Source organism: Panthera onca, chromosome E1 (genome assembly GCF_046562875.1).
Source record: "Panthera onca isolate mPanOnc1 chromosome E1, mPanOnc1 haplotype 2, whole genome shotgun sequence".
Lineage (NCBI taxonomy): Eukaryota > Metazoa > Chordata > Mammalia > Carnivora > Felidae > Panthera > Panthera onca.
Genome location: NC_138352.1, coordinates 11,470,903 through 11,599,829, shown reverse-complemented (window position 1 = coordinate 11,599,829; position 128,927 = coordinate 11,470,903). Strand labels below are relative to the sequence as shown.

Here is a 128,927-nt window from a genome sequence, read left to right as displayed (position 1 = left end):
TGCTCCTTCTTCATCAAAATTCACCTGCCCCGTGTTCCATTATCTCATCGCCTTGCTCTCTGCTAATGTGAAAGCCAATGATGAATTGGTGTTGGCGGATTAATGTGTGACTTCAGCTAGGTAACAAATTTGCATTGAACAAGGACATGCTGACCGTGCCTCCCTGCAGGGGAGTGGCGGAGGGGAAACTTGGGCATCCTGGCAGGCTGGCCCAAGAGCGATCTGAAGGCATGGGTCGCTGCCAGGCCCACACCTGCCACACACCCAGGCACGAATTTAACCCCTGGATGGCAAGGTGAAAGCCATATCCACGCTCAGTAATGAAAGGGCCCTTCCAACTGTGTGCCTCTCATGTAAGTTTGGGGGTCGGGCTTTTGGCACTTCAGGCCGAAGGGGAGGAGGGGCACAGCCATGTCTGGTTTGGCTCACAAGGTGGGAGAGGATCTTCCCCACCGGCTCCGGGCCTTGCCCTCGCGCATGTGGCCTTTGAGACGGGCAGGGGAGAGTGCTTGCTGCCATCTGACAGCGTGCTGTGGCCAGGCAGGGAGGCGGGGGGCAGTCAAAGACACTCTCTGAGCCCCACCACCCGGCCGCCTCCTTTCAGACTGTCCCCCTTCTGCCAGCCTCTTGCCTACAGCACAGACCCGTGTGAAAGGTCCTGCTTGCTGCCTGTTGTAGACTTTAGGAGGAAGTTTGCGAGTTCCTGGTCATGCAACCTCAGATATACCCTCTTCATGCCTCAGTTTCCTCAGCTGTCAATCAGGCTCTTTTTTTTTTTTTGAGAGAGAGAGAGAGAGAGCACAAGTGGGGAAAGGGCAGAGAGAGGGCGGGACAGAGGCTCTGAAGTGGGCTCTGCACGGATAGCAGAAAGCCCGACGTGGGGCTCAAACCCAAATGTGAGATCATGACCTGAGCCGAAGGCAGGCGCTTAACCGACTGAGCCACCCAGGCGTCCCTCAGTCGGGCTCTTTAGGGGGACCTGAGAAGTCACCCCTGGATGCCTGTAAACGGCCCACTGCCTGGCGCCATGAGCCCTCACAGCCTAGCGGTTGTGATTTTTCTTGTTACTGCCTACCTGGGGTGGGTGCCGTCGGGGCCCCCACCCTATTCCCCGGGCATCCCCCTCTAGAGGCCGAAAGGCAGGTTCCTGACAATACATGCGGCTTTATTTCTGCTCGAACCTACAAGACCAACACAGAAACACCAGCGAATCGATGCCCCGAAGCAGCCCTCGAGCAATGGACCGATACCCGTTTCCCTCTCCCTCGGGCGGGAATGCTCCCAGAGCTCCCCAGGGAAACTGAGCCCCCCGCTGCCCACAGCCTTGGCCGGCTCTGTAGCACAACCCATACCGGCCTCCTTCCCTTCCTGGCCTCGCCCCCTACTCTTCCATCCATGTTCCTGGGGTCACCTCCGAAATACACTCCTGGCACCTGCGTCCTTGTCCGAGGATTTACTTCCAGGGAACCCGAGCCAAGATCCTGCCCTACGGGCCAGTGGTTCTCAGCCCTGACTCAGCAGAATCACCTGCAGAACGTAAAAAAACAGAAACTCCCTGCCTCGGTTCGGTACCGCAGATGGGGGCCTGGGCACCTTCCGGTTTTTTGTGGTTTTTTTTTTAATACTTTAGGTTATGTTAACGTAACTGGCCAGGGGGGGAGAACCATGGCCTTCGGAGAAAGAAGCAGAGTCGCCCCGAGCAAGCTGGAAGAGATTAGGGGAGCGGGAATTGGGGCACATTTGCTGGCGGGGGGCGGGGGTGGCACATCCAAGGACTGACACAGCAGGTCATACCAGATTCTAAAAGCATCCCCCTTTCCGCTCTTTTTCTCTCCCGAGGCTACAAACAGAACCACGAGCTGGCCCGACACGGGTGTCAGGGTGCAGGCTCTGAACATGGCACTTCCTGGCTCTACCCTCCGCTGCCCTCCACGCGGGCCTGCGGCCTGGCCGGAGGGTCAGAAGCCCAGGGCATCAGGAGGCCCTGGCCAGGCTGGAGGGCCTCTGTCTGGAAAAGGGGGGAGGCAGCAGGGCAGGGCAGAACTCTGGGGAAGGGATCTGGGGGAAGCCGGTGATGCACCTGCACACAGGGGTGCGTGCTCAAAGTACCGAGGGGGTGGGCCAGGCGAAGAAGGGAAGGGGCTCTAGTAGTCTCCAGGGTTCCTATGACAAACTACCCCAGATGAGGGGCTTAACACAAAAGCAAGTGATTCTCTCACAGTTCTGGAGGCCAGAAGTTCTAAATCAAGGTCTGGCAGAGTCGGTTCCTCCCAGAGGCCCTGAGGGGGGACCCGGCCCATGGCGTCCGGTGGGGGCCAGCGACCCTTGGCTGGCAGCTGCGTTGCCCAATCTCTCCCCCATCGTCACATGGCCTTCCCCGTGTGTGTCCCTCTGTGTCCTCTCCTCTTCTTATAAGGACACTAGTCGTTGGATTAGGGCCCCCCCTACCACAGTATGAGCTCATCCTAACGAATCCCATCTGCACAGATCCTATTTCCAAACAAGATTGTGTTCTGAGGTTCCAGGCGGACAAGAATGGGGTGGGGGGGCGCACATCTGCTCAACCTACTACGGGGACCTAGTGGGAAGGGGCCGGAGGGGTCCTTGCCAAGGAGGTCCCCCCAGGGGACAGGCACCGTTGCCTCGTGTGAATAGGGACCCGGTTATTTCAAGAGTCAGAAATCCGGACTTCCCACGAGCAGTCGCATAATTGTAAAACGTGAACTCAGTATTTTTAGAACATTAGGCAAGACCAATAAAATCCACTGGAGGCCTGCCATCCGGGTCCCCTGGGGTGTCACCAGAGGGCAAAGCCCACCAGCCCTGCCCGCCTGGCGAGCCCCACTTCTCTGGGGCCTGCCCCCACTGCAAACACCCCTGGAGGAAGGTCAGCGCTCCTACGTGCACTCAGGGGTTCCCCGAAGTTCCCCTGCCCCCTCGCTGCTCCCCCCCGTCCCCCCGAAGCCTCCTGGGCATATCGGAGCCTTGACTGCCGCCCCCACCTGTTCAAGGCTTCAAGGTTGCTTCTGGAGCTCACAGACAGGCCCGGGTGGAAAGAGGAAGAAAAGAAACAAACAGTTCACGGGGTTTGAAATCCTCATTTAATGTGCTCCGTCTACAGCAGCAGACGGCACATTAAGAGGCAATAGGCCATTGTCCTTTGCCGGAGTGCAGAGCATTAATAATGTCATAACAGCATTTACTGACACTGTGCACAAATCATCAGCGGCCTCCCCGGGCGGGAACAAGCCGCCCCACGCGGACGCCAGCCGCCCTGAGCCATGCAAGGAGGCCGAGGAGCCGGCAGAGCTGTTTCTGCGATGCATATTTCATGCTTTCTGTTTCACAACATTTAGGCTAATCCTCTGATTGAAAAGCAGCGTCTGGGGTTTATTTTTATTTATGCCAGAAGGCCATTCTGCCACACAGCTTGTGGGAGCTGAAAGAACACAGCTATAGCACTTTGCCTGCTCTGCAAGGAAGTGAGCTGCCTTGTCTGTGCCCACGTCTGTGTCTGCATGCGTGTGCATACGTGTGCACGCGTGCGTGTGCATCGGGGTTGGGTGGCAGGGGAGCCGGGGGGGAGACGAGACAGGGGACCCTCCCAAGTGGGCCCCCTCCCGGCAACCGGAGACACGGGTGAGCTCTTCATTCAACATCGTCATGAGATCCCGTTTATTGAACACCTACTATGTGCCAGGAAATGACTCAGGGATTTTAAATACGTTACCACGTTGACACCGCTATTTTACTTAAATTTGCTCAAACTGGGCAACTTAAAAAAAAAAAAAAAAGACCCCCCCCCCTTTCTTTCTGGACAGTTTCCCCTGCACCACTGTCCCACAGGTCAGTGCAGGCACGTGGGGTTAGCAGAATCGTGGTCTCCCAAAGACGGTCACGTCCTGATCCCTGAAATCTGTGATGATGTCACATAACACGGCCAAAGGGGATTAAGGTTCCAGATGGAATTAAGGTTAATCCACTGAGCATAAAATAGGGAGATCGTCCTGGATTGTCTGGCTGGACCTAATGTAATCGAAAGAGTCCTGAAATATAGAAGAGAGAGGCAGCGGGACTCAGTGTCAGAGTGATGAGACGTGAGGGAGACCGGACTGGCCCTTGCTGCTTTTGAAGATGGAGGGAGAGACCACGAGGCAAGGAAAGCAGGTGGCTTCTAGAAGCTGAACAAAGCAAGGCAACGGATTCTCCCAGAGCCTGCCCATCAAATGCAGCCCTGTCCCAGGGTGTCCTGAGTGTAACTCTGTCCTCGGCCAGGGGAGGAGTCAATACGATAGGACCCCAGGGCTCTAGTGTCGTCCGTCTGTCTTCCTAAACAGCTTGAACCTTAACCTTGATGGCAGGAAAGCTTCCTGCAGCTTGTAGGGTCTGTCCACTGGGTGTTGATGCCCCCGTTCTCCTAATATGATCGGTTTATCAACCAGGTCCAGTGAAGTCCAAAAGCCTAACCCATGAAGATGAATACGTTCTTTCTTCCGGTCTCTCGGAGAAAGCAGGCACGAGCAGAGGAACCTGAGGGAGTATCAGACTTGCCGTGGGCCCCTTGAGCAATGCTGGCACCCCGCCCCCCTCAGCACAACCCAGCTGCAAGCCACCGAGCCTGAAGTGCCCGCGAGCCTGAGGTTGACGGCAGAGCTGGCCATATCCTGACGCATTTTGAAAATAGTTGTTTGTGGGGCATTGTTGGGAGTCGGCCCCTGAGTGCTATTTTGGCCACTGTGGTGTAACCGCTACATGAAAAAAGAAATTTTTTTTTACATTTATTTCTTTTTGAGAGACAGAGTGAGACAAAGTGAGAGTGGGGGAGGGGCAGAGAGAGAGGGAGACACAGAATCGGAAGCGGGCTCCAGGCTCGGAGCCGTCAGCACAGAGCCTGACGCGGGGCTCGAACCCACAGACCGTGAGATCGTGACCTGAGCCGAAGTCGGCCGCTCAACCGACGGAGCCACCCAGGCGCCCCTGTACCGCTCCATTTAACTTGCACTGTAGAAGTGTGCCCTTGACATACCCCCGCTTTGCTTCTGGAACCCAGGAAAGCCAGACGCGGAACGGGCAATGAGCGGAGACACGGGACAGCAGGGTGCGCGTGGCCAGGACGCCCAGGACTCCTGTCCCTCTAGAATCCACGGTATGTGGACAGAGAGCCCTTCCTGCTGAGCTGCCTCTTTCTGGCTTATGGGTTTTTTTGTTTGTCTTTTTCTTTTTGAAATCAGAGTGAAATTCACATCATATAAAGTTAGCCTTTTATACTTGCATGAAACATACAGTCCGGGGGCATTTAGGACATTCACCTGGTTACGCAACCCCCATCTCCCTCTGGTCCCCAAAACACTTCATCACCCCGAAAGGAGAGCTCGCACCCACTAAGCAGTCACTTTCCGTTCTCTCCTCACCCCCCCAGCCTTTGGGAGCTCCTAATTTGCTTTCTGTCTCCGCGGATTTGCCTGATGTGGACATTTTATACAGGTAGGATCATCACACCATATGTGGTCTTTTGTGACTGGTTTCCTTCCGCTTAGCAGTATGTTTTCAAGGTTCAATCCATATCGCAGCGTGTATCGAATTCTGTTCTCTTTCATGGCCAGATAATGTTGCACGGTGGGGACAGACGACATTTCGCTTATCCACCCATTCGCCCGTGGACACATGGGCTGCTCCCACCTTTCAGCTGCTGTGGATTCTTCTTCCCCGTCCCCTTCTCCTCCTCCTCTGCGTGCCCTCCTCGTCTTCCTCTCCTTTGTGGCAGTTAAAATGTTGTTTGAAAAGGTGATGTGTGCATACAGTACAACACTTAAGAGGCTCTCAAAGGGTGTTTAGCGCCTTGTGTCCCTTCCACCCCTGCTCCCCGCCCCCCCGGCGGGGGAGCATCTAGTACCTTCCATGGAGACAACTTACGTTACCAGTTTCTTGTCTCTCCTTCCCTTCTGCACACTGCTTGCAACACAGCAACAGATGACGACCACAGGAGCCCACGGCTCTGTCAGCTGAAGTTCGTGGAAGGCACTGGAAGAGGTCTGCAGCCAGAAAGGGGTCCTTCTCTCACAAGCTAGAACCTCCCTCAAGAAAGACTCCAAGCCTCTCAAGCCAAGAGCCTGTGGAGGGGTATTAGTCGGGAAAATGTGTCCAGTGTGCTAGGTATGCTATGAATACAGCTACAGGTTAACGGCAGGAAGGAAGAGAAGAGTGGCTGATAGACGGGGAGCTTTTCGAGGCAGATTCTGCAGTCCGCATGCAATAGCGGTGTCTGAGGTACAATAGAAGTTTCCATGGCAAAGAGCAGGGAAGCCAGGGTCACAGCTGGTGGAAGAAGAGAGGGAGCTGAGGTTCGGCCAGTTGTTAGGGAAAGAAGACAAGGGCAGGGGAGATTAGCCATCGGAGAGGCCTGACTCGGTCCCGGCTGCTCTCTTTAGAAGGTCCTGCCGGCAGGGCGCCTGGGTGGCTCCATCGGCAAAGCGTCCGACTTCGGCTCAGGTCACGACCTCAGGGTCTGTGGGTTCGAGCCCCGTGACGGGCTCTGCGCTGACAGCTCGGAGCCTGGAGCCTGCCGTGGATTGCGTCTCCCTCTCTCTCTGCCCCTCCCCTGCTCCCACTTTGTCTCTCTCCTGCTCTCAAAAATAAATAGATATTAAAAAGATTAAAAAAAAAAAAAAGAAGAAGAAGAAGAAGGTCCTGCTGGCGAATTGGTTCTGAGCTGGCATCTGGGCACTTGGCACTTGAACGATCCCTCCCTTCCCTAACCGATAAGGAAGGTTCACTGCGCCTACACTGTTTGTCCAAACAGTGTGGTCTGTGATGAACACTGGCTTTGCTTGGGGGAGTCCGGAATTTGGTAGGTGCTCAGCATAGATGCCTACGTGACCAGCCCCCAGCAGAAACCTTGGGAGCTGAGTCTCTGATGGGTATCCCTGGACAGGCACAGCACATCTATTACTGTGTCTTTGTTTGCTCTGGGTGCCCCCTCACGGGAGCAAAGAGCATCAGACGTCTGCACGCACACGTCTTCGGACTCTGCCTACACCTTTCTCCTCGCCAGTACTGTTGTGCGTCCTTTTGCTGTAATAAACCTTAGCCGTGGGCACAACTACCTGCGAGAGCTTCCAGCAAATCGCCAGACCTGGGGGCGGTCTCAGGGACCCCAAAACCCAGGGGAACCAAAGAGAAAGAATGAGACTAAATGGGAAGCCAGTAAAAACGGTCTGGGGAGGGCCCTGGGGGGCTCAGTCGGTTAAGCATCCCACTTCAGCTCAGGTCATGGTCTCACGGGTATGTGGGTTTGAGCCCCAAGTCGGGCTCTGTGCTGAGAGCGAGGAGCCTGCTTCGGATTCTCTCTTTCTCTCCCTCTCTCTGCCCCCCCCCCCCACTTGCGCCCTCCCTCGCGCGCGCTCTCTCTTTCTCAAAATAAACTTAAATAGATATATATGTGGGATGCCTGGATGGCTCAGTCGGTTAAGCGCCCGACCTCAGCTCAGGCATGATCTCATAGTTCATGAGTTCAAGCCCTGCATTTGCCTCTGGGCTAACAGCTCAGAGCCTGGAGCCTGCTTCGGATTCTGTGTCTCCCTCTCTCTCTGCCCCTCCCCTGCTCACGCTCTGTCTCTCTCTGTCTCTCAAAAATAAAAAAACATTTAAAAAATTGTTTAATAAAGGGGCGCCTGGGTGGCGCAGTCGGTTAAGCCTCTGACTTCAGCCAGGTCACGATCTCGCGGTCCGTGAGTTCGAGCCCCGCGTCGGGCTCTGGGCTGATGGCTCGGAGCCTGGAGCCTGTTTCCGATTCTGTGTCTCCCTCTCTCTCTGCCCCTCCCCCGTTCATGCTCTGTCTCTGTCTGTCCCAAAAATAAATAAAAAACATTGAAAAAAAAAATTTAAAAAAAAAATTGTTTAATAAAAATAAAAAATAAACATTTATATATTTATATTTATATTTGTATTTATGTTTTTATATTTATATAAACTGTCTGGATCCAAAACAGGAATCCGTTTGTGCCGTATTTATGGGTTGCCTTGGCTATACATGGTCTGAAAACTTAGAACCCCTTCTGCACAACAGTCATGGAAGACGGGGAGGGGCTGCCCCGGTGGGAGGCGCAGCGGCTGAACCTGAACGTAGAATAGAATCTCAGAGGGACGCTGCGGGGAATCCAGGCCTCACAGAACTGCTCAGCGTCCCGGTGAGGAGTCAGGCATGGGGTGGACAGTCTATTCTTTGTGGGCCACCCAGCCATTCTCCCCTGTTAGGATAGGAGTGCCCCAGGGCAGAAATCCTGCTCCCCACTCGGGTTAACTGTGGGCAGCTCCAGGCCTTAGGACCTGACCACGCCCATCCTCTTTAGGCCTTCCTGGCTCCTGTCCCCACCCTCTCCACGGGACCCCCTTCCCTCCTCTCTGTAATACCTTTCATCGCCTGTGACTTCTCTTGAGGGTCACTGTCAAGGGCGAGACTCACCTCCTCTCCTTTTGACACCCAGTGCATGTCAGGCATGCATCACAACTGGGCCCATCACAACTGGGCAGTGACCTTCAGAAGATCTCCAACAACGAGAGTCCCGGGCAGGCACGGCTGTGACCGTGGGGAATGACAGCAACCGAATGACTCAGAGTCCCAGAAAGCACCTGGCCTGCCGGGAGCTGGAGCTCAGCCATCAGCTCCATACGATCTCTGTCCCCCATTGTCTCATCACAGAACAGATCGTCTGGGACAGTCACATTCAAGGGGACACAAGCCCAGCTCGGCCGCTCCTGCCCTGACCAGACACCGATTGATTTTCTTTTTTTTTTAAATTTTTTTTTCAACGTTTTTTATTTATTTTTGGGACAGAGAGAGACAGAGCATGAACGGGGGAGGGGCAGAGAGAGGGAGACACAGAATCGGAAACAGGCTCCAGGCTCCGAGCCATCAGCCCAGAGCCTGATGCGGGGCTCGAACTCACGGACCGCGAGATCGTGACCTGGCTGAAGTCGGACGCTTAACCGACTGCGCCACCCAGGCGCCCCAATTTTCTGACATCCTTGTAGAATGGCACGCTGTGAAAGGAAAGGCAGCAAAAGCAAAAACAAGCAAGGGTGACCACGGCAATTTAAACAGCTTCTGCACAGGGGTGCCTGGGTGGCTCAGTCGGTTGAGCGTCCGACCTCAACTCGGGCCATGATCTCGCAGTCTGTGGGTTCGAGCCCCGCGTCGGGCTCTGTGTTGACAGCTCCTTTGGGTTCTGTGTCTCCCTCTCTCTCTCTGCCCCTCCCCCGCTCATGCTCTGTCTCTTTCTGTCAAAAATAAATAAACATTAAAAAAAAAATTAAACAGCTTCCGCACAGCGAAGGAAACTGTCAACAAGGGGGGAACGACAGCCTATGGAATCGGAGGAAATATTTGCAAGCCACCTATACAGTAAGGGGTTAATATCCAAAATATACCAGGAGTTCATACAACTCAGTAGCAAGGAAGATATTTTTTTTTTTTTTAACATTTATTTATTTTTGAGACAGAGAGAGAGACAGAGCATGAACGGGGAGGGGCAGAGAGAGAGGGAGACACAGAACCGGAAGCAGGCTCCAGGCTCCGAGCCATCAGCCCAGAGCCCGACGCGGGGCTCGAACTCACGGACCGCGAGATCGTGACCCGAGCTGAAGTCGGCGCTCAACCGACTGAGCCACCCAGGCGCCCCAAGGAAGAGATTTTTTAAATGTAATTTTAAAAGAGACAATTTGGGGTGCCTGGGTGGCTCAGTCAGTTAAGCGTCCGACTTCAGCTCAGGTCACGATCTCGCAGTTCGTGAGTTCGAGCCCCGCGTCGGGCTCTGTGCTGACGGCTCGGAGCCTGGAGCCTGCTTCGGATTCTGTGTCTCCCTCTCTCTCTGTTCCTCCCCCCCCCCCCCCCCCCGCTTATTTTTTCCTTCTCTCTCAAAAGTAAATATGGGAAGGAAGGAAGGAAGGAAGGAAGGAAGGAAGGAAGGAAGAAACATACAAACTTCCAGTTATAAGACGAGTAAGTTGTGAAGTCTGCGTAGCTAATGCATCCAATGGTGAGTACAGTTGATAATACTGTATTGTAGGGTTGAGATTTGCTAAGAGAGAAGCCCTTAAGTCTTCTGACATAAAAAGGGTGATGGATTTGTTAATTAACTCGATGGTGGGAAGTCTTTCGCGGTGTATACACTGTATCAAATCACTACACTATACGCTCTAAAAATATTACAATTTTATTTGTCAATTCTACCTCAATAAGGCTGGAAAAAATACTGTATATCTTGATTATGGTGCTGGTGACGAGGTGAGTACGATGTTGACACACTTATGTGTCACTCTGAAAGCTATACTTCAGTAAAGCTTATTTATTTTTTAACTTTTTTTTAATGTTTATTTTTGACAGAGAGAGACAGAGCGTGAGCAGGGGAGGGGCAGAGAGAGAGGGAGACACAGAATCCGAAACAGGCTCCAGGCTCTGAGCTGTCAGCACCGAGCCCGACGCGGGGCTCGGACTCACGGACCGAGAGATCATGACCTGGGCCGAGGTCAGACGCTTCACCGACCGAGCCACCCAGGCGCCCCTGATTCTTTTTTTTTTTTTAAATAAAACAAGCAAGGGCACACTGAGTCTTCCATAGGGTGGAAGGCGGAATCAGGAAGCCTGATGAGTCTTTCCTGTTCGTATACGTGCCAACGTGAGACATGCAAAGGAACAGACATGCTGTGCAAGCACTCTCTCGGGGAACACCTCACGCCTGCGTGCATGGACCAGCGGGGAGGCATCACCGGCCCTCTCTTCCAGATGGTCCCAGATGTTCCGACACTTTGAGACCAGGCCAGAGGAGAAAAGGCAGCTCCAACTGGACCACTGGCCACAGGTGGGTCCTGAAGCCTGACCCCTCCTGGGTCACCTGCCTCATAGGGAAGCTTCTCAGGCAGTGGCCTCTGGGGCTGGACCCGTCTCCTAGGGCTGTCATAACAAAGTGTTGCAGATGAGGCGGCTTAAATGACGGAAATCTAGTTTCACTCCGTTCCGGAGGCCGTAAGTCTGAGGTCAAGGTGTGGGCAGGGTTGGATTTCTTCAGAGGCCTCTCTCCTTGGTTCCTAGGAACTTTGCAGTCTTCCCTCTGTGTCTGTCTTTGTCCCAACTTCTCTTCGTATAAGGACACCCGTCATACTGGATTAGCCCCACCGACCTCATTTTCACTCAGTCACCTCTTCAACGACCCATCTCCAAATACAGTCACATCCCGAGGTGCCGGGGGGAGGGGGGTCAAGGCTTCAACATGTGAATCCAGGGAGGGGGGCACAATTCAGCCCATGACAGGTGCCCGCTCAGAAAACTGCCCCCCAGCAGCAAAGGGGTTAAAGTTAGAAGCCAAGGAAAGGGGGGATTGGGAGGAGGGGGAGTGTGTGTCTGCATTAAGCAGATTAAGGGGGGAAATACTGCTCGGAAGCTCAGCTGTAATTAGAGAAATTAATGTCAGGGCTGACGAGAGCAGGCGCTCTCCTGCCTTATAATTAGGGTGGGACTGTGCTCACAGAGAAGTTTGGGTTTGCCGCTATGGGGCTCTGTCATAAGGGGAGGGAGGGGACGGCGGAAGTAGGCAGACTCCAGCCCAGTCCTCACTTTTGGCTCCGGACAGACCTGGATCAAGGTGACCCTGTCCTGAAGCCTCTGGATGGCCCCCCGTCAAAGCACACCCCCTCCTCCCTCCAAGAGAGGACAGCTGGCCACCTGCTCCAACCCGGTAAGGGCAGATCAGCCACGTTCCCCGAGAACAGCTGGATTTGCTCCCTGAGCTACGGGAGGGGGTGTCCAAAACCTACAGATACCAGAGAACGAATCTAAGCACCCTGGCCCCACTGGGTCTAACAGGAAATATTCCCAAGACCGCTTCCGGTAGGGGTGGGGCCAGGCCAAGTGATGGAGCAGAGAGGGACCCCCTTGCAGGACACGGCACGAGCAGCAAGTCCCAACGTCAGCTTGGGACACGGATGATGTGATGTCCACCTCTCTCACTCAGGAGCTCCCCCCTCCTTCCTTCTACCCTCTGCCCAAAAGAGGGGAACAGGCGAGAGAAGGGGGAGTGTCCTGAGGCAGTGAGAGCAGAGCCAAGCCAGCAGGGGTGCAGAGAGGGAGAGAGAGTATGAACTTGACCCAGCCCGGAGCCAGTCAAGTATATTGACTGGGAGCCCAAAGTTGAGCCGGACAGAGGTCAGGTTCAGGTGAGCCTGGGGGTTGAGCCGGGTGGTGCGTGGGGTGCCGTAGCTGAGAAGGGGCAGCGAGAGCCAGAGTTTGGGCCTGGTAAAGCCCATCCACCTGCCAGGGACCTTGCTGGGCTGTCTGGAAGGCAGCCTGAGGTGGTTCTGGAGGCCGGGGCAGGTGTCAGAGCAGGGAGTGGAGATCTGGAAGGCGGCAGCAGATGTCTGAAGACCCCTTGGGCAGCGCTGTCCATAACCGGGGTGGCCAACAGCCGCTGTGGCTATTTACATTTAAATTAATTAAAATGAAAGAGAAAAGAAACCCCAGTAAGTGGGTGCGGGCTCCGGGCTCCCTCACTGCCCTGCGCACGGGGGGCAACCCGCCCCCCATCGCAGAAAGTCCTACAGAGCAGGGCTGGGGGGCGGGAGGGAGGAGGGCATGGCCAGTAGGGAAACCCAGGAAACTTGGGGGCTTTAAGAAGCAAGAGCCCACGTGTGTGAGACGGCACTGACAGGGCCAGCCACCCAAGGTCAAAGCCGATGGGAGTGGGTTGTCAGGAGCACGGGGGCGCAGAAGTGTGGACATAAGAGGGAAGCAGTGAACGTTAGCTCAACGCGATAACCAGCGGGCGGGAAGGACGCTCAGGTCAATGAGGCCATTAAGGAGGCAGGACCGGGAGCCAGGGATGATGCCCGACCGCGCCTGTCTCCGCGTGTCCTTGAGAGGCTGGGAGTCAGCAAGGGAGGGGGCTGGCCTGGACTGGCGCTCTGCTTTCCGCTCATTCCAGACCCAGGTGTTAGTGTCACAGGCCCACCTGCAAAGCCGGGCTGAGCTCTTCGGTGGTAACTGGGTAACAGGGGTCTAGGCCAGAAGAAGAGCCATTTCCACCGGGTCAGAGCTTTCTCACGGGGGCGGACCCGCTCCCAGGCCCCCTGGAAGGCTCTGAGCTGCTTCCTGGCACCTTGAGCCCAGGGCAAAGGGGGTGACCCCGGCCCCAAGCAGGCGGAACCCACTGGGCAGGGGTTCTAAGATCGGGCCCCTGCGGCTTCTGGTGACATCGTGGCCGTCACCCCACAGATCCCCCACAGGGAAAGAGCCCCGCTCGTCCGAAGGCCCCACCCATGGAGGGGATCAGACTCAGTGTGTTTGCTGGGGCGGCCACACAAAGCAGGACAGACCGGGCAGGGGCAGGGGGTCGCTAGCCAAACAGTTACACTCTCACATCCTGGCTGCATGTCTGAGATCCAGGCGGGGGCAGGGTGGGTCTCTCCCGAGGCCTCTCTCCCCGGTTTGCAGGGGCCACCTTCTCACCACGTCCTCACGGGGCCTCTCCTGGGACCACACGCACCCCTAGTGTTTCCCAGACTCGCCTCCTTTAAGGACACCAGACAGAGAGCAGGAGGCCCCCCATCCAACCTCGTCTCAGCTCATTGACCTCCTCCAGGCCCTGTCTCCAGACGCACAGTCCGAGGCACTGGGGCTCAGGGCTCCCACACACCAGCTTTGGAGGGACACAGCTCAGCCTGAACACACAATCTACGGGTCCTGCTCCCGGACGCTCTCGAGACAGGAGGGCGCACGGGCAGGACCCCCTGCCGCACAGGGAGCTGCCCTCCGCCTCGGCCAGGAGACACAATCTCAGCCTGTCGCCCTGACCCAGCTCTGGGTTCAAATCCTCTGCCGACCGTGATGATCCAAACTATATAAATTAAGTCTGGAGACGAAGGGAATGTTCCAAAATATTGCATGGCTGACTTATAAGTGGGTTACACTTTTTTCATTTTCCAATTTTGTTTCACAGTTAGTATATATGAACTGTTGCTTTTAAGTCCGAATTTTTTTCAAATCCCGATTCAACCACTTACTGTGAAACCATGAGCTGGTCATTTGCCAGGGGCTTCACTTTTCCATCTGTGAAATGGGGGTAATACTGCTTCCCAGATAAGTGGCTGGATAATTATATGATATTAATTATGTCCGCGGTTCTCAAACGTTTTGCCCCAGAATCCCTTTACCTTCTTAAAAATTACTGAAGATCCCAAAGAACTGTGTTTCCATGCATGATATTGATCAATAGTTACTGTGTGAGAAACTAGCTGAGAAATGTGAATTTTTGTTTAACTCTTTAAAAATAGTCAATGCGATAAACTATTGCACATTACCGTTAAGTAACATTTTGTAGTGAAAAAAATTCTAGTTTCCAAAACAACGCAATTTTAGTGAAAATAAAGGTATTGTTTTAAATTTGTTTTAATGTTTATTTTTGAGAGAAAGAGAGAGAGACCGTGTGAGCAGGAGACAGGCAGAGAGAGAGGGAGACACAGAGTCTGAAGCAGGCTCCAGGCTCTGAGCTGTCAACACAGAGCCCAACACGGGGCTTGAACCCATGAACCGCGAGATCATGACCTGAAGTTGAAGTCTTAACCTACCGAGCCACCCAGGCGCCCCAGAAAGGTATTGTTTTACATTAGCACAAATCTTTTTAGTGTCTGGCTTAATCGAAGCCAGCTGGATTCTGGTGTCTGTTTCTGCGTTTGGCCAATTTCGACTGAAGCGTGTAAAGAAAAACTTTTGGAGCGTCATGGGGACCCCGGGTTGGGAACTGTTGATACGTGGCACCCAATGTCCAGCACAGACAGGAGCTGTGAAGAGGGCTAGGCAGGTGTTCCTGGTTTGGGTCCCCGGGGAACCCTGTCAGGACTGTGCTGGCCCTGTCGATAATTCAGCAGCACAGCGGTGGCCTTATGCTAGGTCCTAGAGACCAAGGAAAGTGACAAGATCAGAGACAACAGGTCAGGAAGTCGATGAGGGAGAACAGAATCGCCCCAGAAAAACAAACTTTGATTTGCTGAAAATATCCACCAGTTAGGCAGCCCACAGTGTCCCCACCCCCCAATTACCCCTCCCAAGTCAAATCCACAAAAAGCCAAATTCGAGGCACCACGCCAGGATTGAGATCGCGCAATTAGACCATTTAAGACAAGCTTTCAAAGCTCAGACTCCCAGACATTTCAAACACACAAAGAAGATGGGCACTGTGTGGACACAATGGGAGCAAATCCTTTCCCCTTGTTTTGTTCCCCTTCCCTGTCCCTGCTCAGAGGCCAGCCAAAGAAGAAAATAAGCATAAATCAGCTCAGACAAGACAAAAGTAAGTTTAACAACAAAGAGAGCATCTTTTCGGGGAGGGACAGAGCTGATTCGGCCACGTCCGGGTGGGGAACAACTTCCCCCAGGACACAGTGTGCCGGGGTACAGCCTGCCCACACCCCCAGCCCCCACCCCCCGAGTCCACAGAGGCCAGGGGATGACAGGGCCTGGGGGAGGGGGAGGGGGGAGCTGAAGGCAACCAACTGGAATCCAACCACTCTCTGGGGGTCCTTGTGAAAGCTGCAGGGATCAGTGAAGCCCCCCAGGCTGGAGAAGACCGCTGTTGGGTCAGGGTAGGTGGCTGTCCTCCCTAAGCCTCTGAGAGGCCCTCAGGGTCTCAGCAGGAACAGATTTTGCAACTGGCTCTTGGAAGAAAAAAACCCAATCCCTGCCCAAAGACACTTAGACTCGCCCTGGCTCAGAAGGGACCTAGGGCCTTGCTCTCAATCCTAAGAGGCCACCACCTGTCAAGGGCTGTGACCCAGTCAGTTCCCGTCCCTCCACCATCCCCAACGTCTGCCGAATGACAAGCAACTTCTTCCTAAGAAGGGTGCTTCTCCTCCATCCAAGGGTTCTGGGCCCCAGCCTCCAGCAGGAAGGGAAGTCCTGTAGCTACACTGGAGGGTAGCTCCCGCCGTGCAAGGCAGAAGCTTCCAGAGGAACAGTTTGGAAGGCTGTCTGCTCCACTGCCGTAACAAAATACCATAGACTGAGTGGCTTAAACAACAGAAGTTTATTTTCTCACAGTCATGGAGGCTGGAAGTCTGAGATCAGGGTACCAGGGTGGTCGGGTTCTGATGGGAGTCGTCTCCCTGGCCTGTGGATGTCTTCTCACGGAGAGAAAACAAGCTCTCTGGTGTGTCTTTCACAAGGACATTAATCCCATCATGGGGGTTCCATCATCGTGACCTCATCTAACCTAATTACCTCCCAAAGCCCCATCTCTAAATACCATAAGGCTCCTTCTCCACTATCCCCCCACAAGGGACCAGGGAGGCTGCTTGGCTGTAAAACTCGCTGCAGAGGAATGGACTGGGGCTGTCGCTGGGGAGGGGGTTCCATCAAGGTAGCAGGCCCCCTGCACAGGAGCATCACCCCTCGTAGAGAGACGCTCCTGGAATAAATTGCTAAGGAGAGGGACTGGGGGACAGAGAAAAGAGAGGAGGGAACTGATATTTCACGTGACCATGGTATGTCTGCAATTCCTCTCTCTGCATAAATCACTTAATCATGACACAACCTCACTAGGAAGTGGTACTATTCCCATTTTACCGACGGGAAAACTGAGATCTCGCGCCTTGGAAGCCATGAAGTTGGGATCCTAAAGGATCTGTCCTATCCCGAAGCCGGGTACGATCTACCACATCACACTCCCAGAAGAACCAGAGACTTCCTCTGGTTGAGTGGGGCTCCCCCAAGGAGCAATAGATTATCCCAGAAGTAGAGTCTGGCCAATGGTCCTGACCAGAAGTGGTCGTTGTTGGGGGTCCCCTTTAGTTGAATTGAATTCAACATGCCCTGTGCATTCCCTGGATTCCGAGTTGCTTTAAAACATGTACTTGTTCAGGAAAGGGAAGACAGTGGCCCGATTCCTGCTCACTCTCCCTCAGTACTCTGCCCAGTGGCCTAAGGAACCGGCGTGGCCCGTTCAGTGAGCATGTCCCCCTCAGCCGGAGCCGAGGCCACGTCATTGTCACCCACAGCGGAAGTGGACAGCACGCTATGTCTGAGGACCTTGATTCCCCGGGGGTTAAGCGTGTTCGTGAGGATGCATTGAGGCAGGGCTGGCCCCTGCCCTGGAGGCTAGTCTCACTCAGCTTACCTCCCAGGCAGAACCCCCATCTGCAAACCACAGCCACCGGCAAGGCATCTTTCCGTGCCGATATTGTGTAGCTGGCATTTTCATATATCTGCCGCTACCTGCTGTTATGTATAGCTGTCATTTATGGATTTAAGCTGGATGCTCTATCAGAGGCAGAGGCAAGTTGTTTGCAAAGTGTAAAATTTGATAAAGTCAGATAAATTAATGAACGGCAGAGGCCTATCCCTGCCAGATAGCCAGAAAGAGAATTTCCTGATCTGTAAATGTGTGCGTGTTAATAGCTCCTGCAAAACCAAGATCACACTCCCCCCCCCAACGCATGTTACGCTCCCATGGACGCTGAAGACTGGTAGGAAGGTTCCAGGATGCCCCCCCACGACCCTCACATGTGGACCCCTGTGGAATCTCCTTTGCTTCAGCGTAGGCTGCCCCGGGTGATCCCTTTCTCGCCAACGGAATAGACAAAAGTGGTAGGATGTCCCTTCCAAGATCAGGCTGCAAAAAAATCTGCGGCTTCTGTCTTGACTGATCCTTTCTTGCTCTCTGAGGGAAGCCAGCTGCCAGGCGGTGAGCTGCTCTATGAAAAGGCCCATGGGTCAGAAAACGGAGGGCAGCTTCTGACCGGTTCCGGGGAGGAGCTGAATCTTACAGACAACCTGGTGACTGAGCTTGAAAGTGGATCCTCCCCCAGTCCTACCGTCTGATGAGAATCCAGCCCCGGCCAACACCCTTGACCGCGGGCTTCACGAGAAGCGTTGAGACAGAGGCACGCAGCTACGCTGTGCCCGGCCTCCCGACCCAAAGAAGCTGCGAGATGGCGTTCGTTGTTTTACACCTCCACGTTTTGGAATAAGCTGTTATACAGCAACAGCGATACACAGACATACGCACGTGATATACGGACAAGTACCAAGTTGCAAGCAACACATACACCTCCCCCCCCCCAAAAAAAACACCCCCACACATGAGTACAGATGTCTACATCAAATCTTCAGGGTTAATGGTTGTATTGTTGTGGTCGCAACGTTAAAACTTTCCAGGGGCACCTGGGTGGCTCAGGCGGTTAAGCGTGCGACTCTTGCCTTCAGCTCAGGTCCTGAGCTCGCCGTTCGTGGGTTCGAGCCCCGCGTCGGGCTCTGTGCTGACAGCTCGGAGCCTGGATCCGGCTTCGGGTTCTGGGTCTCCCGCTCTCTCTGCCCCTCCCCCGCTCACGCTCTGTCTCTGTCTCTGTCTGCCTCTCTCAAAATAAATGAACATTAAAAAAAAAAAAAAAAAGGATCCGTTTCGGGACTGAAGGGCCAACCTAAAGATTCAGAGCAGCGTCCTTGGCCCTTCTCAGCGCCGAGGGTGACTGAAGATAGATGGCATCGCCGGCAAGGGGCTCGTGTGGCCTGGTACCACTGTTCCCACAACCACAGCACAGAAGCGCTCTGCAAACATGCACAGAGATGACAGTCAGGAACCTCGCGCTGATCCTCCATAGCCAGACAGCTGAGAAGCACACCGCACCCCCCAGAGCACCCAGCACTCGCTGCCCAGAAGCCCCTGGGGACCCACACTTGCACCCAGACCTGTGCTGGGCACGGGTGAGTCGCTTCCGTCCCGGGGCAGGGCTGGGGTGACAGCTGACCCTCCCTGGAAAAGGTGGGCCCTCTCAGGGGCAGTGCTGGAGGGCGGGGGGAGGAGAGAAAGGGAGACGAGGCTCTGTGGGAGGGACTTTCTACAGAGTTCCCCTGCCACCCGCCTCATGGGGGGCATCTCCCTTCTAGCTTTAAGGATTAAGCACCGCTCTGATGCTACAAACGACTATCCTGAGGCCTCCTGAGACGAAGCCGTTCAAAGCCGCGGAAGAGACCAGCTCCTCCCCACCCCCCCGCCACTGCCCGACCCCAAACCCCAGGCTTGGAGCAGCACCCCCAAAAGAGAGGTTCCAGCACGTCAATAATAAGATGCCGCAATGAAGGTTTGCTCCCCTGGAAGCGGGTAAATAATTCAGGAGGAACGCTTTCTCCCATTTTAATTAATCCACACAGAATTTCATCAGCAGACATGCACATTCTCCCCGGCCAGGAAACAGCAGGTGCCGAGGCTCATTACCCAGCGCTCCATGCCGGGGTTGCAAATAGAGACTTCACAGGAAGAAACCCTCAGCCACACCGAACGGACGAGGCCGCCCTGAGCTGCGGATCCGGGGGCTTCGGGAACCCTGGGCCTCATCCCTCGCCACCGCCTCCCACCCCCGCCCGTCTGTGATCATGCAGCAGCTAAACCTGCAAAGCCCAGAGATGTCTCGCTCAGTGTCGTTAGGCAGCCAGTGAGGGGTAACAGCCGAGACCCCTGGGCAAACACCCAGGTCTGTTTGCCACTGCAGATGCGAGAGAGGATGCCAGGCCACCTTTTAGGGAGCCCCGGGAAGGAGCCGGGGAAGGTCATCAAAGACATGTGACTGCCGATTAACCCTTGAGCTGAACCCAGGCACTCAGAGGCTCCTCACCCCGACTCCCGTCCTCAGAATGCGGGTTCCGCTCGCCTTGGCGGCTCCCGGGGGCCACTCCAAGGACGGTCTTGACATCGTGATGTGGAGTGGGGAACACCAGCAGACCACCTATGACCGAACCCAGTTAAGGCCTCCTTATAAACTTTTTTGGGGGGTAAATTTTGTTAACGTTGATTTTTGTGAGAGAGAGAGAGAGAGAGAGAGCAGAGGAGGGGCAGAGAGAGGGAGACAGAGGATCTGGAGCAGGCCCTGCGCCGACAGCACGGAACCAGATGCAGGGCTCGAACTCATGAACCGTGACATCATGACCTGAGCCAAAGTCAGACGCTCAACCGACTGAGCCACCGGGGCGTCCCGTCTTTATAAACTTTTAACATGTGGCAGGTGGGTACAGGGACCCATTCATCTTGCCGCCCAAGACAACCTCTTACAAAGTTCCCTTTGCTTATTAACACTGCCACCTGCCAACCTGGAGTGGCCCGCCTCCTTCCTTGGCCTCTTGCTGCCCTCCGCATCCAGCCGGCTGCAAATGACACCCAGAAAGCTCTGTGACAGGGTTTCAGATCAACAGAGGGAAGGACAGCTCAGAAACGGCAGAGGCTGTTCGCCAGTGCACGCTCACTCTCCCAAACGTGTCCACCCCCCGCAACCTGTGCGTGTGTCCTTATTTGGCTAAAGATTCTTCGCAGATATCATTAAGCAAGGGTCTAGAGATAATCCTAAACTGTCCAGTTGGGCTTGCATCCAAAACGCGTCCTTGTAAGAGAAAGGCAGAGGGAGATTTGGGAAGGAGGAGAGGCCCCGTGAAGATGGAAACAGCCTGGAGGGGCTCGGCGGGAAGCCAAGGACCGCCTAGAGCCCCCAGAGGCTGGAAGAGACAGGAAAGATCTTCCCCCGGAGTCTTGGAGTGGAGGGTCTGGCATGCTTATTTTGATGTCTGCCTTCCAGAACTGTGAGAGAATAAACTCCCGTTGCTTTAGGCCACGCAGTTTGGGGTACTTTGTTAATGTAGTCCCAGGACACGAATGCGCCCTCCCAGGCTCAGCCGCGTGAGAGGCCGGGAACGGATGGACGGACGGCCATCCCAAGGCCTGGAGAAGGGCCCCGCCTCGGCTGGCCAGCACGGAGGGAAAGGAGCCCACGAAGGGAAGGCAGGCTGGCGCTGAGCTCGGGAACCAAGAGGAGAGGGGGACCCCCCTGGAGGGGATGCCAGGAGGTTGGAGACAATGCTGCGGGGTACCGACGGGAACCCAGCTGGAGACACGGCAGCGGAAGGCCGGAGAGGCTGCGTACGATTCAGATGGGGCGTGTGCCAAACAGCTCTACTGCGGGACGAGCTGTAGCCACGCTCGACCATCCAGGGGCCATAGCGAGGGACCTGCGGAAACTGGCAGGGGTACGCGTGCGTGCGTGCGTGTATCCGCATCCACGCGCTAGTGTGTGCCCCGTGCGTGTGCGCGTGCGTGCGTTCCCGTGCATGCGTTCCCGTGCGTACGTTCGCGCACGTGCCCTCGTCCATGCGTCTTCGCGTGTGTCCGCGCGCGTGTCATGGGCGCACACGCAGGGAGGGCAGGCCACAGAACATCAAGGATGTTCGGGGGAAGTCACCAAAAGAATGATTTGACTTTTTTCTGGCACTTTGCCCCATGTGCTTTATTTTTCTCATGTGTGTTTGCTGCGCAACTTCGGGGTCTATGGTGAACGTTAGGACAGTTCACCCCTAACTATGTCAGCACAACTCTTCAAAGCATAAGGACAATCTCATATACAGTATACTCATTTCATGTATATAATCAATTGTAAGGAATTTTGTATACAATCCAAAAACCATAATCATACATTAGAAAGCTAACAGTAATTTCATAACGTCATCTAACGATCTACCTACTCAGCTAATACCTAGTCCGTAGCTGCATGTTCAAAATTTCCCAAGAACGTCTGTTATAACTACTTAGTTTCAAACCGGTGTCTATTGTAGGCTTATGAGTTTCACTGGATTACTCGTTAATCTTCTTTAGTCGATAATAACATCCCCGCATGTTTAAAAAAAAAAAAAATGTTTTCGTTGAGATGAAGTTCACACAGCATTAACAGTTTAAAGTGTTCCATCCAGAGACATTTAGTACGCTCTCAATGTTGTGCAATAATTTGACTTTTTAAATAAAAATTTTTTAATCGACGGGGTTTTTTTTTTTTTATCCTATAAGTACCAATGCTCAAATAAAGATACAATATACTCAAACAGTATCAAGGGCAGAGTATCTGCCCTGAAATCGACTCAGACCAGCAGCCCCTTCAGGAGGGCTTCCCTTCCCCCCAGAGAAGCCCAGCCCCAGAGTGTAGGCAGCATTGTACCCTAGATCCTTCCAACTTCCTCTCCAGAAAACTCCCCAACCTGTCCCTTTCTCTGAATGCTACTGGGTGAAAATATGGTGGAAGAATTCATCAAACAACTCACTTAAAATATACACGTTCCTGGAGGTGCCTGGGTGGCTCAGTCGGCTGAGCATCTGACTTCAGCTCAGGTCATGATCTTGCAGTTTGTGGGTTCCAGCCCCGCATCACGCTCTGTGCTGACAGCTCAGAGCCCGGAGCCTGTTTCAGATTCTGTGTCTCCCTCTCTCTCTCTGTCCCCTCCCACACTCATGCTCTGTCTCTCTCTCAAAAATAAATAAACATTAAAACAATGTTTTTAATAAATAAAAGACAAGAAATATATAAATGTCCGAGGGCACCTGAGTGGCTCAGTCTGTTAAGCGTCTGACCCTTGGTTTCAGCTCAGGTCATCATCTTGCAGGTTCATGGGTTTGAGCCCCAGGTTCATGGCTGTCGGGCTCTGTGCTGACAGCTCATGAGGGCCACAGGGTTTGAATATCCCTCTAAAGGATGCTGGGTGAGAGGTCAGCTGTCCCCAACATCAGAAAATGAGGCAGAATAGGGACAGAAACCCCCTGTCTTCATCTGCTGGATCCAGAGCTTGGGGGCCACGGCCAAGGGTGACCCCACCACCTTTCCCATCCTGACCCATCTCGGGATCCAGTGGCAAAACCCACCGTCAGGAAAGATCAGCCGCATTTCAACCTCGGTGTGCATTTGTCAACGTGCTCCCTCACCTGGGAGAGCAAGGTGAACGTGACATTTCGCGCAAGGTGGCCTCACGCCTCATTTCAGCCTCACCGAGTAAGGGGGCACAATGCCATTGTGGAGGGACCATTCTCCAGTGTTGCAGATAAAACTGAGGCCCCAAGACGTTAACCCGCTTGCCCAGGATGACATCTAGCAAGTGGCAGAGTATGATTTTGTTGAGGTCTTTGGGGGGGGGGGGGGGGGGCGCGGAGCTGAGGGCCAAGAAAGAATTCTTGAGATATCTTTGGTGCAAAAAAAAAAAAAGGTGATTTTATTAAAGCACGGGGACAGCCACCCGGGGGCAGGGAGAGATGCACGGGCCTTGGGCAGAGTGACTGCTTATAGACTGCGGAGTTGGGGGAGGTACAGTCAAGAGGAAGTTTCTTAAAGGGATTTCCATATGCTAAAGAAGGTTCACAGATTACCAGAGGCCCAACTAAGGTCAAGTTTTTCCCTCTGGCAAAGCATTGTCATTAAAACCACTGGGAGTTCCTGGAGATTAGGATATTGATACGATTATCTTTTTTCTTGTAATTTACTAGGAATTTATTTGTAAACTGACAGAGACTCCTGCCCCCGCAGGACTGTGACCTCTACCATTTACCCACTGGTCGTCTTTCCCTTTCCTTTGTGCTTGGGCACCAGGAGTGCCTGAGGACTGTCACACACAGGCCACCTCAGGGGAGGGGGTAGTTTGTGGGGTGTCAGCCTGCCTTATGCTCCCTTAAGAGTTTGAAGCCAGGTTTGCCTGTCCGAGTCCCCTCGACCGCGTGGTGGTGAACGGGGGCTTCAAACCCTCCGTTCTGACCTCAGTCTGTACTCTCTCATTAAGTCCTCCTTTCTAGCTCAGGCAAAATTTCTTACTCAGGCAAAAGACCCTGCCGGCAAAGCGTCCCACGTGGGAACAGAAACTACCCACCCCAAGGGGCGCCTGGGTGGCTCCGTCGGTTAGGACTCTGGGTTTCAGCTCAGGTCATGATCTCACGGTTCGGGAGTTCGAGCCTCTACATCGGGCTGATGGCACAGAGCCTGCTTGGGATTCTCTCTCTCCCGCTCTCAAAATAAATAAACTTAAAAAAAAAAACCAAAAACAACTACCCACCCCAAGCATAAGGACTAGCCTGAGCCAGCAAGACCCTCCCCACGACTGACTCCCAGACAGTGATCGATTTGACCTTCCTTCCTTCCGGATGCCCCACCGCGGCCTGCAGGTCCCCAACCTGCCCTCCCCCTTAATAAAACCAATCCCAGTCCTACAAAGCGAGAAGTTAGAGACAGACCATATCCACAGGGAGGGTGAATCTTAGAATCTTGGGTAACAAAGGTCAGTGCCAGGTCAGGGCCCCTTATGCCCCTCCCCCACAAGCACCGCCACTTGATTGTGTTCAGGGAGTGACCGGGAAGAAAGATACTTCCAGATGCCTTCACCCTTCCCACGGGGAGCTCCCCGGGGAAACTTGCGAGACCAGGGGGAGGGTGGTAAGCCTCCCAAGACCCGCACCTGGGCCTTTTCAATCCCCTCCATGCAGGCCTGTCATTTTCCACCCGGAGGAGGCATCTCAGAGAAGAAGGGATTCCGGTTGGCTCAGAGATCAGCCCCAGGTCAGAGCAGAAGAGGCAGGGAAGTGTCTCCTCCCGAGAGGGGCTCACCCTCTGGGGTGCTGCCAGAGGACCCCGGGCAGCACCCTCTTGCGATGAAACTGCACTGGCCATCTTCTCCCACGGGGGGAATTAGGAGCTCCCAGTCTCTCTCCCTAACAGTCCGGGACCAAGCAATTAGTGAAAGCTGAGAAGTTATCAAAAGATAAAGTCAATTCTCCCGGCGCCTGGGCGGCTCAGTGGGTTAAGCGTCCTGACTCTTGGTTTCGGCTCAGGGCATGATCTCCTGGTTTGTGAGTTTGAGCCCCACATCCGGCTGACAGCACAGAGCCTGCTTGGGATTCTTTCTCTCTCCCTCTCTCTCTACCCCTCCCCCTCTTGCTTGCTCTCTCTCACTCTCTCTCTCTCTCTCCAAATAAATAAATCTCAGAGAACCGAGGACCAGGTAGGAGGAAACAACATGGACCCACCCCAGTGAAGGGGAGAAAGGCACCCCCTGGGCCCCGGAGCAGACACCGGAGCAAAGCCTGTGGGCAGGCCCCACTGTAAGGGTTTGGGGTTGGGGGGGGGAGGTGTAATAATCTCGCCGTTTACGTTACATTTATGGTAACAAAATGCCTTATACCAGGGGGCTTAAAACAGAAATGTGTTCTCACACGGTTCTGGAGGCCAGAAGTCTGAGATCAAAGTGTCACCAGGCCCGGTTTCTCTGGAAGCTGCGAGGGAGAACCTGTTCCAGGCCTCTCTGCTGGATCCTGGTGAATGTGGGCCATCCTTGGCGTCCGGTGGCTTGTAGATACATCGCTCCTGGTCCTGCCTCTGTCTTCACATGCCTTCCCCTCTGGGTCTCTGGGTCTCAGACTCCCCTTCCTTTCTCTTACAAGGAACCAGCCATTGGATTTGGGGCTCTAAATCCAAGGGGACTTCATCCCGAGATCCACAGTTCCGTCTACCAGGACAGTCCATGCAAGGTCACATCCACAGCTATCAGGGGCCAAGACACAGAGTATCTTGGGTGGGGGACACTATTCAACCCACTACAGAAGGGTAACTGGCTCGGGGCACCCGGCGGCTCAATCGGTTGGGCGTCCGACTTCGGCTCAGGTCACGATCTCACGGTCCGTGGGGTCGACCCCCGCGTGGGACTTTGTGCTGACAGCTAGGAACCTGGAGCCTGCTTCGGATTCTGGGTCTCCCTCTCTCTCTCTGCCCCTCTCCCACTCAGTCTCTGCGTCTCTCAAAAACAAATAAACATTAAAAAAAAAAAACGGGGGGCACCTGGGTGGCTCAGTCAGTTAAGCATCCGACTTCGGCTCAGGGCATGATCTCGTGGTCCGTGAGTTCGAGCCCCACGTTGGGCTCTGTGCTGCCAGCTCAGAGACTGGAGCCTGCCTCGGATTCTGTGTCTCCTTCTCTCTCTGCCCCTCCCCCACCCACGCTCTGTCTCTGAAAAATGAATAAACCTCAAACAAAAAAAATGTTTTAGTTAAAACAAAAAAGGATTACTGGCTCATCCTGAAAAAAAAGGCTCGGGAAAGTCACCTAATTCCCAGTAAGGGCAGCTCAAGGTGAATGGCAGCCGAGTCTTTCTTCTGGCAAGTGTTGAGGGTTGATGTCACCGCGATGTCAATGTCCGGGAGGGACACACGACCCCTGGGGCCAGCCTAAGGGCTCCCCATGCTGTGTTCACATAAGAAAGCTCAGAGCACCTCAGAGAGCACAGGGGGCTAGGAAAAGACACTGGAGTTCTCCTCGGGTGTGAGTGCTCTGCCATAAAGAAGGTGACAGTGGATTAGGGCCTCTCCTTGAGCCCACATTTAGCGCTCTAGCCCCCACCGTGGCGATGAGAAGCAATGTTAAACATTCCGAAGCAAAATATACACATTCTCGTTCTGTACTTTCTAGGATCTCTAGAGCTGGGCGACAAAAACAGGCCCTTGGTTTAAAACGAGTTTATATATTGGCTTCAAACGTTACTGTCCAGCTTTTCTGTTCGGGTTTTCTTCTTAGGCCAAGGGCAACAAGAGTGAAATGAGTCACCCTGCCCGGCCGCTGGCGCATTAACTATGTTCTCAGGCAAGACCGCTTTCGAAAGAGTGATACCTGTTAAGGTTTTCACTTTCCCCCAAATTGAGTTATCGGTGCCTTTCGAGGAGGGGATGAAAGCTGGGCACAATCTGGGAACTCGGGGATTTAAACAGGAAGGTCAGAAAGCGGCCACGAGCCACAGGCTAACGACGGATGCCCCGGCACCGACCCGGGGGAGACGGTGCAGAGGGAGACAGAACCACACAAGCGGAGGCTTCGCGGAGGGGAGGGCCGAGCGGAGGTTGCCAGCGCATGGGCACCTCCTGTGTCTGGTCCCCTCCCCTTCCACCCTGGCCCCCAGCGTTAGCCACACGGAAGGAGGCACCGACCTCCGGGCACGCAGAAGCCCACGGCAAGAGCGAGATGTCCGGCCCAGGGCATCAAAGGGCAGGCGCCCCATGTCTGCACCCGCAGATTTCTTTCCTGCAAGACTGCAAACCGGCACAGTCATCCCTACGGACCCCCTGGCTGGAAAGAGACCAGGGCCAACCACACTTGTTCGTTTTGGACGTGGTGCGGGACTTGAGGGCAGGGGGCCTTGGCTGAAACTTTGCCCCAACCTTGGGAATTAATCTGAAGCTACCTCCTAAGGGCCGGTGGTATTAGGTAACCAGGGACATGGAAACAGAGGCGGACCTGGGCCAGAGGGGCCTCCACTGGCGTCCAATCAGAGTCCGTCCTGGCTCACAGAAGCCCTCCAGGCCTTGCCTTCGCATTCACACCACGTTTTCAGATGAGGCAGTTTGGTCTCAGAGAGCCCCGTGACCTGCTTCCAGGTCCTCGGGCCGGACCAGAGCCCAGGTTTCTCATGGGCCCATAAGACTAAGCAACGATCCCAGGAGGAAAGAAGGGACATGGGGAGGGAGCACCTGGCCCACGCTCCGGCATCTGGAGCTTTGCCTGGCCTTGTGCTAGGTAGGACCTGCACCCCACCTCTATCCTCTCCTAAGCCCTGGCGGGCTATGCAGGCACATGCCGCCTTACTCCAGCTGAGCAAACCTCATTTGTGTCTGACATTCGCCAAGCTCCCTAAAGCTCTGGGACGGCAGAGCTCTGCGACCTTTCCTCCCTAACGTATGGCAGCTGCGGGGCACTTGGGTGGCTCAGTTGGTTGAGTGGCCGACTGACTCTTGCTTTTGGCTCAGGTCATGATGTCACAGTTCATGAGGTCAAGCCCCTCGTTGGGCTCTGCGCTGATAATGTGGAGCCCGCTTGGGATTCTCTCTCTCCCTCTCTCTCTGCACCACCACCCCCCCCAAAAATAAATAAAAGAAAGAAAGAAAGAAAGAAAGAAAGAAAGAAAGAAAGAGAAAGAAAGAACGAAAGAAAGAAAGAAAGAAAGAAAGAAAGAAAGAAAGAAAGAAAAAGAAAAAAGGAGGGAAGGAAGGAAGGAAGGAAGGAAGGAAGGAAGGAAAGAAGGATGGAAGGGGGAGGAAGGAAGGAAGGAAGGAAGGAAGGAAGGAAGGAAGGAAGGAAGGGGAAGAAAGGGAGGAAGGAAGGAAGGAAGGAAGGAAGGAAGGAAGGAAGGAAGAAAAATGTATGGCAGCTGCTTTGTATTTGCTGAATTCATCCCAATAAGTGAACATGCCTTAAACATATTTTCGTAAAGTTGGATTTTCCACTGACCTGGTTGCACTCTCTCTCCTGTTCCTCCTTATAACAAAAAGTATACATTTAATAGCTAACGCCCCCAAGTTGCAGGTGCCAGGGAGGCTCCATGACACCATATATCTACTGAGCAAACCGATCCTGACGTGTAACAGGTCAGGTCTACGGTCTGCCCCAAGAAGGAACTGGGTGATACCCGGTGATGGATACGCGCCGTTGGGCGTTTGTCCGGACCCACGGATTCTGCAGCGCCGAGAGAGCCCAAATGTCAACTGTGGGCTTCGGGCAGTGATGATGTGTCAGTGCAGGCTCATCGACTGTAACAAATGCACCCTCTGGTGGGGATGTCGATAGTGAGGAAGGTGGGGGAGGGGGGCAAGGGATATAAAAGAACTCTCTAGCACTTTCCACTCTAGTTTGCTGTCAACCTAAAATTGCTCTAAAAGTTTAAGTCTATCAAACTATGTTTTTTTAATTTCAAAGTAAAACTTAATGAATTTATGACATCGGCAAGTCTTCGCACAGTCTGACCCCCACGCTAGAGAGGGGAAGGACCCCACAATTACAGCACCCAACCTGCATTTGAGGTCCCGGAGTGCTGATTCTCCGGAAGCAAAGTCCAAGGGGCTCCAGGAGAGATTCTGGCCGCTGGATACTTGTGGCCAAGGCACCGGGGAGGGGACGAGGGCACAGGGCGGAGTCGTAGGACCCAGGCGAGCCTTGCAGAATTCGGCAGCCTGACTTCCACACCGCAATCGTGCCAGCCAAGGGGGTAGCATTTACGTCAAAATCCAGGCCACAGCTTTAGGCGGGCCCCGCCGGGAAAGAGTTTCTGGAAAGCTGCTGCTGTCAGGATGGAAGTAAGCCCACCAGCAAACACCGGTGCAGAAAGCCAGGGTGTGCTTCCGCCCTCAGAAGCTATGGCCCAGCAGGACCACAAGGGAGGGACACCCACTGCTTTCATTTCTAGGGCCGCTGTATCAAATCGCCACGAACACAGTGGCTTCAAAGGACACGAATCTGTCCTCTTAGAGCTCTGGTGGTCAGAGGTCCGAAATGGGTCTCACTGGGCTAACAGCAAGGTGTGCACCAGGCTGTGGTTCCTTCCAGAGGCTTTGCAGAGAGGGTCTGTTTCCTTGCCTTTTCCAGCTTCTAGAGCTGTTTCTGTTTCGTGGCTCATGGCCCCCTTCTTGAATGTTTAGGATGAGCAGTGCAGAATCTTACCCCTCTCCCCTTCTCCCCCCCTTCTCTCCCCCTCCCTCACCTCTGTTTCTGACACCCTTCTCCTTTCCTGTCTCTGAGCCTCCTGCCTCCCTCTTACAAGGACCCTGGGATTACACGGGGCCCATCCGCATCCCCTAGGACAGTCTTCCGATCTCAAGATCCTTAACTTCATCCCAGCTGCGGGATCTCTTTTGCAGCATGGACTGACGTCTTCACAGATTCTGGGGCTTCAGCCCATGGACGTCTTTGGATGGCCGTTATTCTGTGTGCCACAGCCACCAAACCCTTAAGTGACAGATCATATGGAGAGGATTTTACTCAACGAGATTAACTTGGCCCCTTCTCAGCAAGGCAGCCCCTTTCAACACCAAAATGCATTCAGCCTCGGCCAATTTTTGCCACCTCGTAGAGCAGAGGTGTTAGTGCAAAGGGGAAGGGACCACTTTGCCACGCAGGGGACATTTGGCAATGTCTGGACGTATTTTGGGATGTCACACTTTGGGGGAGGGGGTGGCGGTGCTGCTGGCACCCAGTGGGTGGAGGCCAGGGATGTCCCACGTCCTGTACTGAATGACCCCAGAACACAGAACGATCCAGCCCAGATGTCAAAGGGGCCAGGGCTGAGAAACCGTGTTCTAGAAGTCCAGAAAAGGACACGTCCAAGAGCAGGTCTCTGGGCCACAAGAGGGAAAAGGTGCTTCACACTGCTCTGGGTGAGTGGGATGGGAGACATGTGAACTGAGATCCGCCAGTAGGCTGAAGACATAGGGACAAGGACAGCCCGGGCCGGCTCCCAGCACTCCCTGACCCGGAAGGCACACTGCCATTTCTGTGACTGGCACCTCACAAGCGCCCCGGGGCCCTGAGGCCCCCCCCAGGCTGCAAAGACCCTGCTGCGCCCTCTCATTTTCCTCCCGACACCTGTCACTGCTGCTTTACATGCCCGGGGCAGACACGGGAAGGTACTTTGTTACCTTGAAATCCTTTTAATCTCGGTTTTTTTTTTTTTCTTTGCCGGAAATGAAATCTCCTCTGCAGCACCCCCCCCACCACACACACACCTACCCCCGCCACCCCCGAGGTCATTTGTCATCCTTCGCCCACCCCCCCCCACCCCCCACCGGCGACACTGGCAAAGAGCGCAATGAGAGTTTTCTTCAGCAGCCTTTGCCATTTTTCCTATTTTCAAGACCGAGTGTTAATACTTGCAGGCTTGACTGGGTTTAAATTGGCTTTACTGTGGATAGCTTGCAGTTTCCAATAACACAGAGAGACAAGTGGTAAAAAAAAAAAAAAAAAAAAAAAAAGGAATCTGCACAGAAGCACATAATTTGGGAGACGAAGCGAAGACTGAGTCAGCAAACGGCGAGCCCGCAGAACCCCTGCACCTGCTCAGCGCCTCAGCCCCAAGCTTCATTTCAGAGGCACCTGGGAAGGTGACCCAATTGACTCCTTCCTAAATTGCTTCGGAAGCCTTCCTGACCCACTCTCCTCGCGTGGTGATTAGTATCAATCCCCAGCTCTACCGGACCTTCCATAAAACCAGGCCCAGACTCCCCACATCCTGGTAAGGCAATGTTTCCACAAGCTTCTCTGAGGGGCTAAGTAACTAAATTCCCTTGGACTGGATCAAAGAAGAGAAATGTCATATGCTCCGGACTCAACGTCTAGTAGTCCAACAGCTGAGTGGACACCCAGGCAAAGGTTGCGTCTAGAAGCAACCGGTCGGGCCTAGCGGAGACAAGCCTGTGCTGAGCTACGGGTACACCCAACCTCCTGCCCTCCTAGGCAAACCCCCTCGGCGCTCAGTTCCGAGCCATAAGATGGAAATGCCGATCCCTCTCTCCGAACTTCTGTGCCGGGTTCTGGGGAGGCTCACGTGGGAATGGACCCGAAAGGGCTCTGCAGAGTCAGGTGTAGATGTGACGTCTCGTTCCACAGAGAAGGCACCGGAGGGGGCCTCGGGGCCTGCACCCCACCCCCCCGAATGCTAAGGAGAAAATGCAGTCCAAACCTGAACGTGACAAGTCCTAGCTGCAATTCTGTGACTTGCTCTTGCCTCGGTATACAATTCCATCCGGCCGTTTTGCATCTTTGGGGATAAAAGGAGTTAAGATTTGCTCCTTGGAAGGCACGTGGGTTTTAGCCAGGATAAAGCACGATGCTGACGTAAGCAGGAATGTCCCTCACAGCCGAGTCAGAACCAAAGTCCTGCTACCCTACCCTGCGGGTGTAGGCCTTCATGATGGCCTCTGGTAGATCGTTCTACACAAATACTCATCTGTCTTTTTTGTTAGCTATAAAGGTGCCCACGCTATAAAGGTGCCCACGCTATAAAGGGAGCGATGCCTCACTGTCCCTTCATCACCAATATCTGCAAGAGGCAGAGCCGATGTCCAAATTTTCCCCAGGCTACTTTTTTTTTTTTTTTTTAACATTTATTTACTTTTGAGACAGAGAGAGACAGAGCATGAATGGGGGAGGGGCAGAGAGAGAGGGAGACACAGAATCAGAAGCAGGCTCCAGGCTCTGAGCCGTCAGCCCAGAGCCCGACGCGGGGCTCGAACTCACGGACCGCGAGATCGTGACCTGAGCCGAAGTCGGACGCTTAACCGACTGAGCCACCCAGGCGCCCCTCCCCAGGCTACTTTTGGTTTGGGTCAGGAATCAATGCATGTTGACAGGTCTGGGTTTAGACGGGCCAAAGGAAAGAAAACGGGGCCGCCTGAGGGGCTCAGTCAGTTAAGCGTCTGACTCTTGATTTCGGCTCAGGTCACGATCTCACGGTTCACGGGATCCAGCCCCACGCTGGGCTCTGCACTGAGCATGTAGCCTGCTTGGGATTCCGTCTCTCCCTCTCTCTCTGCCCCTGCACCCCCCGAAAAAAAATCTATAAACATTTACAAAGAAAAGAAAACTAACCCGAAGATATGAACAAAGGCTGGAGAGGCCCAATATCTTGAAATCAAGTCACCTGTGTGTTCATAGATAAATACTTAATGGCCCAGCACGAATTCCATCAATAAATGCGGTGTTCATCCACCCCTCACTGTGCTCTAGGGAATAGATCTTTCCTTGGTGTCCTGAATTCCATTTTCCATAAATATGCTAACAAAAAAGACAGATGAGTATTTGTGTAGAACGATCTACCAGAGGCCATCATGAAAGTATCTCAAATATCTAAGTTCATCTCTTTTTTTTTTTTTTTTTTCATTTTTTATTTTTGAGAGAGAGAGAAAGCACAAACAGGGGAGAGGAGGCAGAAGGAGAGAGAGACAGTCTTGAGCAGGGTCCATGCGCAGCACGGAGCCCAACCAGGGCTCAATCCCATGACTCTGGGATCAGGACCTGAGCTGAAATCAAGTGTCAGACCCTCAACCGAGTGAGCCACGCAGGTGCCCCCTAAGTTCATCTCTTTTGTACGCGGCTATCCAACCGTCCCATCACCGCTTGTGCGAAAGGCTATCTTTTCCCACTTGAATTGTCTTGGTACCTTTGTCAATTGCCCGTAAACGTAAGGATTTCTGGACTCGCGATTATCTCCCATTGATCTATCCTTAATCCAGCACTGTATTGTTTAGATGATAGTTTCTTCACAGTAAGTCTGAAATAAAAAAGCAAGAGCACTTTCAAATTTGTTCTTCTTTTTTAAAATCGTTTTGCCAATGGCTCTTTGTATTCCCCCACAAATCTTAAAGTCAACTTGTTGATTTCCTCAAAAAAAAAAAAAAAAAAAAAAAAAAATACCCAGCTGGGATTTTAAGAGTGATTGCATTGAATTTACAGATCGATGTGGCAACAACTGCCTTCTTGACAATACTGTTTTCCAACCCATGAATATGGAAATTTGCTCCGTTTATTTATATATATCTATATTTTTAATTTTTTTTTAACGTTTATTTATTTTTGAGACAGGGAGAGACAGAGCATGAACAGGGGAGGGTCAGAGAGAGGGAGACACAGAATCTGAAACAGGCTCCAGGCTCTGAACTGTCAGCACAGAGCCCGACGCGGGGCTCGAACCCACGGACCGCGAGATCGTGACCTGAGCCGAAGTCGGACACTTAACCGACTGAGCCACCCAGGCGCCCCTATATTTTTAATTTCTCTCAACAATGCTTTGTAGTTTTCAGCAAATAAGAATTCTACTTTTTGTCACATTCATTACTAAGAATTTTATTCCTTCCGATGCTGTGGTGAATGAAATTGTATTAGCTTCACTTGTAGATTGCCCAGTAGTACCATACAGAAGTACAATTGGTTTCTGTATAGTGATCTTGTATCCTGACCTTGCTAAATTCATTAGTTCTAGTAGCTAGTAGGTTTATGCGTGTCTGCGTGTGTTCTTGGGATTATTTACATATAAGATTATGTTACCTGGGGCGCCTGGGTGGCTCAGTCGGTAAAGCGTCCGACTTCGGCTCAGGTCACGATCTCACGGCTCGTGAGTTCCAGCCCCACGTCGGGCTCTGTGCTGACCGCTCAGAGCCTGGAGCCTGCTTCGGATTGTGTCCCTCTCTCGCTCTGCCCCTCCCCCACTCGTGCTCTAAGAATAAATGAAACATTAAAAAAAAAAATTTAAGATTATGTTACCTGTGATTGACAGTTTTCTCTGATAATCTGGATGTCTTTTTTTTTTTTTTTTGGCCTTATTGCACAAATGGCAAAAATGTACATTTTACCCTGATCCTGATCTTAGAAAAAGAATGTTAAGCATGATGTTAGCTGTGGGTTTTTGCATAGATGCCTCTATTAGGCTGAAGAAACTCTCTTTTCCTACTTTAATGAAAGCTGCTTAGTTTTTCTTTGTTTTTGATCATGGCATTGGAATTTCTCAAGTGCTTTTTCTGCAATGTGAATGATCATGCGGTTTCTGTCCTTTATTTTATTTATATGGTGTATTACTGTGGTGGAATAAAAAATATATACTTGGGGGAGGTGCCTCGCTGGCTCAATGAAGCTTATGACTCCTGATTCTGGAGTTGTGAGTTCGAGCCCCACATTGGGTGTAGAGGTTACTTTAAAAACGAAGTATTTAATATATACATTAATATATATTAATAGGGGGGGCGCCTGGGTGGCGCAGTCGGTTAAGCGTCCGACTTCAGCCAGGTCACGATCTCGCGGTCCGTGAGTTCGAGCCCCGCGTCAGGCTCTGGGCTGATGGCTCGGAGCCTGGAGCCTGTTTCCGATTCTGTGTCTCCCTCTCTCTCTGCCCCTCCCCCGTTCATGCTCTGTCTCTCTCTGTCCCAAAAATAAATTAAAAACGTTGGGAAAAAAAAATTAAAAAAAATATATATATATATATTAATAGAAATATATTAACATATATTAATACAAATATCTATCAATATATATTTATGCAAATATATTTATATTCATATGTATACAAATACATATTTATATTTAATATGCATATTTATACAAATATATCTATATTTGGTCTTTGTCCCTCATTCCTGACACAGAGCTCCTAAAACCCTTGGGATTTCCTGAGTGCTAGGAATGTCTTTCGTTATCGTAATGGGCCTCTTGGGATCAAGCCTAAGTTTATGCTAATGAGGTGACTCGGGGTGGGCCCTCCTAGCCTCAGGACAGGGGGCTCCTTGCCAGAAGAACCAACTACACAATTAGACGATTGGAACTTCAGTTCTGCCTCCTCCACCTACAAGGTGGGGGGAGAGGAGCCGGAGGCCGCATTAATCCCGAACGCCAGGGACTTAACCAGTCGCGCCTACCTAATAACATCTTGCCAAAAACTCTTGAACAAAGTTCAGGGAGCTTCCAGGTCGGCGAACACGTGAAGCCCCATGCCTCCCACCCCACCTCACCCTTGTTCATTTCTTCCATTTGGTGCCGAGTTGCAGCCTATAAAATAAAACTGTGGTATCAAGTACATGCTTCCCTGATTTTGTGAATTCTCAACTCTGAGGGAAGGGTCGTAGGAATCCCTGAATTTGTGCTCAGCCAGGCAGAAGGGTGGGAGCCTTGGGGACAGCCAAGACTGGCGGCTGGGATCTGAAGTGGGGGCTGCTTGGGGCTGAGCCATCAAGTTATGGGGTCTCTACTCCCTCTGAATAGTTCGTGTCAGAACTGAAATGACTTGTCTGTGAAACCCGGCTGATGTTGGAAAATTATCGGTGCTGGAAAATGACACCATTATTTTGATTTTTGGATGTTAAACTAAACTTGGCATTCCTGGGATAAATCCCAGCGGGATTTCTCTTTCTTATAGATTTGTTTTATCTGGATTCAGTTTGTTAATATTTTGGCCTCTATGTTCATGAGGAATATTTGATGGTAGCTTTTCTTGTGATGTCTTTGGCTTTGGTGTCAGGGACATACTGGCCTCATGGAACCAGTAGGATTCCGCTCCCCCTCTATTTTCTGAAATAATCAGTGAAGGATAGGCATTATTTATTCTTTAAATATCTGATAAAATTCACAAATGAGGCCATCTGGGCCTGGAGATTTCTTTGTGGGAAGATTTTTAATTATTAATTAAGTTTCTTTATTTGTTATAGGTCTTTTCAGATTTCCTAATTCTTCTTCAGTCAGTTACGGTGTCTTCCTAGGAGTCTGTCCATTTCACCCGAGGGGTCAAATTCTCCTTCTCCTTCTAAGGTTAACTTTCATTAATATGCAATGTATTTCATGTTGGAAGTTGCCATATTTACTCATTTACTCTTGCTTACTACTAAATGTAAACCCACAATTATCACTGCAGAACCTGACCATGCCCATGTTGGGGAGGAAGAAATTTGTCTGCCCTTCAAGGTCCTTCTGGCTAGACTGAAAATCAAATTGACACAGGACAGATTAACAGGAGAAAATCAAATCTAGTTTGGTACACGTGGGGAATCCACACAGACAGGAGATTCCAAAGGCAGTCAGGCAACATGAGGCTTCTACGAGCTAAGGAGAGGGATAAGGCCTGGGGATGCAAAAGGGAGTTATACTATAGAGATATTTGGAAAACAAAGATTGCCCTGTTATACAGATAAATTTCTTAGGTAAAGAGGAATCTCTATTAATAGCTCTCTTTCTGATACAGCCTCTCCTTCCCAATGTGAATTTAGGCAGCTGAGGGGTAGGTAGAGAGCTTTTCCTGAATCTGCTGGGTTTTGATTGCTTTTAACTCAAAACAATCATGCCAAAGTGCCCATCTTGGGGAGTCTTGCCCTTGGCCACTCCATCCATCACCCTATCATACAGCTGGGAGGGGTATGGTATCTACAAAGGTACAAATACAGAAAATTCCAAGCATGCACACCTGCTCCACTGGAACATAGAACATATTTCAGGTTACTTCACTGCAGCTGATCAGCTCTGTGGCAACAAGAAAACTTTGTAGACGGCTATACGCTGCACTCGTTCTGCAGCCAGGAAACAAATAATGATGTACAACTAAGGGGCTTTTTCAAACAGGTTACCATGTGTGTAATTTTCTTTCTTAAAAAAAAAAAAAAAAAAAAAAAAAAGATTGGGTGCCTGATGGCTCCGTCAGTAAAGCATGCCACTCTTGCTCTTGGGGTTGTGAGTTCAAGCCCCACATTGGATATAGAGCTTACACACACACACACACACACACACACACACACATTAATAGTGTGAAAATTTATAAAGGAAAACCTCACTAAAACAGAGTTGGGTTGTCCATGGCAGATGAAGGGGAAAAGATGGACAGCGCAAGTCTGCACTCATGTTAGCTACTACTTGGAAGGAAGGTTTCCTCTCGTCCCAGCAACAACCCAGCCAATGAGAGATAGACACAGTCCAGCCAATGAGAAGCCACCATACTTCCAACTCCCGGTTTACTCCAATGGACTTTCTGTTTACAACAGCCCTTCCAGCATGCCCCTTTCCTCTATAGAAGAGTCTCCCCTGCTTTGTTCTGTGCACTTGCCTGTGGTTCTGCCATAGCTTGGGTGTCCTGGAGGGCAGTTCTTTGCTCTTCCCAAATAAATCCCTCTTTTGCTGGTAAAATGACCGATTTTATTTATTTTCAAGGCTAACGATAGCAGCAACAATCCTTTGTGAGCCGGCCACTACCCGCAGATGAATGAATGGCCCAGCCACCCAGAGACCGCAATGTGGAGGAGGAGGCCGTTTAGAGAGGATTTCATAGGTGACCATTATCAAGGTAATTAATTCTTCCTTCTCTGTTGCAGGATTAGCAGTTTCTCCTTGGACACCTAAGCAAGCTTTTGGACTTTTTACCTCCTTTAAGGACCCGGCTTCAGTCCTTTAACTCCAAGAAAATCCTTTTAGCCAGAAACTTGGCAAAAAAGAGAGAACAATAAAACTTAAGGCTGAGGAGTGGCCGGAACAGGAAGGCAGGCAAGAGAAATCACGGGCCAGGCAATGTGAAAGGATGCATCTGATCAGAACAAGAAAATGGACTGGGGTCCTGCGCCCCAACAGATTTAGGTGACTTTTAAGCTATGGGCAGGGTTGTGATGGGGATCAGTTTGCACCAAGATTTAGGACACAGAGGTGTGGTTCTGTGCTATCACTGGGAATTATGAAGACTTTCCCATAACCGTGTCCTAAGTTTTAAATGTTCTCTGAGGTTCCTTCCATGTCTGCACCTTATGATTCCAGGGCTGCCCCCTGAATGTATTACATTTCCGGATTTTCAAAATCATACTAGAGAAATAGCTATTCAATTGCTAATTACTTACCAAGAGTCACCTTATAGCTCAGATCTATACTAGTTGCCATATAATAAGAAATATATTTGGCCTTTGTCCCCGGGTTGTGGCACAGAGCTCCTAAAAACCATCCTGGGATTTCCTGAGTGGTAGGAGTGTCTTTTGTTATTCATAGGAGCTCCTGTGAGCACCTCTGAGTTTATGGTAATGAGGATCAGTGAGATGGGACCCCTAGATAGCCTCAGGATGGGGCCAAGTTCTGTGCCCGGTATTGTTAAGGGCTCAGTATATAATAGTGAAGTCTGCAAACAAAATTAGTCTTGGGAAATCCAGCCTTGGAGGGCATGATGGCACTGTGTGCATATCAGGATTTGACATGAATAGACACAAATAATCATGCCCTGCATTGGCCTATTTACCTGTCACTATTTACACTTTCACTTTTAATGATTACGCTGATCCAGAAAGACATTAAATGACAAGGCTGAGCTCTCTGGAAAGGAAACAGACTGCATACCAAACACAGTGCACCCTATCCTGCAAAGTAACAAGACAGGCCAAAATGGTGCCTATGTCAGAGGGTTTGTTGGTGCTAAGGTGATGACTGTAGAGGCCACTTTTAGGCAACAGGCTTGAGCACTGAAAACCTGAGTGAGGCAAAAGGCCCCACAGTGACAACGGAGCTGATGCAAAAAGGCTCATTAAGCCATAGGCTGCAACTGACCAATGGGCTATCAAGCCATAGGCTGTAACTGACCAATGGGCTATCAAGCCATAGGCTGTAACTGACCACTGGGCTATTTACAACCAGGCACAGTGCCTAAGATCACCAAAAAAGGGGAAATTCCATACATTTCCCCCCACCCTGCCCCCTACCTTACTCCCTCACTCTGCCCTGTAACTATAGCCCCTCACCACCACCTCATAGCAGACAATCTCTGCTGTCCTGCCCTGCCACTCCCTTGCAGTGTATTCAGTAAACTTCTATCTCTTTTGTTCTGCCTCGGGGGAATTCTTTCGCCACTGCCAAATGCCAACTGGGATGCCCCACGATGACCTCAAGTCTAAAGCAAGTTCTGGATGCAAAACAAATCATTACCCACAGAACAGAACACACACCGTGTAGGGGCGCCTGGGTGGCTCAGTCGGTTGGAGGTCCAACTCAGCTCAGGTCATGATCTCACGGTTGGTGGGTTTGAGCCCTGTGTCGGGTTCTGTGCGGACAGCTCAGAGCCTGGGGCCTGCTTCGGATTCTGTGTCTCCCTCTCTCTCTCTGCCCCTCCCCCGCTTGCACTTTGTCTCTCTCTCAAAAATAAACAAGCATTAAATACTTAAAAAAAAAAAAAGAACACACATAGCGTAGCTTTGGGTCCAGCCACCTTCAGGAGGAGAGTGAGCCCAGATGCCCTCGCATGGCTCCCTCCGAGAGTCCCATCAGTTCGACAGACTACTTACCCAACATGCCAGCTGACAACATTTGCTGTAGTCTTCTGTTATTTGAATGGTTGTAACAACATAAAAGGAGTAGAGAAAAAATCATCTGCTTTTTTCTCAATATGCTCTCAGTGTCTACAAGATGAGTCATCAAAAGACTTTGCTTTCAGTTCATGTGACAATTATCCCAAAAGATCCCTTTTAAAATGTAAAATAGAAAGAAAAAAAAAAAGTCAAACAAGCTTAGAATATAAACAAAGAAGATAGAAGAATTGAGAATATCTGACAACATTTTAAGGGAGAAAAGAAAAGGACCTATGAAATGAAATACAGTTAAAAAAAAAAAAAAATCCCAAATGAGTCTCTTTTGGATTTGATGTCTCTAAAACGGCAATCAGTTTTTTTCTTTAAATTATCCATCTCCGTTCACACAGGATTAGGGCAGAACTACTCCTGATAAAAACATCAAACCTTCCAGATTTAACAGCAGCTCAGAAATCAGCAGCCACAACCAGATGAGCACTAATGCTCACAGAGCATTCAGACTATTTGTATACAAAATTGAAAATCAAAGTTTGAAAGGACTGTGAAACATCATAGTTTCTTGGCCTACCAAATTAACAGAAACATACTTCCTGGTATTAAAAGGTAATATATCAGAGGCGCCTGGGTGGCTCAGTCGGTTGAGCATCTGATTTTGCCTCCGGTCATGATCTCCCGGTTTGTGAGTTCGAGCCCCGCATTGGCCTCCGTGCTGACAGCTCGGAGCCTGGAGCCTGCTTCGGATTCTGTGTCTCCTTCCCTCTCTGCCCCTCCCCCACTTGTGCTCTCTCTCTCTCTCTCTCTCAAAAATAAATGTAATAAAAAAATTTTTTTAATATATCATGAATCAACAAGAAGAAATCACACTCAAGAGAATCATAAGATAAGCCACAGACATTGGGAGAAAATATTTGCAAAAGATACATCTGATAAAGGACGGTATTCAAAATATACAACAAAGACCTTAACAGACACTTCACCGAAGAAGGGGACAGATGGGTGCTCCACATACCATGTCATCGGGGAAATGTAAATTAAAGCAACGAGATATTGGTACACGCCTAATAAAATGGCCAAAACCCACAACACCGACAACATCCAATGCTGGTGAGGATGTTAGAGCAACAGGAAGTTTCCTTCATTGCTGGGGGGAATGCAAAATGGTGCAGCCACTTGGGAAGACAGTTTGTCAGTTTCTTACAAAACTCACATACCCCAAAATTGCACCCCAGCAATTTTGCTTGTTGGTGTTCACCAAAGGGTTGAAGACTTATATCCATACAAAAACCTATACAAAGATATTTACAGAAGCTTTATTCCTCATTGTCAAAACCTAGAATTAACTGAAATGGATAAGGCGTGTACACCCTGTTGAAAGATACACAGAGATATATTAAACTTGTGAAGAGTTCAACAAAAATCTGTTTGAACCCAGCAGCATCCAATCTAACAGATAAAAAGGAGCACTGAGGAGCCGTACAAAATGAAAGACATAAACAGAAGGAAGCAGGAACAAGGGACTTACACCAGGCAAAAAAAAAAAAAATCGGGTTGGTTATTGCCAGGTTATTTTCCTTTAGGGGATGGAAGGGGTCCATCAGGCAATTCCTGATCAACCAGCTTCAGATTCCATTTCCGGGAAAGCCGAACCAGTAATGGTGAAGGGAACTGGGGACTTAGCATAAACGAATTCATTTGGGGCCTAGCCTTGTCTTGTTTTTAACAATCTAGACAAGGGAATATTATTCAGCGCTAAGAAGAAGTGAGCTATCAAGCCATGAAAAGACATGGAGAGACTTTCAGCGCAGCTCACTAAACCAAAGAAGCCAATAACGAAAAGGCTACAGACTGTATGATTCCAGACTGTATGAGATTCTGGAAAAGGCAGAACTATGGAAATGTGAAAAAGATCAGTGGTTGGCGGGCAGGGCAGGATGAACAGGAGGAACACGGTGGGTTTTTAGGGCAGTGAAACTACCCTGTGACACTATACCGGTGGATCCGTGTTATACGTTCGTCCAAATCCACAGAACGTGCACCAAAGTGAACCCTGATGTAAACAACAGACTCTGGGTAATGACGTGTCACTGGTGGTTCATGGATTATAGGTAACGTACCGCTCCCAGGGGAATGTTCATAGTGGGAAAGACTACGCGGGAGTGGGGGTGGGGTGTCTGGGAAATCTCTGTACCTTCCAGTCAATTTTGCTCCGGAACGCAAACTGCGCTAACAATTAAAGTCTATTTTTTTTTTTTTAGGGGCACCTGGGTGGCTCAGTCGGTTAAGCATCGGACTCTTGGTTTTGGCTCAGGTCACGAACTGACCTGTGAGGCTCGAGTTGGGCTCTGTGCTGACAGTGCAGAGCCTGCTTGGAATTCTCTCTCTCCCTCTCTCTGCCTTCTCTCGCTCTCTCAAAATAAATATACTTTTTAAAAAAAGTATATTTTTTGAATATGTAAAAATAAGTCTATTTTTTTAATTCAATAAAGTAATTTAGCTCTGTTTAAAGAAACGAACAAAAAAGAAAACACACAAAACTTTAAGAGTCAGAGTATTTCCATGGAATGTGTTTCCATATTTCTTAATATAGGCAATTCTCTTCTTAAGGAATAGGAGTTGTAGAGAGGCGTTGTCTGTATTTTCCTTGCTCTGAACTAAACCAAAAGAACCCAACCAAACAAGCCAGACAAAGCTATATTTTAATGAGACATTAGCTTTTCAAACCTAATTACCTCTTTGGCATTACATCTGTCCCACTATTTGGCTGGAATTTGAGCCACTTTGCCCAAGACATCCATTTTCTTGGAAGACCAAAAGTAAGGCAAGGGACACTTATGCCATATGACAAAGAATATTTTTTTCAGTTACAAAATCAGTGTCTCAGGGGCACCTGGCTGGCTCAGTCAGTAGAGTATGCGGCTCTTGATCTCGGGGTTGTGAGTTCAAGCCCCAGGCTGGAGTCTGCTTAAAAAAAAAAGCGTAAAAAATAAAACATCCTTGAGGACAATTCGAAGGTCACCTGGGACAAAACCCTCCAGGGAAATCTCAGAATGGGGGAAATTGGAGACGCCCCCCTTTTAGAGTCAGGCATAGATACGGTTATCAAGTACAAGCAAGGCACAATAGTTCTGAGTATCGTGGCCCCCAAAGAAATGTCTGACGTTAAGCCCAGGGCTAGTTCATCTCAAGACCTTTCCCTTTGTAGGCTTTTCTAGATCATCGGTGATGAAGAACGATTCCAACCCTGTATTTTTTTATTTAGAACTTTATTTGAGAGAGAGAGAGCACATGAGGGAGGGAGGGAGAGAGAGAATCCTAAGCAGGCTCCACAACTGTCAGTGCAGAGCCCAACACGGGGCCCATGAACCGTGAGATCAAGACCTGAGCTGGACCCAAGAGTCAGATGCTCAATGAACTGGGCCACCCAGGTACCCCGTCCAACCTGATTTCTAAGACCCTACTTCATACTGCCTTGGGCTTGCCCTACAGGGTTAACACAGCGGGCCTGAGACCACCATCTTTGAAAGGCTATTGGACAGATTTGGTCCTTGACTGGCATGCGGGCTCTCAGAGCATTTCTAGCCAACAGTTAATGGTAAGGGTGGCTCAGTGTATCTGGACTGTTGGGGCAAACAATGTGGCTTATGCTATTAGATGAATGCCAGTTTTCTCTCCGGGGGTCTGGGATCTCCATATGAGCCAGGCAGAGAGAGCCTGTGTGACCGGTGCCCAGTCAAATCCTTGGGTGCTGTGTCTCTAGCGGCCTTCCCTGGGCAGAAACTTTGCACATGGGCCACCACATTTTCCACGCTGGGGAAAGTGTGAGCTCTGAGTGACCCCTCAGGGTGAAAGAGGAAGTCAACCACCTCCATCCTGACTTCAGGCGTACTTTCTAAGTAAGATCTCCTTTCTAGTGTATCCTCCTACTCAGGCAAAAGGTCCTGCAGGCAAAGCATCCCAGGTGGAAACAGAAAACTAGCCCCTCAAGCATGAGGACGGCCCTAAGCCAGCAAGACCCCATGTGATTAGCCGCAATGATCAACCTGACCTTCGCTGCCAACCTGCACGTACCCACTGACCTCCGTTCCACATTTTCCTTATACAAACCTGTAAGAGTTTTCAGCACTTTGGAGACACTGTCTTAAGAGATGCTATCTTCCTGCGGTGCTGGCCTCACTGAAATAAATTCCTTGTTTCCCCACAACTCATTCCTCTGGCTCTGGATTTTGTCAGCAGCAAGTGACCAAGCCTGGTCTGTTTGGGACCCCCAGAGCCCCAGCTACAAGGGGAGGGAAAGCGGAAGGAAGCCTGTGCCTGGATTCCTCCAGACTCTGCCTGGGGCTTTGTCCCCTGTGACCCATTCTTACCACAGCACCATGATAAACCTTAACCATGGGATGCTGATAAGCTAAATCCCATGATTCTTTCTAGTAAATCTTCCAACTTAGGGGTGGTCCTGGGGTTCCGTGAAACACACTTAGGTAGCTCCCCTTAGTTTTTTATTATTTTTTAAAAGGGGCGCCTGGGTGGCTCAGTTCGTTAAGCATCCGACTTCGGCTTGGGTCATGATCTTGCGGTTCATGGGTTCGAGCCCCGTGTCAGGCTCCGTGCTGATAGCTCGGAGCCTGGAGCCTGCTTCCGATTCTGTGTCTCCCTCTCTCTCTCTGTCCCCCCGCCTGTTTGCGCTCTCTCTCTCAAAAATAAATGAACGTGAAAAATTTTATTTATTTTGAGAGAGAAAGAGCAGGGAAGAGAAAATCCCCACCATTCGTGGGGCTCAAATTCACAAACCATGAGATCACGACCCGAGCCATAATCAAGAATCTACAGATTACTAGAGATCAGGCTATTGATGGGATTGCCTTTTTCCGGGAAATTGGTGGAGACTCTTACCAGTTTAACCCTTTCTCTGTCCTTTCCTTTGTCCTTGGGCAGCCAGAAGTGCCCGAGGAATATTTTGCCCTCAGGCTGCCTCACGCTGCCTCATCAAGTAGCATTAAGTACATTCATGTTGTGCAAAAAGCAAAATTCTTGACTGAGTACATTTGAAGATCTACTTGGCTTTATCAAGAGATTCACAAACCAGGCAGGATCCCGTCCAGCAAGCAGAGGATTGTACAAAAAGAAAAGGTTTTTATGGGAGGGAGGGTGGGGCAAGAAAGTTGTTAGCAAAAGAAAAGGATTGTTTCAGGCAAGATCACCTTCTTTAGCTGGAAGGGCAAGCGGTCTCACCCTCGCTCCCTTCCGGGGTTTGGAAGAGGCCCACGTGACAGATGACCTCACTGATGCTGATCAGAAAATTCCTTACTGACGGCTAAGACAGCACTTGTGGGGAAGGTGGTTAGGTATTAAGTCCAGACTTGGTTCACGTGATGCCATTTTGGGCCTCTTGTTTTCTACCACCGTTAAACGCAGCTCCCCATTCCTTCACCCGCCTGGGCCCTGGCAACGACTCTTCTATTTTCGGTCTCTATGGATTTGACTGTTGTAGGTATTTCCCATACGTGAAATTGCGCGATATTTGTCCTTGGGTGACACACACATTTCACCTAACATTCTGTTCTCCAGGCTCATCCGTGCTGTAGGGGCCGATACTTCTCACCCTCTAATATCTGAATAATACCCCGCCACGTGGGCACATCAGTTTTGTTTATTCACTTGTCTGTCGATGGACGCTTGGGTTGTTTCCACCTCTTGGCCACTGTAAATAATGCTGCTATGAACATGCTACAAGTCTCTTCAAGTTCCTAGTTCCTGCTTTCAGTGGTTTTGGGGTACGTACCCAGAAACAGAATTGCTGGGTCATACGGTAATCCTAGTTTTGGTTTCTTCTGGAACCACTGGGCCATAGAGGCTGTGCCATTTTATATTCCCACCAAGGGTTCTCAAGCATTTGGGTAGGGGACAACTCTGAGGAGGGAGGAGGAGGGGGCGTTCTTCATACTAAGGGCGAAGACATCTGCGACTCAAGAAAGGTTGCTCAAGGTCTGACCCAGTTTCAATATACACCGTATGAAATGTTCGATAAAACACCAGCACATCCAAATTTACGCGCACACACCCCGCCAGGAGAGACCGAGCTAAGATTTTTTCTGCCCACAGATATGAAGATAAAATTATTTAACAGACTATATGGGACACGTATAAAAGTTAAATTCTTTATTTCATTCACATTTCCTTTTTAGCTCAAATAACGAAAAAAATTTAAAAGAGGAGCTTCATGTTACCCATCGTCTAGAGACCACCAAGATTGACACTATGTATAAACATAAAAATAAAAAAAAAAAAGAAGAAGAAGAAACGGAGTAAAAGCCAAACCCCAAGAAACTGAATGCGAGTACAGAATTTCAACACACAGATCCATGGGACCCAGCCCGGAAGTCACATTCCTGGCCACGCACCTCCCTCCGTTTCATTTCCTTCTTGAGTTCCCAGGAATCCTCCTAGTGGGGATGAGACATAACGGCTTTCTCGGATGAGGGCAGTCTGTGCCGCTCACAGAAGCTACTTAACCTCCGCCAGCCTCATCGTGCAGACCCATTAGGAACAAATGGGGCAAGGGATGTGGGAACGTAGGGCCCAGTGTGAGCTTAACTGTAAGAGCCTAAGCCGGGTGCGATAAGCAGCCTTGGACGATGGCGATGGTCCCGGGGGGTCCCTGACTCGTGGTACTCCCTCCCTGAGTAATACTCCCCTCCAGAGCTGGTGACTTGCGGCTAACAAAGAGAGCAGAAGGGGCGGAACTGTCTCTTTAGAGATGCAATTACAAAAGACTGACCTCTATCTCGCTAGCATTCCCTGGCTTTTCTCGTTTGCTTTCTTTGATGAAGACAGCGCCCTAACGAGGAACAAGAGGGGTGGCCTTCGACCAACAGCCAGTGAGAAACGAAGACCCTTATCCAGCGGCCTGCGAGGCGCGGACTCTTGCCAACAACTGCAACAGTGAGCTGAGAAGAGGGTCCTTCCCCAGCTGAGCCCAACCCAGCCCCGTGACAGACCCTGAGCCCAGGACCCAGCCTAGCCACGCAGATCCCTGACCCACGGAAACCGTGAGATGGCAAGCGTGCGTGGTTTTAAGTGGCCAAGTTTTCAGGTCATTTGTTACACCACGATAGAAAACTCATACACCTGGGTCAGCGGTCATGTGCGTAAGGAGACCGCAAAATCATTTGTATGAATTCTGAAATAGCACTTACAAACTATGTAGCATCAACGAACAATGGAATTTATCTCAACTTGGAGAAAGAAAACCAAAACTTTATACAACCAGGAACAAAGGAGCGCAGTGCTCCACATGAATTAAATTTCTCTAAGGATTCTGGCGAACTCCAAGGGTTTATGACTCCCTGCAGTCTGAAAATCATACTCCCATCGAATTTCTTCGGGTTTGTATGCCAACTACAAACATCTCTAAATTTCTAGCAGGTTTTTGAAAAACAAGAGGAAACAAGGAATCATCTGTCCTCTTGGCTGAACGGACCTTGCCGTAAAACTTCATTTGTACAGTAAACCATCACAGTTAAAAGTGAGCTCTCCCGTTCGTAAGAAATGTCCAAACAGGCAAATCTAGAGAGACGGAAAGCACAGGAAGGTTTGCTAGTGCTAACCCAGGCAAAGGGGAATGACTGCGAAAAGGCGTGGGGTTTCTTTTTGGGGTGATGAGAACGTTCTAGAATTAGATCGTGGTGATAGCTGTACAACTTTGTGAATAGACTTAAAAAAAAAAAAAAAAACCCCACGAAACTACACTTTCAAATGGTGAATTCCATGGTTTCTGAATCATATGTCGATTAGAAAGAAGCCGCAAGCAATCTCTCACGGAGGAAAGTTAACGTTTCCATGTAAGTGTCTCCCCAAATAGCCGTACGGCGTTAGTCGTGGTGTCTGCTCTCTGTGACGGGAGCCCTGCTACCACAGAACTGCTGTCACTTTTTTTTTTTTTTTTTGCATTGCATCTTCTAGGACAATACTAGCCAAAATCCTCCTCTGGTAAATGTGTGTGTGTGTGTGTGTGTGTGTGTGTGTGTGTGTGTGTGTGTTTTCGATGCATTTTTGTTCATTTACACATTAGATTCATTTTTAAGACTTTCGACGATTCTTACCTCATTTTATAATAACTAGCCAGTCCTTGCTATGAATGACAAGGTAGGACAACTTACCAAAACAAAACATTTAGGGAGGAAGAAAGTGCAAATCTTGTCAAAGATCCCACGCCAGCATCTCACGATTTATTTAAATGTCATTCCCAGACGCACATGTGGGGTGAGCATACGCTCCTATTATTACATAGTAGCACATACTCCATACCCAGCAAGGATCTTCATATGACATATGGCCTCGTATCCTGAATCGGGGCAGGATCTCTCAAAGAGAACAGGAGGGAGAAGAAAACATTTACATTCTCTAACATGATTATAAGGAACTTGAGACAGATGAATGGAAAAACAACATCTTTGAACAATTATAATGAACAGAACGAGTCCCCCTCGTTCTGCTCGCTTTAAATAGCTGATCTCTGTAAACTTGAATACCAACCCTGGCAGATCGAGCAGTCTTAATTCCTTGATTTTCCGTACTGAATACCGTCCAACGCTCGGCGACGACGACAGGTGGCTACGTCAGCCGGGCCGTCGTCCGGCTGTGCCGCCCGGAGGGGCCCCGGATCAGATACTTCGGTAGTCAGAGCCCCGGGCTACGATGGCAGCGGCATCCCACTCCACGGAGAAGAACGAGATAGTTCCAAAAAACCCAAATATCACCATGACCAGGAGTTGCCAGTGAAGGAGAAGGTAGTTACTGTAGAAAAATGCCACGGCTGCGCAAATGGACTGAGACAGAACAAGACGAGTCAGAAAATGCACACAGATGGCCCCACGGCGCCACAAGGAGCCCACCACCCTCCGCCCCCTGGCTTTCTTTCTGTGACCTGCGGCGCACCTGCCCTTCCCGCATCCAGATAGGACTTCATCGGTCACTAGCTCGCAAACACACACCACATACTCCCGCTGAGAGCTGCTACCAACCACGTAAGCTGCAACCTGTCATTTAACGTAGTGTTTTGGGAGGCGCCTGGGTGGCTGCGTCGGTTAAGTGTCTGACTCTTGATTTTGGCTCAGGTCATGACACCAGGGCCGTGAGATCAAGCCCTGGGTCAGGCTTTGCGCTGAGTGTGGAGCCTGCCTAAGATTTTCTTTCTCTCCCTCTGCTCCCCTCTCTTGCTTGTGCCTTCCCTCTCTCTCTCTCTCTCTCAAAAAAACAAAAAACAAAAAAGTATCTTGTGAGAAACTGAGTAATAAAATAATGTACATATGCAGCAGAAATATGCTTGTCTGTATTACAAAGGAATTCGGGTATCGAAGGCAGGAAGCCTCTCATCTGAGAGGTTAAGACCAGAGCGTAAAATGGGGCACCTGGGTGGCTCAGTCAGTTAAGCATTTGAGTTTGGCTCAGGTCATGATCTCGCGGTGAGTTCGAACCCTGCGTCGGGCTGTATGCAGACAGCTCAGAGCCTGGGGCCTGTTTTGGATTCTGTGTCTTCCTCCCTCTCTCTCTGCCACTCCCCTGCTCGTGCTCTCTCTCTTGCTCTCAAGATCAAACAAACAAGCAAACAAAACTTTAAAGACCAGAGTGTAAACTCTCTTAAATCACACTCCTCTCTGCCTCCTAATTCCAATCAGAAATACCTGACAGGCTGTCCCTGGTTGTCATTTCAGAACCATTAGGAAAACAAGGTTAAAAGCACTAAACAAAAAAGGGGAGTCCACTTAAGGCCAGTCTGGAGAAGAGCTTACCTGAACAAACTTGAAGATCGCGAAGGCTGGAGCGCTGTCTTCCGAATAGAGAAACCCTAAGATACTGAGCAGCTGGGTATTGAAGCAGCTGTCCCCCAGACCCAACAGGAAACTGCAGAAGATGGCGACCTCTTTGCTGCATAAAAGGAAAACGGATTCAGGATGAGCGTTCTGACCATACTTGCTGGAGCCATTTCAAGTGGAAAAGCCACTACCCCACAAGAGCATCTCACTTTCAAGTTTTACGCACTATGGGACAAGAAGTAAATACCGGAGTCCCCAAAGTAAGAATTTATGCTCAGACACGCTCAACTTCAGGGTCTGGCCAACGCTGGTCAATTAACTCTTTGGGAGCAAACACTGTGTTTGGGCAGGGCCGGCCTTGGATGGTGGATCTGGACCCAAATGTCTACATCTACAATGAATCTGAGTTGATGGCAATACAGTAAGATCCTCGAAACGGACAAAACCGACTATGCACGGACTGGACGGCCCACCCGGCTGGCCGATTACCCCTCTCCTCACCACTCTTCACCACTCAGAAAGCAGACACATAAAATCACATCAGGTACTTAGACGCTCTTTCACAGATCAAGAAAAACATTTAGGTGCGTTGAAAGGTTAAAACCGACCGTTTCAAAAAGAACTTGGGATTCTTCCTATGAGCTCCTATTTAAACTAATTCTGGTTCGACATTTGACAGGTCACCTTATAAAGATAACAGATTTTCAGATCATGATTAACTTCTCCGTTTTATAAAGATCTAGCCACCCGTTACCTGCCACCCTTCCTTGAATTACCAGAAAAACGACAGTCATCGAGTGCCTGGGTGGCTCAGCTGGTTCAGCGGCTGACTTTGGCTCAGGTCATGATCTCACTGCTCGTGAGTTCAAGCCCCTGGTCGGGCTCTGTGCTGAGGGCTCAGAGCCCGGAGCCTGCCTCGACTTCTGTGTCTCCCTCTCTCTCTCTGCCCCTCCCCCACTTGCCCTCTGTCTCTCTCTCAGAAATAAACAAACATTAAAAAATAAAATAAAATGACAGTCACCATACCTGGATCTGATGTAAGCAGTACTATCCGTTCCTTCGACAGGAGCAATAGGGGCGTCCCCAGGCATGTTGAGAAATATCAAATAAAAAGCTATAAAATGCACCAGGATGCCCAACAACACAACTGGATTTCTACCAAAGCGATTATTCTTGCTCAGCAGGCCAAAGAGGCTTCCACCTACGGAGCCAATGACGTAGAGGACAGAAAAATTTAGTAAGTCAAATTTTTGATTCTTTGAAAAAAATAAACCGATAAACCAACAGCCCATTTAATGAAGGGGTAAAGAAAGCACGGATACTAAAAGTAAAAAAATAACCGTTGAAATAGAAGAAATTTTATACGTCAGAACCGACTTCTAGGTCAGTGGGGTAACAGGGAGTAGATTTACCACCTGCCTAAAAAAATCCAAAGTAATAATTTTGAAGACACAAGGTATGAGGTGACAAAGGGGCAGTGATCTCTGAGGTGGGGGAGGAAGCAAAGGAGGTGAACCCGGCTACTGCCCACCGGCTGGTCGAGAGAGAGGTTTAAGCTGGGCTGCAGGGAGGGGTGGGGAAGGCAGGTGGATCCCACAGCCTCCCCGAGAGGAGGAGACCAGAGCTCAGGGTCTGGGGATACATGGGTGGCTATAGAGTTCCAGAACAGGCTATCATTAGGGAAAGCTGCCCAGAGGGACAACTCCAGAGACCTACAGAGGGTCCCCCCTGAGTCTTCCCTAAGTGCCGATCGGCAAGTAATGTGAGTAAATTAGCAGAGGCCCGCAAGAGAACCATCCAGGAGGGTTAGATGTATTAGCGCCCCGCCCTGGGCCAGGAATAGTGCCTCGTCCCCCCAGCCAGACAGGAAATCTTATGACTCACAGGCACTGGGTGTGCACAGAAAGGTCTTCCCTCAGGAGCGAGGAATAATTAGCCCTCATCTGAGCCCTGCTCTGGTCCTGTCCAACAAACCTTAAAAGCAAGCCCTGAAAAAGTCATACTGTTTCCAAGTACACGAACTGTAGCCAAGAACAAAGCTCGAGAATATTCACGAGAATAAAAAAAAAGGCAGCACCCCACAAGGTTAAGTTCACAGAGTCTGGTGTCCCCACTGTTCCCAAGCAAAGAGGCATGAAAACAGGACCCATCATGAGGAGAAAAAGCAGTCGGACGTGGAGTTGTTATACGACCCAGCAATTCCAGTCCTAGTTACATACCTCAGAGAACTGAAAACGTTATGTTCACACAAAAAGTATACATACATGTTCACGGCGGTATTATTTAGAACGGCCAAAAATGTGGAAACCCAAATGTCCATCGAATGATGAATGGATAAGTAAAATGTGATCTACCTATGCAATGAAATATTATCTAGTGAGAAAAAAAGAATGGAATACTTATATGTGCTAGAATATGGAAGAACCTTGGAAACGTCCTGCGAAATGAAAGAAGCCAGACCCAAAACACCATACGTTTTATGATTCTGTTTCCATGAAGCGTCCCGAATAAGCAAATGTATAGAGAAAGGGGATTAGTGGTTGCCTGGAGAAGGGCAATAAAAATGTTCTAAAGTTAGAGGGTAGTGATGACTGTAAACCCCTGTGAACATGCTAGAAAATACTGCCCTGGACGCCTTAAGTGGGGGACATATACGGCATGTGAGTTATATCTCAAGAAAGTTGTGTAAAAAACAAAACAAAACCAAAAAAACAAACAAAACACCCCAGAACCGCCACAGATACTAGGATGAGCAGAAACATGAAAATCCATAGAACTGTATTCCACATGTTCAAATACATCTAAATACCCGGTACTGTTCTAGGTGTGGGCAGCAAAGCAGGACACAAAAAAACACTCAGGTCTGCTCTCTCCATAGTGTGATCCCCGTTGGCCATTCTAAGGGTCCTGTGTTTTTTCATGGTCTGGGTCTTTCCCCAAGGCCCTAAGTTTCACGTGGACAGGAAGTCTTTTATGTGGATGCACAGTTATCTGATGAATCTGGGAAGTTCCTCGTACGTGACAATGTCCGATACACGGGTGAAGGTCTCAAACGACCTTTGCCCGATACGGAATAGCCGCACTTGTGACGGGCACCGGGGAGCTGAGGGGAAGTGTTCAGCCCCTACACTGCACTCCTGAAACGAGTAGGACGCTGGATGTTAACTAACGGGAGTTTGAGAATATATATAAAAAGAGGAATCCCTAGTGTGGCCCAGTAGAAACACACACCGGTCTTTGCCTTGTTCCCCCTTCCTCCCCGCTTCCTGGCACAGAGCTCCTAGAACCCTGTGGCTTGCCTCGGTGTCAGGCATGTTTTTCGTTTGTGCTCCCTCGTACCTCCCTTTTGACCGGACCAGAGCTTATGCGAATGAGTTGGTTCTGCAGGGGGTTTAGGGGTGGTGTAGCTAGCCGGCTTCAGGATGCCCGCTGATTGCCAGAAGGACCAAGACTTGATCTGAGGGTTGGAATTTTCAGGGCCAGCCCCCAGGCTCAGGGCAGGTGAGGGAGGGTTGGAGATCCAGTTCGATCGCCATTGGCCAATGAGATCATCAACCCTGCCTCGCTGATGAAAAGTCATAAAGACCCCTCAACGACAGGTTTGGGAAAGCTAGCCTGGCTGGCTGGTGGACGCATCCACGTACCGAGAGGGTAAGGTACCCTGACTCCATGGGGACCGAGGTTCCCACGCTCAGGACCCTCCTGGACTTTGCCCATGTGCCTCCTCATCTGGCTGTTCATTTGTATCTTTTATAAAAAGCTTTAACAGTAAGTACAGCATTTTCCTGGGGGCTCATGGGAACCTCCCAACTCATAGCCAAGTCAGACAGAAGTGCAGGTAGGTAGCCTTGGGACCTGGGACTTACAAGTGGCGTCTGAAGTGAGGGCGTCTTTGTGGGACTGAGCCCTCGCACCTGGGGAGTCGGATGCAAACTCCAGTACTTAAGAGTTAGAAGCGAATGATCGTGCCGGACATCCAGCTGGTGTCAGATTCAGAAGGACAAGAAAGTCAGGGATTCCGAGACATTTTCCCGAAGCGTCTTAAGAGAAGAAGCTGGGAGAGACTGGATGTGTTTTCCTATTTACGGTTCTGTCTGTGAATCACATGGCAACTGCCTCATTTTAGAACGATGATAATAAAAAAACAAGGACATACCGATGTGAGTAGAACTAAGCCAGGAAACTAAAACACGAAGACAAGGAAGTGAATGAGGTACACTTACAGTATCTCTGAGGACTACGAGCAACGGGTTTAATGCGAAAACCCACGGTTTTAAACCAACCTAAAATTTCTCCAATGCCAATGAAAATGCCAGAAAGTCCAATGAGGCTTTTCTCTTCTGTCCCAAATTTATTTACAGCACCAATACACGTTCCGTAGACACCAGAGAAGAAAGTCAATTCCAGACCTTTGGAGGAAACAAATCAGATTTAGTTACACATCCACAACCTCCGTTTCCTGGTTTTCTCCGTGGCTGGTGGCATTTGAGCTATATATGTATACGGTCAAGTTCCCTCGGGGGACGGGTTACTCCCCCGTAGATGCCACAGAGCTGATGCAACGGAATTAGATGTTTAACATTTATTCTATTTCTCCGAAAAAGGTGTTTATACGTACAATGCATATAAAGGCAAAAGTAATCACTGGCACATTGCAGCGTCTTTTTTTTTTTTTTTTTTTAAAACGTGACAGCCCTTCAAAAAAAAATTTTTTTTAATGTTTTATGTTTGAGAGAGCGCGCGAACGAGTGGGGGGAGGGGGAGAGAGAGAGAGGGAGACAGAAGATCCAAAGCAGGCTCCGCGCTGACAGCGGCAAGTCTGAGGCAGAGCTCAGACCCATGAACTGCAAGACCACGACCTGAACCGAAGTCAGATGCTCAACCGACGGAGCCACCCAAGCGCCCCGATGGCATTTTTTAAAAAGGAAACCGATTTCCTCATTCTTAAGACCTCAGAGCGCTCCATCTACTCTCAGGGTTAAGCCACAGAGCTCGTTCTATTTCATTAGAAAGTATATGGGATCTATACAAAGTTACAAGGATTTACCCATGGTTATTTTCCGGACTGCTCCATTTTGCCCTAAAATCACTGGTTGGGATGAACCGGTTTTCAACCCCTGTGCAGAATTCTCCCACACTGAATTTGGGCCGACCCTGTGAGATGCTTTCACCAATGAAATGCAGTGAAAGTGGCACTGGGCTCGTGCCAGGCCGAAGCATTAAGAAAAGCCTGGTCCTGGGGTGCCTGGGTGGCTCAGTCCGTTAAGCGTCCGACTTCAGCTCAGGTCACGATCTCGCGGTTCTGTTCATGAGTTCAAGCCCTGCACTGGGCTCTGTGCTAATAGCTCAGAGCCTGGAGCCTGCTTCAGATTCTGTGTCTCCCTTTCTCTCTGCCCCTTCCTCTCTCTCTCTCTTTCTCTCAAAAATAAAAACATTTGGGGCGCCTGGGTGGCTCAGTCGGGTAAGCGGCCGACTTCGGCTCAGGTCACGATCTCGCGGTCCGTGAGTTCGAGCCCCGCGTCGGGCTCTGTGCTGACAGCTCAGAGCCTGGAGCCTGTTTCAGATTCTGTGTCTCCCTCTCTCTGACCCTCCCCTGTTCACGCTCTGTCTCTGTCTCAAAAAAATAAATAAACGTTAAAAAAAATTTTTTTTTTTAAATAAAAACATTAAAAAAAAAAAAAAAAAAAAAGACCATCAGTAGAACTATTCAGCTGAGCCCCGTCAGTGCACAGAACTGTGAGAATGAATAACACAGTGGTTATTTTCGGTCCTCACTGGCATTATGCAGCAACAGAAAACCCAAACCCCGTCATGAAGCCCGTTACCTGTATAAGCAGTTGTAATACTAAGAAGGAGCATCTCCCTGGTGACACATAACTTAAGAGACTTTCCTGTAAGAAAGAAAACAATTTAGGAGTACTTAACTAGATTTTACTTACTCAAACAAAAATTCTAAACCATTTACTCAACCCAAACACCCCTCATCGATAATGCCAGGAGACAAAAAACAGTGGGACAGGGGCGCCTGGGTGGCTCAGTCGGTTAAGCATCTGATTTTGGCTCAGGTCTGATCTCACCATTTGTGGGTTCGAGCCCCGTCTCGGGCTCTGTGCTGACAGCTCAGAGCCTGGAGCCTGCTTCAGATTCTGTGTCTCCCTCTCTCTCTGACCCTCCCCCACTCGCACTCTGTCTCTCTCTCTCTCTCTCTCAAAGATAAACACTAAAAAAAAAAAAAGTGGGACAGAGGTTAATGATTCAGATGCTTAAGGGATGAACTACATCTGCCCTCTAAATAAAATGTTTATTTCAGCTGCGTAAATACATTCTAGAGTTGTGTTTTCCCCCACACACTCTCCAGCTCGGATTTCAAAAAACAACACGAAACGGGGAAAGCAAATAGAATCAAACAAAACGAGACTTATTTCAACGGACTTGACTGAAGGTTAGGCTGAGTCCACGGCTGGCAAAGCGCTAATGTACCCGAGGAATTATCGCAGAGTGGCTTGAAGACTGGACTAGATCAGGGAGGGAGGGAGCTTTCTGAGCAGACAGAGGCTGCGACACCACTTCCTGTGATTCTCAGTTCTCTAGATCTGAGGACTGAAACTTTAGTTCTTGGTGTTTGTTTACGACCACTTTAATGTCTGTTTTTATGCTGTTCAACGCAGTTGAAATCTGCAACGGAAAATGCATGTCTACAAACTGTATTTTTTTTTAATTTATTTATTGACAGAGAGGGAGAGAGAGAGAGACAGAGAGAGAAAACGACCAAGCAGGGGAGGGGCACAGAGACAGACGTAAAATCCCAAGCAGGCTCCACACTGCCAGCACGGAGCCCAACGCAGGGCTCAAACTCACGAACCGTGAGATCATGACCTGAGACGACGCCGAGAGTCAGACCCTGAAGTGACTGAGCCACCCACCCCGGTGCCCCACACAAACTGTATTTTAGCTGTATTTTTGAACCTGCTCACATTTCATAATTTAAGGCCAATGACCTAGTGTCTTCAATGAACAGTCAATTCAGATTTTAGTTCTCGCCCAACAGCTGACTACAAATGTTACACAAGACACGTACGCACGGTCCCGAATGTCACCGCCTGCAGAAGAGGATACCCTGTTCTCTAATTTCACTAAAATATGGTGAGACTAATACAGTGAGACATTTCACCACTTGCTTGTATCTCCAGGAAAACTACACCATCAGTATGACGTTTAAAACAATTGTTTTCCTTTTTTTTAATGTTTTTCCTTTTTTGAGAGAAAGAGACAGAGAGTGAGTGGGGGAGGGGCAGAGAGAGAGGGAGACACAGAATCCGAAGCGGGCTCCAGGCTCCTGGCTGTCAGCACAGAGCCCGACGTGGGGCTCGACCCCACGAACTGTGAGATCACGACCTGAGCTGAAGTCAGACACTTAACCAACTGAGCCTCCCAGGTACCCCTAAAACAATTATTTTTTCTAAGTTTATTCATTTATTTTGAGAGAGACAGAGACAGCACGAGCAGGGGAGGGGCAGAGAGAGGGGGGGAGAGAGAGAGAGAGAGAGAGAGAGAGAGAGAGAGAGAGGATCCCAAGCAGGCTCCACGCTGTCAGCACAGGACCTGACATGGGACTTGAATTCACAATCTGTGGGATCATGACCTGAGCCACAACAGAGAGCTTGACGCTTAATCGACTGAGCCACCCGGGTGCCCCAAAACAATCATTTTTAATAAAAAATAATTATATTAGCAAAGCACGTTCGTTTCTGAAAGATCGGAAGATTTAACAAGAAGAAATTTTAAAACATAATCCAGAATAATACTGTAACAGCAGCTACATGTCATTACGCATCTGTCCCAACCTGTGAGAGGTACAACCTCCAAAAGCGCGCCCCCACGTGAGCTGTGGATTCAGGAGGATGACTGTGTGTGATCGCAGGTTCACCAACTATGCCACTCGGGTGGGGGAGGCTGCGCACAAGGGGGGGGGGGGGGCTAGGGGAACTCTCCTCAGTTTTGCTGTGAACCTAAAACGGCTCTGAAAAATGAAGTCTACGAACAATAACAACAACAACCCATCATCTATCTACAGAAATAGACACACCGATCCTAAAATTCACATGGCAATTCCAGGGGCTCACAACAGCCAACACAATCTTGAAACGGAACAAAGTTGGAGGGCTCACGCTTCCCAACTTCAAAGCTTGGCAGTAATCAGTGCACTACTGGCGTCAGGTCAGACACGTACGTCTAGAAATAAACCCTGCCGTATACAGTCAATTGGTTTCCAACACGGGCGCCGATACGATTCAATGCGGAAGAACCGTCTTGTCGGCAGGACAACCACGCGGCCCCGTGCGGAATGAAGTTGGACTCCTCCCTCACAACGCGCACGACAATGAACTCAGAATGGACCCTCCACCTGAAGGTAAGAGCTACAAGTATAAAACCCTTAGAAGAAAACACAGGAGCAAGTCTTTGTGACCCAGGGGTCAGGCAAAACCTTCTGAGGACACCAAAGACACATGCAAAAGGTAACACAGATAAGTCGGCCTACGTCAGAAATGTAGGGCTCTTGTGGTTTAAGAGACACCATCAGAAAACGAAAAATCAATCGAAGGAATGGGAGAAAATACTTGCAAATCACATATATATGAGATTTTTTATACGGAACATATAAAGAGTTCTTACAACTCAATAATAAGAAAAAGACACTCCAATTAAAAGCTGGGAAAAGGACCCGAGTAGACGGTTCTCCAGAGACGCGATGCAAATGACCCGCAAGCATGTGAAAATATGCTCCACGTCCTTAGCCACTAGGGAAATGCAAATCAAAACCACAGGATGACACTTCGCACCCACTTGGACAGCTGTCAACAGAAAGATAGTAACTCAAGGACGTGCAGAAACCGGAAGCCTCAGACACTGCCGGTGGGAACGTAGAATAGTGCAGCCGCGCGAGAAAACATCTGCTGGTTCCTCAGAAGGCTGAACACAGCGACCACGGGGGCGAGCAACCCAGCTACTACCAAGTGCGTGCACGGAGATGTGCAGACGAACGTCCATGTGAAAACCTGGACACGAATGTTCACAGCAGCGTGACTCGTGCCACCTACGAAGTACAAACGGCCCGTTGTCTATAACGCTCTAGAACACGGGGCGAGCCTCGACACCATGACGCTGAGGGCCAGGTCACGAAAGAGCGCACACAGCATGATTCTATTCGTACGACGTAATGTCCAGGAGAGGCGAAGCTCGAGACGGAAAGTGGATTAATGGACGCCTAGGGTAAGGGACGGGGGGAGTGGGGAGGAAAAGGAAGTGACTGCTAATGGGTACAGAAATTCCTTCTGGGGTGGACAGGTTCTATAACCGTCTGTGGTTAGAGGTGCACAACTCTAGAAAGATACTAAATAGGACTGAATTGTACCCTTTAAGTGGCCGATCATATAGTGTGTGAATTATAGCTCAATAAAGCTATTCTATTAAGGAAGAAACCCCACAATCTAAACAATGGGTCTCCGTCCGGACTTAAAAGTTTTTTTAATAAAAACAAATTTTACGGGGCGCCTGGGTGGCTCAGTCGGTTGAGCGTCCGAGTTCGGCTCAGGTCATGATCTCACGGTTTGTGAGTTCCAGCCCCGCATCGGGCTCTGTGCTGACAGTTCAGAGCCTGGAGCCTGCTTCGGATGCTGTGTCTCCCTCTCTCTGCTCCTCCCCCACTCATGCTCGCTCGCTCTCTCTCTTAAAACTAAATAAAGCTTAAAAACAATAATTAAAAAAACAAATTTTACTGTATATAAGTATATATATAGTATGTGTATATGGTATGTAGTATATATATATACACATACACTATTTCTAAGTTTGTTTTCACATAAGAGAGCAAGTATTTCCTAACATGCATCAAGATCATTTTTATGGCTAGGATAATCTGTTGTATAGATGTACAAAATGACGCCTTGTAGTTGAACATTTAAATCACTTACATAAACATCTTAGTAATTAAATCTTGACAAAAATGCTTAGTTATTTCCTGAGGATAATCTTATTCTTGGAATTGCTGGGGTAAAGGTACAAACATTTCTTTTTTTTTTTAAATTTTTTTTTTTTTTCAACGTTTTTAATTTATTTTTGGGACAGAGAGAGACAGAGCATGAACGGGGGAGGGGCAGAGAGAGAGGGAGACACAGAATCGGAAACAGGCTCCAGGCTCCGAGCCATCAGCCCAGAGCCCGACGCGGGGCTCGAACTCACGGACCGCGAGATCGTGACCTGGCTGAAGTCGGACACTTAACCGACTGCGCCACCCAGGCGCCCCAGTACAAACATTTCTAAGGCTTCTGACACTTGCAGACAAATTCAGAAAATAATACAAACGGGGGCGGCTGGGTGGCTCAGTTGGTTAGGCAACCGACTTCGGCTCAGGTCATGAGTTTGAGCCCCACATCGGGCTCTGTGCTGTCAGCTCGGAGCCTGGAGCCTGCTTCGGATTGTCTCCCCCTCTCTCTACCCCTCCCCTGCTCATGCTCTGTGTCTCTCTGTCTCTCGATAAGAAATAAATTAAAGAAAAAAAAAAATTTTTTTTTAATTTTTTTTTTCAACGTTTTTTATTTATTTTTGGGACAGAGAGAGACAGAGCATGAACAGGGGAGGGGCAGAGAGAGAGGGAGACACAGAATTGGAAACAGGCTCCAGGCTCCGAGCCATCAGCCCAGAGCCTGACGCGGGGCTCGAACTCACGGATCGCGAGATCGTGACCTGGCTGAAGTCGGACACTTAACCGACTGCGCCACCCAGGCGCCCCTAAAGAAAAAAAAATTTAAAGAAAATAATACGAATGTGTATTCCCATCAGCAGCATGGTCTTATGCGTGTTAAGTACTCACCATCCATAATACAGACGATTATTTTTTTTATCTTTTGAAATCTGATGGAAAACTTTTTTTTGATGGAACACTTTTAAATTTGTATTTCTTATACTTAAACAAATATTTTCCCTACCATTTTAATTCCATTAGGTTGTTCTGATACACTGAAGTTTTACACTTTAAGCAACTTGAAAAGGGCATTCTTTTCCCTTATTGTCTGAATGACCTGTTTAAAAGGCATTGCTCTACCCAATTAGTCTCTTCAATTACTTTTGTAGTTTCATTTTTTTTTTTTTCAACGTTTTTTATTTATTTTTGGGACAGAGAGAGACAGAGCATGAACGGGGGAGGGGCAGAGAGAGAGAGACACAGAATCGGAAACAGGCTCCAGGCTCCAAGCCATCAGCCCAGAGCCTGACGCGGGGCTCGAACTCACGGACCGCGAGATCGTGACCTGGCTGAAGTCGGACGCTTAACCGACTGCGCCACCCAGGCGCCCCTGTAGTTTCATTTTTACATCGAATCCACCTGGAACGTTAGGATATATAAAGTTCGAGTCTATATTTTTCTACACTGTCTGCTCCCTAACTTCGCTTAAGAGTTTCTTTTATCGTATTTATTGTATTGCGGACATGGGCCTCATTCTAGACTTTAGTTCTACTGCTCCTTCTCCTCCAAAGTCTTCAAATGAATTCACAGAATTTAACATTTATTAGGGAAAGTCCTTTTTATTTATTTTTTTTTTTACTTTTAGAGAGCGAGCAAGCATGAGTGGGGAAGAGGGGAGAAGAAGGAGGGGAGAGGAAGGAGGAGGGAGAGAGAGAGAGACAGAGAGAGAGACAGAGAGAGAGACAGAGACAGAGAGAGAGAGACAGAGAGAGAGAGAGAGAGAGAGAGAGAGAGAGAATCTTTAACAGGCTCCACGCTCAGCACAGAGCCCAACGCGGGGCTCGATCCCACCAACCCTGGGATCATGGCCTGAGCCCAAATCAAGAGTTGGGACGCTCACCCAGGCGCCCGTTAAATCCTTTTCAAAAATTCTCTTGGCTATTCTCAGACATTTATGCTTCCAGAGGGACTTCAGGATTATTTCCTCAAGACCAAGAAATAAATTTTTAAAAATTTCAATGAAGTGTTCCAGAATCCCATTAAACATACACGTCCAGCTGAGGAATGGAGTGCTTTTTAGATGAACAGAAACCGTTTCTGCCCCCCATTCATCACAGCATCAACTGAAGGCATCTGATGAGTAAACAATGGATGACAGATGACTTAAAGCTTGGACACTCTTCTTTCTGTGCTCTCTCTGGCTTCCGTGCCACCTCGTTGCCTCCCGCCGCTCCCCACGGCCCAGGAACCGGCTCCTCAAACCGCCTGCCCTGTAGCACCTTTCTGGCTGCCCCTCCTTTCTCCCCAAACTAGACGGCACAACATCCCATCAGTCCTGAACCCTGCTCAGCAACCAACTAGTTCCATGACGAAACCATGTGGTCCTAATCGTGTTAGCGCTTCATTTCACAGACAGGCTGAGGCAAAGTCTGTACATCCGGGAGAGACATCTTGAATCTGGTGTCAACAGGCAGCCAGGGAGAAGGGGGCTGCATCGAGCCTCACCCAAGGCTGGACGGAACATCCCATAAGCCTGAAGATCACCCAGGCAAGCCCCTTTCCCTCGACTCCGTGGCTCGCCAAGTTAGCCACAGGAGGCTTTCTGGGCCCCGGATCACAAGAAGGGAGTATCTATGAAGGGGCTCGCTAAAACATATTAAATGCCGTCATCAATGGTTCAGTTGTGACTTCTGTGGGTTTACCTTGAGTCCTTTCCCCTCCGGCCCCTCTGATCAATGGCGCTCGTGACAGACAAGTTTCTAGGTCTGCAAAGCTGAGAGTCAGACCTCTGACTGCAGTCACCTCCCATCTTGCTGGGGGACAGGCAAGCTACATCCTTTCTAATTATAATGGGTAGCCCAAGTTGTAATTACGAACGCATTCCCGAAACGTAAGAAATACGTACAATAAAAGCCTGATTAAACAGCCTTAACAATAATATGCCATATATTCAAAGCTCAGAATACCACACCCCACAAGCCCTTTCTAGAAAAGGAGACTACAGGAATTGCTGGCTAAAAGCTGGGTGCTTTCGGTCATCTGACTTAGGCCATGGCCGATTCGACCAAGAATTTGCCCGAGGCAACCTGTCGGCTGGCCACAAGCACAGAAGAGCCTAAGGCCCAGGGTCCTAACTGAAACAACGTGGCCCCAAAAGGCTGCTCCCTTCTAGACGGCGTCAGAGTCTCTCCTTGGGAGACAAAGAGGCTGCGAGGGCTCCAGGCAGAAGCAAAGGACTGGCCCACATCAGGCCTTGTTAGAATCGGAAGCCGCGTCTGCCGCTTTCTGAAGGAGGCACAAGATGACCGTTATGGGAATCACTGGCTTTGCCGGTCACACCCTCTGGGCTCCGATCCCAGCTCGGCCGCGTCGTAGCTACTTGACCTTGGGTAAATCATTTCTCTGAGCCTCGGTTTCCTCTTCCATAAAATGGAGAGAATGACAGGCGTGCGCTGTATGACACAGAACCATCGTGAGGAAGGACACGACGTGAACACGGAGGGAGGCCTGGCCGGGAAGAGCCCTCCGCGGAGGAGCACGACCGCGCCGACAGACTCGGTTGAGGGGACGGCCCGTGCGTCCTCGCCTCCTGGCGTCGAGCTCCGGCCCCCAAGCACTCTGGCCCTCCCCGCGCCACCCCTGCAGGGCCCCGTCCACCCCGCGCGCCCCCCCAGTTCCAGAGGTACTGGCTGAGAAGACTAGCACGCTCCGGGGCGGCATACCTGGAGACACGGAAACACTGGGGGATCGTCAATCCAAAGTTAGCGGGGGGAGGGGGAAAGGCAAATGTCACAGTTGTCCCCGAACAGCTCTGGCATTTCAGACCCAGTGTTTTCTAATACTTACTAAACGCGTCTACTGCCTTTGCCATGGTGTTCTGGGCAGACCTGAAAACATAAAAACAAGAGATCAAAGTGATTTCCCCTGAAAGCTGTAAAGGGAACAAAACAGCGATCGCGTTTTCACCGACATTTGTCACAACACCGTCCTCTACGAGGTCTGGCAGATATTTCCGTTGCCGCACAATATGGGACCCTGTCCTCGCTGCAGAGGACGAGGGGAGAGCGTCCAAACCCGATTCTCTCATGCTAAATTTGTGGCTCACATCCACACACGTCCTGTTCAGAAAGGATACTTCAGGCGGGACAGAAGTCTCCCCACCCTGCTATTTTCATACTATAAAAACAACTAGTAAAAAATTCAATTTCCCTCCACTCTCCTTTGTTATTTTTTTAATGTTTATTTTTGAGAGAGAGAGAGGGGGGGACAGGGAGGGAGAGAAAGAGCACAAGCAGGGGAGGAGCAGAGAGAGAGGGAGACACAGAATCCGAAGCAGGTTCCAGGCTCTGAGCTGTCAGCACAGGGCCCAACATGGGGCTTGAACCCACAAACCCTGAGATCATGACCTAAAGCGTCCGAAGTCGGAAGCTTAACCGACTGAGCCACCCGGGTGCCCCCACTCTGACTACTTTAAATTTTTTTTTTTATGTTTATTTATTTTTGATAGAGAGAGAGCACAAGTGGGGGAGGGGCAGAGAGAGAAGGAGACAACAGAATCCGAAGCAGGCTCCAGGCTCCGAGCTGTCAGCACAGAGCTCAACACCGAGTTCCAACTCAGGAGCCATGAGATCACGACCTGAGCCGAAGTCAGACGCTTAACTGAGTCGCCCAGGTGCCCCATACTTCTCTGGCACCTTCAAATAATAATATATTTTTAAAGTTTTTATTTATTCATTTTGAGAGAAAGTGCGAGCAGAGGAGGGGCAGAGAGAGAGGGAGAGAGCGAGAATCCCAAGCAGGCTGCTCCACGCTGTCAGTGCAGAGCCCGATCGACGTAGGGCTCAAACCCACGAGCCGTGAGACCATGACCTGAGCCAAAGTCGGCCACTTAACCGACTGAGCCACCAGGCACCCCTTTAAATAACATTACTTACAAAAAAGAAAAAAAGAAGAAACCTCATGGAGATCCAGTTGACTTATTTAAGTGAATTACTGACACAAATAAGGTAGTCTGTTCTAACGGACAGGAAAACCTCTTTTTTCACCATAAAAACGCATGCCGTGCCTGGAGGCAAATACTCTTCAGATTCCAAATAACTGATAGGACGCTGATTATGTCTAGCGGTAGGCACTAGAAAAACAGCACATGCGGGGACAGGCTTTCTTGGAACTTCCCTCATCTGCCTAAAGACAGATCCTCTAGAAGGAACCCAAATGTTATAAATCACCTCCGGAAGTTTCATCACATAGGGATGATGGACTCTTGTCACCAGACGGGAGACCAGACATGGACAGCTTGTCACAAACTATGTCTCCCATCTATTCTTGCAAGGGTCCGCTCATCCTTCCGAGAAATCATTTACTCTCCCCTAAGACGCCTCTATCCTCCTCCGCTTTCCCGATTTAGACGGGTATTTAATGCCTAAATTCTGAGCCATCCAGGGAAATCACTCATCTTCCCCTGGGGTTTCTTCACGTATACACGAACCATACGTGTTAATAAGTTTCTGATTGTTTTTTTTCCCTCGTTCATCTTTTATTACAGGGGTCTCAGCTAAGAACACGAAAGAGTGGAGGGAAAATGATTTTTCGTCCCTGCGTCTTAAATGTTACCTTCTCAGCCTTCTCTGGCAACTCCATCTACGATTTTACGTGTATGTCGTATAAATTACATACACGTAACTACTATATCCTAGAATTGCGAGGCATCCCCCCCCCCCCCCCCCACCTCAAGCCCATACTTCTATATCCTGCTCTTAGATTTCTATTTTCTAATACTGGATTGCTAAGAGGTACAGGATTCTCTGGGAGGAGGGTGATAAAAACATTCTAACATTGGTTGTGAACCTCGAGATCATGACCTGAGCCGAAGTCAGACATTTAACCGATGGAGCCCCCCAGGCGCCCCTCCTTCAGTGGCTTCCAATCACACCCAGAAAAGAACCCGCACTCCTGTCGCAGCTTCCCAGAACGGAATCCCTGCCTGCTGCAGACACTCTTACCTCCACTCCCTCCCCGGGCTGACTCCCACGGGCCTCCCTGCAGCCCTGGCACCCACCACACCCCGGTCTACCACCTGGTCTTGGCAATCAGCGGCCATCAGCTGATCGTCCCTCCTCCCCAGTCAGGGAGCCACCCAGCTCCCCACCCCCAATCCCCTTTCACTGCCTTCTTAGCATTTCCTTTGCGGTTTTACACACACGGAGTCTACACCCCCTCTAAAATGAAGTCCCTCCAGACCGGGGACTTCTCGGTCTTGTTCGCTGCTGTATCCCTCAGGTTGAGAGGGGGGCTGGCAGAGAGTCGGTGCTGTTTATAGACTAGAGACAAGGAAGCTTCAAGTTGGGGAGACCCTTCAGGAAGAGAAAATGCTAAAAAGGCTGATCGGCACTCCTCAGTACTGTGCCTTATCAGTTACACGATCCTCCATCAGGGAAGTTCCCTAGAAAAAGGGAGGAGATTCTTTTTGTCTGCACAGCACACACAGCTGACATTTGCTAAAAGAACAGGTGTTCAATTTTCACTGAATCTGTGGTGTTCACGTTCATAGAATCTCCAACATCTATCAGTTTATGCTTGGTATATACGTATACAGTTTACGCTATACGTACACGTTATATATATACGTATACGTATGTACACATACACACGCATAAATACAGGTGTTCAAACCAAGGTCACGCCTCTCTTTTGCTTTAAACAAACAGTGAAATTTTGAGTGCTTAATGAACCGATGACTGGAGAGGTTTAGGCCTTTTGGGGATTAACAAGGCAGCACAGAACGCCCCGTGCAAACGTTCTAACAATACAGGAAGAGCGATAAGGCAATCTTCACAATTTACTGACTCACACACAAAGCAAAACGAGCCTGGCAAAGATTTCTCATTTCCTTCTCCTCCAACCTGGATGGTACCTGCAGAGAAATCGTCTGTGATGTTTTAGTTTTACTTATAACTGAAATATACTCAAGTTAATTTACAGTTTGTAGAAAAACACAAGGCCATTTACTTGTTTCCCCACTGGGACCACCCTGGGGAAGACCACCTACCTGTATAGGTTAGCACAAAACCAGGCACCTCACGTAAGAGACTGGGTGTGACCAACTGTTGATGGCCCTGCCACTCACATGTGCCACAGGAATGGGGGAATTTTAGGGGTTGGACCACGCAAACCGTAACTGAGGGCAAAAACTGTCTCCAATGTAACTTGATAAGGCTGTATCTTTGCACATTAAAACACACAGGACACCGGCTGAACTGAAGGAGGAAACTGAGACCCAGAGGAACTAAGGGGATTATTGCTACTGTCCAGGGTCATATAACTTGTCAGCTGCAACCTGGGATTGGGCTCAAATCCCCTGTAGGCTCTCCCCCTCCCTCTTCTACCTCTCCCTTCCTTCTCCTCTTCCCTTCCTCCTCCCCAGAGCTACCCTTTATCTTCATTCTCTTGGCTTTAAAACTCTTTCCTCAGGGCACCTGGCTGGCTCAGTCAGTACAGCCTGCAACTCTTGATCTCAGGATCTCAAGGTCATGAGTTCAAGCCCCACATTGGGCATGAAGCCTACTTAAAAAAATAAATAAATACAAATAAAACTTTTTCCTCATGTCTGCCCAATGTTGGATTATCAGTTAGGATTATGAAAAGGTTACTAATCCCAAAACTAGCTCTACTCAAAATATATTTTTGGGGCACCTGGGTGGCTCAGTCAGTTAAGTGCCTGACTTTGGCTCAGGTCCCGATCTCACGGTTTGTGAGTTCGAGCCCCATGTGGGGCTCTGTGCTGACAGCTCGGAGCCTGGAGCCTGCTTCAGATTCTGTGTCTCCCTCTCACTCTGCTGCTCCCCTGCTCACGCTCTGTCTCTCTGTCTCTCTCAAAAATAAATAAATATTGGGGCGCCTGGGTGGCTCAGTTGGTTAAGTGTCCGACTTCGGCCCAGGTCATGATCTCACGGTTTGTGAGCTTGAACCCCACATCGGGCTCTGTGCTGACAGCTTGGAGCCAGGGGCCTGCTTTGGATTCTGTGTCTCCTTCTCTCTCTGCCCCTTCCCTGCTTGCGCTCTGTCTCTCTCTCTCTCTCTCTCTTAAACATTAACAGGGGTGCCTGGGTGGCTCAGTCGGTTAAGCGTCCGACTTTGGCTCAGGTCATGATCCCGCGGTTTGTGAGTTTGAGCCCCATGTCGGGCTCTGTGCTGACAGCTCAGAGCCTGGAGCCTGCTTCGGATTACGTGTCTCCCTCTCTCTCTCTGCCCCTCCCCCGCTTGTGCTCTGTCTCTCAAAAATGAGTAAGTGTTAAAAAAAAAAATTAAAAAAATAAACATTTATATATACACGTATACGTATACATATACATGTTTTTGTTTTTTTCTAGATAGAAAGGAACATGCCAACTTCTTACTCGTTGACTTCCAGGTCCTGCTCATCAGAAGACTCATCTTCTCCCAGGACATTTTCAGACTCTGGTTGCCGAATGAGAAAGAAAAGAACTGTCCCCACCAGGCTAATCACTGTCAGGGCAATAAACACTGTTCTTCGGTCACTCTCTGGAGAAAAAAAAAGAAGAAAGCAGATAGCACCAACCGCGCACAATTTCAGACAATTTCAGAGTCCGTATTGTGTTCAGAGGCTGTTTATGACCGTCCAAACATTTCCTCGTTAAATGTTTACTTTACTGCATTAGTGAAAATCTCAAATAAAGAACGAAATAGAATACCTCCACCTTTGTCTTTCGGTTAAAGGAATACCAATAAGCCAAAAGAAAAACAGCACAAGAATTTTAATCATACTCTGTAGCCAAAGAAGCGTACAAAAGTCTAACATTATGGTCATACACAGCATAACCTTCTGTACCTTGAGATGCTGCTTGAGGCACAGGCCACGCACTAAAATCCTGGCTTAATACAAGGAAGAAAAGTTACTAACAGGTAAAATCTGAGAGGACTTCAGGCAGCACAGTTCACTGCCACCATAGGAACAAAGCAATAATGGATACTTTGTGCATCTATCATCCTTGGAACATGTCTAAATAAAGCAAAGTGAATAAACAAACCTGATATGTGAGTTTTCCCTTGCCAAGCAAAATATATGTAGAGATTTCCAAAGAACAAGCTGGGGGAAGAAAAGGGAGAAGAGGATGTTGAGGACTTATTTCCATATTTACAGTTTTTAAAGCAATGTTTCCGTTATTTGTTAAAAAGGGGGGGGGGGGGCGGGATATATAATTTTAAAAGTAGCTACCTGCCTGGATCATTATCGACTCCACCTTGACCCCTTTCTGAAAACTGTCACTGACCCAGATGGAATTCAGTCTCCTCCCACGTGACAGTAACCTGATTCAGAACCACCCTACAAAGACTTGACTCGCTCTGAAACATGTGATTTATTGGCACTCTGGAAATGACTATGTGGAAGCAGGCTTATGCTACTTCTGAAATCCTGTATTTTAAAGAATCTCCGAAAAAAAAAAAAAAAATCCATGATTTAGTCACCTGCATCTAATCAGATGCTTTACTTAACATACTTTCCTGGAGAAAGAACCTCTCGCTTACACTCCGGTTTCTTAACATACACCCCTTACACTAAAACATCTGCATTCGTGAAACCTTACCAACACCCCAATTTTGGGTGATATCCATGAGGGTAAATCCTCAGGACAGATCCCATGATAGAATGACTGTTTTTGCTTTCTACTTAGGAAATCTATAACATGCTGTATGTTGCTCAGTGTTGATATAATTAGACTCACTTTTGAATTTTTTTAAATAAAACGTATTTATTTTTCAGTAACTCTACACCCAACGTGGGACTCGAACTCACAACCCTGAGATCAAGAGTTGCATGCTCTACTGACTGAGCCAGCCAGGCGCCCCTCACTTTTGAACTTGTTAAAAGCTATCAGGTGTAGCTCAGTGGGAAGGCCATGGTCTTTGGAATCCAGATAAGGATGGCTTAAATCACATCAGTTACTGCACTTTTAAGCCTCTGTTTTCTCATCTGTAGAACAGAGATAATACTTTCTGGTGTCATGAGGTGGTGAGGATTACTGAAATTTAGTCATGAAGCCAACAGTCCCTGCCTGAAATATAGCAGGCGCTAAATACGTTATGGTTAGTATTATTTTCTATTTACTCGTCATGAATTACAATGAGGTAGGTCCATGCGTTTTACGTAATTCCGTAAAATTTTAAATTTGAATCATATGCAGCTACAAACTCAAGTCATGTAACACGGACGATCTGAATTTTCAATACAACAAAGATCTAAAAAATGGTGTGGCAAAAAATAATTAAAGGAAAGATTAAGCTCCGGAAGGATTATTACCTAGATTGTAAGAGTGCCCAGAAAATTCCACTGTTTCTCCCAATAGTGTGCTCATCTGAATTGATTGTCAGGCAATTTCCTTGTGCCGTCCAAAGCACTAAAATTCAAACCGAAAGGTTACCAAGAGAATGTAATCACTTAGCTTTACATACTAAACACACGATACTCTTGGATAAATCCCAGAAGACAGAGAAAATAAGCATCAAGATGCTTACCAGCAGCTGCGATCCCAATGAAGACAGAGGCTGTGTAGAAGGACCATGGGAAAGGCTGGATAAAAACGGCAATGTACATGCTAAAATATAACAGGTCAATGTATTACAGTCAAACAATACCTTAAATAGAATGCCAATTATGCCTTCTAGGAATCAATTTTGAGGATTCTCTCTCTCTCTCTTTTAATTCAACCTGTAAAGGACTTTTCCAGTGTTGGGGAAAAAGGGACAAACGTGACCTACTCATTTTTTTTTTTTTTTGTCTTTTAATTTTTGAGAGAGAAAGAGACAGAATGTGAGCAGGGGAAGGGCAGAGAGAGAGAGGGAGACACAGACTCTGAAGCAGGCTCCAGGCTCTGAGCTGTCAGCACAGAGCCCGATGTGGGGCTAGAACCCACGCACCGTGAGATCATGACCCAAGCCGAAGTCAGACACAACCCACTGAGCCACCCAGGCGCCCCGTGACCATTCTTAATTTACTGTTTCAAGTTTGTAAGATCAGACACTTGAACGAAGGTTTGCAATCGGCCTCTGCCAATTGCTTAGCACATGCTGGGACTGTAGTTCTACAACCCAGAAAAAAAGCTTAGTTCTTTCATTTGAACAAGATCTCTTTCACAGAAAGAGATTTTTGGATACTATTTTTATTAACAGTAAAACAAAAGGAAATATGCACACGTCCCAGGACATTTAAACAACATGGTATCCCAGGACATCAAGGAGAGAACCAAATCCCTAAAATACTGCCTGTATTCTATGTAATCCAAGTGGGTAGGTTCTTTTTTTTTAATTTAAGTAATCTCTACACCCAGAGCGGGGCCTGAACTCACAACCCAGAGATCAAGAGTCGCACGTCCACCGACTGAGCCAGTCAGGCGCCCCCAATTTGGCACATTCGTGTCAAATATTTCCTACGTGTTTGAAAGGTGCTGAAGGTGTTTGGGTGATATGAAAGAAAATCATACTACTCACCTGTAAAATAAACCACTTGCAAACATAGCGAGCTGAGGTCCTACAATGGCAACCACTGATGGTGTAATCAAATTCGAAGCTGAGAACACTCCATAAATAATTGCCATGCTGTGCACATAACACATAAAAGGAAAAACCAAAACCCTTGAATCACTGTCTCAAAAGTGCACTTTTTCAAATCTACTTAAAGTGTATGGGGGTTTTTTTTTGACATAAGCATTCATTTCTTTAGTTAGAGTTCATAATAATTCTCTCATTAAGCTGCATCTCATAATACAGTTTTCACTTATGCAAAATCTTGGGAGTCTCATCAAATTTCTCTTGGAATCAGTGTGCCCCGGACAGTAGTTTTTAATGCCCTGGTAAATTGCAATAAAAGCTAGCAGCGTGCCAAGTGTTTTCCACGTTTTCTTTATTAAACCTGACAGCTCTGTGAAGACAGTATTATTATTACCCTCATTTTACAGAAAACCGGAACACAAGACCGGAACACAAGACCGGAACACAAGGGGGTTAAGTTACTTGCCAAAAGTCCAGCTGGATAGCTGGTGAATGGTTGGAGCCAAGACACCATCCCTGGTAAGCTCATTCCAGAAGCCCTGGTCAACAGTCTGCTCTACACACTTAGCTTACAACTCCTGGCAACAGCATAAAATTTCGCTGTTATATAAATAACAAGCACCGAGTTATCACTTGCTTAAACTGGAACTTATTTAACTCAACCTAATGGCCTCACTTGAACATCATTCAGCTACCGGAGACCCAGCCCTAGTACGTGTGTCTTGGAGCAAAGTACGACTGAAACCATTTTGAGGGTCCTCAACTCATTTACTAGCCTCTATTCATAAACCCAAAGTAAATTACTCTTTGGCTTCCATGAACCTCAAACAGCAAGCGTTCTTTGAAATGTACACGAAGACAGAGCGCTACAAAAAAACTAGGGTATTATTAACCACTGAGAAAAATGGACATTAACATTGCTTTATTCTCAAATATCATACAGAAGATCCGTTTAGGATAGATAATAAAGAACCAAATAATAAGAGTTATGGGGGAAGGGGGTGTTGGTCATCACCTGAGAATTACAGAGAAATTAAGAAACCCGTATGCGTTTATATCCACGTATGCGTTACATTCCCCGCTCGGATCACAATGAAGGTCTTTTCATTTTTTTGTAAAATTGGGACTAAACACCTTAATAGAAATCTAAAAGCTCCTGATGGCAGCATGTTAATCATTATGAAATTACAAAAACAGGAGGACCAAATGCTTCAAGAGTCGTATAAAACATCCCCCGTTTAGGATTGAGAAGACATAATTAACGACAATACTTGAGTGTTTATTAAGTGCCAGGCACTGTGCCAAGAGCTTTACACGCGTCATCTGAGCAAGGAGATTGGGCTCACAGACAGAAGTAACTTGCCTAACATAACGCAGTGATTAAGTCATGAAACCAGGATCTCAGACCTAGTATGAAATTCTACGTGAAACCTGGACTCATCACCTTTATCCTACTATGTTCTCCCAAACAGCCCAGGGGCAGAGAAAAAGCAATCACTACCAATTCAATCACAACGTAACTGCCGTAGTACATAAAATAGAGCCGATCGCACGTACAGTACCTGGTATATCCACTGCCGTGAAAATCTGTGCTATTTAAGCTCCTGATGACAGTTTGCTGTGTGGAAGATAAAGCTAATCAATGAAAACACTTTGCAGTCTCCCTCCCCATCCCCACCAAAGTTCGTCTCCAAGAACTGAGAACGAGGTACTCAGTAAAATAAAATTCGGGATGCACCATGCCTGAATACTGAAAGCCAACTATGAGAGATGAAAAGGACTGCAAAACAGGAAAAGGCAAACCGGTGACAGGGAAGGGGGCAAAGAGCAGCTGTAACTACGCCTTAGTACTAGTACCCGTAGTAGTACCAAGTACTCTCCCAGTACTAATGCAAACCTTAATACAGACAAGAAATAACAGGTCAACACATACAGACCCCAAGTCAGATCAGAGGAAGACCATACTGTTTTAACACCCCGTCCCGATACCCTATTATTAGCAAGAAATGTCTGACACATCAAATTAAACCTAAGCATAAAAACGAGGAAGGGTAGGGCAGAAAAATAAAAGGTGCCGTTTAAGCGCGCTGTCCGATGTAATTAACGTTTATCACCATCTTTGGAACGCGTTTATGGTAGGCACTTCAAAGGAGGGAGAGCAGATCCCGACTCACCGCCACATTTCCACAAGTTTGAAAGGCGGTGAACATAAACATAAAGGCAATTCCTAAAATAATAATGTTGAAAAGCTTTTTGGATTCCGGGGACATTTTGGCTCAACTCTGCCAGAGGTCAGCAGCGGCCCAGGGCGGTCGGCTCTCCTCGGGGCGAACCCACTGACGATCCTGGGGAAGGAAATGAGGCGGTGAGAAGAGCGGACGGATCCGGGAGCAAGGCTGCCGAGCTGTCAACTTCAGTTCTCGGATCAGAATCCCCGGCCGAGGGTGAAGTTGTCCCCACGGGCAATTAGGACATTCCTAGAGTCCGATCCGAGTATGGACGAGCCCAACACTCGGAGAAGTGCCAATAACGTCGCTGCTCCAGGTTGAGGGGCCCGCGAGGGGGATTAGGGGGCCACGGCCGAGGTGCAGCGGCCGGCGCGGCCCCGCCCGCCCGGCCCTGACTCACCTCGGGCCACGCGACCCGGTCACCTGACCGCAGCCTCGGCGCCGGCCGCTCGGCCCGCTGGGAAATGTAGTCCTGCGCGCCCCGAGACGGGTAGGGCGCTCAGGGAGGGGAGCGGGGCCGAGTCCGCGCGCCCCAGCGGAGGAGGGGCTACAAAGCGGAACCCGGCGGAGGAGTCGAGAACTGCGGGAGGGAGCCCGAAGGGCGACGGGGCCGGGTCTGAGAAGGCTGGAGACAGCGGGGCAAACGGGGGCGGGGGGAGACTCCCCCCCCTCTCCGAGAGAGGCGAGAACGTTCCGCGGGGGCCGGGGCAGAAAAGCTGCGCGGAGCCCGGATACGGGCATGAAAAGGAGGCGGAGCCTACAAGGGGAGCGCTTCCTGCCCCGACTGCGGGAGAGCGCCCGTCCGGCCTCGCTGCCGGAAAGAGCGTTTCGCGGGCTTTCCAACCGCTCGCCAATTCCGCTCCCCCCTCCCAGCAACAGTGACTCCGCGCTTTTCGGCCCGCCCGCCGGGCTCTGCGCAGGCGCGCCGGACAGGGGCGGGGCGCGTGGCCGCGGCGCGGCGGGGCGGGGCGGGGCGAGCCAATCAGGGGATTCATTTCCGGGTGGCGCGGGCGCCATTTTGTGAGGAGGGCTATAAACGGGCGCTGGGGCCGACCGCCCGCCCAGTTGTTTCTCTGGTGGAGTCGGCTCCGTGGGTGGCTCGCTCGCGTCGCCCCGTCCGGCCTCTCCCAGCGTCCCCACGCGGGAGCCGACTGCCAGAGGCGCGGCGCGGCGTCGAGCCGGGCTAGTCCGAGGAAACCGCCGTCTCCGCCGCGCGCGCGGGCCCGCCCGGGGCGTTCGTTTGTCGGCGCGCAGTCGCGGCCCCCGGCCGACTCTCCAGGGCCATGAGTTACGGTCGCCCGCCTCCCGATGTGGAGGGCATGACCTCCCTCAAGGTGGACAACCTGACCTACCGCACGTCGCCCGACACCCTGAGGCGCGTGTTCGAGAAGTACGGGCGCGTGGGCGACGTGTACATCCCGCGGGACCGCTACACCAAAGAGTCCCGCGGCTTCGCCTTCGTCCGCTTCCACGACAAGCGCGACGCCGAGGACGCCATGGACGCCATGGACGGGGCCGTGCTGGACGGCCGCGAGCTGCGGGTGCAGATGGCGCGCTACGGCCGCCCCCCGGACTCGCACCACAGCCGCCGGGGCCCGCCGCCCCGCCGGTACGGGGGCGGCGGCTACGGGCGCCGGAGCCGCAGGTGAGCGGGCCGGGGGCGGGGGGGCGGCGGCGGCGGGCGGGGTCACAAAGGTCCGCGGGACACGTGGCGGCGGGCGGGCGGGCGGGCGGGCGCGCGGGCGGCCGCGGCGGGGAAATGGCGTCCGGGCGGGCGGGCGGCGCGGTAATGGCGGCCGGGGCGGGCGGGGCGCGCGGCCCGAGGCCCCGCCGGCCGCCCTGACGCCCCGCCCGCCCGCAGCCCTCGGCGGCGCCGCCGCAGCCGCTCCCGGAGTCGGAGTCGCTCCCGGTCCCGCAGCCGCTCCCGCTACAGCCGCTCCAAGTCCCGGTCCCGCACCCGCTCGAGGTCGCGGTCCACGTCCAAGTCCAGGTCGGCGCGAAGATCCAAGTCCAAGTCGTCGTCGGTGTCCCGGTCCCGTTCGCGCTCCCGGTCCCGGTCCCGGTCCCGGAGCCCGCCGCCCGTGTCCAAGAGGGAGTCCAAGTCCAGGTCGCGCTCCAAGAGCCCCCCCAAGTCTCCCGAGGAGGAAGGAGCGGTGTCCTCTTAAGCAAATGGTAATGTCCGTGGGCGTCCGAGGCGCACGCACCTCCCGAGCGCAGAGATGGGGTTTGCGGTAGCCGTTTGTGGTCCGTGTTGGTAGAAGAGCGACTCCCGACGTCGGGGGCGCGGCTGTGAGCTAACTCGGCTTTGGGAGTGATTCTGAAGAGAGGGGTCTGCAGAGAGGATGTGCGTGAAGCGTAGATAATAATGGCTGTGTCGTGAACTGTTTGAGACCTACTAACGAAAATGACTATTTCTTGCTGTTTTTATCCAACGTCTGCATTTTCCCCCTTTAAAGCTGCGGTCTCCTGTTTGATAAAAGAATATTGGCCAGTATTGCAGATTTTAACTGATTTGGCTGATCCTCCAGGGACCAGTTTCTGTGGGCGTGTATTGGAGCAGGTTTGTCTTTAAATGTTAAAGATGCACTATCCTCTTAGAGAAAACGATCAGTTCAACTATTGTTGTACTGACTGGGACCTCGTATTCTAACGGATGTGGCAAACGAATTGCAAAGCGGAGCAATGAACTTTTGGAACCCCAAAAAAGTTTACAGGTATCGCGCTGGGTGGGGAAAGGATAGTGTGTCTTTAACTCTTAAATTGTTTGGTCCTATTTTTTAAAAGGAAAGGGCCCTAAGTAGCTCGAGATATTTAAAGCCTTTATTCTCAATTGCCAAACGTTTCATTTGAAAGCTAAACGTTTATCGTAAGATAGACTGTCTGATTTCAAGTTTTGGTTTGGATACGGTCCTTTTTTTTTCTTTTTTTTTTTTTTTTTCCCCCCCTGCCCCTCTCTCTTCCTTTTTTTTTCCCCCCCTGCCCCCTCCTTTTTCTTTTTCCCTCCCTTATTTCTCACCTTGGTTATTTGGCCAAGATTGCATAAAACACAAATTTGTAAAAGCGGATGGTTAGTCTTTGTGAAAATTTCCCAATTGGGCCTTTCTTTAAAAACACTGATAATGGCTGGGTGGAACCTTTCCGTAACCTACTTGTTTCACCAGAGCCTTAGTCAGTACATGCCTGAAACTGAAACCATGTGCACTTTGGGTAACTTCATAGCGATGGAAGGTAAACTGAACTTTTTTCTTTTCAAACCTAGATGTGTCCACGAGCAACGTAACTAAAGGAAGACTTGGGGGAAAAGGACCACATACTCAGTCCATCGAAGAGTCCTTGGAACAAGCAACTGGCTATTGAAAAGGTTATTTTGTAACATTTTGTCTAACTTTTTACTTGTTTTAAAGCTTTGCCTCAGGTGGCAAACTTCATTTTATGTGCCATTTTGTTGCTGTTATTCAAATTTCTTGTAATTTAGTGAGGTGAACGACTTCAGATTTCATTATTGGCTTGGATATTTGAGGTAAATTTTCCTTTTTGTTTATATAGTGCTGACTTTGTTTGTTTGAAATTAAACAGATTGGTAACCTAATTTGTGGCCTCCTGACTTTTAAGGAAACGTGTGCAGCCATTACGCACAGCCTAAAGCTGTCGAGAGATTGACTCAACATTGCCTTCATTCCTTAAAATTAAAAAGCTACAAAAGTTGGTGTCAGTTTGTTTGTATATGTTATTTACCTTCAGATCTAAGTGGTGATCTGAACCCAAATTTGTGTAAAGACTTTTCAGGTGAAAAGACTTGATTTTTTGAAAGGATTGTTTACCAAACACAATTCTAATCTCTTCTCTTGTGTATTTTTGTGCACTAGGCGCAGTTGTGTAGCAGTTGAGTAATGCTGGTTAGCTGTTAAGGTGGCGTGTTGCAGTGCAGAGTGCTTGGCTGTTTCCTGTTTTCTCCCGGTTGCTCCTGTGTAAAGATGCCTTGTCGTGCAGAAACAAATGGCTGTCCAGTTTATTAAAATGCCTGACAACTGCACTTCCAGTCACCCGGGCCTTGCATATAAATAACGGAGCATACAGTGAGCACATCTAGCTGATGATAAATACACCTTTTTTTTTCTCCCCTTCCCCCCAAAATGGTAAATCGGATCATCTTCATGTATGAACTTAAAATGCGGAAAATGTTAAGGAAGCAAATGGTTTGTAACTTTGTAAGTACTTATGACATGGTGTATCTTTTTGCTCATGAATATTCTGTACTATAACCATTGTTTCTGTAGTTTAATTAAAACGTTTTCTTGGTGTTAGCTTTTCTCAGAATATGTCTTGGTCTTTTTTTCCCGTTTATTTGAAAGACCTGTGCAATTATCTTGTGAATTGTTACCGACTGTTGTAGTATGAAAGCAAAATGTTTAGTACTTGACCTTTTTTCCCCTAAGTTAAAAAGTGGAAACCCCGTTTCAGCACCCACTACCCCTAAAATCCATGCTCTAAGGTAGCACTTTTGTGGAGGTTGTGGGTTACCCCCCTTCTGTCATAGTCTAATTTATGTCGTATTCTTAATGATTTTTAAAGAACAGTCCAAGTCCTTTTTCTTCCAGGTGTGTTTATTTTTGTTTTCATGGCTTTGTAACCCCCGAGTGTTGTCCAGGTGACCCACCACAAATCTTTTCAGGCCGACAGATCTGACCATCTTCAAAGCCAGTGCTTGTACTCACTCCCAAGAAGCTAAAATGGTCTGAGTTCTAATTGGCACGATAGGTTGCAAATCAGTGTTGACATTGCCCCAGAACAGCCTGTATGTAGGTATGATTCAGAGACTGTCCTTTTTTGCAAAGGAGATGACCAGCATTTCAACAGTATGTCTTCCTGGGAGGGCAGATTCTGCTATATCTTCCTTGTCTGCACCAAAAGACTCCAGAGGAATGTGGACACATTTCATATCCCACTTGTAGAGCAAAGCTTCAAGTGACCAGTCAGCACTGAAAAAGAAATAAATTGTTTTTTGGAAATTCTGCTTTTCCTGTTTTGCTTCAGATATATATATATATATATATATATTTTTTTTTTTTTTAAAGGTTTTTGTTTGTTTGAGACACAGTATGAGCAGGGGAGGGGCAGAGGGAGAGCGAATCCAAGCAGGACCTGAACGTGGGGCTCGATCTCATGGGCCCCGGGAGATCGTGACCCGCACGGGGAATCCAATTCAATCTTTAACCCAGAGTACAATTTAGAGTAAAGCCAGGATTACGCAGGCTTACCTTCTTACCTGGTAAGTAGACCACAGTTGGACCTTGGGGTTCTTTTGCATCAAAAAGTATACTGTAGTTAAGATGTCTTCAAAGTCTGGGAAGAAAGGGCTTTCCTTAAAAGAACTTAAATCACCTTCGGCCAAATTTATGACTGAAGAGCAAAAACACGTTTACCTTCTGGTTCAAAGAACACATCAGATGCAAGAATGATGTCTTGTGGTGGCAGAGCCAGGAGATCGGGACATACGTGGCCCCACGTTAGTCCTACGACACGCACCTGTGGCAGGTTGTTCATTTCCCGGCTCTGACGGCATATTTCTAGGCAGTGAGGCAGCTCCGAACTGTCGGACAGTATTACCTCGGCGCCACATTTTGCAGCCACGATTCCTGGAAGGCTCACTCCGGCCCCAATCTGATGAATATAAAAGATCGCGTTTCAAAGTTTTCCCTAGCATCGCAGGGAATTTGGGGTTTTAGTTTCCCTGAGTACAGGGTCAGGGAGTTCAGTATATTCTTGAGCTCATGTATGCACAGTGTGCCATAGACATTGCCTTTGTATGTGAAGCTTAGGTTTTTGGGTTTGTAGAAATCAAGTGGTGTCTCTCTTAATTGGATTGAAAGGTTAACTCCCATACGGGGCCCTAAATTCTGCAACTGACAATATTGCTTCCAAATTCCCATGGGCATCTCTGGCAGTTTATTGCTGAATATGCCCCAGGCAGTTTGGACACTAGCGGCATTTAGTTCTCTCACAGTCCATAAAAGAGCTCCTAATTATATGGGACACTGGGTCTCCAGAAGCTTGATGGGTGACTTCCATGCATTACAGCCATTCTGGCTGTTACTACCAATTGTAACCTCTTTTATGTGGCTCTAGCCTGACTGATCTTCAACAGGGTTCATACTAAAGGGGATTTTCCAGTTGGGACTTCAAAGTGCTGAAGTCTTAAGCATACTAAGGAATAACTAAGGAATGCCTTTAGTGTCTATTTGGTTGAAGCACAAGTTTCCCATTTTCCAGTTTTAAGGCCAGGTGGGGAGATTCTCAATCCGAATGTCTACAAATTGCCAGATACAGCATGCCAAGTGCCTTCACGCCATTCATTTACGTGGTTCTGCAAAAGTTCAGAGGGGTGACAAGTTTTGGATTTGTCTTCAGCCTTAGGGTTTAAGCATTGTACCATCCGCAAACTTGACAGAAGTTTTTTTCTCTAAGCCGTCAGTGGTCTCAAGTGGAGTGATAAGGAAAAGTAGAGGACACTCAAGATTTCCAAAAATGGAAAGGGCCGTTTTTTGAGAAACTGCGCATGTCACAGTAGACCCCAAATGACCCAGTTGGGACACCCTGGAAAGAGGGCCTTAGGGATTGCTTCCATACCAAGATTCTAGAACTGAAATTAGTCAATCAATGGGCTTCACTTAGAGTAAGGGTCGGCAAACTGTAATGGGCCAGATGATAAGTATTTTAGTCTTGGTGGGTCTCCTGTGGTCTCTGGTATACGTTCTTTTTTTACACAACTTAAAATGTAAAAAGCGTTCTTAGCTCACAGAACTTACAAGCGGGCCAAGTCATCCGATTTTAAAATATTAAACAAAAGCCAGTAACCGGCACATAGATCTGAACATAGGATTCTTGGAAACCTCAGGGGCACTTGTACCTCTAAGACAGCCTTGCCTGGCAGAGATCTTCTGTGAAACCACAGGTACTGAGCCAGGACCACCGCACAGGGCCACACATACATTCCGTACTGGAGGTGCAGGACCTGAAAAGAATTTTTTGTAAGCCAAAAATAACTCATCTGCTGGAAGTTGGAATATTTATTTTTACAGCAATTACTGAGTGCCTGACACTGGCATCTATTACAAAAACGACGATTCCCTGCTGTAAAGTCCACATCCTACGGGGCATATAAAACTGCAATACCACAGGATAGCCACTCTCATTCACTCAACAAGCATTTATTTCAGGGACTGGGGGTGATTTAGTGGGCTATGGATGTAAAGCTCATGGAATACACATGTACATACCCTACTAGGAAGAGACAAGCCACAAGTAAGCGAATATGTTTTTGGCTGGTGTGGATGCTAACACAACAAAACCGGGTGATGGGAGTGGTGGGGGCAGGGAACAATGGGGGGGGGGGGGGACAGTGATCACAAGGTGGCTGTCCTAGATAGGGAGAACGGTTCAGACAGCACCCACAGCAAGCGCATGGGGGCTGGAGGCAGGGTTGTGGTAGTACAAGCAGAGGTCAGAGGGAAGGCAGGGACCAGACCTGTGTGGTCTTCTGGGCCACAGGAAGTTTAGCTTTTACTGTAAGTGCAGTAAGAATGTATCCGAGGATTATAATCACAGGCACAATTTGGTACGGTCCTGGGAAACAGGCTAGGGAGACATTCCAGAAGAGGTTTGAGTGCAGCTCAGTTCTGGAGTTAGGAAGGCAGGCAGCATACAGAGCCTTTGCAAAGACACAGAATTGCGAGAGAGGCAAATTAAACGGCTCACGCCTTTGGAACGAGCCTGCCTGAGTTCAAACTCCAGATATGTAACTGACTACCTGTGGGACCTCACCTGCCATTCAGCCTGTCCGTGCTTCAGTTTCTGCCACCGCAAAACACTATCCCATAGGGTGATGGTGGAAGATTAGACGCAAACTTAGTACAGCACCAGGCACAAAATGAGCGCACACCTTGAGCGGTTATTAAAAGACTGCAAAACCACAAGTCTGTTTTCTAGAGCAAAGGGTGCTGCTAGTGGTTGGAAAGGGCGCTCAAGTTTTCAAAGTACCAAAGGTGAAGGAACTGGAAGTTTGAACTCAAATCATTCAATTCACTCTCCAAAATTTTAGTGCCTAAAATATGCTAGGCACTTGTTCTTAAGTGTAGGGAGTGCATGGTGAATAAAATGCCTGCCCTGGTAGATTTCACCCAAGATACATTAAAGGGTTTCTGATCACAGCAGTTGAGTTTGCCGATTTGGGTGTAAAGAGGTCTTTCTTCTCACACGGAGTATCTTCACCTCCTAAATGCAGGAAGAAATCAAGTGGGTATTTCAACGGGAAGGCATTTAAAAACTATTAGAAACGGTTTCACTCGAGGCTTTACCTCCTCTTAGCCATTTATCATCTTTAAAATATTTATTTGGTATTTCAACGGGAAGGCATTTAAAAACTATTAGAAACGGTTTCACTCGAGGCTTTACCTCCTCTTAGCCATTTATCATCTTTAAAATATTTATTTATTTTGAAACAGAGAGACCGCAAGTGTGAGTGGGGGAGGAGCAGAGAGCGGGAGAGAGAACCCCAAGCAGGCTCTGAGCTGAGATGACGACCCCCGAGCCCAAATCAAGAGTCGGACGCCCCTTTGAATTGTTTTGCTAATACCTACCTCACACACTGCTGTTAAAATCTAAACACGGCCACGTCAAAATGCTTCGAAAAACCGGACGCATAAAGTATTACTATTATTACTGAGAGTTTGGGGCAGCTGTAAACCGGAAGGAACGGGTGCCAACCCACGGAACTTTACTCGGATAGTGAGGGTAGAATTCCCGATCCTAGATAAAGCTGAATTAAGAAGCCCTTCTACTAGGTCAAAGGAAGTGGTCGGTGTCCAAAATGTCACTTTTCGGGCAGGAAATATTTGATGCGGAGGGCTCTCTTCCTGGCAGGACCCCCAAGTTTCTTACTTCAAGACTGTCAGAGGGCTTCCCACCGCGATCCTTCCCGCTCGGAAGCCCTTCCTCAGGCAGGGTAGCCGCCAGAGCCCGTCCCCCACCCCCTCCCAACTAGGGGAGCCCGTCCCCCTGCCCACCCCCCCCGCCCCGGGCCGCTGAGAACAGCTCCTGCCCCGGGCGCCACCGCAAGGGGCCGGAGGCGCCCCCCGGCGGGTGCCGCTGCACGCACCTGCGGGACGCTGACCTCCAGCACCGTCCCCTCAGCCCCCAGGCCCGGCTCCTCTGAGAACCGAAAGCGCTGGGCCCGAACCACATGCCCTCGAAGGCCACGCTCGCCCGTGGGGGAGTCGGTGGCCCCCCGGCGGGCCGCGAGCAGCGGAGGGCGCCAGGTTGCCAGGCTGCGCACGCGGGGGACCCCGGGGCCGGCTGGAGCCGCCTCACCGGCGCCACGTGGCCCTTCGCGGGCCCCGTCGGGTCGCCGCAACGGGACAGCAAGGGCGGGGAACACACCCCTCGGGGGACGATGTGGCCGTGCGGCAAGAGACCAAAGACCTGGCAGGGAAGACAGGAAAGACAGGTGGCCTCGGCTGCTCGCACGCCGGAAACGGGCGGCGGAGTGAGCGCTCGCTTCCGGAAGTGACGTACACAGCGGAAGCGGGCGCGGGAGAGGCGGGACCGCAGTGAGGAGGCGCCTCCATCGGCCTGACCTTCCCAACATGGCGGCGAGCCGGGGAGTGTGAGGGCGGACCCCAGAGGCGCCCAAGCCAATGGCTCACCGCGAGAGGCCCGGGGGCGGGGAAGACGGCAGCCGCGTGCCCAACCCGAGGCCCGGGAGGTGGTTGCGGAGTGAATCTTCTGGAAGGCGACTTTAAAGGCGCCGGGCCAGAGCGAAGGGCGTTTCGGTGCCGCCGCCGCCGTCGCCGCCGCCCGGGCCGGGGAGGGGGCGCGTTGGAAGCAGAAAGCGAGCTGCGCCGAGGTGGTCGCGGGAGCAGCTGGTGACCCGCGCAAGATGAACCACAAGAGCAAGAAGCGGATCCGCGAGGCCAAGCGGAGTGCGCGGCCGGAGCTCAAGGACTCGCTGGACTGGACCCGTCACAACTACTACGAGAGCTTCTCGCTGAACCCGGCGGCCGTGGCGGTGAGCGGGTCGGGGTCGCGGGCCGGGCACGGGCGTCTCCGGGCGGCCGCGGACCCCTCCGGGCGCGTCTCCCCCGAGTTCCGATGGGCTCACCCGCACCCCGCGGAGGTCGGGGTCATCGGGGGCCGGATTCCAGGGCCGACCTCCTTCCGCCCGCGCCGTGGCCGCCGCCTGTCCCGGGGCAGCTGGAGGCTGACGCCTTTGGCGCCCTCAACAAGAGCCGTCGCCCCTAGACCCCTTTGGGCGGCGGCGCCCTCTGGGACCTGGCTGTCAAGGCCCACGAGTGGGAGCTGCGTAGCCCCCTTCCCCTGGTGGGGCGGCGCTGGGTGCGACGTGTCAGTCCGCACGCAGGTCCTTATCCCTTCCCCTCCGTCCCACCCCCCGCAAGATAAGCCGGAACAAGAATCTGGCTTCTTAGGTATGTCATAGCTAACCGGACCTGGGGGACGGCGTCTTCTACCGCTGGACTTTTTGTTTTGTTGCTTTTGTCTTTTCCTAACCGGATCGGCCTTTTCTGATCCCCCCAGGATAACGTGGAAAGGGCAGACGCGTTACAGCTGTCCGTGGAAGAATTTGTCGAGCGCTACGAAAGACCTTACAAACCCGTGGTTCTGCTCAATGCCCAAGAGGGCTGGTCTGCTCAGGAGAAATGGACCCTGGAGCGCCTCAAAAGGAAATACCGCAACCAGAAGTTCAAGTGCGGCGAGGATAACGACGGTTACTCCGTGAAGATGAAGATGAAATACTACATCGAGTACATGGAGAGCACTCGAGATGACAGCCCCCTTTACATCTTTGACAGCAGCTATGGTGAACACCCCAAAAGAAGGAAACTCCTGGAAGACTACAAGGTGCCCAAGTTTTTCACTGATGACCTTTTCCAGTATGCCGGGGAGAAACGCAGGCCCCCTTACAGGTAAAGTACTTGGGGGTGAAGCCCTTAGGCTCTTCTGTACGACAGGATGTGTCACCTGAGCGCGGTCCGCCAACCTTTTCCCAGAACACTGAGTGGTTCTCCTTGGCTGCACATGGAACTTAGGGGGTTACTGCTGCCTGCCCAGGCCCTGCCGCCACAGACAGGGTTCATTGGTTTGGGTTGCCACCTAGGCATCGAGATTTCAGAAGGCTCCCCAGGTGACTCGAACATTCAAGCCGAGTTGAACCACTGATCTTTAAGGGTGGCTTCTAATTTTTTTTTTTTTAACGTTTCTTTATTTCTGACACAGAGAGTGAGCAGGGGAGGGGCAGAGAGCTGGAGAGACAGACTCCCTTGCAGTCTCCAGGCTCCGAGCTGTCAGTTCAGGGACTTAAATCCACAAACCGCGAGATCATGACCTGAGCCGAAGTCGGATGCTTAACCGACTGAGCCACCCAGGCACCCCAAGGAAAGTTTTAATAGTTAAAGCCCAGTAGTAAGCCACGTCAGTGATTTTTATTTTTTCTGTTATGGAGCACTCCAGGCACGATTCGTTCAGCGTTCCCTCGTGGCAGGGTCTGCGTGATCTCTGAAATAGAGGTCACGTAACGTGTTTTACGAGACCAAGAACTCACGGTTTTGTAGCATGTGTGCGCAGAGTCAGTTTATCCTTCACATCTTGGACGTTTCTGTCCTTCAGGTGGTTTGTGATGGGGCCGCCACGCTCTGGAACCGGAATTCACATCGACCCTCTGGGAACCAGTGCCTGGAACGCCTTAGTTCAGGGCCACAAGCGCTGGTGCCTGTTTCCTACCAGCACGCCCAGGGAACTCATCAAGGTGACCCGTGAAGAAGGAGGGAACCAGCAAGACGAGGCCATTACCTGGTTTAGTATCATCCATCCCCGGACGCAGCTTCCCACCTGGCCGCCCGAATTCAAACCCCTGGAGATCTTACAAAAACCAGGAGAGACTGTCTTCGTACCAGGTATAGAGGAACTGAGAGAAAGCACATTGTTTGGTTTGTTTTATTTGTCATTTCGGAGCAGAAGTAAATGCAGAAGAAGTCAAAGAGATCCCCCTGCATGCTGACCCTAAATGAACGGACTGGGGCCCGCCTCGGACAGTGAGGTCTGTCGCTGTGCCATCAAGCACTTAGGGGGCTGCTGTCCACATTTCTTGTAACCTGAATCTATAGTGGCTGTCGGGAAATTTCCCGTATGTAAAGAGTGTGCCCATCTCTGTCCCTGGTAGTTACCTAGTGTCTTTGTGGATGTGCGGTGACTTGTGTGTATTTCTGCAAATTGGGTTTTTAATACAGTGTAGCACTGGCTGGGTTGAGTCAGGAAATAGGAACTTGGGGCCAAGAGGCAGGAAGTCCCATACCTGAAAACTACACTTTGGAAAAAAACAAAAAAACGACATCTTGTTATGATAGGTTAAGTGTCGAGGGCAAGGGTGTTTAATATTTAAGATAGGTCTTACAGGGTGCCTGGGTTGTTCAGTCGGTTGAGCGTCCGACTTCGGCTCAGGTCATGACCTCACAGTTCGTGGGTTCGAGCCCCGCATCGGGCTCTGTGCTGACAGCTCAGAGCCTGGAGCCTGCTTTGGATTCTGTGTCTCCCTCTCTCTCTCTGCCCCTCCCCTGCTCATGCTCTGTCTCTCTCTGCCAAAAAAAAAACATTAAAAAATAAATTTAAGACAGGTCTGAATAGGTGTTGAGATAGAAACTGAAGAACTTACTGCTTTTATAGTTTTGATCACAGTTTTGGATCAGCAGGGGTCCACACGCTTTTTCTGTAAAGGGCAGAGAGTAAATATTTTAAGCACGGGGGTTGGGGGGCAGACAGTGTTTACTCCAACTGCTTAATTCTGCCCTTGGAGCAGGAAAGCAGCCACGGACAGTCTGGAAATGAGCAGGCACAGCTGTGCTCCAGGAGAAGTTTGCACGGATTAGTTGTGATTCCTGGATCAGGAGAAGCATTTACCACTCTGGGTCTTCTGTCCCTGAGTCCCTCCCCGTAGATTGGAACCTGCTGTTGGCAGGGTTTTTGTCATTCGTGATTTTGTACGGAACCCAGCCCTGTTTAACTGCTTATTTGTTGGATTTCAGGAGGCTGGTGGCACGTCGTCCTTAATCTTGACACCACCATTGCCATCACCCAGAATTTTGCCAGCAGCACCAACTTCCCTGTTGTATGGCACAAGACGGTAAGAGGAAGACCAAAGTTATCGCGGAAATGGTATAGGTGAGAGACGTTTCCTTCTTCTTTTGCTTTGTTCCAACTCCGACCCCAGAGGCGAAGTAAAAAAAGTCCACCGCTGCAGTAACGTGTGCTGGTCTGAGGCCTGGGAGAGCTGGGGCTGCAAAACCTCATGGGCAGAGGCCAGGGGGTCCAAGGTCAGGGCTAGTTCTCAGGATGCTTGCCAGCCTCGAGGCGACAGGGTAAGACTCTGCATGTTTGATCAAAGTCAGTCCGTCAAAACACGGCCATGATTGGGGTGTTTCTTTTGTTTTCTGTTTTGTTTTGTTTTCGATTTTTGTCCTCCCCCCCCCCCCACCCCCCACCCCAAAGGCTAGCACTTAGCAAAGGAAGCCATGTTGTTTGGGTTTTATTTTGGTTCTTTCTTTTTCTTACTCAGAAGCATTATGCCCCTTTGAACTTACTACCTTCAGTTCTTGTGAGCGAGGTGACTGCCCTGGAGACTTAGCTCCTCTGTTTATCCACAGAACAGATACAGCACGGGCAGCGGCAGTGCAAGCCACCCCCAGCCACCCCGTGCCACTGTGTCCCAACCCTGACCTGGAGGGACCAGCTCTCGGGGTAAGAGAGGGATCCTGGCTTGGTCAGTGCTCAGCTTCCCTGCTGAGAGGGCCAGCAAGGGTGGTGGCTTTGTTCTCCCCGGACCCTCGGGCACCTGCGGCCCACTTACTTTGTCCCACCGGCCGCTGTATGCCGTGACTCGGTCGTTCTAAAGGCCTTAACCGCACAGCAGGTGCTTTGTCCCTGGTTAGTGCGGACGCCAGATTAGGTCCCTGAGGGGAGGGTTCCCGCCTCTGAAAGTCCGGTTCAGGTTTATCTTCGAGCGAGGGGAACCCTCTCTGTTACTCGACGCTTCTTATTTCTTACAAATCTGATTGTTTCTCCGCTTACGAAGGGAACTTAACCGAGCCCGACTGCAGTCACTAAACGCTGTGTTGTGGAAAGGAAGGGTTTAGAAAATCCACTAGGGAAGGTTCAGGAGGAAACAAACAGAAAAAAAACACAAGGAAGAGAGACTTTTTCTCCCAGGTGGACGAAAGCGCAGCCTGACTCAGGGCATCTGTGCCTCACACGTTGGCACTACGGCCGGCTCCTTCGCGAAGGTCAGAGTGAGCCGCGAGCAGCCAGTTCGCCTTTCCGGAGAGCCTGGGCGGCAGGCACGCGGGGGCTTCTGCTCCCGGCCTGCGGGTGCGTGTGTCCTCACTGCGTCCCCGTCCGGCACTCCCGGGCGCTCCCGAGAGAGGCAGGCCTCAGCTCCGGGTTCGGGGTTAAATGTGCTCGGTGTGCTCGCCGGTCCCAGCGCTGGGAACGACGTTTCTTGTCTCTCAGGATCTTGAAGCAAGAGCACCCCGAGTTGGCGGTCCTGGCCGACTCGGTTGACCTTCAGGAGTCCACGGGGATCGCGTCCGACAGCTCCAGTGACTCCTCCAGTTCCTCCAGCTCCAGCTCGTCCGACTCGGACTCGGAGGTGAGGCCCTGCTCCCTCCCCAGGCCTCCCGGGAGGTCACTGGCAGGGGGACTCGGCGGCAGCCTTCCCTCCTCCTGGCCCGGAGGGAGAGAGCGCCGATTCCGCCAAGAGCTCCGGCTGCCACCCTCCCCGCTGTGTGGTGAATTCCGCCCAGTTTGTAGCCTCGCGCGTGCGTGGGGGGTCATCGCAAGAACTTTGGGAGGCGAAAGGAGCGTTGGGGGATCTGGCTAAGTGAGCGGCCCAGGATCACACGGCTAGCAAACGGCAGCGTGGGCGTTCGGACGCAGAGCCGTGCGAGCTCAAAGCCCGTGCTGAGAATTTTCCCTGCGGATGTAACCCGTGAGCCTGGGATCCGCGCAAGCTCAGCGGCTTGTTAAAAGCTAACGGGATACCGGGGAAGAGGGACCTGTGCCCTCAGCGGGTGAAATTGCCGTCCTGCCGCTTCGCAGAATCTGTCGATTCGGTGTTCCCCAGGGGGCGGGGGAGCGAGACTGTGAAGGGCCCTATGTCCTCTCTCCCGCCTCGGGGTCTGTGTCCGCGCAGCGGGATCGCATAATACGGCGTCAGAGCGCCGGCTGTAGACCGTCCTTAGAGCCGCGTCTTGATTCTAAACCCGTAAGCCCCCCCATCAGAGAACGCTGGCGGGCCCCCCGGCGTCTGGGGGCAGCCGCGGCGTTTCCGGGGCTGGGTAGCGGGCTGTGTTGCGGAGGCGGCAGAAGCGGCTGCTTCGCTTCTGGGAGAACCCGGACATTTGTGCCGTTTCTGGAGGGCGGAGGTTGGTTGACAGACCGGGTTGCATCCGGTCGAATTCCTGCTTTTCTCCTTCCGTGTCCAGTGTGAGTCCGGGTCTGAAGGGGACGGGACGACGCACCGCAGGAAGAAGCGGAGGACGTGCAGCATGATGGGAAACGGGGACACCACCTCCCAGGACGACTGTGTGAGCAAAGAGCGCAGCTCCTCCAGGTGACCACGCACGGCCGCCGACTGCGTAGGAGGGACGTGGCCACACGAGGGGCGGGGCCCTGGGGAGGTCAGCCTTTCGGGTCCGCGGTCAAGGGGAGGGCCGGACAAAGGCAGAGAATGAGGGCGCTCTCGGAACACGAGTCCGTTCGCTCGGCCTTTGCTGCAGTGGCTTTTTTCACCGCTCCCGGTGCAGATTAACGTGGCTTCTTTTACGCGGAAAGGCAAGAATCTGTGCGGATGGTGCCAAGGACACCCTTAATGTTATTTAATAAAAATTAAATCCGTTTTCTATTCTTGCCATTTGTTCCCCTCGAGAATACCAGAAACCGCCCCCCCGCCTTGTTATTCTTGCGGCCTTGGGGGACAGCAGGGACTCCGCTGGCGTGCGCGCTCGGCGGGGAGGCGATGGTTACAGCTGTACGGGCGGCAGCGCGGGAGAAGTTCCCCGTGCCTCCTGAGGGCCTGAGGTGTGGCCTCCTGGCGTTGTCCCCCACTGCCGTCGTCCCTTTGGGCGCTCACACCGAGGGAGATGGCGGCACAGAACTCGGGTGTTTTGTGAGGTCTCTGGCCCGTCTCCCACGCTCGTTCAAACCAGAGTGGATCTCGATAAGCGAACGCTTAAAGTCACTAAGGTCATTTCTGCCGGTAGTGGCCCTGTGCTGGGCACCTGACGGGCTTACGGGGAGGGGGGTTGGTGGCTGCCGTGCGCCCCGGGGCCCGGATCCCAGAGCCCCTTGCCACGGAGCGAGTTGCAGCGCGTCTGCGACGGGGAGACGGGGAGACGTTTCGGGAAGGTAGTCAGATACTGAAGCTCCCGCGACTTTTTAAGTGTCTGAGGCCCCGGCAGTGCCGCGGACGATGTCCCTGTCGCGTCCTTTGTATCTCTGAGCAGAGTGTTGTCTTCGGTGTGTTAGGAAAGTTTAGGACCCGTGTTCCTTTCTGTCTGTTTCCCTCGTCCTCTGCAGTCACACTGGAATCCCACGAGAAGTTCAGGTGTCCTGTTCACCTGAACCTGTGGGACTAGAACGTGCATTCCTCAACCCAGTTGCCCTCTTCAGGCCGCTCTTAGATTTCACTTCTTGCCTTTTTAAGGCGTCTGTGTTGTCGCGGACTCACTCCTACCTGCCCGCCATGTGTGACTTTGTAACTTGGAAGGGAAGGTCGTAGGGACAGCCCTGCCCTTAATGCCACGTGGGGCCCTGGGGTTCGGCTTTAACGTTTCCTTCCAGCTTTGCACCCGCTGTGCTGTCTACATGCTGATTACAGGCAGTTGTACTTTCCTTGGCAGGATTAGGGACACTTGTGGAGGCCGGGCTCACCCCTGAGCAAAGAGAGAGACTGTCCCTGAGGTGGTTCCTGCGTACGTGGTTGGCGGCCACCTGACTCAGTTTTCACGTCTTCTGCTCCCTCCTTCTCCTCTGTCTTCTTTGAATTTGGATCATCCTTCTCTGGTCCAGGCTTCTGTCTTCGGTCAAATGCTGTTTTCACTGCTTCCTAAGAATAGATGGCCAAGAAGTTTAAAAGCTCACGACCCTCAGTGAAACCCCGAAAGGCTGCAGGTCCGTGGGCCCCTGGGTGACAAGGCCTGTGCTGTCTCTGAACCACGCTGCTCCGCCCCGAGGCCGGAGGGCCGCCATCCCGGGAGCGGCCGGCTGCGTCTGACTCCTCACCGACCGTTGGTGCGGAACCTCTGCCGTCCGAGAGCCGGCTGCCCACCAGCGGGCCCCGAGGGGCGAGCGGACTCGGATTTGCGTGCGAGCCGGTTACGCGTACGAAGTGCCGCGTGTGCGCCACCTCCCCGTGTCACCCTTTGTCCGAAGCCGCGTGGCGGTGACCCAGCCGGCACGTGCGGCACCGCTCACCACCGCGAGCACTGTCTTGTGACGCGTTCCCTTCTCTCCGCCGTCGGAGGGCCTCGTGCGTCCCGGCGGTGTGTGTGTGCCGAGCGTCCTGGGGGGAAGGACGACGCGTCGGGGTTTGGGTTGGGGACAGAGGAAAGGTGTTCAGTGCATTCTCATCACGGAACGTGAATGAGGAACGGGGCTGCCACCTGACAGACGTGTCCTGGTCTTTCCTGCCGCGTGATCTGCTCCGCGAGAGACGTCGCGATGAGTGTCCCCGTTCGTTTGACCGGCAGACACGAGGTGGGCGCCTCGGGCTGCACGTCTGGAGCGAGGGCGTATACGGTGCTTCTCGCCTTTGGGATCTTGTCTGGGCTTCCAGACGACTCCGCCGTGAACGCTTGGGGATTGACCAGCAGGTTCCACGTCTTGCCCTCTTCATTCTTCTCTGCTTGCCTTAATCCGTCCCTGAATTCAACTAAACTTAAAAGGGGGCTTGGCAGGGACGTGCCGTCTTCTGGGTGGGAACGCGGGCCAGGGCACGAGCAGCCGGAGGGCAGAGGAGCGCTCACCGTAGTCTCCCGGGCGAGCCGCGAGGTGTGTGCACGCATCCTGGAATCGTGTGGTGTCGCCTCCCCCAGATCCTCCCGACACGTGGATTTAATCTGGGGGACCCAGGTCTCTTCTGTGCAGAGGTTACATTTTTAACAGAGTGGTTGTCATTTCTTGACACTAGGTCGGTCGAGTGGCTTTACTCTAGGAGGTTGGGCCCCTATTTTGTGTTTTCTGCATCCTCAAATGCCAATCCAAAGAAGCGGCCGGATGGGATGGAGAACGTCTGCCACCTTCCTCAGTGCTGGCGCCCGTCACCCGCCCTCCTTTCCCCGCCCGGCCACGGGGCTCAGGCGGCCCCGGGCTCCAGGGTGTGTGTGCGTGTGAGTAAAGTCACACACGGAACTTGTAACCTGTTTGTATTAATACCTGAATGGTGTTCCTCCTCCTTTTTAAAATTTTCTTGCCATCTTCAAAATAATTTTTTCATCTCCCCAGTATTGCTACGGGGCGATCGCACCTTCCTCTCAAGTTCGTACCAACTTCTCTCTAAGCCTCGGTTTAAAGGAAAACCAACAAAAGCAAAAGGCTATTCGCCGCCAGGGGGCGTGCAGTGGCTGCGACGACAGGGTAGTTTAAATTGGAGAGATTAGCACCCCCCCCCCCCCCCAGAGGCTCCAGCGATGGGTGATTCCTGTTTGACAAACAATACTCAGAAATAAGGGATCCAGCTCATCTGCAGGCTCGCAGTCCCTTCACCTGAAAGCATCTGGCTCACACAGATTACATGCTGCCACTGGGCTGTCGCTGGCCCGTGAATGACCATGGGACAGTCTTTGTTTTAGCCAGGCCGGGATTCAGCACCTCCCACGCCTCCCCTTTTACTGTCACCGTGGGCCAGCCGAGCACACCAGTATGGAAAGAAAGCAGGGATGGGGTGCGGAAACTGAGAAAGGAGTGGAGTGATGATAGCTGGGTGCTCACGAAAGTGGGGACCAGGGCCATCTGTTCTGACGTCAACCCTTCTGCCCGCGTGGCCTGAGCTGCTCCGCGTGCCATCAGCAGTAGTGAGAGAAGGATCCGCATGAAACTATTTTCTAGGGATTCTTCAACTTAAAACCCAATGCGCTGGGTCCTGGAACGAGGGCTCTTGGACCGGTAACGTCTGATAGGAGCAGGTGGATGAAGACACTCTGGGGGGGGGGGGGGGAGCCTCTGGGGCTTCGGGAGTGAGCACCAAGGGTTCTACCATCAGCCTGAGTATCCAGGGCCGCACACAGGTGCCTCTGGGGTCGTCAGTAGTGCTGGGATATTCAGGGTGACACCTTTGAGGGGAGAGCCACCAAACACAGGGACGTTGTTCACATTTGGCTCAGGCTCGCAGACGCCCATTGATTAGTCATTCGAGCACCCAGCCTGCGTTTGAGTGCCAGCCACTGTTCTAGGTGTTGGAGATGAAGCAGTGACGAGTCCAGGTCCCTCCTCTCGTGGAGCTAAGGGACAGTGAGTGTGCCGTGGTTCCCAAGGGTCACTGGTCGGGGTAGGTAGAGTCTGGCATATCCGTTTCCGCGGCCAGAAAAGCAAGTTCAGACTTTACAAAATACAAGTTTATGAGCGCTTCATAAAAGAACGTAATTAACATCATAGCCGTGTTCTTAGTATTTGGTTTCTCTTTCTAAATTAGCTAAAGATATCTAAGGGTAAGCAAGAAAGTTGCTGGTATAAGTTGCTTCGTGAATTTATTAGAGGTTCCGCCTGGATGTGATTTAGGACCTCAGACGAGCGTGTGGGACAGAGCGGGAGTTTTGCGGTAAATGTCGTAAAAAGTGCTTTCTAAGGACGTAGGCGTGTAAGTGCGCAGCTGTAGGTTCCTCGAATCCTGTGTAGCGTTTCCACAAGTAAGTCGTTTGTCATGTGTGCTGGTACTGTCGATGGTTCCCCGCGGAGCCTGGTTCCTCCTCACACTCCCCTCCCCGCCTTCTGCCACAATGTTCCAATGATGTCACATTCTATACAGCCAAACTAGACAAACCTCGTGCCCCGGCCCCTCAGGTGGTGGCTGTCATCGGTAGTTCAAAAACGTGACACTCCTCGTGTCCCCTGAGCACTGGCCCGGCCGGCTGTCTCCAGGGTGACCGGACAGTGCGGAAGGCCGGGGACCATGTGCCGAGTTGAGTCCTCGTGCCTCCTGCAGCTGTCACACGCACCCAGCAGCCTCCTACGTCTGCTTTCATCTCGCCGTGGGCTCCGCCACCAAATGCCTGTGGCTCTGCCATTTGACTGGTATTTTTAACTTTCACTTGGATGAAACTTGTTCATCATTTTAAATAAAGCAACTTGATTTGGAGTTGGGTTTTTTGCATTGTTCTGTTCTTGTTTCTTTCCGTTATTCATCTGATAGTTGATACAGAACGTGACCGAGTTTGCACAATGGGCCCTCTTACATAGCAGCTTTGAAACAGTGAGGACAGGGGACAAGGAAGAAGACCCACTTAGCCCGTAAGTCCCCTTGTGGTCAGAAGCCAGTAGCTAAGACCTAAGCCCCACTCCACATTTTGCAGTTACGGGCTGTTTTTCATCGGTCACCACTGAAATTCCTTTTGCTTGTACCTTCATATTATGTGATGCGGCAGGATTAAGCTTGCCTTTTGCCCATTGGTCATAACTGGACCAGGAGGAAGCCTGAGCACACGCTAGCATCTTCCATTTAAACAGCACTCCATCTAGGGGCGCCTGGGTGGCTCGGTTGGTTAGGGACCTCGGCTCAAGTCATGATGTCACAAGCCGTGGGTTCCAGGCCCGCGTCAGGCTCTGTGCTGACAGCCTGGAGCCGGGAGCCTACTTCCAATTCTGTATCTCCCTCTGTCTCTGCCCCTCCCCTGCTCACGCTCTGTCTCTCTCAAAAATAAATAAACATTAAAAAAAAAAATTTAAACAACACTCCATTCTAGCTTCTTGGCTCCCACCAGATGTCAGCTCGGGCACTGTAATTTTTCCAAAACAGCAGTAAATGTATCCAAAGCAAAAACCGTCACCCTGTTTTTTCAGCTGGTACCTGACACACTTCGTCCGCCCTGTGTTTATTGGGAGCGGGGGAGAAATACTGTTTCGGGTTACAGCGTAGTCATCTCAAACACACACTGTTCAGCAACAGAGCCCTGGAAGGATCTGGAGGAACAAAACCAGTACACTTCCCTTCATTCCACCTTCGCTACCTTCCAGAATTACTCCAAGAGGAAGAGCCAGTAGGGGACCAGAGTGGACACAAGGCACCTGAAGCTGAGTTCCAGAAACAGCCTTTGGGGGGCAGCCACGTTACAAGGACGCCCGTGTGGAAGGCTGCTGGGTCTCAGCCCAGAAGGGGCATCCAGCGGCCAGGCTCGGGCAGTGTCCTCTGAAAACGCTGTGGACGTGTCCGGGGAGTGGCCGGGAGTAAAGCGGGGTTGACCTTCGCTTTGCACCGTCTTGCCGGCAGTCCAGGGCCACGGTTTAGGCGAGCCTTCCGGCCTCACCGGGCCTCGGCATTCCGCTGGCGGTTCCAAAGTGCTGTGAGATGGCCTTCTGTACCGGGCGGAAATGCTGCGGAAAACGACGGTAATCTGAGGGCGCCCGTGGAATGAGTGTTGCAAGCCGGTTTTCAAAACAAAAATCTAAGCGCAAAGCTTAGGGGCCCGGGGCGGGGCTGGGACTCGTCCGGCCTCAGGAGCGCCGCCCCCAGGGGTCAGGCCCCGGGTCCCCCAGCATCGGAGCCACCCCCGGGGGAGGGAGGGGAGGCGGGGCGCGGCGGGGGCTCCGCCCCGGGGCGGGGCGCGGGCGGGGCGCGGCCGGCTCCCTCGGGGTCCCCGCGGGCTGGCACTCCGGCGGCCGCGGCGCGATGGAGGCGCCGGCCGAACTGCTGGCCGCGCTGCCCGCGCTGGCCACGGCGCTGGCGCTGCTGCTCGCCTGGCTGCTGGTGAGGCGCGGGGCGGCCGCGAGCCCGGAGCCCGCGCCCCCGGCCGAGGCCCCCGGGACCCCCGCGCCGCCCGGCCCCTGCGCCCCGGAGCCGGCGGCCGCGCCGGAGGACCCGGGGGAGCTCGAGGGCCCGGGGGAGCGCGCGGCGGCGCCGGCGGAGGCGGAGGCGGAGGCGGAGGCGGAGGCGGAGGAGCAGGCCGCCGAGGCCAGGCAGGTACGGACCCGGCCCTCCCGGGCGCCCCCTCCCCACCCCGGGGCCCCGCCCCCTCCGTCTCCCGGCTCGGGCGGGGCGGGGGATCGGGTCCCCAGCCTCGGGCCGGGCCGTCCCCGGGAGCGCAGAGCCCGCGGCCGGCAGGGAGGAAGGGCCCCGCCGGCAAACTCGCCCTCCTCCCCCAGAAGTGTCGCCGAGCGACGAGGCTGTCGGAGTTGTGTGCTCCGCTGGCGATCCTCTCTTCCCGGCCGGCCGGCCGCGGCTCCCGCCCCACCCCGCGCGGGTCACACCCACCCCTCACCCCGCACCTTCCCCCCTTCCCCCCCATCCCCCCGCCCACGGGTTCCCACATCCACGTGCATGTGGCACATTTCAAGGTCTGCAGTAATGAGAGTTGTCTCGATAAAGAAAAAAATAGTCATACTTGGGGGGGGGGGGGGAAGGAAAGCTGGCTTTTTTTTTTTTTTAAGCCAATTTGAAATCCAGACTCCAGAGTCAGTGATGTCTCTGGTGAAGCGCATAGGGTGGGGCCGATGGGAAAGGCACCGCACGATTGCGGTCATTTTTATTGTCGTTTTCAAACTGCACACGTGCTTTGGCACATCTCCCCCTGGGGTTGCAGATAAGCCTGGCCTTTATGGAATGGAAGGGCAAGATAAGGCCCCCCTACAGCACAGCTGAGCACCCCTGTGCTGAGCCTCCTGCGACTGCCCCACGCCTCACTCCCTGTGGTCCTTCAGCTCTGTCCTGACGGTGCCGCCTTGCTTCAGGATACCCAGAGAGATATGCTCTCACCCACCAAGAAATACACTTTTCCCAGTGCTTGTCTCTACATTGGAAACCCACTGGCGAGGCACAAAACCCACATTCCCAGGATTTCCTCCTCCCTGGGCCCCTGTAGGCTCCCACCCAGGGCCCACATCAGAATTAACTTCCCAGCTCCTCTGCTTGGAAGGGAGGATGGCCAGAGCGGTAGAAAGCGTGACCAGGCTGCCTTAGTGCCTTGTCAGTGTGTCGACAGTGCCCATTCTGAATTCTGCTGGACACGGTGGTTTATACTGGAGAGAACCCTCGAGGGGAGAAGGCAGTGAGGCTGGGGCCGGGGGTTTCTCTTTGCTGAGTAAGTGTGCCGGACCCCTCTGAGCAGGCGCTTTGTTTGACAAAGTGGGTGACTAATTGTGTCATTAGAGCGGATTCTAACCAGCCTGCCCAGGGCTGCTGTATCCGGCCCAAGGAAGACAGGGACTCCGCTTTAATGGAGGCCCTGCTGTTCTTGCTGACCTCATCCATGAGGATGGCAGGTAGGGTTTGGACCTGTGCTGATTTGTTAGGTTTGTTCCCGTATTTGGGATTCTGCCTGCGCTCACGGCTTCCTGGGAACAGGAGAGGCGTATGGGCTATTCTCAGCCGCTTGCCCTCAGCAAGCCCTGCTCACACAGTTTACACAGTGGCCCTTTATCACTCAGCAGCAAGTTCTAGACTGAAGTTTGCAGCGCCTGATTGTGGCATCCAGTCATGTCTTGACCCTCTGGGTTACAGCACCCAGGAGAGAGCTTTCTGCAAGGCCTGGGGGCCCTCAGCAATTCGAGATCTAGTGGGATGGGCCCGGTGCCCACGGTCAGTAGCAGCCAGAGCACAATTTGCCTCTGTCTGGAAAATGCTCGTCCTGTGGGGGGGAGTGGGTGCTTTGAAGGACAAAGCTCATCACAGGGGTTCACATGCGGGGCAGTTGCCAGATGACCCTGAGAGGCCGTCCTCCCACTGCGACACCCTGTCCCGACATCATCCCGACGCGAGGGTTATGTTGAAGTCAGTCTCCTCACCCGGAGCTCCTGCCTTCCCTTGTAGGTTCAGGTCCCCAACCGTTGCCGAGTTGCCCAGCCCCCGTCAACTCCAGCTGGCAAACACTAAATCATTGCCGTGCCTCAGGCCCCGGGATCAGGTGCTGGGGGCGGGGGGGGGGGACACCTATCACTGTCCCCCACTACTCTGCCTTCTTAGTGGTGGGATTACCCCTGGAAGAAGCTGTTAAGAAATTGGCTGGAAACAGACTTCTCATTATCATATTGCCGAGCCTGGAGAGCGGGTGGAAGGACCCTGGGGAAATGGGGGCTGGGGGCATACAGCCACCTTGCTAACTAATGGCAGTCCTTCTGATCCAGTCGTCCTTCTGCCCTGCCAGGCCTGGGAGGCTCAGGGCAGCTGCTTCCTTTGACTCACAAAGCTGATTATTGAGAAGGATCCAGAGCCCAGGGAAGCGGCCTTTCACTGTGGCTGTGGTTCACTGGGAAGCGTCCCCACGGTTGCGGGGAGCAAAGTAGCATGATGGCCCGAGACACCGGGCAGCCACTGAAGAAATGGGGGGTGAGCAACCGGCCAGGGCAGGGAGGCTGGGCATTGGGCAGAGCTCTATTATTAGAACCTCTTTCTTGTCATGTCTCCTTGGGGCGAGTGTAGGGGTGGGCAGCTGAGGAAGCGTGACAGGCATGCCACACCCTCACAGAGAATGGTGGCCAACAATGTCACGAACCAGAGCCGGTCCCTTTTAAGGCCAGGAAACAGTGCTCTTTGGTGCTGATGTATAAGTTGCAATTTTAGGATTACCAGGCTTCTTACCCAACAGGGGCGTGGATTCCAGCAAAACTACGTCGTAGGGTTCCCAAACGGTGGTCAAGGTGAAAGTCAGGGGTCACTCAGATGGTACTAGAGTGAGGTCTGGGCCAGAACTCAGACTTCTTGGCGCTTGGGTCCTGGCTCTGCTCAGCAACCGAGTGGGGACGGTATCACCAAACACAGAACAGGCAAGGACACTCTTCTAGGCTGAAGACTAAAGAGACAAGACAGACAAACGCAATGCCTGATCCTTGATTGGGTTCTGGATGGGGGTGGGGGTGGGGAGCCATGAAGAACGTCTTGGAGATAACTGGGATATGTTTCAAATAAATGGTTTATTAGATGATTTTGTTGTATTCAACACAGTTTCTTGCGTGATGCTGGCGTTGTGATTATGTGGAAATATGTTGTTGTCCTTAGAAAAATGCATGCCTAAACATTTAGGAATAACATAGAGTGATTCTTTTTTCTTCTTCTTCTTCTTTTTTTTTTTTTTTTTTTTTTGCATTTACTGTATTTATTGAAAAAATCCGCCTATAAGTGGACTTACACAGTTCAAACCCGTGTCGTTCAGGGGTCAACGTATCATGATGCTAATCGTTATACACACACACACACACGCACACACACACACACACACAGGGTGGGTGTGTACGTGGAGAGAGAATGGAAAGACGGCAAAATGTTAATAATCGGTGAATCTAGGTGAAGGGTACGTGAGTACCTTGTTCATTGTTTTATTCTTCCAATTTTTCTGTAGGTTTGGAATTTCTCAAAATACAGTGTTGGAGACTTGATGAGCACCGGGAAACTTATAGAATTGTTGAATCGTTACATTGGGCACCTGAAACTTTTATGACACTGCATATTCATTATACTTGAATCACAAAAAAATACAGTGTTGGAAAAAAAAAAAAGAAACCCAGTGGGGAATTTCTCAGGACGGGGCTTGGTTTTTCAGACCCTCGGGTGGTGTGGGTCTGACTGGGCTGCATAGCCTTACCTGCCTGTCCCCACTGTGCGGCGGGGCCCGGGTTCACCTCCTTTTTTTTGTTTTCTTTTTTTTGAAGTTTTATTTATTCTGAGAGAGACAGAGACAGCACGAGAGAGGGAGGGGCCGAGAGGGAGAGAGAATCCCAAGCAGGCCCCGCACCCTCAGCACAGAGCCGGATGCGGGGCTTGAACCCGTGAACCGTGAGATCACGACCTGAGCCGAAATCAAGCGTCAGCTGCTTAACTGACTGAGCACCCCCCCCCCCCCCAGGCACCCCCCCTGGTTCACCTCTGATGTTATCCTGCTGTTAGGTCCATGCTGTGTCCCCTACCCTCACCATCCTTGTCACCATGGCTGTGTCCTGCACGACCCCCCCCCCCCCCCCCCCCGCCAGAGACCACAGAATGATTTAGGAGCATGTGAATCCCCTCCCCCATCATCCGTCCTGACCTTCGTGATGCCGACATGGCCCCACTTTCTGTTCTCTCAACGAAGGCACAGAACCCAGCCAGTGGAGGGCGAGACAGATATCTGTCAATTGCTCACTTTGGAATCTTGTCTTAGCTCGAGCTGCTAAAACAAAATGCCAGAGGCTGGGTGACTTATACACTAGGAATCTATTCCTCCCACTTCTGGAAATTGGCGAACCCAAGATCAAGGTGCCGGCCGATTCAGTTCCTGGTAAGAGCCCACTTCCTGGTTGTGGACAACCACCTCCTTGCTGTGTCCCCACGTGGTGGAGAGAGAGCTCTCTGGTCTCTTCCTCTTCTTATAAGGACAACAATCCCATCCCGGAGGCCCCACTCTCAGGACCTCATCCAACACCGGTGACCCCCACAGGCCCCACTTCCAAATACCATCACATCGGGGGGTCGTGCCGAGCTGCGGACAAGAGTCCAGGGTTCGGTAGTGCAAGACGGTGTCTTCTGTAAAGTCATTTCAGCTCAGAAGTCTTCTTCCGTGTGAGAAGGAAGTCCAGGGGCTTTCCCGATGGCTCAACTTTGTTCTTGCTTTCGGAGATAGTCTTTTTTTTATAATTTTTTTTTTAATGTTTTATTTGTTTTTGAGACAGAGAGAGACAGAGCATGAACAGGGGAGGGGCAGAGAGAGAGGGAGACACAGAATCGGAAGCAGGCTCCAGGCTCCGAGCCATCAGCCCAGAGCCCGACGCGGGGCTCGAACTCACGGACCGCGAGATCGTGACCTGAGCCGAAGTCGGACGCTCAACCGACTGAGCCACCCAGGCGCCCCAGCTTTCGGAGATAGTCTTATTTGCACACAGAAAATTCAGCTGTCAGAATTTTCTACGTAGTGGGAGGTGGTAAATTTTTAAAGAATCTCTCTTTCTATATATATATTTTAAGAGAGAAAGAGAGAGAGAGAGAGAGAGAGAGCACTTGCAAGTGGAGGAGAAGGGCAGAAGGAGAGAGGATCTTTTTTTAAAAAAGTTTTTTTAGAAAGATCCTTCATTATTATTTTTTTTTAATGTTTATTTTTATTTTTGAGACAGAGCACAAGCGGGGAAGGGGCAGAGAGAGAGGGAGACGCAGAATCTGAGGCAGGCTCCAGGCTCCGAGCTGCCAGCACAGAGCCCGATGTGGGGCTCGAACTCGGGAACGGCGAGATCATGACCTGAGCCGAAGTCGGGTGCTTAGCGGACTGAGCCACCCAGGCGCCCCTAAATTTTTTTTTAGTTTAGTTATTTATTTTGAGAGAGAGAGAGAGAGAGAGAGGGAGAACGAGTGGGGGAGGGGCAGAGAGAGGGGGAAAGAGAGAATCCCAAGCAGGCTCTGCGCTGTCAGCGTAGAGCCCAATGTGGGGCTCGATCCCATGAACCGAGAGATCATGACCTGAGCCAAGATCAAGAATCCCAAGAGTCAGACCCTTAGCCAGCCGAGCCACTCAGGTACCCTGAGAAAGAATCCTAAGCAGGCTCCACACTCAGCATGGAACCTGACACCAGGCTCAGTCCCGCAACCCTGGGATCATGACCTGAGCCGAAATCAAGCATCCAAGCGGCGGACACTCAACCGACTGAGCCGCCCAGGCGCCCCAAGAACATGTCTTAAGAGACAAAGCTGCCTTTCTGGAACAGCCGGAGCCTGACCACACCCGGTCTGCCACCGTTAGGGACAGGTGAATGAATCAGGACTTCAATGGGGTTCAGAAACCCCCTCCTACGAGGGTCGTGCTGTGCACAGACAGAGCGCCTTGCTGACATCTTTCTGCTTGCCGCTTGGTCGGAACCGAAAAGGAAGCCTGGGATGCTGCCGCAGGATGTCACTCCCCTCCCACCCGGAAGGGAGAAGTATCAGTCGCGTTCTCCTGGCCACAGCGGCTAAAGAATAACAAATGAGATTAAATGGTCCCAAGGAAACCCAGCGTGAGAATGCACGGTACTTGTTTACCTAATATTTTTGCCTCTGAAGAGCCGTAGGTAGGACTTGGGTGGGGGGGGGGGACGTCCTTTAACCTCTGTGCCTCTAGGCCTCGGTTTCCCCAAACTGAACGGCTTGAACGAAAACAACCTCTGATATCTCTTAGAGCGCTTGGCAGTCCACGATTATCTGTGTGCACGCGTGGGTTTCGTATTTGCAAGTTAAATTCCACGTTGTTAACACTGGTCTGGCCAACGTGACCTCTGGTTGAGACAACCCTGGGCACGTTCTCAGCAAGGACCTAATTCTGTGACCTCGGTATTAACAGTGTTTCTCCTGGCCAGATGCATATTTGCTGAGGACTCAGAATCTGAGAGCAATCCCAAGACAAGCAAACACCTCCAGTCCAGATCAGTAAACCCTGCTCCAGGGGTCCAACCATTTGTATCTTTATTCTTCATGAAGCCTAAAACCAGTTTCTCTGCCTGCGGTGCAGAGGCCTCCTTAGACATTTTAAACACCGGCCACCCGTCTTGTGTTATTATCCTTAAAGCTGGTCGTGGTCAGAATTCTTCAGCCTGGTCGGTCCCCCTGCACAGTGGTTTCATTTCATCCTGCGCTCCCAGCCCTGATTTTGTCCCCGGGTTCTCGCTGTGCATAACCGTCTCTATTTATCCCGCAATGTAGACACTAGAATTCCACCTAATCCTTGCTGATAAGGGGAGAATGCTGGCTGGTGCCTCTGGGTGTTTTTTTTTTTTTTTTTTTTTTTTTTAAATGAAGCTTTTGATGTCCTCCAAATCCTCTTTGTAGGAACGATGCCAAAAGCCGTTCATCTGAGAGGATTGGATCTGGCGTGCTTGGCCATCTGAGCAAGAGAGTGTGTTTAGGGCTTGTGAATGTGCCCTCATTTGGGATATGAGGTCGGAGTCCAGGATGGCCCTGTTAGTCTGGATGGCTGAACTTGGCCCCGCAGCCTGGCTCCTCCACGGCCCCGGGTATTGTGTACTGGGAACGTGAACGCTGGGTCTCAGTCTCTCCCCTCCTCTCCCCGTCTCCCCCCATCCCCGCTTCCTGAGTCAGCATCTTACCCAGTATTCTTCCTTTGTTCTTGATCCACGCTGGTCAAGCTCATGCCCGTATCAAGTGGAGGGCTCACCTCTGGACCCGGATCGCCGCTGCTGCCTCTGGAACACACTGACCACTGCCCCCCCCACCCAGCCTCTTCCTGAGCCCCATCTCCTGCCTCCTCAACATTGGCCTGTGGTTGTCCAGTGAGCACCTGACACGGCCCTGTCTGTTAAGTGCTCTTGACTACTTCTTCTTTTTTTTTTTTTTAATGTTTATTTATTTTGAGAGAGACAGAGTGTGAGCAGGGCAGGGGCAGAGAGAAAGGGAAACAAAATCCGAAGCAGGCTCCAGGCTCTGAGCAAGCCGTCAGCACAGAGCCCGACGCGGGACTCGAACCCACAAACCGTGAGATCGTGACCTGAGCCCATGTGGGACGCTTAACCAACCGAGCCACCCAGGCGCCCCTAGTGCTCTCGACTTCTGTTGCCCGAGGGGTGCCCTCGGCCCCTCCCCGCCCCCAGCGTCCTTCACCACCTGCTCAGAATTCCTCCATGGCTCCCAAAGCTGCTCAGGCCAAAAGCCCACACAACATCCTTGTTTTCTCATTTTCCCTGCGGCCCGAAGTCATTCCATCAGCAAGTCCTGTCGCCTCTGCCTGTGGGATACCTCCTCCTGACGTCAGGCCCTCCTCTCCACTCCAGGCTGCTCCGGCAGTCCGTGGCTCCTCTGGGCTGTGCAGGAACCTCTCAGCGGCTCCCCCTGCTCCCAGCCCGCCCCCCACATTCCGCCCAACAACCAGCGCGATCTTTATAACCTGGAAACGGGCCCCTCACGCTCTCCTGCTCTAAGCCCTGCGGTGGCACAGAATACATTCCAAACTCCTGCCTCGGCCCTGCGGCCCGCCCTGCCTCCTCTCTGCAGCCCCGGCCGCCTTCCCAGTGCTCAGACACACCAGGCCTGCCCCCCATCCGGACCCTGGGATTTGCTCTCCGCTCTGCCCGGCGGACCCTCCCTGGCCTAGACCTTCACATGACTGCTCCTGCCCCCTTGCCTTTCAAGGGTCTGGCGCCTGAGCACCTTAGCGGATAGAAGTCCCCCACCCCTGCTCCAGCACGCCATTCTATCGGGCTTTCTTCACGGCACTCCACAGGGTCTGAGGTCATCCCTTATGTCTGCCGAAGCGGAATGTCGGCTCCGGAGAACAGGGTCCCTGCCTGCCATGGTCACGGCCACACCCCCAGCTCCTACAGCAGGCTCAGCACACAGTAGCACCCACCACATGCTTGTGGAATTTATAAACCACAGGAACAACAAAGAGAAGGAACGGGGCAGCCCCTGCCAGGAGGCGATGCCACCTCCTCGTAGGACTGGCCTGGGCAGCAGGCAGAGGCCATTTCTCTTCATGCCCCCGGATGCCCCAAAGAGGCAGACGGCTCTGTAAGGTAGTGAGCTCCCCGAGGCTACAAGTGTTCAAACACACTGGAGAACTTTCATCAAAGGTTTTATCAGCTATAGGGTTTTGAATTAGGTCAAAGCCACTTATATCGGTGGCTTTCTCACATTTTTAAAAGCACTAGCGGGGCACCTGGGGGGCTCAAGTCGGTTAAGCGGCCGACTCCGGCTCAGGTCATGATCTCACAGCTGGTGAGTTCGAGCCCCGCATTGGGCTCCGTCCTGACAGCTCAGAGCCCGGAGCCTGCTTCAGATTCTGTCTCTCTCTGCCCCTCCCCTGCTGGCACTCTGTCTCTTTCTCTCAAATATAAATAAACATTAAAAAAAATTTAAGGGGGTGCCTGGGTGGCTCAGTTGGTTAAGCGTCCGACTTAAGCTCAGGTCATGATTGTGGGTTCAAGCCCCGCATCCGGCTCTGTGCTGACAGCTCGGAGCCCGGAGCCTGCTTCGGATTCTGGGTCTCCCTCTCTCTCTTCCCCTCCCCCGCTCACGCTCTCTCTCTGTGTCAAAAATAAATAATAAAACATGAAAAACAATTTTTTTTAAGGCGCTAGATACCTTTTTTCTTCTTCGATCTTAAATGGAAGCCCAGTGCATAAAGCAAAAGCAGATCTGCCCTGGGTGGAGGTCTCAGCCCCTCTATTCCCCTGCCCCTCCTCACAGCAATCCCCTCAGTACCCACCACAAAGCTCCAGGGGTCTGCCCACTGAGGGCAAAATGAAAACTGAGCTCAAGACCATCCTCCCCGGATTCTGTGACCTCAAAGGACCCCGTGCAAAGGAAGGAGGAGCACCCAGAGGTGAATGCCCGAGATCACATACCCGAGGCCTTGGTTCCAAGGGGGACCCTAAGTTCCAGCCTGCCCTCCCATGGCAGCCCCCGGGGGGTGGGAGAGGAGAGCACTTCCCGGGAAGCCTTAGAGACTGAGCCCCTGAATCAGGAAGCAGAAGAACTTCACAGGCCTGGGGATATTTGAATTGAACCCGGCAGCCGTCATTTTAGGGTTCTAGTGGGGAAAAAAGCATGATCGAGCTGGCATTTTAAGGTGTTCTCAGAGCAGATGAGTCAGGGGAAAGTGAGGTCGAGGACAACGGTGCCGTTTCAGGTGTGAGAATGAGGGTGAATCTTAGGGACTTTTGGGGGGGGCGGGGTGTGGCGGGGAGACAGGGACAGCGGTTGAGAAGCGGAAGCAGAAAGGAAGCAGCAGGCTTGAATCAGCGTTCCCGGGCCATGACCAAGTGTCAGAGATGCCGTGATCACAGAGAAAGGCTGAGAAGGGCCAGTTTGAGATAAGAAGACACAAGTTCCTCGGCTCAGGGGTGCGCCTTATCCAGCCGCAAATACAGGGTCCCCTGCCTGGAGCTGTCACTTGGGCGTGCGGTGGCTGAGCTGTTTGGACGTTCGGGCGGGGGGAGAGAGAGAGAGAGCCGCCATGACCATGACCTCTGCCGGCCCCACCCTCCCCGCCCAGCACAGGCGCTCCAGGAGCTGGCGCCAGGTCTGTGCCCGCAGCCCAGCCGCTCCCCTCTGAATGCAAAAGATGAGCAGCCTGATTGCCTAATGGCATCTTTCTGGGAGGGGAGAGAGCACGGTCACACCCCCTCTGCCTGCAGTGGAGCTGGGGGGGGGGGGGGGGCGGGCAGGGAGGGAGGCAGCGCCCGCACGATGCCCGTTGTTCTCGGTGCCCACGTGGGAAGCCTGCAGCCGCCGTGGTGGGTGAGGCTGCCCAGGCTGAGGAGAGGTGCAGGGGAATCGTGCAGGCCCCTCTCTCTGTTGGCTGCTGCCGGGGAGGGAGGGTCGGGCATCCCCAGGGAAGTGAGGCCTCCCTCTCCCCCTGCCTGGCGGAGCCGTGGTCCTCTAAAATCACTCCCAGATTAACCAGGGGCCCTGCTGCGGTCACAGCCCAGTTGGCTTTGGTGGCAGCTCACAGGGTCCCAGCAGAGCCTGTGTGCGGGACCCCAGGGCCGAGCCTTCTGCTCAGGCAGACAGAGAGATGTTTCTCTCTCTCTCTCTCTCTCTGTCTCTTCCCTACCTGTCTCAGTCTCTGTCTCCGTCTCCCCATCCTCTGCCTCGCGCTGTGCATCAGGCCTAGATCAGCCAGGGCAGCCATAAAAGGCAACATGCTGTCTGCAGGCTCGCACTGGCTCCGAGAAGCCTCCCCCCTCGGCCTCTGGGAGACCCTGGCCCCTGTGCTTTGCCTGTCCCCCCACCCATCCCTCCACTGGAGGAAAAGTGGCCGGGGCCACGTGGCGTTAAAACCCTCGGGTTCTATCCAGTAGCGAAATGCTGGGACTCTTGGTCAGGGAGGTGATGGGGTTGGGTTCCCCGCCTGGGACTGCTTTGGGGACCAGCCAGGATGACGCCAGCTGTCTGCCTCAGAGGGTGTCACCGACTCACAGTTTTCACAAAATTGATTTACACTGGCTTGCTAGGGCGGCTTGAGACACAGACATTTACTTTGTCCAGAACTGTGAGATCCAGACGGGGGGGCAGGGTCTGTCTCTCCCGAGGCCTCTCTCCCCGGCTTGCAGGGGCCACCTTCTCACTGCGTCCACCCGGGGCCTTTCCACGAGCACACGCACGCCTGGCGTCTCCCTGTGTGTCCTTTTCTTATACATTTGCTCTTAGAAGGACACCAGTCAGATCGGAGCAGGACCCACCCTCACGGCCTTGTTTTAACGTAATTCCTTCTTTAAAGGCCCCCTCTGCAAACATAGTCACAGTCTGAGGTACTGGTAGTTGGGACCTCAGCATATGACTTTGGGGAGGGACATAATTCAGTCTACAACACACAGGTGCCATGTGTCACTCTCGGGACCAAGGGCAGTGACAAGAAATCCACATCAGTGGGGGCGCCTGGGTGGCTCTGTCGGTTGAGCGTCCAACTTCGGCTCGGGTCATGATCTCACAGTTGGCGGGTCCGAGCCCCGCGTCGGGTTCTGTGCTGACGGCTCAGAGCCTGGAGCCTGCTTTGGATTCTGTGTCTCCCTTTCTCGCTCTCTGCCCCTCCCCCGTTCACACTCTGTGTCTCTCTGTCTCTCCTTCAAAATTAAATAAACATTTAAAAAAAAAAAAAAATAGAAGAAATCCACAGCGATGGGCTCTTGTGGGCTGGCAGTCCCCACTCTGAGCAGCTGCCAGGGTCATGCTGCCCCAGGCGTGGTCCTAGCCGAGCTGTGTCAGGGAGCAAATCCACGGGTGGGGTTCCGAGTTCGAGACCCCCAGGGCATTGCATCGAACCAGATTCAGGTAGGCTTTCGCTGATTCATTTGACAAACACTGAGCTGAGGGCCGAGTCCCTTACCCTCCCAGATCAGGCCTTACATCCCTCGCCTGTACTTGGACCCCCCCTTCTGGAAGTTCATCCTGCCTCCTATCCTGCCCTCACCATGCCTTCCTACTTCCTGCTCCAAAAATGCCGGTCTCCTCCTCTTTCTCCCCATTTAAAAGCTTCTGGGGGCTCCTCAATGCCTTGTTCCCTATAAGATCTTCCTGGTGCGAGCCCTGCCTCCTGACCCCCGTGATCCCCTGCGGTCACACCAGACTCCAGCCAGTCACTGCAAAAGCCGTGAGGCTCCCCACCTGGCGTCCCCTCTGGGGCCTCGCTGTGCCCCTCAGTCCCGCCCGATGCGGGACTCGAACTCACGAACTGCGAGATCATGACCTGAGCCAAAGTCGGATGCTCAACCGACTGAGCCACCCAGGCTCCCCTGTTCTAGCATTTGGTACATGGTTCCACCTTACTGCTTTCCTTCACTGTCATACACATAGTTCACAGTTCATTGCCTTTTTTTTTTTTTAATGCTTCTTTATTTTGAGAGAGAGTGCAAGCAGGGGGAGAGGGCAGAGGGAGAGACGGAGAGAAAGAACCCCAAGCAGGCTCCACACTGGCAGCGCAGAGCCCAGCGGAGGGCTCGAACCCACAAACTGTGAGATTGTGACCTGAGCTAAAATCAAGAGTCGGACACTTAACCCACTGAGCCACCCGGGCTCCCCCACAGTTCACCATCTCGAGGCAGAGAGTCTTGGACGGAGGCTGGAGGGCCACCGCCGTCCAGAAGGATGGCCATCTGTGGCCCAATCGCACTGTTTACGAGACCTGTCCATCTTATTACCGGTGTCAGCACTTGGGTTTTTCTGTTGTGAACACGTTTTTTATAAAATAAGGCCAAAATGCAATACACAGCGTTCTGTTTAATAATGGAATCCTTTCCATTATCATGATGTTATCTAAAAGCCCACTAAGTAAGCCCAGATAAACATGTGGGCCTGGGGTGCTTCCCCAAAGCACAGGTGGAAAACTCCAGCATCCTACCCATCCCCCAGCTGCCGTCCTGCCGGCATCTGATGCAGGCAGCACTCTCCCGAGAGAAATCGATGTGTTCTGGGCTTGCTAAGTGGCGGGTGAGGAGGCAATGACAGGGGTCAGGACTCTGGCTGTCGGTGACAGCAACTTGGCTGGTTAGCCTGTGCAAAACTGGGAGTTGAGTCTCTCACGGACAGGGGAAGGCCAGGGTGGAGTGGCCTCGGGGACAATCACAGCCAGGCGCCCCCCGATCGCCCCCCGCCAACACACACATTCCCAGGCTCACAGCTCTGGGACCAGACGTCCCTTCTCCCCAAGGAGAGAAGGGCCCAGAGGCTTCGAGGGGCATCTTCTGAAGGAAGGGCATTTCTGCACAGACAGAAAACAACATGTGGCCAATTCAGCACTATTTTCCAGACTTCATGAAGACTGCAATAAAAAAATCTATTTTATTTTATTTATTTATTAGTTTATTTTGTGAAAGAGAGAGAGAGAGAGAGCAGGGGAGGGGCCGAGAGAGAATCCCAAGCAGGTTCCACGCTGTCAGGGCAGAGCCCGAGGCGGGGCTCAAACTCACGAACCGTGAGATCACGACCTGAGCTGAAATCGAGAGTCAGACGTGCAACCAAAGGAGCCACCCAGGTGCCCCTAAAAAATCGATTTTAAAAGCCACAGACCCACACGGGAAATTTTATAACGGCATCTATCTATCTATCTCTACCACACACATAACACTATTTATCTTTAATTTAATTCTGGGTTACAGAGGTACCTCCAAAGTCTTAGTGCAGTTTTAAGTTTTAATAACTTAAGAAATGCGAATGCTACAGAGCTACAATACACATAGTTGAATATTTACTTATTTAAATTCCTTTTATACTTAGCTTCCTGACATTTGAAGGCTAAGGTTTTCATTTTAACTCTTTGTGTGCCAGAGTCTGCATGGATAGGCAGGTAGAGGAGTCCTCTCCCACGGGCACCTTGGTGAGCTGGTCGACCCCCCGCTTAAAATCATGTACAAGCTGTCAAGGGGCGCCCGGGTGGCTCGTCGGTTGGGCGTCCGACTTCAACTCAGAACATGATCTCACAGTTCACGGGTTCGAGCCCCGCGTCGGGCTCTGTGCTGACAGCTCAGAGCCTGGACCCTGCTTTGGATTCTGTGTCTCCCTCTCTCTCTGCCCCTCCCCTACTTGTGCTCGCTCTCTCTCTCTCTCTATTTCTCAAAAATAAATAAACATTTAAAAAATCACCAATTTCACAGTTCAAAGACCCATTGAACCGTAGCATTTAAAAATGTAGCATTTTTAAAATATATTAAGAGAAATCCATGTATCTCCATGCATATTAGAAAATCCAAATTATACTGAAATGTGTAAGATAGAAACAAAAGGCTGCCTCCCCCAGCCCCTCTCCCCAAAGGTAGCCACTAACGGTGTCTCATGCGTCCTTCCAGAAAACTTCTTCTCGGTGATTATGAGCATGTATGTGCATTTCCATTTTTATATTTACACCCAGAAGATGGCCCCTCTCACACTATGCTGCTTCTTGCTTTTTCCCGTTGGAAATTTGTCCTGATGCATGTTTCACATCAGTGTGTACGGCTGCCTCCTTGTTAATATTTTTTAATGTTTATTTATTTTTGAGAGAGAGAGACAGAGCATGAGCAGGGGAGGGGCAGAGAGAGGGAGGCACAGAATCCGAAGCAGGCTCCAGGCTCTGAGCTGTCAGCCCAGAGCCTGACGCGGGGCTCAAACTCATGAACCGTGAGATCATGACCTGAGCTGAAATCAAGAGTCGGTCACCCAACAGACTGAGCCACCCAGGCGCCCCCGGCTGCCTCCTTTTTAATGCACACTGATGCATGGTGTGTGTGTGTGTGTGTGTGTGTGTGTGCTGTGATATATTCAACCTGTTAGTATTTTGGTGAACATGTTAACCAAATATATGGAACTCTAAGGATGAACATTTCAGTGGTTTCCAGTTTGGATTGGTTTCTGCGGCACAAAATCAGAGTCACCGTAGAAAAACCCGGACAGATGGTTTTCCAGTCCAGAGCAGGTCCCTAGCAGTGGGTGTGCTGGGTCACAGGGGTGTCTCCTTACCCTGCCTCCCCCGAAGGGGCCTGCCCCCGCCCCCTCCCCACAGCCACAAAGATGCTTTGCTGGGCAAACTTCTCGGGGCATCTGGACACCCAGGCGCCACGTACTGACCTGCGCTCTGGGCAACATCGCTCACCTCTGACGCTGAGCCGGATGGAAACTGAATGGAGAGCCCTGCTCCCGTCTCCCGCCCGGCTCCCCCTGGCTGCCTTTTGTGAGCGACAGAAAGTCAAGGCCCTTCAGGGTTTGCCACTTACGACCCGCGGTTGGGCTCGTGCAGAATTGCAGCCCAGCTTCGCTCACTCTGCCTTGAGGGACAGAGCTCCTCAGCTCTGCGGCCGCTCCTCCCTGCCCCTGCCGAGGCCGCCACCCTGGCTGCACCCCCCCCCCCCCCCGGGCGCCGAGTCCCAGAGGCCTGGGCGTGCTGCCTTCGCCGCCCGGGGAGCTCACTCCGTGTGTGCCTCCCCCTTGTAAACCGGGGGTGTCTCCGGATCCACCGGCCCGCTGTCCATCACAGCTCCTTGGGCCGCGTGTCCCCGGTGCCCCCCAGCATTCCTGCAGGTTGGAGTCACTCCTTCCTCCCAAGAAGGCCATCTCGGGACGCTCCTTCCAGCCGTCTGTTTATTGAGTCCATTCGTGGGAGAGCCGGGCCTCCAGGAGGTGGGGGAAATGGACACTGAAACGGGAGGAATGAGGTTCCAGGAGGCAGAGCCCGTGAACGCACCTTCTCTGTGATGGCCCGGCCCCGGATGGCCCGCCAGCTTTCCTCTGGTGCCTTCAGTTGCACCCAGATTGTGGGATGGGAGTCCCCAGTCCCTTTACCAAAACGGCATCCACAGGCTTTGGCCAGCACTCACCCGGAAAGGGTAAAGAGACTGAGGTCCAAAGGTCAAAAGCACAGCACCTCGGCCCTTATTGTCTTGGCCAAACAGCGTTAGCTCGGGGATCATACGGATTCCACCTGCTGGTTAACCGTGGCCCCCACCAGGGTCCTCCCGACCACGCCCAACAGACAGGCACCGGTGTGGGCTCAGACTGGCCCTCGGCGGCTCCTTCCTCTCCTGACGCTCTGCCCACGGCTGCCCCGCCTCCCCAAGGCGGTCACCGGCCTCCAGTGCCCCCACCGCTGTGGCGCATCCCTCCCGCCCGGGGGCCAGGGTCAGGTCGCTTTCACCAAGGGGTCGGGGACGCCTGGGTGGCGGTATCCGAGTAAACCGTGTCGAGCTCCGGGCACCGGGCGCTGACTCTCTCTTTGTCTTGCAGGAAGAGGAGCAGGAGCATGATGGCCAGGAGGACCCACCCCGAGCAGAGCCTGAGGAGGAAGATGGTGAGTGGGATCCCTGCCATCAGACTCTGACCGGCCAGGAGAAGGGAGCAGGCGTGTCCGGGAGCATTAAGGAAACTGGGCAGCTCGAACCCGACCGGGTGGAAGGCGGTGGGCTTGTCCTGGGCACCCCCGGGGGCCAGTGCCCTGGACGGACAGAGGCAGAACCAAGCACGGTGTGGGTTTCCGCTGGGTCTGTCGTGTTTTATTTCTTGAAAACAAACACAAACAATCAGGGGCGACTGAGTGGCTCCATCAGTCGGTTAAGCGTCCGACTCTTGATCTCGGCTCAGGTCATGATCTCACAGTCTGTGAGTTCGAGGCCCGAGTCAGGCTCTGAGCTGCTGGTGCGGAGCCTGCTTGGGATTCTCTCTCTCTCTCTCTCTCTCTCTCTCTCTCCTCCTGCCCCCTCAAAATAAATAAACAAACTCAAAGACAAAAGCCAAGAAAACAAAAAACAGCAACATGTCAACATTTGTTCATCTACACGGCAAGTACACGGAGGACGTGCATTCGTGTATGTCTGAAGTAGTTCTCAATTTGTCAAAAAGGCAAGACTGTTGCTGTGACTTTTGGCCGACTGCTGGCAGGGGCAGTGGAAAGAACGCGTTGCAGGAATGCAGTGACCACGGCTGGTGTGGGCGTGTGGGCTGGCGGTGCGGCTGCGCTGGGGGGCCCCCGGCACCCCGCTGAGGCCCCACAGGCCTCTGCGGCTTCTGTCAGTACTGCCTCAGGGGAAGAGGGAAGGGCAGGCAGCTGGGGAGCCCGGTGGGGGGGACCCTGCTCTCCTAGCTTCTCCATCATCTGGGGGTTAGAGACGCACGGGAACTGTGGCCCTGGGGTCTGTCCCTGCCTCGTGGCCCCAGGTGGCTGCAGGGATGCCAGAGGTGGGGATCCCGTTAGTGACTTGGGGACACAGAAAGGGGCAGGAGCCGAGGCCGCTGGAGGCCCCTCGGCCAGGACAAGGGGAGGCTCACTAGCCCCACCCCCAGCCGTGTGCCTCATCACTGGGCCCTCCCTCCTTATCTGACTGCTGCCCCTGGACGGCCCCCAGCCCCCAGCCGCCACCTGCCAGCTCTGACAAGGCAGGGGAGGGGAGGGGAGGGCTATGTCCCCAGCTGTCAGAGGAAAGAAGAGTGGGCCCCCAGGCCCTCGGCAGCGAGCAGCTCAGCTCCCAGGCTAATTGATTAGTGTCACTAAGATGCCCTTCCTAAGCAAATTGGTGAGTCAATCACACAAGGCTGCAAGAAGTCCTCCTCCCCGGGAGGCTCTCACATTGAAACCCCCTGGTCTGGCTGGATTGGACGCGGCCGCGGATCACTCGGTACGCCACATGTGATGTGATTAAGGGAAAAGCTTTTCCGGACGGACATTCGTTCGTTCATTCTGCCTGGCTAGGAAAACATAAAATCATCAGACCTGCCCCGTAAATTGAAACCTTGAGCAGCACCCAGCTGGCAGAATTAAAATCGCTATTTTTCTAAAACATAGCAACACAATGACCTTGATGTTGAGGGTAATTGGGTTTCTTTGTTGCCTCTCTTGGAGGTCCAGAGCAAGCATCGTCGTTGGTGGTTGGTGTGTTGGTCGGTGAGCTCAGTCTGAGACCGCGGCTCTGTGTGATTCCGCCCCGAAGGCAGGCTTCTCAGGGCTTTCCTGGCAACCAGGGACCCAGGCCCCTCAGACAGGGGCTCGGAATTACTCAGCAAAGCACCCAGATCCTCAGATGCAGGCAGGCCATACCTGGTGCTGTTGGGAGCCCCTGATCCTGCGGTCCACAAGGACCCAGCCCTTGGTTTGTCAGCCTGAGCTGTGTTCCAGAAGAGCCGGCCAGCGGGGACCAGGGTCTCCAGTGGGGGGTGGGGGTGGGGGGTGGGAACGGATTCCCCTGTCTCTGCCCCAAGCCCTGTCTCACCTGGAGGAAGAACCAAGCCCCCCCTCCCTGACCACGCGGCCTGGCCCCTCTCTCTGCCACCCAGTGCCGCTGGCCTCCCTGCTTTACTGGATCTGTCTCCCAGACAGCGCAGGGTTTGCTCCCTTCAACTATCATCTGCAAAACCCTTCCCGATGCTACCCCCACCCCATCTCCAGTGAAACTTCCAAGCAGCCCCCTCCCTGCCTCCCACACCCCTGTTCTTTCTGCAGAGCCCTCATGACCAGCGTCAAACTCTGTATTTTACTTATCCTGGCTTGCTGCCCATTTGATTCACGGCTAAGCCCCCAGCACCTAGCAGAGAGCTCACTTCATGTCTGCAGAAAGAATAAAGAGCCCATGAATCCTGGTACTAATGTAGGAACTTCTCCCTAAGGCAAGGCCACAGCCCCAGGGGCGCCCCAGGAGGACTGTGCCCTGGGAGCCGGCCAGCATTCTCCTCCCGAGCCAGGTTTTGGAGAGCAGAAACACAGCCCCCACCACATTACATGTGGGTTCTGAATTTGCATCCAGAACTTCTTCCTTCAGCCCAGAGAGAACCTGAATCAGAGGGGCTGAGGCCCCTTCTTCCCCCTGAGCCCACATCAGCCTGTGTGATCAAGCCGGACAGCCGCCAGCTGGAGGTCAGGGTGGCCTGGTGGCAGGGTGTGGAGGTGTTCGAGATTCCTGACATTGAAGTGACAGAGAGGTAAACCCTCTAGAACAGAACTGAAAAGGACTACCTCTGTGTGGGAGGGTGATTTGCTTGCCTCCACGTTGCCCTTAGTCAATTCTTTATACCTTAATGGAAATTAGACAAGACAAGCCAATCAGTCTCTGTCCCCGGGGTGGCCAGAGGCCATCTGCCCTACACCTGCTGGGTTGAAGGACCACTTATGGCCATCGATTCCCAGGGGTGGGGGGGGGGGCTCTCTCCCTCCGATACTCAGCCCAGGGCTCCGCTCTGAAGCTCTTTTCTCTTCCGTCCTGGCAGTCTCTGCTCAGCACCTGCTCCCTCAGCCCTGGCTCCCTGTCCCACATTCCTGCCTTTCTCTGTCCAGACCTCTGGCGTGCCCTCTCATCAGGCCTCGAGATTGTTTGTTCTAAGGCAGCTAAGGAGTCTGCTCTCGGGGACTGGCAAATCCCGGTACACCTATTCAGTACTAGGCACCGGTTTGGATGCCCAAATTCAACACGGTGTGAAAGATCCCACATCACTCCTGTGAGCTGGATGCGTTATTTCAGATTTCTGATAGCTGGCGGGCATCCCCCAAGCCCCAGAGCCTGGAGGACCTCGGCAGAAGGATCAGGAGTCCCTGTGCCACCCTCCGGGCCTGGGACCCGAGGAGAGGCAGGGAGCCCAGCACCTTGGCCCAGCCTGCTGGGTCTGATGTAATTCGCACAGCAGTAATGGGGGTGGGGTGGGGGAGGGGCGGCTTCAATGACGAGGGTAGAGTGTCCTCGAGTGTCCTCGAAGGCAGCGGCTTGGCGGGAGCCTTTGCCAGACAGCTCTGTGGATGGCTGAACCCTGCCTTGGGGGAGGGGTCCAGCATTTGGTGGATGGAGCCATACCGTTTGGGGAGGGGGACTGATTTCTCTCCAACTATCTCATTTTTGTCTCTGTATCCCCCTTTCGAGTCCCTAAGTCACTGTGGGATTTCATGGAAAGAGTGTGGGAGGGAGCCCTGCCAGTCGAGCAGAAAAGTCGCAGGTGCCCTCTCGGAGGCCTGGGCAGCACGTGCGTGGTCACCGGGGTGGACGGGGGGGGGGGGGGGGGGGTGGAGGGAGGGACTCGGAGTCTGTGGGAGGTGCCCAGCCCCCTCCCCAGTCCCACGCGCCAGCTCTTACCCCCTTCCCCGTCTCTTCCCTGCAGGGGGAGAGGTCTTCTCCTTTAAATACAGCCCCGGGAAGCTGCGGGGAAACCAGTACAAGAAGATGATGACCAAAGAGGAGCTGGAGGAAGAACAGAGGTAGGCCGCACACCTTCCTCTCCGACGAGCCAGGGCTGTCTGGCCCCTGCCCTCGGGGGCCAGGAGAGGAGGCGAGCTGAGCCTCGGGCCAGCTGCCTGCCCCCACCCCCTGCCACCCTCCGTTTTGTTTTGTTTTCGTTTCAGGGGTTCTTTCCTATCTGTCTGTCCTGCCTCCACTCAGCCGGCTCGTCTCCCCTGGAGACAGTCCCCTCCGGGCGCTGGGGAGGACCCGCTGAGCCCCTCCCCTGCCCCACCCCGCCCCGCTGCAGAGGGAAAAAGCGAGATGCCGGGGAAGAGCCTGGACCAGATAGAGTTCATGACAGAACCAATCTGTCACTTCAGGACAGAGCTTGATTCTTCCTGCTCATCTATCTGGCCGCTCCCCTCCAGCCCCTCCTCGCCCAGCGGCCACCTTCCTTCTGTATCTGTTCTGCTCCGTGGAGCTCGGAGGCAGAGGCAGCCGTGTAGCGCCCCGGGTTTAGAGTCGGGCGCCCCCCACCCCCGCCGGACACCCCCCGCACACCCGTGGGCTAACCTCCGCGGATCCTCTGCGCTCCGTCCCGCCAGCGTGCCAAGAGCGCTCTGGAAACAGCAGGACAGCTGGGGAAGGGAGAGCCCGGGGTCTGACCCTGAGCCCCGGGGTCTCCAGGCCTGGAGCCTGCTGGCGTGCTTTGGTTCAAGCAGGATCTAAACGGGAGCCCAGGCTTGTGGTGACCACCGCCCGCTCGTTAGCACAAGCTGGGGTTCTCGGGTCACAGGGGACAGGAGGGTTTATTTTTCCAGAATGCATAACTCAGCCACCCTTTCATTGCCACTGGCCACACCACTCAGGGTCCCTCAAAAGTCAGAAGCCGCTCTGTCCACGAGAACCCGCATTTCCCTTCCTGTGGCTGTTCCCTGCTTCTTCCAAAGCCGGCCTGGAAGGCTCTTCCCCGGGGGCGGAGGGGTGGCGGTGCCGGCCCAGCGGGAGGAGGACCCGGAACAGGGGGACCTGGCCTCCAGGGGAGCCCCCCCCCCCCACACCTCCGTGCTGGTGACACTGCCTGTGGGTGTGACCCGGTTTGCTGCCTTTATATTTCAGGATTGAGCTGACCTCTGACCTCACTTCCCTGTAGCACGTTCCTTAGGTCCTGAGCCACACATAATCTTGCAAATCCTTTTGGTAAGGAGACGGACTTCTTAGACCACTGGTGCTTCCCCCCTCCTGTCTGTTAATGTGTCCCCAACATGACTGGCGTGGTCTAAACCTCCCCCATCCCCCCCGCCGCCTTCATAACCAATTAATTCATTCTGCGCACCGAGCACCCAGCCGCCTCGTTCTTCGCCAGCATGGGGGTCGCTGGGTGACCAGGCCCCTCTCCCAGGGCTGCAGGGTCCTGGGAGCCCAGTGAACACGAGTCCCCCGTGGGCCTCATGGACCAGCTGGCGGGGAGCTAGCGCCCCCTTGTGAGGCTGGGCAGAACTGTCATTCCCCTGGGGACCAGGGAGGCTGCCGGAAACCCCCTGGCTGTCCCCCTGCCACTTTGGTCCTGCCCTAAGAAGGTGATGCAGCTGATAAAACCTCGTGTGGCAAAAACCCCGGGCTCCCAAGTTGTGGGACAGGCAGGTTTTTCGGCTCAGAGGAAGGGGTGGCCGACTTCAGCCCTGGTCACTATGCTCAGTGTGACCAGAACACGGCCACTCTGGTTTTCCTGTGGCCTGTGGTGGCTTCTGCGCTGCTGTGGCCGGAGTGAGAAAGCCCACAAAGCCCAAAAGAGTCCGTATCGGGCCCTTTACAGAAACATTTCGCAGCCCCGGGATTAAGGACAGGCAGGGCTGGATGCACCTGTGGGCTCTCGAAGGTCCCCGTGGACGGAGCTGAGGTCCTGGCTCCCGGTGCTCAGAGGATGTGAGGAGCCATTGGAACAGGAAGGACCAGTTAGGGGATGGATGCCAGGCCTCGGGCCAGGGGTCAGACGGCCACTGTCGCTGGGCTCCGAGCTGGGACCTTGGCGATGGGGAGGGAAAGTCCCTTCTCTGTTATGTGTAGACAGGAGGGTCTTTCGCTACGGAGTCTTTGGGGACTTGTCGTATGTCAGTTCACACCTGGCTATTCCGTGCGGTGGAGACCGCGCCCCGGGTGTCGCTCTTGGGGTGAAGGGGGCGATCTCTCCTCATCTGTAGGCTGTGGTTATCACCGCTGCGCCCCACCTTGAGGGGCTAAACACCGTCCTCGAAGGGTGGAGCTGGAGTTCATGTTCATTTTCATTACCGCCCTTCCCCAGCATGCTCCCCGCGGCTGTTGGACGAGCCTGCCTGTGCCTGCTCCCTCCCGCCCCTGCCCCTGCGCTCGGCCAGCTCAGCTCACGCGGCACTGCATGGGGCCCCTTGACGCGCCACCCCTCTTAACAGCTGCTTCTGTTCCTTGCATGGCCACGCTTGGGGTTGCAGAGGCTGGCAAGTTTGGCTTTGTTTTTTCATCTACAGCACGGTGGTTCCCGTGTGGCCCGGGAGAGAGCCGACGGGTGCGAGGTAGCTCTGGTCCCAGCTGAGTCTAGGAGACGGCCCTGGAATCCCAGTATGGAAAAGAACAGGCATATTATTGTCAAACCACTAAAACCACAGGCCAGCGAAAAGTCTGCTCCCTTCTCTGCCTGTCAAGATTCTTTCTGACCAAACTCTGCCTGCTTCTAATTCCTCTCCTGGCACTCCGGGTCCCAGTCGAGTTGCAAGCTAGTTAACAAATAAATGCTGTAAGTCCCCGACGTTAAATTTATCACCTCAGCCAACAGAGCCGTATCCAGAGCCCGAATCTTCAGTGGTCCCACTAAAGAGCATCCCCCAAAGCCTCACTTTATACGTTTTCAGAACACGGCCTTTAGGAAGCAGGACTAAAGTCAAGACCCCAGATTGTCCTTCCGCGGGTTTAAACGGACATTCCCATCCTTAGACTCGCCCGCAGGTCAGGTTCCTTCTGCCCAAGGGGTCGGAAATGGTAAGGTTTGCAAATCCAGAGACAGCTGCTGCCGAAGAATGAGCCCGCTTCTCACTGGCTGCACCCCCTCCTCCGAGGTGTCCCCTGGGGCCTAGGGCTCACAGGTATCCTCGGCACTGCCATGCCGGGCTGGGGGGACTGTGCGTTCGCACCGAAGCTCCTCTGGGAGGCGCCCCATCCAGCCTCAGGGTGTAGCTGGGCTGGCGGGTTTGCAGGCTGCGGACCGCTCCTCCCCGCTCCCAGAGCTAGTGAAGCTGGAGGCTTGGCAGGAAAAAGAAAAAAAAAGCACCCCTGGCCACACCTGTCCTTGTATGCCATCCGTTCTTCCCACCTTCCGGTCCAAAGTGGCTCTGATGGATGGGAACCTGGGACCCCAGCACCCACTCCATTCTGAAGGTCCTCGGCAATGTCCTGACCTTTCTGGGTGTGGACACGACTCTAGTGGAAGGTGTTTTGTTCAGCATAACAGGGAAGGGCGAGAGCGGGCGGAGGAACCCAGGCTGTGGGATATTCCCGTGTCCGCAACCTGGTGTGTCCGTGAGGGATTTGCCCGTGTGAAGGTCTAGAAACATGAGCGACGCTGACCTCCAGAAGAGGGCGCCAGAGGGACAAAATCGTCTCCTCTTCCCTCATCAAGTCTGTGGGCTGCTGGGTGTTGTTTAGACGGGGTGGGCACACATCCTAGGGTGCCAGTGTCCCCGGCGGGGACAAAACCCAGCCAGTGGGAATAGGAAGAGCGGGACGGGAGGGCCCCAGGGAAGCACATAGCCAAAGATCCGGAGCACCCAGTATCTGTCTAGACGTCTGCCCTGCCCAACTGCCTAGATGCGGGGCCCCCTCTGCCTAACTAAGTGCCTCACGGACGCAGAATGGGGGTCGGCGGGCTGCCACGGTGCCACGCTCTGGGGGACAGACTGTCTTGCTGCAGGTGATGAGAAGCAAACTCACCCCGTGTCTGAGAAACCAGTGTCCAGCCCGGCTTCTGCAACTCCAAACGTCCTCCCCCGTCGTCCCCGATGTCCCCCTTTCCTCCCCGCCCCCACCCCCGCCCCGTGATACTTGCAAGATGGAAGGAGTAAAATAAATGATCTTTTCTCCCTATTTCTCTTTACAGAACCGAAGAATAATGAAGTTATCCTTAGCCTCCTGCTAAAGGCTTTTTCCCTTTGACATCTTAAAAGCTTGAGCGCTAGAATGGAAATCCCCAGAGCGGAGCCACGCGGGCTCCCGGGTGCCTCTTGCCTACATAAACCCGCTGGGACCTAGAGCCTCCGTCAGGACCCGTCCCTCGGCAGGGAGGATGCCAGGGGGCGCCTTGGCCCCCCACCCCCGGGGGAGATGCGTTCCTCCCTGTTGGCACGGATGGCTCGGTTAAGCAAGGGTTTCGTAGACTTTGATTTTTCGTATCACTGAACCCAGCTCTTCACACACCCTTCACACCTGTGATATGGCCAGTGGCAGCCACCTTGTCATTTTAAAACCATGTGGCTGCATTCCAGCCCCCCAGCCCCTGCCTTTTCCTCCACTGACGCCTAACCCGGGAAAGACTTGGAGGCGTGCCAGGCAAATGAGGGCGAGACGCCGGCGCTCAGTGGCTGGCTTAGGGGTGGTCTCGTCTTCCTCTCCCTGGGGACCCACTTCCCCCTTCCGGGCGCGGTTGTTGGGGGGGGTGAGAGACGCTATATCGACGGCGGGGCGGCAGGGAACCAGCGTCGGCTATAGATTCACGGTTGCCCTGACTCTGCATTTCGAGGAGGCTTGAATCCAGCCCTCTTGTTGCTAAAAGAAGCCTTTTCACTGACGCTCTTATCAAGCTCGGCCGAATCTCCACCTTCGCTTTGGCAGAAGCAATAAGAATAGTTTGCTTGAAATAGATCTCTCGACTATGCCTTTTCCTAGAAGGTTTCATAGATAAGTTAGAATTTCGCGAGAGAACGAGAGCAGTCCCAGATCCGTTTCTTGGAATTTTATATTGTTCGACGTTTATACTATACCAGGCTAATGTGCAGTTTTTAGATGTGTTGGTTACAACATTTTTTTAAGCAGTAAGTTTTTTAGAAAAACGATCGCCATCTGATGGAAGGCCGGGATGTCAACCCCTAGGCCATGTCGCATTCCCAGTGACCCTCTCCTCTGGGCCTCGAACCTTAGGTTTAGGGACGGAGCGCGGGACAGAACACCAGCCACACCGAGACCTGACAGGTAGATGCTGTCTTGTTAGCACCCAGGGCCCCACACACGCAATACGACGGCCTTGTCCAGACTGGGATCTTAATGACACCGTGAGCGGGTGACTGCCTCCCTCCGGGTCAGCTACCTAGCTAGTTAGTTGTCTGGAATCTTTCTGAACACGGCTCGTGGGCCCCAAGCCTCACGTCCTCCTGATGGCTTGGATCTGTGTATTCAGCCTTTGTTCAGCCCAATAAACTTTGAGTAGATGATCTCGGTGACCGTGTGTTTTTTCAGTTTCGCTTTGCTTTTAAGAAATCATGTCCTTTGGGGCGCCTGGGTGGCTTGGTCGGTTAAGCGTCCGACTTCGGCTCAGGTCATGATCTCACGGTCCGTGAGTTCGAGCCCCGCGTCGGGCTCTGTGCTGACAGCTCAGAGCCTGGAGCCTGTTTCAGATTCTGTGTCTCCCTCTCTCTGCCCCTCCCCTGTTCATGCTGTCTCTCTCGGTCTCAAAAATAAATAAACGTAAAAAAAAAAATTAAAAAAAAAAAAAAAAAAAAAAAAAAAGAAATCATGTCCTTTGAACCCATTAGAATTTGAGCTCTCATTCTGATGCCCGTTACCCTCTAGCAGAGTACAAGTCCTATGTCTGCGAAAACTGCCCGAGCGCCGCGGCCGGCGAAAATACCTGAGAACTTGCGTTCACTCGGGGCGGGGGGATTGTGATGCCGTCCAGGGACCCCAACACACACCCTTTCCAGTCCCAGTGCTTTTGTCGGACTGTAGGGTACAGAACACCTATGGCAGGACAGGAAAACGGACCGTAGAAATCACAGTTCCCAGGGCGACGAAGAGAGGCTGGGAGTTGGGACTTGAGTATTTCAGCTTCTAGATGCTGCTCTAGCCAGGAAACCACCTGCTGGATGGGAGATAAGGGGTCACCGATGAAGGAGTCTGGTGGGACGAGACCAGACGGTGGGACCCCGCCCCGGGCAGCGCTCTGGGTGCTGGGTGGCCAGAGGCCGTGCCGAAGCCCTGCCGTGTGGCGTCTAAAGCAGAGCCGGCCGCAGGGAGGGCCGGTGCGCAGGGAAACCTCAGGACCAGCCTCGCTGCCAGCACCTGGAGCGGGAACAGGCCCCAGACTGGCCCCGAGCCCTGTTACCCGCTGCGGTTTCACCCCAGCCTTTCACAACACTCGCGCCCCTGGGAGCTGTCCTGTGCTGGTCAGATGGGGTGGCTGAGCCTCTTAAAGACAGCAGCCCTTGAGAGGCACCCGGGTGGCTCAGTAGGCTGGGCTTCCGACTCTTGATTTCAGTTCAGGTCATGATCTCATGCTTCGCGAGTTCGAGCCTGGCGTCGGACTCCATGCTGACCATGCAGAGCCTGCTTGGGATTCTCTCTCTCCCTCTCCCGTTGCTCCTCCCCTGCTCATTCTCTCCCTCCCTCTCTCTCTCTCTCTCTCTCTCTCTCTCTCTCAAAATAAATAAATAAGAACTTAAAAAAAGAAAAAGATAAGAGCCCTTCACTCGCAGGCCTATGGGCAGGCCAGTTCAGGGCGCCCGCTGGCCATAAGGTATGTGTGCAAAGTAGGAAGAGGAGCCCCTTCCTCCGGGCAGCGAGACCCCGCGCCAACCCTGCTCCTGGTCAAGCCACCGTACGCACCTCTGTGTGCTCCCTGCTTCCCAGCTGGTAACGGTTTCTGTCCTCATCCTTCTAAAAGGCTGTCGCTAACATGGTTTCTCGTGGGTTCTCCGGCCACGCAACGGAAACAGCCCTCTCCCCGTTACGTCCCGGGTCACGCGAGATCTAAGCTCAAAAGGCCCCCGTGGGGAAACAGGGGCGCAGGAACTCTCAGGGTCACGTGGGTCCCCAGACCTGCAGGGAAAACCCCAGACTTAGAACCCGCTTTTAGGACCTTCAGGCTGAGCCCAACCGGCTCATGTGTCTTGAGTGGATCTGGCTTCAGTTTAACTTCCTTGCTGTCCCGGAAAGCAGACGCGGCACCAGCCGAGCGGGGAGCGCCCCGGCCCCGGACGCGCTGGGCGGCCCCCTGCACTGGGCCCCCGAGCACCTTCTTCCTCTGTCCCCTCTCTTCCCCACAGAGTGCAGAAGGAGCAGCTGGAGGCCATCTTCAAGCTCATGAAGGACAACAAGGAGACGTTTGGGGAGATGACAGACGGCGACGTGCAGGAGCAGCTCCGGCTCTACGACATGTAGGCCGCCTCCGCCCGCGAGGCCCCGTCCCCGACTTGCCGGCTGCGGCAGGCTCGCTCGCTCGCTCGCTCTCGCGTCTGTAGCTGTAGAGGCGCTACACACGGGCCATGCGGTTCCCAAGACTTAGGCATGGTTTTCCAGCAATCGGGATTATTGTCTTCGGAGTCAGACATTTTTTTTTTTTTTTTTTTTTTTTTTTGCTAAGAGAATGCTCCCCTACGGCTTGCGTCCGTGCAGTCACAGAAGCTTCCAGAAAGCCTTCTGAGGCAGAATGAGAGCGCAGGGTTGTTAGACTGGACACTCGGGCAGCAGGACCTGTTACCTGTCTTCCCACAGCGCCCCTGAATCCTTCCCACACCCATGTGCCCAGGGGGCCGTGGTGGGGGGACTCTGAACGTCCTTTTAGCAAAAACTCGAACTCGACCCTCACCTTCTACACTGGAGCAGATCGGTGTTATCAGAGTTGGGACCCTCGGAGAGCTTCCCCCGTGGACGCGCGAGACTTACTTCACATATAGGCTCATCTGAGTGCTTATAACGCACCCAGGGCCACGCTAGCTACTAGAGGTAGAAGAAATCACACATGCAACACGGGGCCTCCCTTTAAGGAGACGAAAGTCCTTCAGAGAAGCGAGGCACGTGTGCAGGGAGAGAGCAGGTCCCCAGACAGCATTCAGTAAAACACCAGAATGACCTCACGGGACAGCGCACGGGACACGTCAGGAGGTCAGTAAACCTCTGGGAGTCCACGAACTTGCGAGGACACAGATAACGGCAGGGCTCCTGCCTGCTGCACGGGCCCTGTTTCTGTTCGCCCCACAGGCAGGAAAATTCCTAGCCAACCGAGCTGGAGAGGGTCTGCCCCAGAGAGAGCCCATGACGGTCTTAGAAATATTTTGTATTTGCCGAAATAAAGCTACGTCAACACAGTGAACTCAAAGCAGCAGTGGCATTTTGCATACCTCACATTAGAGATTACGGGGATGGGGGTAAGTTCCTCTCCCTCCGTCCTCTCCTCTTGCTCCTGGGATTCTCCTCGGGCACCTCCCCTGTCTGCTCCTGCCATTCCTTTTGCTTCCTTGTGGACAATCTGCACAGGAGAGGGGTCTGTTCTCTGTTGTCCTACCCAAATGTCAGTGCTTTAAAAACAAACCAAAAAAAAGATATATATCTCTTGACACTGCTTTAAAAAAAAAAAAAAATTATGATGTTAGACTTCTTTGTTCCCTTCGTCACCTCCCAGGGACCCCTTCCATCGTGTGGCGGGCAGGGCCACCTCTCCCCGGGCCGCCCTGCCAAGCGCATTGCCCTGGGACCGCTTTATGGGCCTTCCTCTCCTCCTGCCTGGGTCCTTCAGCTCTGATCATGCCAAACAGGAAGGACTTGGTCGTGCTTGAGTCAAAATTCCGACGGCTGTGGGAAAAGTAAAGTCAAGGAATTTTCATACACTTGCATCAGCTAAGATGCTCCAACAGCAAGGAACAGAAAACTCCGACTCTGCCAGCTTATTTGTATTATTTTTTAATGTTTATTTATTTTCAAGAGAGAGAGAGACAGAGTGCGAGTGGCGGAGGGGCAGAGAGAGAGGGAGGCACAGAATCCGAAGCAGGCTCCAGGCTCCGCACTGACATCAAAGAGCCCGGTGCGGAGCCCAAACCCACGAACGGTGAGATCGTGCCCTGAGCCGAAGTCGGACGCTCAAATGACTGAGCCACCCAGGCGCCCCATTAAACAACAGGAGAGCTAGGTCACGTGAGGGGCCCAAAGGCAGACTGGCTGCAGGCCCAGACTGACAGGGCCCAAACCACAGTCCCTGTGGCTCAGTCTTCCTCGCAGGGCAGGCTTTTGTGGCCGACTAGCTCTTCCCGTGGTCGCGACACGGCCGTGGGAGTTCAGGTGTCCCATCCGGAAGCAGGAAATGGGACATCTCTGGCTTGTGTCTCTAGGAGTTAGGGAACCCATGCAGGTGCCCCTCTCCCTTCCTTTCAGGTCCCGGTTGGGCAGAATATGTCACATGTCCATGCCTCAACCAATCACAGGCAAGGAGATGGGGACCCCCCCCCCCCCATGGTCGACCGGGATACCCGGGGCTGGGGCAGCAACGCGTCACCACACGGCCATTCCGAGGAGCAGACGAATAGACCCCATCAGGGCTCTGTGAGGATTGGGTAGGGTAGGTGTTTACTGGGTAGACACCAGGACCACTGTCACCTGCTGGGGACTTGGGAGCCTCTGAATATGCTGCATACACCACCCTGCATACCTCCTGGGTGGTGGTTCTGCGGCCCAGGGTCCACACTGGCCCTTAGTGCTTTGAGGAAACACCACTGGCTCACTGGCGACTGTTGGCTCCGACGCCATTTCCAGATAAGAGCCCACTTCCGTTTATACCATTTCCGTCACCTCCTCTGCCTCACTGGGACACCCTCGAGTCCATCTGTGGCCAGAAGAATCCTCTTAGGACCCATTTGAAACGGACACCCATCTGTCCCACCAGAGGTCAGTGCTGCTCCGGGGCAGGAAAATCAAAACGCCTCTGACAAAATGTACCTGCAGATTGGGAACCCGCTCTTAGAAGTTTCGCGGAGTCGATGGCGAGAACGTAACGCACAACCACAAGGCAATACCCCACCCTGCAAGCTGAAGCCGAGACCCCCCTTGCTCACAGTGGCGGCTGGAAGAAAATGACCTCGATGCCATTAACGCCACTAAAAAGTTTAAGGTACTGGGCTGGGGGGGGGGGGGGCGTGTCACCGCCACGCAGGGCCCAGAGCCGCAGGGGCTGACAGAGGCCAATCTGAAGAACTCTCTCCAGTCTGGGGCTTGAGACTTTCGGCGCCCAGAGTGTCTGCCCAGCCACTCTCAGTGCCTCCCCCTGCACCCCCTCGCCACTCCACCCTGGAGCCCCGCGCACAGGCTGGCCTTACTACCTGTCACAAATAGCAGTGGCTTGTCACCCATCGCATCCATCACCACCTCCAGTGGGTTCAAAACCAAGTCCACAGACAGTTCACTTCTATTTACCAAACCCCGTTTGCTAGAAACCTTTCAGGGCTACCTTCCTTCAAAATATCCATTGTAACTGCCACCATCGAGACAAACTTGGGTGTCTCCTCCCTTCCTGCACTGAAAATGGCCAGGGTGAAGAAAATGTGCAATCTAAGCAGCTTTAAGAGTAGCCTAAAACCTAAAGTAAACTTGCTGTGAACTCCTTGTGCACACAGCTCTTTTTTCCCCCCTTTTTGGGTGATTTGTTCTTGTTCTCGATTTTTTTTTAAAAAGTAATCTCAGGGAGTCTGGGTGGTTCATTTGGTTAAGCAGTCCACTTTGGCTCTCAACTCTGTCTCTCAAAAAATGAGTAAACGATGGGGCGCCTGGGTGGCTCAGTCAGTTAAGCGTCCGACTTCGGCTCAGGTCACGATCTCGCGGTCCGTGAGTTCGAGCCCCGCGTCAGGCTCTGGGCTGATGGCTCGGAGCCTGGAGCCTGTTTCCGATTCTGTGTCTCCCTCTCTCTGACCCTCCCCCGTTCATGCTCTGTCTCTCTCTGTCTCAAAAACAAATAAACATTAAAAAAAAAATTTAAAAAAAAATGAGTAAACGTTAAAAAAAAAAAAAGTAATCTCTACACCCAACGTGGGGCTTGAACTCACAACCCCACTATTAACAGTTGCTTTGCTCTACTGACTGAGCCAGCCAGGCACCCCCTTTTTTTTTTAATTTTTTAAAAATGTTTTTAATGTTTATTTTTGAGAGAGAGAGAGAGAGACAGAGCATGAGCGGGCGAGGAGCAGAGAGAGAGGGAGACGCAGAATCCAAAGCAGGCTCCAGGCTCTGAGCCATCAGCACAGAGCCCGACGCGGGGCTCAAACTCACAAACCGTGAGATCACGACCGGAGCCACAGTCGGACGCTTACCCGACTGGGCCACCCAGGCGCCCCTCAATTTTTGTTTTTTAATCTGAAAATGTAAATCAGATTCCTAAGAACAGATCACTTTGAGTAGTTTTGTTTTTCCCAGTTTCACTGTGAGAAAATACATTTGTCCAAAGGACCTCCGATTGACAGAGCCCAAGTTTATCCTCTGGGCAGCTTTCCGGGCCTGGAAGGCCCGGATGTACACTCGGGTGTAGGCTTGGCCAGGTGCAGGCAGGCCAGGCCACGTGCTTCTGGAAGGCCATGGCATCCCGTGCGTGGAACCAGGCAGTGCTGGGGAGGAGCGTTGAGAAGCTCCGCCTCTGAACCCGTGTGTGTGTGTGTGTGTGTGTGTGTGTGTGTGTGCGCGTGCGCCGTTGCCTGGGCGTGCTGAGACCCACCCTCTTCCCCTCTTCCCCTGGGCCCCCTCATCCTCACTGTCCGGGATCCACGTCCAGTGTCTCCTTCTCACGGTGGAGGGGAGGTTTGTATTACCCAGAAGCAGAGACAAGTCATTTCCTTTCTGCCCTCCTCATCTCCCCCAGGAGCCCCGGAGAGGGGCAGGATGCTGGAAACCCTTAGGGCAGTCTGCAGCGTGGCCCCACTTGGGAGACCTTGACGCCCACCCAGCATGCCTGCGCTTTCGCGACCTAATGTCGGGTCCCGGGAGAAGAGGGGCCAATCTTGGCAAATTTCTACTGTCACAGATTTTTGTTTGGTTTATTTTTGGGTTTCTTTTACTATTATTATTACTATCACTTTATTTGTATTCTATCTCCCACCCCCACCCCCCACGGCTTCCACCAGACTCACCACCACCACCTCTACCCCTTAGGAGCAACTATTTTTATCGTGCTGGTTCTGTCCTTTCGGCATTTCTTTTTGCTGAAGGTAGCAGCCTGCTTAGCGTCTGGAGCTCACGCCACAGGACCCAGGACACCCCTGGTGTCCTCATTCTTTTTCATGCTTCATAGTCCGCTCTGTAATGCTACACGCCGCTGGGGTATCCGGGTGGGTCAGTGAGTTAAACGTCCAACTTCAGCTCAGGTCATGATCTTGTAGTTCGTGGGTTCGAGCCCCGCATCGGGGCTCTGTGCTGACAGCTCAGAGCCTGGAGCTGCTTCGGATTCTGGGTCTCCCTCTCTCTCCCCTTTTCTCTCTTTCTCAAAAATAAATAAACATTGAAAGGAATTTAAAAAAGAGAGAACACTTTAAAAAGTAAATTAAAAAATATATATACACATATATGTACATGTATGTACATATATGTGTGTGTGTATATATATATATATATATATATATATGTAATGCTACATAGTGCTGACAGCCTAGTTTGTCCATCCATTCCCTGCTGATGGACGTTCGTGTAGTTTCCCATCTTTTGTTAATTCAAATAATGCCACTGTGAATAAAGCTTTGTGCACACGGTTTGTATCCTGTGTGTGGAAGTGTATTTTCAGAGTAGGTCCGTAAAAATGGATTACTAGGCGGAAGGTGAATACATGTTATTTTGTGAGATCCCACCATGGCCTCCGGGGGGCTGGGCCAGTTTGCCCACCGCCAGCTCCATGCCTAACTCAGTACCCCGTCAAACAAAGTTCCCGCCAATCTGACAGGTCGGAAAGGTTAGCTCAGCGAAGTTTTTTTTTTAATTCTTTTTTCTTTTTTTTAAATGCTTATTTATTTTTGAGAGACAGAGTGCGAGTGGGGGGGGGGAGAGCACAGAGAGAGAGGGAGACACAGAATCCGAAGCAGGCTCCAAACTGTCAGCCGAGAGACCAATGCGGGGCTGGGACCCACGAACCTCGAGATCATGACCTGAGCCAAAATCAGAGGCTTAACCAACTGAGCCGCCCAGGCGTCCCTCTCTCTCTCTCTCTTTTTTAATGTTTATTTATTTTGAGAGAGAGAGAGAGAGAGAGAGAGAGAGAGAATCCCAAGCAGGCTCAGCACTATCAGCGCAGAGCCCAATGTGCAGCTCGAAATCACAATCTTGAGATCATGACCTGAGTCGAGATCAAGAGTGGACCCCTTAATGGACTGAGCTGCCCAGGCGCCCCTTTTCATTGTCTCTTATTTCCTGCATTTATTGTTAGATTAGTCAGGAGGAGCGGACAGACAAGCCTATGCCATCTTGTCCAGACTGGAAGCCCCTCAGGACATGCCTTTGGTTTCTGGAAAGTCTGTGTTGTCCAGATGGTAGGGGGTCTGCCAAGGCAAAGGGTAAGGGCCCTAGAAAGAGGCAACTTAGGAAAGCCTGGGATGTGATGATGAAGGGCGTGGGGGAAGGGAGGAAGAGAAGGGGTCCCCATCAG

The 128,927-nt window shown here is 52.0% G+C and overlaps 5 protein-coding genes across 18 annotated transcripts; 3 read left to right on the top strand and 2 right to left on the bottom strand.

The window, feature by feature from the left end:
* Nucleotides 1-47,624: 47,624 nt before the first annotated feature.
* Nucleotides 47,625-73,784, bottom strand: MFSD11 (major facilitator superfamily domain containing 11). Of its 4 annotated transcripts, XM_060645267.3 has the most exons (14): nt 73,398-73,784; nt 72,944-73,114; nt 72,332-72,387; nt 70,710-70,817; nt 69,738-69,817; nt 69,523-69,619; nt 68,252-68,310; nt 67,601-67,745; nt 63,051-63,091; nt 55,069-55,134; nt 53,527-53,652; nt 50,270-50,444; nt 49,220-49,355; nt 47,625-48,256 (listed from the first exon to the last, which is right to left on the bottom strand). In XM_060645267.3, the coding sequence occupies exons 2-14, from the start codon at nt 73,037-73,039 to the stop codon at nt 48,092-48,094; spliced, it is 1,350 nt and encodes a 449-aa protein (XP_060501250.1). In that variant the 5' UTR covers nt 73,040-73,114; nt 73,398-73,784; the 3' UTR covers nt 47,625-48,091. The 4 variants fall into 4 exon arrangements, with proteins under 4 accessions (XP_060501250.1, XP_060501252.1, XP_060501251.1 ...); XM_060645269.3 differs by lacking the exons at nt 72,332-72,387; nt 73,398-73,784 and having other exon boundaries at nt 72,944-73,391; XM_060645268.3 differs by lacking the exons at nt 72,332-72,387; nt 73,398-73,784 and having other exon boundaries at nt 69,738-69,792; nt 72,944-73,391.
* Nucleotides 73,785-74,003: 219 nt separating this feature from the next.
* SRSF2 (serine and arginine rich splicing factor 2) lies at nt 74,004-77,314 on the top strand. 6 transcript variants are annotated; one of them, XR_009614024.3, is made up of 4 exons: nt 74,005-74,642; nt 74,859-75,169; nt 76,257-76,358; nt 76,864-77,314. XR_009614024.3 is itself a non-coding variant. In XM_060645276.3 (3 exons), exons 1-2 carry the CDS (start codon nt 74,281-74,283, stop codon nt 75,160-75,162), a joined length of 666 nt encoding a protein of 221 aa, XP_060501259.1. In that variant the 5' UTR covers nt 74,004-74,280; the 3' UTR covers nt 75,163-75,169; nt 75,454-77,314. The 6 variants fall into 6 exon arrangements, 3 of the variants coding, with proteins under 3 accessions (XP_060501259.1, XP_060501258.1, XP_060501257.1); XR_009614023.3 differs by having other exon boundaries at nt 74,859-75,557; XM_060645276.3 differs by having other exon boundaries at nt 74,004-74,642; nt 75,454-77,314.
* A 246-nt stretch (nt 77,315-77,560) lies between these two features.
* METTL23 (methyltransferase 23, arginine) lies at nt 77,561-82,783 on the bottom strand. Of its 4 annotated transcripts, none has more exons than XM_078438107.2 (5): nt 82,699-82,783; nt 79,905-80,009; nt 78,421-78,658; nt 78,256-78,340; nt 77,561-77,976 (listed from the first exon to the last, which is right to left on the bottom strand). In XM_078438107.2, exons 2-5 carry the CDS (start codon nt 79,986-79,988, stop codon nt 77,808-77,810), a joined length of 576 nt encoding a protein of 191 aa, XP_078294233.1. In that variant the 5' UTR covers nt 79,989-80,009; nt 82,699-82,783; the 3' UTR covers nt 77,561-77,807. The 4 variants fall into 4 exon arrangements, with proteins under 4 accessions (XP_078294233.1, XP_081647245.1, XP_060501255.1 ...); XM_081791119.1 differs by having other exon boundaries at nt 79,922-80,009; nt 82,699-82,716; XM_060645272.3 differs by lacking the exon at nt 82,699-82,783 and adding an exon at nt 82,152-82,558.
* Nucleotides 82,784-82,785: 2 nt separating this feature from the next.
* On the top strand, nt 82,786-93,415 carry JMJD6 (jumonji domain containing 6, arginine demethylase and lysine hydroxylase). Of its 3 annotated transcripts, none has more exons than XR_009614020.3 (7): nt 82,786-83,060; nt 83,588-83,976; nt 84,677-84,963; nt 86,089-86,224; nt 86,707-86,800; nt 87,569-87,707; nt 88,543-88,616. XR_009614020.3 is itself a non-coding variant. In XM_060645270.3 (7 exons), the coding sequence occupies exons 1-7, from the start codon at nt 82,932-82,934 to the stop codon at nt 89,993-89,995; spliced, it is 1,245 nt and encodes a 414-aa protein (XP_060501253.1). In that variant the 5' UTR covers nt 82,789-82,931; the 3' UTR covers nt 89,996-93,415. The 3 variants fall into 3 exon arrangements, 2 of the variants coding, with proteins under 2 accessions (XP_060501254.1, XP_060501253.1); XM_060645270.3 differs by lacking the exon at nt 86,707-86,800 and adding an exon at nt 89,959-93,415 and having other exon boundaries at nt 82,789-83,060; nt 88,543-88,670; XM_060645271.3 differs by lacking the exon at nt 88,543-88,616 and having other exon boundaries at nt 86,712-86,800; nt 87,569-87,683.
* Nucleotides 93,416-94,900: 1,485 nt separating this feature from the next.
* MXRA7 (matrix remodeling associated 7) lies at nt 94,901-123,635 on the top strand. Its single transcript, XM_060645278.3, has 4 exons — nt 94,901-95,228; nt 111,402-111,465; nt 115,248-115,344; nt 122,590-123,635. Exons 1-4 carry the CDS (start codon nt 94,938-94,940, stop codon nt 122,702-122,704), a joined length of 567 nt encoding a protein of 188 aa, XP_060501261.2. The 5' UTR covers nt 94,901-94,937; the 3' UTR covers nt 122,705-123,635.
* Nucleotides 123,636-128,927: the final 5,292 nt, after the last annotated feature.

Coding starts and splice junctions, on each gene's coding strand:
- MFSD11 (XM_060645267.3), bottom strand. CDS start 73,039: ATGTCCCCGGAATCCAAAAAGCTTTTCAACATTATTATTTTAGGAATT. Junction 63,092..67,600: donor CAGGACCTGGAAGTCAACGA/GTAAGAAGTTGG, acceptor TTATGTTTTCAG/GTCTGCCCAGAACACCATGG. Junction 50,445..53,526: donor TGGCATTGGAGAAATTTTAG/GTTGGTTTAAAA, acceptor TTGGCTCCGTAG/GTGGAAGCCTCTTTGGCCTG.
- SRSF2 (XM_060645276.3), top strand. CDS start 74,281: ATGAGTTACGGTCGCCCGCCTCCCGATGTGGAGGGCATGACCTCCCTC. Junction 74,643..74,858: donor TACGGGCGCCGGAGCCGCAG/GTGAGCGGGCCG, acceptor GCCCGCCCGCAG/CCCTCGGCGGCGCCGCCGCA.
- METTL23 (XM_060645273.3), bottom strand. CDS start 82,237: ATGTGGTTCGGGCCCAGCGCTTTCGGTTCTCAGAGGAGCCGGGCCTGG. Junction 78,659..79,921: donor TCACAGAAGATCTCTGCCAG/GCAAGGCTGTCT, acceptor TATATTCATCAG/ATTGGGGCCGGAGTGAGCCT. Junction 77,977..78,255: donor TCTACTTACCAGGTAAGAAG/GTAAGCCTGCGT, acceptor TTTCTTTTTCAG/TGCTGACTGGTCACTTGAAG.
- JMJD6 (XM_060645270.3), top strand. CDS start 82,932: ATGAACCACAAGAGCAAGAAGCGGATCCGCGAGGCCAAGCGGAGTGCG. Junction 86,225..87,568: donor TTATCGCGGAAATGGTATAG/GTGAGAGACGTT, acceptor CTTGTCTCTCAG/GATCTTGAAGCAAGAGCACC. Junction 88,671..89,958: donor AAAGAGCGCAGCTCCTCCAG/GTGACCACGCAC, acceptor TTTCCTTGGCAG/GATTAGGGACACTTGTGGAG.
- MXRA7 (XM_060645278.3), top strand. CDS start 94,938: ATGGAGGCGCCGGCCGAACTGCTGGCCGCGCTGCCCGCGCTGGCCACG. Junction 95,229..111,401: donor AGGCCGCCGAGGCCAGGCAG/GTACGGACCCGG, acceptor TTTGTCTTGCAG/GAAGAGGAGCAGGAGCATGA. Junction 111,466..115,247: donor AGAGCCTGAGGAGGAAGATG/GTGAGTGGGATC, acceptor TCTTCCCTGCAG/GGGGAGAGGTCTTCTCCTTT.